At 55.8% G+C, this 139,499-nt stretch overlaps 4 protein-coding genes across 13 annotated transcripts; 2 read left to right on the top strand and 2 right to left on the bottom strand.

Moving 5' to 3' along the window:
* The first annotated feature begins 28,353 nt into the window (after nt 1–28,353).
* INKA1 (inka box actin regulator 1) lies at nt 28,354–35,133 on the top strand. Of its 2 annotated transcripts, none has more exons than XM_073352661.1 (2): nt 28,354–28,532; nt 34,173–35,133. In XM_073352661.1, the coding sequence occupies exons 1-2, from the start codon at nt 28,482–28,484 to the stop codon at nt 35,052–35,054; spliced, it is 933 nt and encodes a 310-aa protein (XP_073208762.1). In that variant the 5' UTR covers nt 28,354–28,481; the 3' UTR covers nt 35,055–35,133. The 2 variants fall into 2 exon arrangements, with proteins under 2 accessions (XP_073208762.1, XP_073208763.1); XM_073352662.1 differs by lacking the exon at nt 28,354–28,532 and adding an exon at nt 30,897–31,779.
* A 540-nt stretch (nt 35,134–35,673) lies between these two features.
* UBA7 (ubiquitin like modifier activating enzyme 7) lies at nt 35,674–81,220 on the bottom strand. Of its 6 annotated transcripts, none has more exons than XM_073352654.1 (25): nt 80,993–81,220; nt 79,274–79,382; nt 78,869–79,037; nt 77,604–77,738; nt 76,100–76,206; nt 75,726–75,816; nt 74,818–74,956; nt 74,167–74,264; nt 61,493–61,627; nt 61,105–61,263; nt 58,154–58,261; nt 57,403–57,483; nt 57,137–57,292; nt 55,850–56,015; nt 55,198–55,394; nt 54,272–54,336; nt 53,649–53,823; nt 49,919–49,993; nt 45,106–45,295; nt 44,185–44,294; nt 43,365–43,457; nt 42,668–42,862; nt 37,504–37,605; nt 36,820–36,995; nt 35,674–36,018 (listed from the first exon to the last, which is right to left on the bottom strand). In XM_073352654.1, the coding sequence occupies exons 2-25, from the start codon at nt 79,351–79,353 to the stop codon at nt 35,883–35,885; spliced, it is 3,138 nt and encodes a 1,045-aa protein (XP_073208755.1). In that variant the 5' UTR covers nt 79,354–79,382; nt 80,993–81,220; the 3' UTR covers nt 35,674–35,882. The 6 variants fall into 6 exon arrangements, with proteins under 6 accessions (XP_073208755.1, XP_073208758.1, XP_073208756.1 ...); XM_073352657.1 differs by having other exon boundaries at nt 36,820–36,920; XM_073352655.1 differs by having other exon boundaries at nt 57,143–57,292.
* A 6,504-nt stretch (nt 81,221–87,724) lies between these two features.
* Nucleotides 87,725–107,362, top strand: TCTA (T cell leukemia translocation altered). 3 transcript variants are annotated; one of them, XM_073352653.1, is made up of 3 exons: nt 87,725–88,082; nt 89,465–89,519; nt 90,015–91,434. In XM_073352653.1, the coding sequence occupies exons 1-3, from the start codon at nt 87,869–87,871 to the stop codon at nt 90,055–90,057; spliced, it is 312 nt and encodes a 103-aa protein (XP_073208754.1). In that variant the 5' UTR covers nt 87,725–87,868; the 3' UTR covers nt 90,058–91,434. The 3 variants fall into 3 exon arrangements, 2 of the variants coding, with proteins under 2 accessions (XP_073208754.1, XP_073208753.1); XR_012159901.1 differs by lacking the exons at nt 87,725–88,082; nt 89,465–89,519 and adding exons at nt 88,232–88,532; nt 106,183–107,362 and having other exon boundaries at nt 90,015–93,811; XM_073352652.1 differs by lacking the exon at nt 89,465–89,519 and having other exon boundaries at nt 87,725–88,225.
* Nucleotides 92,169–100,749, bottom strand: AMT (aminomethyltransferase). 2 transcript variants are annotated; one of them, XM_073352650.1, is made up of 9 exons: nt 100,524–100,749; nt 97,602–97,769; nt 96,130–96,210; nt 95,171–95,302; nt 94,786–94,864; nt 93,957–94,102; nt 93,607–93,787; nt 93,095–93,250; nt 92,169–92,790 (listed from the first exon to the last, which is right to left on the bottom strand). In XM_073352650.1, the coding sequence occupies exons 1-9, from the start codon at nt 100,617–100,619 to the stop codon at nt 92,612–92,614; spliced, it is 1,218 nt and encodes a 405-aa protein (XP_073208751.1). In that variant the 5' UTR covers nt 100,620–100,749; the 3' UTR covers nt 92,169–92,611. The 2 variants fall into 2 exon arrangements, with proteins under 2 accessions (XP_073208751.1, XP_073208752.1); XM_073352651.1 differs by lacking the exon at nt 95,171–95,302.
* Nucleotides 107,363–139,499: the final 32,137 nt, after the last annotated feature.

Below are 139,499 nucleotides of genomic sequence, written 5' to 3'. Positions count from 1 at the left end.
TGGAGAACCCCCTTTCAAGGGGAACAACCAGCACCAGGACCAACTGACCATCTCGAGGAGACAAACGGAATGTGAATTGTTGTTACTGTGGGCAGAGACGCCACATACGGACCCAGTGCCCCAAGCTCAAGTACAGACTGAGCAAATCAAACCCTCACAGTATTAACTGGGTAGGATCCCAGCTGGAGGAGGGGCAGGCCTCCCAGGCAGGAGGGGCTGGCAGCTTACCAACAGCTCAGAAGGGAGGAGTTTCCCAGACCAGCTCCTCTGTGGGGCTTGATGTTCTGGACTCAAGGTTCTCAGTTTACAGGGTGGGCACAAGGCTGTCCCTGTGGAGCGAATGCCTTGTTTCCCTAGAGGTGGATAGGAGGAAGGTCAATGGATACTGGGACATGGGCGCTAAGGTGATGCTGGCCTGGCCCGAGGTGGTGGCTCCAGATCAGGTGGTGCCCAATACCTACCTGACCCTGATGGGCATGAGTGGGACCCCATTCAAGGTGCCCATGGGAAGGGTACATCTGAAATGGGGGGCCAAGGAGGGCCCCAAGGACGTGGGGGTGCACCATCATTTGTCCACTGAGGTGTTGAGGGGCGGTGACCTCGAGGATTGGCCAGGCAATCCCCAGAATGCCCTAGTCATGACCCGTAGCCAGAGTCAGCAAGGGGCACTACGCCCTGACATCAGGGAGGGTACCATTCTGGAGGCGCAAGACCCTACCCTGGTGGGGAGGGAGTGCTCAAGGACAAGGCTCAGAGGGGCTGCGGCTTCAGACCCAGCCAGCGAGAGGGGTAGGCCCCCATCCCTTTCCCAGACACTGAATTCCAGGCCAAGTTGCAGAAAGATCCCTACTTGCAGGAGCTGAGGGATCTGCCTGTCCTCAGTGCGGCACAGACCATGGGGAAAGGCTGCCAGGAGAGGTTCCTGTGGGAGAAGGGATTCCTGTACCAACAATGGGCTCCCGCAGGAGAAATGGAGTCCTGGGGAATCCAGAGGCAGCTGGTGATCCCCCAGAAGTATTGCCGCAAGCTACTGTACCTGGCCCATGACAACCCTCCCTCAGGACACCAGGGAATCTGGTGTACAAGGCAGAGGCTTCTACAGAACTCTTACTGACCTGGAGACTTTAATACTGTCCAACAGTATTGCAAATCCTGTGACCCCTGTCAAAGGGCGGGGAAGGCCCAGGACAAGGGGAAAGTGGCTTTGAGAGCTTTGCCCATCATAGCCTTTTCAGAAGGTGGCTGTGGACATAGTGAGGCCTCTCAGCAAGACGTCCCAATCGGGAAAGAAATACATTATGGTGGTGGTAGATTTCACTACCTGTTAACTCAAGGCAGTGGCCTTGTCTTCTATAGAAGCAGGCACAGTGGCAGATGCGTTGCTGATCATTTTCAGCTGAGTGGGGTTCTCCAAGGAAGTCTTGACAGACCAGGGATCCAACTTCATGTCAGCCCTGCTCTGGTGCTTGTGGGAGAAATATGGGTTATGGCACATCTGGGCCTCTGCATACCACCCCCAGTCCAGTGGGCTGGGGGAGAGGTTCAGTGGAACTCTAAAGATGATGCTGAAAACCTTTATGAACCAGCACCCGCAGGACTGGGACAAGTATTTACTCCACCTGCTGTTCGCGTACAGGGAAGTGCCCCAGGAGTCTACTAGGTTTTTGCCTTTGAACTGTTATACAGAAGAAGGATAAGGGGGCCCCTGGACCTGATGAGAGATGAATGGAAGGGGAAGGCTAGTCTCATTGGACAGTCCAAGTGGTGGAGTATGTCTTGACCTTCCAAGAAAGACTTGCTGAGTTCATAGTCTTGGCCAAATAGAATCTGGCCAGAGCCCAGAGGAAGCGGAAGGTCTGGTATGTCTGCATGGCTCAGGCCCCTGCCTACGCCACTGGGAACCCGGTGGTGGTTCTTATCCCCATGAGAAAAAATGAACTACAAGCTGCCTGGGAATCATAGAATCATGGAATCTCAGGGTTGGAAGGGACCTCAGGAGGTCATCTAGTCCAAACCCCAGCTTAAAGCAGGACCAACCCCAGCTAAATCATCCCAGCCAGGGCTTTGTCAAGCCTGACCTTAAAAACCTCGAAGGAAGGAGATTCCACCACCTCCCTAGGTACCCATTCCAGGGCTTCACCACCCTCCTAGTGAAAAGTTTTTTCCTAATATCCAACCTAAACCTCCCCCACTGCAACTTGAGACCATTACTCCTTGTTCTGTCATCTGGTACCACCAAGAACAGTCTAGATCAGGGGTCTCAAACATGTGGCCCATGTGGCCGCATGCGGCCGTGGAGTTATTTCCTGTGGCCCACCATAGCTCCCCTCACCCTCCATCCTCCCGCCTCCATCGCCCTGAGCATGCCACATCCCCACTCTTCCACCTACCTCCCAGTGCTTCCCGCCACCAAACAGTTGTTTGGGGTGCTTAGGACTTTCCAGGAGGGAGCGGGGAGGAGCAGGGACACAGTGCACTCAGGGGAGGAGGCAGAGAAGAGGCAGGGCTGGGGCGGGGACTTGGGGATGGAATTGGAATAGGGGTAAGAAGGGGGTAGAGTTGGTACGGGGACTTTGGGGAAGGGGTGGGAATGGGGGTGGGGAAGGAGTGGGAAGAGGTGGGGCAGGGGCAGGGCCTCATGGAAGGGGTGGAGTGGGGGTGGGGCCGGGGACACAGAGGGTGGCTTTTGTATCTTTGTATGAAAAGGTGTCAGTGATGTTGCCCTCAGGCCAATGTACTAGGCCTCATGTGGCCCTCGTGATGATTTGAGTTTGAGATCCCTGTTCTAGATCCGTCCTCTTTGGAACCCCCTTTCAGATAGTTGAAAACAGCTATCAAATCCCCCCTCATTCTTCTCTTCTGCAGACTAAATAATGCCAGTTCCTTCAGCCTCTCCTCATAAATCATGTGCTCCAGCCCCCTAATCATTTTTGTTGCCCTCCTCTGGACTCCTTCCAATTTTCCCACATCCTTCTTGTAGTGTGGGGCCCAAAACTGGACACAGTACTCCAGGTATGGCCTCACCAGTGCCAAATAGAGGGGAATCATCACTTCCCTCGATCTGCTGGCAATGCTCCTACTTATACAGCCCAAAATGCCATTAGCCTTCTTGGAAACAAGAGCACACTGTTGACGCACATCCAGCTTCTCATCCACTGTAACCCCTAGGTCCTTTTCTGCAGAACTGCTGCTTAGCCATTTGGGCCCTAATCTGTAGCAGTGCATGGGATTCTTCCATCCTAAGTGCACGACTCTGCACTTGTCCTTGTTGAACCTCATCAGATTTCTTTTGGACCAATCGTCCAATTTGTCTAGGTCCCTCAGTATCCTATCCCTACCCTCCAACGCATCAACCACTCCTCCAAATTTAGTGTCATCTGCAAACTTGCTGAGGGTGCAATCCACACCATCCTCCAGATCACTAATGAAGATATTGAACAAAATCGGCCCCAGGACTGACCCTTGGGGCACTTTGCTTGACACCCTAGACATGGAGCCATTGATTACTACCCGTTGAGCCCGATGATCTAGCCAGCTTTCTATCCACCTTATAGTCCATTCATCTAGCCCATACTTCTTTAACTTGAAGGCCCTTTCAAGGTTGTCAAGCAACTAAATGAGGTAAACTATGTGGTGGAACTGTCTAACCGGGCACACCACCGTCTGATGTACCATGTTAATATGATGAAGCCATATTATGAGAGGGAGAATGTGGTGTTGGCCATGTGTAGGCATTGGGAGGAGCAGGGAGATGACCCTTAAGTAGATCTATTCCCTGAGACAGGAGCTGATTCCTCCCTGGAAATAATTCCCCTCTCTGATCAACACCTGCCCAGCAAGCTGAGATCAGAGGGGTGCTGCATTTGAACCAACAGCTGTGTTCCAACTAGCCTGGACTCACTAATCTGATTGTCCACTGGGTGCAGACAGGATTGCATCCTCCTATAAGATGCTCCCCATTTCGAGTCACAGGGAAAACTGCTCAGGACCTGGAAAGAGAGATCAGTTACATGCTGGCTTTGGGCGTGATCCAGCTATCTTCCAGCCCTTGAGCCTCTCCTGTGGTGTTGGTCCACAAAAGGACGGGTCGATCCGGTTCTGTGTGGATTACTGGAAGCTTAATGCCATCACCGTGTCTGAGGGCTACCCCATGCCCAGGCTGACGACCTCCTAGACAAGGTAGGAGGAGCTCGCTACCTTACCACTATGGATCTTACAAAGGGCAAGTGCCACTGGATGCAGCTGACAGGCTGAAATCTGCCTTTATCACCCTGCTGGGGCTCTATGAGTTCCTGGCTCTGCCTTTCGGTCTCAAGGGCGTGTCTCCTACCTTCCACAACCTGGTGGATCAGCTACTGAGGGGGTTGGAGAGTTTTGCCGTGGCATACATTGATGACATCTGTGTCGTTAGCCAGACCTGGAAGGATCATGTGTGCCAGGTTAAACAAGTGCTGGACCAACTCCAGAAGGCTGTGCTGACCATAAAAGCTGAGAAGTTCAAGGTGAGGATGGCCGAAGTATCTTACCTGGGCCACTGGGTGGAGAGTGGCTGCCTGAAGCCAGAACCAGCCAAGGTGGAGGCGATCAGAGACTGGCCCGCTCCACAAACCAAAAAGCAGGTCCAGGCCTTTATTGGGATGGCGGGGTATTAGCGAAGATTTGTGCCTCACATTAGTTCCATAGCCGCCCCATCACTGAGCTATTCAAGAAGGGAAAGCCAGACAAGGTGGTCTGGACCAAGCAGTGCCAGAAGGCTCTCTGTATGCTGAAGAAGGCTCTGGTCAGTGGCCCAGTTCTGGTAAAACCAGACTTTGACAAGCTCTTTATGGTGTTCACTGACGCCTACACACGGGGCTGGGTGCGGTGTTAATGCAGGTTGATGAAAAGGGGGAGAGACATCCCATTGTGTACTTGAGCAAGAAGTTGTTACCTCGGGAGCAAAACTACGTGGCCATAGAGAAGGAATGCGTGGCTATGGTATTGGCCCTTAAGAAACGAGAGCCATATCTATTTGGACAACATTTCACTGTGTACACTGACCCTCTCCCCTGACCTGGCTACATCAGATGAAAGGAGCCAATGCCACGCTCCTGAGGAGGAGCCTGCTCCTCCAGGATTACGATATGGAGGTGGCCCGTGTGAAGGGGAGTGCCAATGTGATAGCTGATGCGTTGTCCTGGAGAGGGGGGCCTGAACTTCCCCAGGTCACTGGTTAGAGTGACCCCGCTCAGTTCAGTCACGAAGCGGGGAGAGTTGTGACGGAGTAGGGAGTATTAACCTGGTATGTTGCATGGGAGTTTTACTAGTTTACTGTCTTCTGCTAACACCAATACTAGATGGTGATGGGAAATAAGGGTGTGACTTCACTGAGGGATGATGCTTGACGGTCAGCAAGTAAACAATGGTGGCTGCCCTTCGTAACCTGAGCCCAGGAGGAGTTGGGGCCAGTTGACACCTTCTGCTGAGGAAACTGGACAAAGGCTGCAGGAGGGGCCGGGGGTGTGGCTGGATGAGGCAGCAGGAAGGGGTGTCAGTTTTGGAGCTGGCTGGGGAGATATTCCTGTGTTCCTGTTGTCTACTAAACCTTCTGTTTTACAGGCTGGCTGAGAGTCACGGTGAACTGGAGGAAGTAGGGGGTGTAGGGCCCTGACTCCACCACACTCTGTGACACCCTCCCAATGGGACCTTGCCTCTGACCCCTTCCCTCTGACCCCCCCATAGGACCTGGCCTCTGACCCCTTCTCTCTGAACCCCCATGGGACCTGCCTTTTGACCCCTTACCTCTGACCCCTCATGGGACCTGCCCTCTGACCCCCCCATGGGACAAGCCTTCTAACCCCTTCCCTCTGACCCCCCAATGAGACCTGCCCTCTGACTCCGCATGGGAGCTGGCCTCTGCCCCCCTCCCTTTGCCTCCCCCCCACATGGGACATGCCTTCTGAATCCTTCCTGGAATGGCCGGGATGATTTAGTTGGTGTTGATCCTGCTTTGGGCAGGGGGTTGGACTAGATGACCTCCTGAGGTCTTTTCCACCCCTAATCTTCTGTGATTCTGCAATTCTGTGGGAGAGACCTTAGGAGGTCATCTAGTCCAACTCCCTGCTCAAAGCAGGACCACTCCCCAACTAAATCATCCCAGCCAGGGCTTTGTAAAGCCGGGCCTTAAAAACCTCTAAGGATGGAGATTGCACCACATCCCTAGGTAACCCATTCCAGTGCTTCACCACCCTCCTAGGTAGAATAAACAAACAGATTTGTTAACTGCAAAGATAAGTTTTAAGTGATTATAAGTCAAAGCATAACAAGTCAGATTTGGTCAAATGAAATAAAACCAAAATGCATTCTAAGCTGATCTTAACACTTTCAATTCCCTTATAAACTTAGATGCTTCTCACCACAGGGTGACTGTTGCTCTTCAGACAGGCTCTCCCCTTTGATCAGTGTGATGCAGCAGGGAGGGGGGAGTGTGGCAGGGGAGTTTCACTGGGGATGGGATACCTGAGAGCCTGTAACCTGAGCCAGAAGGGGGAGGAGGGAGGTAACACCTCTCTCCGGGAAACTGGACAAAGGCTGCAGGAGAGCCTGCTGGGGGGGGGTTGGTTTCAGTTTTGGCTGGGTGGTGGAATGCAGGGAACCCCAAGGCTGGGGTCTAAGCTCCCTGCCCCCCAGTAGGACTTGACTGAGGGGTCCTGGTTGTACCCACAAGCTCTGTTTTAGACTGTGTTCCTATTGTCCAATAAACCTTCTGTTTTACTGGCTGGCTGAGAGTCACGGTGAATCCCAGGAAGAGGGGTGCAGGCCCTGGACTCCCCCACACTCTGTGACAACTGGTGGTAGCAGTGGGATGTACTGCACCCCGTGGACGGCGCTTCCTGAAGTAAGTGACTGGGGAGCAGTAAAATGAAGGGGGATTGACGGGGACCAGGTGTGCTGAAGATTCAGAGAGAGATGGTTTCAGGGGGCAGTTAACCCCTGGGAGTGTGTGACCAGAAAGAAGGACTTTTGCAGTAACAGGGTCCCCTGGGGGATTGCAGCGAGTGGTCCCAGGGGCGGAGGAGTCTGCAGCTCGACGGTGGCAAAGAGGTGGTGACCTCAAGAAGGACTGGCACCCTAGGGGTTCTTCCTGGAAACCATGGAAAGCTGCACAGTCCTGTGAGTGGCCAGCAGGGAGATGTATGCTAAATGCCTTAAGAGTGACCTGGTGGAGCTGTGCAGGCAGAGGGGGTGCACACTGGGAGGTCCACCAAGGAACAGCTGATTGCCCAGTTGGAGGAGAAGGATTGCTTGGATGACCCGATCCCTGTCCCTGAGGGAAGCTGCCCGGTGGACGCAGAGTGGGCCCTGGGGCCTGACCGGGCTGGGAGGGGTCAGACTGCTGCTGAGGACATCCCGAGACTCTTCCTACCTATGCCTATGGGAGGGGTTAGGGGAAGCCCAGCGAATACCGAGGGCACTCTGACCCCGGCAGCCAGCAGGGGATTCTCCCGGTGAAGCTCCCCATCCCTGGAGTGGAGGTGGCTGGAATGGGAGAGGGAGATGAAAATGAGGGAGCTGGAGGATCATGAAAAGCAATGGCAGCATGAGCGGGACGAGAAGGAGAGGCAACATCAGCATGAGCTGGAGCTGGCCAGGCTGAGGAGCAGTGGGGCCCCAGCTGCGGTGAGTGAAGGGGGACCCAAGACTGTGAGGAGCTTTGATAAGTGCTTTCTGGCCCAGCGTAAGGAGGGGGAGGACATAGATAGATTCCTGACAGCCTTTGAGAATGCCTGTGAGATGCACAGCATTGATATTGGTTTTATTCAATATCTTCATAAATGATCTGGAGGATGGTGTGGATTGCACTCTCAGCAAATTTGCGGATGATACTAAACTGGGAGGAGTGGTAGATACGCTGGAGGGGAGGGATAGGATACAGAAGGACCTAGACCAATTGGAAGATTGGGCCAAAAGGAATCTGATGAGGTTCAATAAGGATAAGTGCAGGGTCCTGCACTTAGGACGGAAGAACCCAATGCACAGCTACAGACTAGGGACCGAATGGCTAGGCAGCAGTTCTGCGGAAAAGGACCTAGGGGTGACAGTGGACGAGAAGCTGGATATGAGTCAGCAGTGTGCCCTTGTTGCCAAGAAGGCCAATGGCATTTTGGGATGTATAAGTAGGGGCATAGCGAGCAGATCGAGGGACGTGATCGTTCCCCTCTATTCGACATTGGTGAGGCCTCATCTGGAGTACTGTGTCCAGTTTTGGGCCCCACACTTCAAGAAGGATGTGGATAAATTGGAGAGAGTCCAGCGAAGGGCAACAAAAATGATTAGGGGACTGGAACACATGAGTTATGAGGAGAGGCTGAGGGAGCTGGGATTGTTTAGCCTGCAGAAGAGAAGAATGAGGGGGGATTTGATAACTGCTTTCAACTACCTGAAAGGGGGTTCCAAAGAGGATGGCTCTAGACTGTTCTCAATGGTAGCAGATGACAGAACGAGGAGTAATGGTCTCAAGTTGCAGTGGGGGAGGTTTAGATTGGATATTAGGAAAAACTTTTTCACTAAGAGGGTGGTGAAACACTGGAATGCGTTACCTAGGGAGGTGGTAGAATCTCCTTCCTTAGAGGTTTTTAAGGTCAGGCTTGACAAAGCCCTGGCTGGGGTGATTTAACTGGGAATTGGTCCTGCTTTGAGCAGGGGGTTGGACTAGATGACCTTCTGGGGTCCCTTCCAACCCTGATATTCTATGATTCTATGATTCTATGACCCTGCAGACAGGCTCCAGTTTGTCACCCCCTTACTGGACCCCAAAGCCGTGGAGGTGTACAGCCAACTGAAAGGGGCGGAGGCAGGGGACTACGAACTGTTCAGAAAGGCCCTGCTCCGTGAGTTTGGGCTGACCCCCGAGATGTACCGGAAAAGGTTCCGGAGTCAGCGTAAAAAGCCTGAGGTCACATACCTACAACTGGTCAACCAAATGCAGGGATGTGCCCGCAAGAGGACAGCTGGGGCCCAAGCTAAAGAGGACCTGCTTGACCTAATCGTACTGGAGCAACTGTATGAACAGTGCCCTTCCGACCTGAGGCTATGGTTGGTGGACAAAAAGCTAGAGAACCCACAGCATGCAGGGCAGCTGGCCGACGAGTTTGTGAACAGTTGGTCAGGGGGCGGCAGAGAGGAGTCCCAAAAGAACAGACCCCCCATGATGCAGACAGAGAGTCACCATGGGACCTCCCAGTGGGGAAATATGGAGAACCCCCTCCCAAGGGGAACACCTGGCGTCAGGACCATCTGACCCGCTCGAGGGGACCAATGTGACATGAGCTGCTATCACTGTGGCCAGAGAGGCCACGTACGGACCTAGTGCCCCAGGCGCAGGGACAGACTGAGCAGACCCTGAGGGTCCTGCTTTTGAGCAAGGGGTTGGACTAGATGACCTCCTGATATTCTATGATTCTATGATTCTACCTACCCAGGATTAATTGGGTAAGGACCCAGTTAGATGAGATGCAGATGGCCCAGGCAAGGGGGGCTGCCAGCTTACCACATGCTCAGGAGGGAAGAGTACCCCAGGCCAGCTCCTCCGGAGGACTGGATGCTCTGGACTCAGGGTTCTCAGTTTACAGGGTGGGCATAGGGCTGTCCCTCCGGAGAGAGTGCCTTGTTCCCCTGGAGGTGGATGGGAGGAAGGTCAATAGATACTGGGATATGGGCACGGAGGTGACGTTGGCCTGGCCTGAGGTGGTGGCCCCAGATTGGGTGGTGCCCAAAACCTACCTAACCCTGACAGGGGTGGGCAGGACCCCATTCAAGGTGCCCGTGGCAAGGGTACACCTGAAATGGGGGGCCAAGGAGGGCCCCAAGGATGTGGGGGTGCACCACCATTTGCCCACTGAGGTTTTGATGGGGGGGACCTAGAGGACTGGCCAAGCAACCCCCAGAACACCCTGGTTGTTACCCGTAGCCAGAGCTGGCGAGGGGCATTGCGCCCCGACCACAGGGAGGGTGCCACACTGGAGGCGCAGGACCCTACCCTGGTAGGGAGGGAGCGCCGAGGGGCATGGCTCAGAGAGGCTGTGGCCTCAGACCCAGCCAGCAAGAGGGAACCGGTCCCCATCCCTTCCCCAGCCGCTGAGTTCCAGGCCAAGTTGCAGAAAGATCCCTTCTTATGGAAGCTCAGGGACCTGGCCAACCTCAGTGTGGTACGGACCATGAGGAGAAGTTGCCAGGAGAGGTTCCTGTGGGAGAAGGGGTTCCTGTACCAAGATTGGGCTCCCCCAGGGGAAGTGGAGTCCTGTGGGATCAGGAGGCAGCTGGTGATCCCCGACAAGTATCGCCACAAGCTGCTGTACCTGGCCCATGACATCCCCCTCTCAGGGCAGCTGGGAATCCGGTGCACCAGAGAGAGGCTGCTGCAGAACTTTTATTGGCCTGGGGTCTTTACCATGGTCCGGCAGTATTGCCGATCCTGCAACCCCTGTCAGAGGGTGGGGAAGGCCGGGACAAGGGGAAAGCGGCTTTGAAACCTTTGCCCATCATAGAGAAACCTTTCCAGAAGGTGGCCATGGACATAGTGGGGCCTCTCAGCAAGACGACCCGGTCGGGGAAGAAATACATTTTGGTGGTGGTAGATTTCGTCACCCACTACCCCGAGGCAGTGCTTCCATTGAAGCAGACACCATGGCAGATGCGCTGCTGACCATTTTCAGCTGAGTGCGGTTCCCCAAGGAAGTCTTGACATGCCAGGGGTCCAACTTCATGTCGGCCCTGCTCTGGTACTTGTGGGAGAAATTTCGGGTCCAGCACAACTGGGCCTCAGCTTATCACCCCCAGTCCAATGGACTGGTGGAGAGGTTCAATGGGACGCTAAAGATGATGCTGAAAACCTTTATGAACCAGCACCCACAGGATTGGGACAAGTACTTACCTCATCTGCTGTTCGCGTACAGGGAGGTACCCCAGGAGTCTACCGGCTTTTCGCCTTGTCAACTGTTATATGACAGGAGGGTAAGGGGCCCCCTGGACCTGATGAGAGACGAATGGGAGGGGAAGGCCACTCCCGATGGAGAGTCAGTGGTGGAGTATGTCCTAATCTTCTGAGAGAGACTTGCTGAACTCATGGGCCTGGCCAGGGAGAATCTGGCCAGAGCCCAGAAGAAGCAGAAGGTCTGGAATGACCTCACAGTGCGGGCCCGCGCCTACACCACTGGGGATCAGGTGATGGTTCTCATCCCCGTGAGAAAAAACAAACTACAAGCCACCTGGGAAGGCCCTTTCAAGGTTGTCAAGCAGCTAAATGAGGTAAACTATGTGGTGGAGCTGCCGAACCGGGCACACCACTGTCTGGAGTACCATGTGAATATGATGAAGCCATATTATGCCAGGGAGAATGTGGTGTTGGCTCTGTGTGGACACTGGGAGGAGCAGGGAGATGACCCTTTAGTAGATCTATTCCCTGGGACCAGAGCTGGTTCCCCCCTGGAAATAATTCCCCTCTCGGATCAGCTAACCACTGCCCAGCAAACTGAGATCAGAGGGGTGCTGCATCTGTACCGACAGCTGTCTTCCAACCAGCCTGGACTCACTAATCTGACTATCCACCGGGTGCAGACAGGATCGCACCCACCGATAAGATGCTCCCCCTTCCAAGTCACAGGGAAAACTGCTCAGGACCTGGAAAAAGAGGTCAGGGACATGCTGGCTTTGGGGGTGATCCAGCCATCTGCCAGCTCTTGGGCCTCGCCGGTGGTGCTGGTCCCCAAAAAGGATGGGTCGATCCGGTTCTGTGTGGATTATCGGAAGCTCAGTGCCATCACTGTATCTGATGCCTACCCCATGCCCAGGCCTGATGAGCTCCTAGACAAATTGGGAGGAACTCGATACTTTATCACCATGGATCTTACAAAGGACTACTGGCAAGTGCCACTGGATGCAGATGCCAGACTGAAATCGGCCTTTATCACCCCTCTGGGGCTCTATGAGTTCCTGACCCTGCCTTTCGTCCTCAAGGGAGCGCCGGCCACCTTCCAGCGCCTGGTGGATCAGCTACTGAGGGGGATGGAGAGTTTTGCCATGGCGTATATTGATGACATCTGTGTCTTTAGCCAGAGCTGGGAGGACCACGTGTCCCAGGTTAGACAAGTGCTGGACCGACTCCAGGAGGCTGGGCTGTCCATAAAAGCTGAGAAGTGCAAGGTGGGGATGGCTGAAGTATCTTACCTGGGCCATCGGGTGGGGAGCGCCTGCCTAAATCCGGAACCAGCTAAGGTGGAGGTGATCAGAGACTGGCCCGCTCCCCACACCAAAAAGCAAGTCCAAGCCTTTATTGGGTTGGCAGGATACTATTGAAGGTTTGTGCCGCGCTTTAGCGCCATAGTCACCCCCATCACTGGGCTATGCAAGAAGGGGAAGCCGGACAATGTGGTCTGGACCGAGGAGTGTCAGGAGGCTTTCCGGGTGCTGAAGGAGGCTCTGGTCAGTGGCCCAGTTCTGGCAAACCCAGACTTTGAAAAGCCATTCATGGTATTCACCGATGCCTCAGACACGGGACTGTGGGCAGTGATAATGCAGGATGATTCAAAGGGGGAGAGACACCCCCATCGTGTACCTGAGCAAGAAGTTGCTACCCCGGGACCAGAACTACGTAGCCATCGAGAAGGAATGCCTGGCCATGGTGTGGGCCCTTAAGAAACTAGAGCCGTATCTCTTTGGGCGACACTTCACTTTGTACACCAACCACTCTCCCCTGACCTGGCTACACCAGATGAAAGGAGCCAACGCCAAACTCCTGAGGTGGAGCCTGCTCCTGCAGGACTATGACATGGATGTGGTCCATGTGAAGGGAAGTGCCAACATGATAGCGGAAGCATTGTCCCGGAGAGGGGGCCCTGAACTTCCCCAGGTCACTGGTCAGAGTGATCCCATTCAGTTCAGTCTCGAAGAGGGGAGAGATGTGATGCAGCAGGGAGTGGGGAGTGTTGACCTGGGAATGTGGCAGGGGAGTTTCACTAGGGATGGGATACCTGAGAGCCTGTAACCTGAGCCAGAAGGGGGAGAAGGGAGGTAACACCTCTGCCCAGGAAACTGGACAAAGGCTGCAGGAGAGAGCCTGCTGGGGTGGGGGTTGGTTTCAGTTTTGGGCTGGGTGGTGGAATGCAGGGAACCCCAAGGCTGGGGTCTAAACTCCCTGCCTCCCAGAAGGACTTGACTGAGGGGTCCTGGTTGTACCCACAAGCTCTGTTTTAGACTGTGTTCCTATTGTCCAATAAATCTTCTGTTTTACTGGCTGGCTGAGAGTCACGGTGAATCCCAGGAAGAGGGGTGCAGGCCCTGGACTCCCCCACACTCCGTGACAATCAGTACTTCAGTTGCTTGGTGTGGTATCTGTAGGAGTAGGTGGAAGAGAGAAGAAGAGCATAGCAAACATCTCTCCCTTTTATCATGTTCTTTCTTCTCTCTTGGCTTTGCCCCCCCCCCCCTTCAGAGTCAGGTGAGCATTACCTCATCGCAGTCCCAAACTGACCAAAGGAAGGGGGGTGACTCAATCGAGAGTCTAACAGATCCTTTGTTGCTGCCTAGGCCAGCGTCCTTTGTTTCTGTGAGGCTGGGCTGGGTTTGTCCCATACATGCCTTGATGAGGTGTGAACTGCCCCTCTGCTCTTAGACAGTTTTTGCCTGGGCTTATTTTAAGCCATGAGGATACATTTTCAGCCTCATAACTATATACATGAAATTATAACCTATAACATTACTGCAACAACAATTACTATAACATCACTATAACAACAATGTTCAGTGCATCATGTGCATTTCAAAGACACCCACATGACAACCTTTGCAGTGGATACCACACCATCATTTTACAAGGATGAACATGGGGGTGCTGGGAGTTCCCCTGAAGTACAGAGCATCACACCTCCCCCCTTAGTTTACTGCAAGAGGATTAGTCACTGAGTAGCTCAGGGGTGGGCAAACTACGGCCTGCAGGCTGGATCCAGCCAACGAGCCATTTTAAGCCAGCCCGCAAGCTCCAGCTGGAGCACCAGGTTTGGAGCTGCACCACGCGGCTCTCAGAAGCAGCCACATGGCCCTGTTCCAAAGGTCAGGGGCTGCCCCACATGCAGGAACTGGAGAAGGGACATGCCGCTGCTTCCGGGCACTGGCGCCAACTTTTTTCTGAGCCGGTGGGTGCTCGCCCCCCCCGCCTCAAAGTCCCCGCCCTAACTCCGCCCCACCCTGCCCCTCTTGGACCCCTCCCCAAATCCCCGCCCCGGCCCGCCTCCTCCCCCAAGCACGCCGTGTTCCCCCTCCTCCCCCTCTCTCCCAGGCTTGCCATGCGAAACAGCTGTTTTGCAACACAAGCACTGGAAGTGAGTGGGGAGAAGCAGGACGCGGCGGCACAATCAGGGGAGGAGGTGGAGGCGGAGCGGGGGCGCAGGTAAGCTGGGGTGGGGTGGGAGGGACGGGGAGCTGCTGGTGGGTGCAATTTTTCCCCATGGGTGTTCCACTTTGAGGTAAGCTCTGCTCCCTTGAGCCGCTCCCCATGCCCCAAGCCGGTGCCCCAGCCCTGATCCCCCCCCCTCCAGCTTTCCAAACCCCTTGATCCCAGTCTGAAGCAGCCTCCTGCACCCCAAACGTCTCATCCCCAGCCCCACCACAGAGCCCGCACCCCCAACCAGAGCTCTCACCCCCTCCCACACCCCAACCTCAATTTTGTGAGCATTCATGGCCCGTCATACAATTTCTACTCCCCAATGTGGCCCTCAAGCCAAAAAGTTTGCCCACCCCGGACTAGCTCAAAGGCAGTTTGTGTTATAGTTCTCTTGGCATCCAGCCATTAAGCCCATGAAGCAGTGTGCCTCAGTTTCCCCATTCACACACAGAAAACTAGGTTTTTTAGGGTTTCTCTGCTGTTATAAGCTTTAAACCTGTTTACAGGAATTAATTGAAAAGTAGCATTATCACAAGGTTTAACATCCGTGTCAAAATTCTTATCCCAAAACTTAACATGAGAACCAAATTTTTTGTCTCAGATGTGCATTTACAAGTATCTTTATGATACCACACCCTCTGTTCAGATATTCTAGTTTGAGGTTAGTTTGTTCATTACCCATGGAGTCCTTTGACTCTCTCTCATGTAATCAGTCACTGGCTTTTCCTTCCCTCCAGTGTTCCTGTCTGTGTGGGCTCTTAATTTAATCATGTTTCTGGAATGTTGGTGCCTCAGGGTCTGGCAAGATAGGTGTTCAGGGGGATACTTCACATTGGCTTGCCCTTTGGGGAGTGGTCTCCCAACCTCGGGACTGTACATATGCAGAAAATCCAGCTCCCCTTTTGGGGTTACCCTGTGTTTTCCCCTCCCAGCACTGAGTCCTTCCCTGCCCCCTAGAGGGCTGTGATCTGGGCTAGGTGTGTTTACCCTTTGATCAGATTCACCTTTTCCCAGCAGCTTTCCCATAACCCTTCTCTCTGTTTCAACAGCCTGGGGGAAAACACCCCTTTCTCTGGTAGTTGGGTCATTTGTATTCTGACAAAGTACCACCTGGCAATTTCCTGCTCCCACCTCCTCTGTTATCACAGGCATTGGAACTGCATCTTGATTTAAAGAGACACAGTTACGTTCCAAAAACGTATCAGAAATAGCATCCTGAAAAATTGGGACCTGGATTGGGGTATCCTCTGCCGCCCCTTTCTCTGTCCCTGAGAAGTCAGCTGTGTGACTACTCCCCTCCAGGAGGTCAGTTACACAGTTCCTTCTCAAAACCTGGGTCACAGCCTGAGTGGCTGGGTGTACAGATGCTGACCCAGCCATCCTCCAAGTGTCCTGGGCATCCTGCCCCAAGTGACTAGTGAGGAGACATTCCTGTACCCCAACTATTCCTTCCATGGTTTCCTCCTCTGGGCCCCTGTCACAGAGACACCAGGATAAGGCTCTGGAACTACTCCATACAAAGCCAGTCAGGACTCTGGGGGAGCATGCCTCCTCTCTCTGAGCATACTGTCTCCAGGGCAAGAAGCTTGCATAGCTTCAACCTTCCTAGGTCTGACCTCGGAGCATTCAGCATCCCCTTCCACACTGTGCGCTTCCAGCAGCGAGTCCACCTGGGCGGGGCTCCTGGGGAAGCCAGAGGGCCCTGCACCCCAACTCCGCAGTCAAACATGACTCTCAGCCAGCCGGTAAAACAGAAGGTTTATTAGTCGACAGGAACTGTGACAAAGCTCTGTCCCTGCCTCCGTGGGTCCTGCGTTTCCTGGAGGATTTCACATATCCCCCCCCTCTGCTCAACACCATAGAGTTCGGCAACTTGGGATGCCAGGCTCGTGACAGACAGTCAGCGTTGCCATGGTGGCATCCAGCCCTGTGCCGTATCCGTATGCATGGTCCGTCACAAGAGTAAATCGCTGGCCTAAGAGGTAATAACACAGTATCTCCATAGCCCATTTGACAGCAAGGCATTCTCTCTCAACTACTGCATATTTCTGTTCTCTTGGGAGAAGCTCTCTGCTTAGGTAGAGGATCAGGTGTTTCTCTTCTCCCACCATTTGCGACAGAACTGTCCCCAACCCCACCTCGGAAGCGCCTGTTTGTAAAATAAATTCCCTGTTAAAGTCCGGGGCTATGAGTACAGGGTCATTACAGAGGGCCGTCTGAAGGTCTGTAAATGCCCCCTCTCCTGCATCGGTCCACTTTACCATGTCTGGACCTTGGGCCTTCACCAGGTCCATTAGGGGACTTGCCCTAGTGGCAAAGTGGGGAATAAAACATCTGTAGTAGCCTACCACGCCTAGGAACGCATGGACCTGCTTCTTTCAGGTTGGCTGGGGACAGTTTTGAATTGCCTCTAGCTTATTCGTTTGGGGCTTCACTATGCCCCATTCCACAATATATCCCAGGTACCTAGCCTCTGCTAGCCCTATGGCTCATTTAGTGGGATTAGCAGTGAGGCCAGCCCGCCTTAAGGTGCGCACTACTGCCTCAACTTTCTCCAAGTGGGTTCCCCAGTCTTGCGTATGGATGATGACATCATCTAGGTATGCAGCTGCATAACTAGTATGGGGGCGCAGCAGCTTATCCATGAGGCGCTGGAATGTGGCTGGGGCCCCATGTAGCTCAAAAGGGAGGACGGTGTACTGGAATAGCCCATCCGGGGTGGAGAATGCTGTCTTTTCTTTAGCTTCTTTGGTCAGAGGAATCTGCCAGTACCCTTTTGTCAGATCCAGTGTAGTAGATCTGTAGTAGAATCAGGCACTACCCAGTTGGTCAACCAGTTCGTCAATGCATGGTATGGGGTATGCATCAAACTGGGATATTTCATTCAGTCGGCGAAAGTCATTACAGAATCTCATGGTACCATCAGGTTTAGGCACTGGAACAATTGGACTGGACCACTGACTGTAAGATTCTTCAATAACCCCTAATTCTAAAATTTTCTTTACTTCGGCCTTGATTTCTTCTCTTTTGGCTGCTGGGTTTCAGTAGGGTGTCAATGTTACCTTGGCTCCGGGGATCATGCGGATATGGTGATAGGTCTCAGTCGTCCACCTGGTTTTGTAGAGAACACTTCTTGGTTGCGATTAATCATGTCGGCTGCCTTCATCTTTTGGATCGGTGTCAAGTCGGATGATATCCTCACTTGCTCGTGTAAGTTATCCTCCTGGGGAAGGGTCTCCTGCATTACTAAGCATGCCTCTCAATCGTGTGAAGGTTTTAGAAGATTGATGTGGTAAATTTGCTCCGATTTCCAGTGGCCTGGCTGTCGCACCTTATAATTCACCTCTCCCACGGCTTCGATTACCTAGTAGGGTCCCTGCCACTGGGCCAACAGTTTACTTTCTGCTGTGGGCACCAGTACCATCACCCGACCCCCTGGTTGGAACCGTCGAAGCTTCGCTTGATGGTTATAATGGGTTCGTTGGGTCTCCTGTGCTCTCTCCAAGTGTTCCTGTACAATGGGCGTAACTCAGGCTATCCGATCTCTCATCTGCAGTACATGCTCAACTATGTTCCTTCCGGGATTTGGCTCCTCTTCCCAGGCTTCTCTGGCTATATCCAATATGCCCTGAGGGTGGCGCCCATATATTAGTTCGAATGGAGAGAAACCCGTGGAGGCTTGCGGAACCTCCCGGATAGCGAACATGAGGTAAGGCAATAGGGTATCCCAATCTTTCTCATCCCGGCTCACCACTTTTCTGATCATGGCCTTGAGGGTCCTATTGAACCTTTCCACAAGGCCATCTGTTTGCAGGTGATATACAGAGGCCCATAGGGCCTCTGTATATGGAGGAATGAGAGCAATGGAGATCTCTGTTCATTGTACATGGAGCAATGAACAGAGATCTTTCATCAGCTTGGACAAAAAAGGTGTCCCTTGATCAGTCAATATCTTCTTGGGTAGCCCAACCTGGGCAAAGATCTGTATTAGCTACTTAGCTATTGTCTTGGAAGCTGTGTTGTGTAGAGGAACAGCTTCTGGGTACCGAGTTGCATACTCCAATACAACAAGCACATGTTGGTGTCCCCGAGCTGTCTTCTCTAGGGGCCCTACCAGATCCATGGCTATCATCCATCTTTCTACCAGTGTGATCATCTTGTCGTACGTGGATGGATCGTTCTGGCCTACCCATTTGCGGAGATCTGGCGGCAGTCCCTGCATGTAATGGTCTATGACCAGGGCTTCCAAAAATCTCCTCCGGCCTGCACACCTCGGGCTGTAACCACTTCCACGCGAGGTGTATGAGGTCGCATAGCTGGGACCTCGGGGGTTTGTTCTCCTGGTATTTCCACTCATGGAACCTCTGGGCCCTTACCACTGCCGTTACCCCTGATGATGCTAGGATCTCTGCCTTCAGACGGGTATAGTCAGTGGCATCCGTGGCAGGCAAGTCAAAGTAGGCTTTCTGGGCCTCTCCACACAAAAAAGGGACGAGAATGCTGGCCCACTGCTCCTGGGGCCGTGCCTCACGCTGAACAGTCCTTTTGAATGAGAGGAGATATGCCTCTACGTCATCTCCTGATGTCATCTGTGGCAGACAACCAGTGGCCCTCAGGGTTCGCGTCCCGTCGGACCCCCAGGCCTGGATGGTGAGGATCTTCAGCTGGTCCACCACCTCTCTCAAGAGGGCACGATCTTGGGTCGCCTGGCTCATCAAGAGTTGGTTGGTTTCCTGCTGTAGCCGCATAGGCTCCTGTTGTTCCATTACCTGAACCTGGGTAGCCTCCTGCTGGGCTGCCGTGGCTTGTACCAGAGGTCTTACCACCTCCTCCATTGTGGTACAAAGCAAGCAAACCAAAACAAAAACAAAAATCCAAAACCCCAGTGCACTTTTTTTTTAAAACCTCTTTCTTCCGCCATGCTTTGAATGAAATCCCACTGCTAACACCAGTTGTGACAAAGCTCTGTCCTTGCCTTTGTGGGTCCTGCATTTCCTGGAGGATTTCGCTAGCCTCAGAGGCTCACTGTGACGCTCCACGTAACCCTTCTTTCTCTAGAGACAAGGGTCACAGTCTACTGAGTCATTTTCATCATAAGCCAGCAAGGGAGGTGAGGAGAAGTTATCCTTCCTTGCAGTCTCTGTTGTCTCCCAGTCTCAGTGATTAATCAGGGAGCAAAGGGAGGGGGAGCCCAGGCCCACCCTCTACTCCAGGCTCCAGCCCAGGGACCCTAATAGTATCAGCTATGGTAGCTGACCTTTTAGAAACATGACATGTACAATTCCCTGGGCTACTTCCCCCACAGCAGCCCTCACTTCCTCAAGATCCACTTCACCCTTACCTCAGGGTCTCCTTCCTTGTGCCTGATATGGTGTGTGCTACTCAGCCTCTCCAACAGCACAACTTCCTTCCACAGCTCCTGACATGCACACCCGTCTGACTGACTGGGAGGCTTTTAACTAGTTTCAGCCAGCTCCTGATTGGCTTCAGGTCTCCCAATCAACCTAGCATTCTCCCTGCCTTCTGGAAAGTTTTTAATTGGCCCCAGGTGTCTTAATTGACCTGGAGCAGCTGCCATTTCACTTATCCTGGTACCAGGGATTTGTTAAGCCTGGAGCTAATATATCTGTCTCCCACTACTTTTCTATAGCCATCCAGACTTGCCCTGTCACAGAACACAGAGTAGAACAGAGCTTGTTAGCACAGAAATCAGTGACTTTCAGCTAAGTCCATAGTGGGCGGAGGGGAGCCCAGAGCCAGGGCTCTGTTCCTCCACCTGTGCCCCAAGCCAGCCAAAACTGACTTGCTTCCAGCTGCCTGGCACCTGTCCTCCCTGTTGCTCCTCCTCTGGCCTTTGTCTCGCTACCTGGGTCAAGGGTCATCTGGTCACCTCCCCCTCCTGGGTCTCAGGTTACGAAGGGCTGGCTATAGCATCAGTGCAGGCAGCTGGAGCAGCCTCTTCAAAAGTCACACCCCCTTATTCTCACCACCTAGACATTGGTGCTATATACAGGAAAACTGAGGCACACACAGCATTCATGCAAAACAGTAAGACTCACATAGGGTCACATACAACATAACAAGAGAAAATCCCTACTTCATCACAGGCCCCTCCTAAGACACATTTCTCTGTGCTCCCTGGGAAGCGTTTTGTCTCTTGTTCATCTGCAAAACTCTGCCAGCTAACAACCGGGACAGTTTCCTTAATCACTCACAACACCTCTCCTGCCCCTATGGCTGAGGGCATGTTGCCTTCTGCTGAAAAGGAGCTAGTCTCAGCCCCTCCCATACTTGGAAGCACACTGCTTCCCTGTGTTACAGTGTCACAGGAATTTTCACCCACGTCAATGGTTTCTGGAAGCACCCTGTTTCCTCTGCCCCTTCTCTGGGCTCCCCTCTGGGATACATTTCTCTATGCTACCTAGAGCCAGTTTTGCGTCTGGTTCAGCTGTGAACTGCTGGCAGCTAAGACCCTGGACAGTTCTCTCCCTGGCAGGCATTACACCCCCCTCCCTTCCTGATGTGGTGTTGACCCCAGCTGCAATGCAGGTGTTGGTCTTAACCACTCTCCCACCTGGAAGCATGTGGCTTTCCCCTGCTGCAGAAGAATCAAGGAGACTCTTTCCCATTTTCTCAGCAGTTCCTGAGACGTTACCTTTGGGGTCCTAGCATAAAGCTCCCTCCTGCTGCAGGCAAATACTTTAACCTGAGCTACATGGAAAAAATCATTACCAAGGAGCAGGTTGACTAGGAGGTGTTCTTACCCCACAGTCAAAACACTTTCCAAACCTCCCCAAACCACATGGATTTTAGCTAGTGGTAGGAGGAATCTGCTTTTGCCAACCCCCACAATCTCTGGCATTTGGCCAGGTAGCATACTGGCCTTTGGGACCCCACTCTGCTTACCCAGAGAGATCTGGGCCCCTGTATCCCTCTGCCCTAAGTACTCCCTGCCATCAATCTGGACAGCCTTAACATGCTCCATATCTGGTTCTGCAAAGGCTAATCGCACAAAACCAATACGATAGGTTTCAATTGCTTGGGGGGTTTCTGTGTTGAGGACAGCAGAACTAACATGAGCTATTGGTTGCCTGCTTCCTCCTAGCACAGGACATTTATTCCTCAAGTGATCAGTGGAATTATATTGATAGCACCTTTTGGGCTCTTCTGCTTTTACAGGAGATTTGGGATAGGAGTTACCAGTAGAGCGATGTTTTTTGGGTAAGAGAATGTCTAGGCTCCCAACCCCCTTCTCTCTTCTCAGGGGCAAAATGGGATCCTCCCTTCTCACCAGTTTTAAACCCCTCTTCTGTGGCCTGCTCTCAGTAGACGCCTGAGTCTGTTCAAAGGCATCAGCTAAAACAGCCATCTCATCCACAGACTTTACATCTTTGTCCCATAGACACTGCTTTACATCAGCCTTACACATGCTTAGGAAATGCTCTTAGGCAACAAGATCCAACATTGCCTCAAAACTTGCCATCTCTTTACCGCTCACCCATTTTCCTAAAAAATCTTTCATTTTGTTTACATATCCCCCATTACTCATCCCAATATCCCTCTTAAGATTTCTAAATTTATCTCTGTATGTTTCAGGAGTAATCTGAAAACTTTGCAAAATAGTATCTTTAAATTTACAATAATCTAAAGCATCTCCAATCGGTATTCCATTGGATACATTTTGAGCTTTACCAGTTAATTTCGCAATCAGGGTAGGAACTCTCTTATCATCAGGGATTGCATGTATTACACACAGCCTTTCGAAGGTAGTCAGATATTCAGCAATTTCTTCCTCTTCACTGTATGCAGGACATAAGCGTTCCCATTTGTGGATTTTTGGAGTGATGGGAGTCATTGGGGTCAGGGGTTCTGGTTCTGCTTCTCTAGCAGGTCCAGTTGGTGTTTTCGCTCTCTCTCTTTTTCTTCTCTCTCTCTCTTTCTTCCATGGCCCTTCTGTGTGCAGCCTCCTCTCTGTCTGCCTCTTTTTCTTTTTCTTTTATTCCCAGTTCTCTCAGTTGCAATAATCTCTGGTGTTCCCTCTTCTTCTCTGCAGACTGTAGCCTAAAAAGCTCCAACTTCGTAATTGCTTCAGTGATTTAACTCATTTTCCTGTTTTTCTGTTCATACTTCACTTTCTTGAAATAAGCAAACAGAAAATAACAAAACTGTGACCTCCTCCTGACTGTTCTTAACCACTGTACTTAAGACTCATTTAAAATCACAAATATCAGTGCTTAAAATGTAAACTTCACTTGGAGTAACCCTGCTCGCTGCGCCACTGTGATGTTCCCCTCTGGTGTTATCTGGACCGGTGATCTGCTAGGCCACTCCAATCCTTGACTCTGGGAGCCAGCCTTACCCTGCTCTGCTGTGAGAACCCCCACTCCTGGGCTGTTCACACACAGCCTCTGGCATGTGAGCTGCGCCTTGGATTGTGCAACCGAATGACACTAGACAATATCTCCGGTCCCAGACACAACCCTAGGAACCTCCTTATGCTGTGTCCAGTTATGTCTGCTGGATGCTGCAAGCTTATATGAGTGCGTCAATTTAACAAAGAAATTGATATGTATCAGACTTGTTATCCCAAGGGGAATCTCTGACACGATTCAAACCAAACACACTGCTTCAGGTAGATAAACAGATTTATTAACTGCAAAGATAAATTTTAAGTGATTATAAGTCAAAACATAACAAGTCAGATTTGGTCAAAAGAAATAAAAGCAAAACACATTCTAACGTGATCTTAACACTTTCAATGCCCTTATAAACTTAGATGATTCTCACCATAGGGTGGCTGGTTGCTCTTCAGACAGGCTCTCCCCTTTGATCAGTGCTTCAGTCGCTTGGTGTGGTATCTGTAGATGGAGGTGGAAGAGAGAGGAAGAGCATGGCAAATGTCTCTCCCTTTTATAATGTTCTTTCTTCCTTTTTTGCTCCCCCCCTTCAGAGTCAGGTGAGCATTACCTCATCGGAGTCCCAAACTGATCAAAGGAAGGGGGGGTGACTCACTCGAGAGTCCAACAGATCCTTTTGTTGCTGCCTAGGCCATCATCCTTTGTTCCTGTGAGGCTGGGCTAGGTTTGTCCCATACATGCCTTGATGAGGTATGAACTGCCCCTCTGCTCTTAGACAGTTTTTGCCTGGGCTTATTTTAAGCCATGAGGATACATTTTCAGCTTCATAACTATATACATGAAATTATAACCTATAACATCACTATAATAACAATGCTCAGTGCATCATGAGTCTTCCAAAGACATCCAACATGACAAACTTTGCATTGGATACCACACCATCATTTTACAAGGATGAACATGAGGGTGCTGGGTGTTCCCCCGAGGTACAGAGCATCACAGGGGGACCAGGGCCTGAAAGGGAACAGGGGTTGGGAGGAAGCAGGGGTTGGGGACCAGGGGCTGGGAGGGAGCAGGAGTTGTGGGCCAGGGGTGAGAGGAAGCAGGGGTTGGGTGCCGGGGGCTGGGAGTGGGCGTGGGTCAGGGGCCACAGGCTGGGAATGAGCTGGGGTCGGGGGCTGGTGGCTGGGAGAGAGTAGGGTCTGGGAGGAGCAGGGGTTGGGTGCCGTGGACTGGGAGGGATAAGGTCTGACGGGGAGCAGGGTTTGGGGACCAGGGGCTCCGAGGAAGCAGGGTTCAGGGGCTGGGAAGGAGCAGCGGTTGGGGGCTAGGAGGGAGCAGGGTTTGGGTGCCAGGGGCTGGGAGAGATCAGGGACTCGGAGGGAGCAGAGGTTGGCGTTCGCACACTGCAGGGAGTTGTTGCAGGCAGAAGGCACCTTAGGTCAGAAAGACTGGACGCAGCAAACGCATCAGGAAACTGCCCCATCCACAACTAAGGCCCCCGCTTTGGCTCCTATCCCTGACCTCAGCCCCAACCATGGCTGGGCTCCTGGCTCCCAGCCCCTGGGGGGCAGAGACAGATTACAGTACAACTAAAGCGGGGACAGGGCGTGCAACAAATAAAGTTTGGGGACCACTGTTTTAAATCCTGATGTGCAAACTTCTGTCCAGTGGGGGGTGCCAGAAGCTCAATGGGGCTGCCCCCAGATCAGCATGGGGCCTGGGCTCTGAGCAGGGGCCTCTGGCTGATGGGTTTTAACACGTGGTGCTGCCATGCGAGGGCACCCCAGGACAAATTCACGGCGAGCTCAGGGAGTGGCATGGGGCAGGACAGCCCAGTGTGAGCCTGCAAACAACCCTCAAGGGCAGGGTCAGCCCCAACCAGCCCCACAGCTGTGCCCTGTGGCCTCGCCACCTTGCAGATGAAGGTGCTACGTCTACAGGCTAGGCTATGCTGCTGGAACCACTGTTCTGGTCACAAGACCCCCGCTCCCTGCCCAAAGCCAGGGATGGAACCCAGGAGTCCTGGCTCCCAACTACCCCCCACAACCGACTAGAACCCCCCTTCTCCTCCACTCCCCTCCCAGGGCAGGGACAGAACCCAGGAGTCCTGGATCCAACATTCTAGCAAACATTTGTGTTTGCAGAAGGCAGGTTGTGCACTCTCCTGCTCAGCAAACAGGACAACAGTCTACTGCTGCCGCAGGTGTGGGGAGCTCTGAATCATAGAATCATAGAATATCAGGGTTGGAAGGGACCTCAGGAGGTCATCTAGTCCAACTCCCTGCTCAAAGCAGGACCAATCCACAATTAAATCATCCCAGCCAGGGCTTTGTCAAGCCTGACCTTAAAAACCTCGAAGGAAGGAGATTCTACCACCTCCCTAGGTAACGCATTCCAGTATTTCACCACCCTCCTAGTGAAAAATTTTTTCCTAATATCCAACCTAAACCTCCCCCACTGCAACTTGAGACCATTACTCCTTGTTCTGTCATCAGCTAACCCTGAGAACAGTCTAGATCCATCCACTTTGGAACCCCCTTTCAGGTAGTTGAAAGCAGCTATAAAATCCCCCCTCATTCTTCTCTTCTGCAGACTAAACAATCCCACTTCCCTCAGCCTGTCCTCATAAGTCATGTGTTCTAGTCCCCTAATCATTTTTGTTGCCCTTCGCTGGACTCTTTCCAATTTTTCCACATCCTTCTTGTAGTGTGGGGCCCAAAACTGGACACAGTACTCCAGATGAGGCCTCACCTCATAGAGGGGAATAGAGGGGAATGATCACGTCCCTCGATCTGCTGGCAATGCCCCTACATATACATCCCAAAATGCCATTGGCCTTCTTGGCAACAAGGGCACACTATTGACTCATATCCAGCTTCTTGTCCACTGTAACCCCTAGGTCCTTTTCTGCAGAACTGCTGCCTAGCCATTTGGGCCCTAGTCTGTAGCGGTGCATGGGATTCTTCCGTCCTAAGTGCAGGACTCTGCACTTGTCCTTGTTGAACCTCATCAGATTTCTTTTGGCCCAATCCTCTAATTTGTCTAGGGCGCTCTGTATCCGATCCCTACCCTCCAGCGTATCTACCTCTCCTCCCAGTTTAGTGTCATTTGCAAACTTGCTGAGGGTGCAATCCACACCATCCTCCAGATCATTTATGAAGATATTGAACAAAACCGGCCCCAGGACCGACCCTTGGGGCACTCCACTTGATACCGGCTGCCAACATAAATGGAACCATTGATCACCACCCATTGAGCCCGACAATCTAGCCAGCTTTCTGTCCACCTTATAGTCCATTCATCCAGCCCATACTTCTTTAACTTGCTGGCAAGAATACTGTGGGACACCGTGTCAAAAGCTTTGCTAAAGTCAAGGAACAACACATCCACTGCTTTCCCCTCATCCACACAGCCAGTTATCTTGTCATAGAAGGCAATTAGATTAGTCAGGCATGACTTGCCCTTGGTGAATCCATGCTGACTGTTCCTGATCACTTTCCTCTCCTCTAAGTGCTTCAGAATTGATTCCTCAAGGACCTGCTCCATGATTTTTCCAGGGACTGAGGTGAGGTTGACTGGCCTGTAGTTCCCCGGATCCTCCTTCTTCCCTTTTTTAAAGATGGGCACTACATTAGCCTTTTTCCAGTCGTCCGGGACGTCCCCCGATCACCATGAGTTTTCAAAGATCATGGCCAATGGCTCCGCAATCACATCCGCCAACTGCTTTAGCACTCTTGGATGCAGCACATCCGGCCCCATGGACTTGTGCTCATCCAGATTTTCTAAATAGTCCCGAACCACTTCTTTCTCCACAGAGGGCTGGTCTCCTCCTCCCCATGCTGTGCTGCCCAGTGCAGTAGTCTGGGAGCTGACCTTGTTCGTGAAGACAGAGGGAAAAAAAGCATTGAGTACGTTAGCTTTTTCCACATCCTCCGTCACTAGGTTGCCTCCCTCATTCAGTAAGGGGCCCACACTTTCCTTGACTTTCTTCTTGTTGCTAACATACCTGAAGAAACCCTTCTTGTTACTCTTAACATCTCTTGCTAGCTGCAACTCCAGGTGTGATTTGGCCTTCCTGATTTCACTCCTGCATGCCCAAGCAATATTTTTATACTCTTCCCTGGTCATTTGTCCAATCTTCCACTTCTTGTAAGCTTCTTTTTTGTGTTTAAGACCAACAAGGATTTCACTGTTAAGCCAAGCTGGTCGCCTGCCATATTTACTATTCTTTCTATACATCGGGATGGTTTGTCCCTGTAACCTCAATAAGGATTCTTTAAAATCCACTGGCAGCTGGGTGGCGGGAGGGGCTTGCCAGTGGATGCTTTTTGCCAGCACTAAACCAACAGATTGTAAACGGAGTTTAGGGTCATATACAAATATGCAAATTATTTGCCAAAATGCAAACTAGTTTATTGAGCGATTTGCATACAGAGTACCACCCTTTTCCCCCAAAGGGGACAGCCTGGTCCTCTTCCAGCAGCTGGCCCTGCAATCTCAGCACGTGCAGTGTGGGCACCCTCTGTGGGGACTGCCCAGAGATTCCAGTCGGGCACTGCCTGTGCCCTCCGCATCCACCCCCAGCCTCCACAGCCCCCACCCACCCAGAGCTCTGCAACTGCCTGTCCCCCACGTGCCCACCCCCCTTCCCCCACTCACCCAGAGCTCTACAACTACCTGTTCCCCTCCACACACCCCTGCTCCCACCCCCAGCCTCCACCAACCCAAAGCTCTGCAACTGCATGCCCCCCATGGCCCTCCCGCACCCCCCACCATGCCCATCCCCAGACTCCCCAGCCCCTGCCCACCCAGAGCTCTGCAATTGCCTGTTCACCCTGTGCTCAGTCCCCAGTCCCCCCGCACCCAACCCCTGTCCCCCCCAGAGCTCTGCAACTACCTGTCCTCCCCTCATACCCACCCCCCAGCCCCCACCCACACCTCTGCAACTGCCTGTCCCCCCCTGCACCTCCCCACACCCACCCAGAACTCTGCAACTGCCTATGCCCACCGCACCCCCCCTTGTCCACCCACCTACCCACCCAGAGATCTGAAACTTCCTGTCTCCCCTGTGCCCACCCATCCATCCAGAGCTCTGCAACTTCCTGTCCCCCCACCGTGCCCACCCCCCAGCCCCCCCATACAGAGAGCTCTGCAATTTCCTGTCCCCCCCTCATCCCCCCGCGCCGACGCCCCAGAATTCTGCAACTGCCTGTCCCCTGCGCCCACCACCCAGCACCCACCCAGAGCTCTGCAACTGGGCTGGGGGGCTGGTGCCTTCTGCAACTTGGGCTGGGTGGGGCTGGTGCTCAGGGCTGGAGGGATGGTGCCCGCAGTGCCCGAGGCTGGGGGGCTGGTGTGCCCATGGTGCTCTGGCTTGGGAGGGGGAGGTCGATGCCCGTGGTGTCTGGGTTGCCCAGGGCTGGAGGGGCCGGGGCCCCTCACGCCGTCTGGCCCAGGGGATACCCTAGCGGACTCCGGCCCCCGCCGCCCCGGGAATCACATTACTGAGGCCTCCCATTGGCCCGGCCCGGCCCCCAGGTCGAGGGGAGACCGGGGCTCATTGGCTGCTCCGGGGCGGGGGCCGGGCCTGGGACAGTGAGCGCCTGGGATCCAGCTCGCAGCTCCGGGCCAGCGCCGAGCGCCGGGCTGGCGGGGCGCCCTGGGCTCCCTGCGCGCACCGGGGCTGCCCGCCTAGCCCCCCCGACATGCGGCGCGCCCGGCTGGACGCCTCCCTCGGCCGCCTCCGGGCAGAAGTGGTGAGTGGCCTGGCCGGGCTCGGAGGACAGCGGGTGCGGCCGGGCAGCCCGGCTCCCCCTGGCAGCGGCGGGGCTAGCCCGGGGAAGGGCGCTGGGGATGCAGGGCAGAGGCCAGGGGCGTCCCCGGAGTATCGGGGCTCGGCTTTGCCCGGACCACGCCTAGCACCGCTGGGCTCGGTTGGCTGCCCGCGTTGGGCACATGCCAGCCCTGCCCGCTCCTGTGCCCAGGGCTGCACGCGGGGCCGGGCAGCCTCAGGTTGGGCGTCACCAGAGTCAGGCCACAGTATCGGGCCACGGGCTGTGCTGGCCCAGAGCTACCCTCAGCCCCTGCGATTGGGCCTGCCCGGCTCTGGGATCCCCGAGATCCAAGCAGGGCCCAGACTGCCCCCAGCCCCCTGCTGCTCCGCTGGCTCCATGCTCAGGGACTCAGCCCGGCTCGAACCCTGCCCTCTATACATGAGGCGACGGAGGGGCTGGCTGCCCCCAGGGAGGTGGGCGCTGGGCTGCCCTGCCATGGGGTGGGGGACTGGGGGCGTTGGTGGGGGCAGAGTGTGACCCACTTGCAGTAACTGGCGGCTGGAGGACTCTTTGGCCATAATTTCAAAATGTGACCAGGGACTTGGGGACTGACATGAGAAGCTGCAGGGGGCCTGATCACCCCACCGGCCGGGTGCAGGGGCCTGATCCCCTGTGTGACCTGGGCACAGTTCCCCCAGCCACCCACCCACCCCTGGTGGCCTCAGGGGCCTGATCCCCTGTGTGACCTGAGCACTGCCCGCTGCTAATCTCAGGGCTCCCCAAATCCCTGGGCACATCTGAAAATCTGGTTTTTGGCCCAGGATGGGTGGGCAGTGCTGGAGCAGGGCAGGGTCCCCAGGCAGGGCTGTGCACACATACCCACCCACATCTCCGGGCACCCACAGGCACCTTTACCCGCACAGGGCAGCAGGCGCGTGTGCTCGGTGTCCGGGGTTGGGTGGTCCCTGTGGGCAGGGGAGGAGCAGCAGGATTCCCTCCTTCACAGGCGGCTGACACAGGAAGCCATTTTGGTTGTTTTATATCTGATGTCAAGAAAGTGCCGATTGCCGAACAACTGGTTGCTGGGTGACAGGTTAGTGACATCAGAGCTGGGGGAACCAATCTGTCCGAGGGGATAGTGACATCAGAGCTGGGGGAGCCAATCTGCCCAAGCTGGCCCCGGTTCAGCCCTGACTGGTCGTGGCAGAGGTGCTGTTTGGCCCTGTCACTTGGTCCCATGTCTCCCTCCTGTAGGGTCTGCCATGTCCCCGGGCTGGGGCTGGTGCTAGGGCTGAACGGGCAGATCCTGGGGCAGTTCCGGAGCCCTGGGCATGGCCTCTGCTATGGGAGTGGGCCCCTGGCACTAGCCCTGCTGTTTCTGGGCCCGCCTGGGTCTGCTTACTGGGCAGGGTGATTTCCCTGGCCCCTGGGAGCATGTGGCCCCGATGCCCTCAATCCTCCAGCAGCTCTGGGCAAACCTGGCCCCTGTTCAGGTTGAAGCTTTGGTGGAGCTGGATGATAGATGGTTTTCATGGCATGTTGGATGCCAGGCTGCTGGGACCAACTCCCTGAGCCACCCCCTGCAGGGCTCCGCTCGGCTGGTGTGGCCTAGAAGAGCTGGGGAGCAAACGAGAAAGGGTCCAGCACTGCCCACAGGGACCCTGGAGCTGCACATGCCCTGGGTCCATCCAGCCCCCCAAGACCTAGGCCAGTATGCAGACCCCATGCCTTGCAGCCCAGCTGCCCTCAGCCAGCAAGTGGGAGTCACCAACTCATTTCTAGGACAAAGGGACTAAGCCCGAGCTGTGGTGCCATCACTCACAGCTGGGGACACGAGGCTGGAGCCGCGGGGCGACTGGGTGAGCAGGCTCTTGTGGTGCAGTAGTGCAGGAGGTTTCCCGGGCTCGGGGCTGCAGCAGGCATTGGGGCTGAATTGCTAGTGTTTCCCTGCGGGAAGTGCAGCGACGCCCTCAGCCGGGACGTGCGGGGGAGAGGTATGGTGGCTGGCAGGCAGGGTGGGATGTGGGGGTGGCTGGAAGCAGGAGGAGCCCCACCCCAAAGCACAGAGCTGGCAGCACTAGGGAGCCTCTCAGGCTGGGCTCGCCTTGTTAAGGCCCCAAGTCCTTCTGTTCTCATGGCCTCACGGCCTGCCCTTGGCGAGGCTCCTGGCACTCCAGCCCCGGCATGTCCCTGCTGGCCACCTACCACACAGCGCGCTGCTCTTTGTACCTGGTGGGACTGGGAGCCAGGACTCCAGGGTTTGCTTCCCTGCTGTGGGCAGGAGTGGGGGCTAGTGGTTAGAGCCAGGCCAGGGAGTCCGGACTCCTGGGTTCAGTTCCCAGCTCTGGCACACTCGTGTGTATCCGTGGGGCAACCCCAGCCCTGATGTCTGTCCAACCACCTGGGTGTGACTGCAGGGGTTGGTACAGACAAGGGGACCTGAGCAGGTCCCATCCGAGGGTGCCAGTTGGTGTGGCTGGTGCCCCGTGTGTGCCTGGCCCTGGTGAGCAGTTCAGCTCCCTCCTCCCCGGGCCCAATGCCTGCGCTGGCTGTGTGGGACAGCACCAATGGCCCCCAAAGCTCATGTTGCCCTGGGCTGCTGACGCGGCCCACTGGAGCATGGCCCCTGGCTGCCCCAGGCCCTGGCTCATGGCCCTTCGCTAGTGGTACATGCCTGCCCTGAGGAATTCCCAGGGGTTGGTGGGAGCCAGGGTCCCTCCATACCGCTCCGGGCCAGGCCTACGTGGTGCCCCTTCCCTCTGTCCCCCAGTGCTGGACTCTTCTGGGCACCCAGCGTCTCTGGCCAGGCCCAGCTTGTGTAACTCCAGCTGCCATCTCTATTTGTCATGTCCCAGCGGCTGGGCTGGGGCTGGATATGTAGCTGCCGACGCGGCGGGGCGGCTGCTTGCTCACCCCGACATGCTGCAGCACGCGGCAGGGATGGGCTAGCTCGGTGCAGGAGCAGCAGGAAAGTGGTGCCCTGGGGCTGGGTGCACGTCCAGGCAGCGGAGCCCTGCATGTGCATCTCCCCCTTGCAGCTCCACACCCAGCCCAGGCAGACGCTGCTGCAACTGCAGAGACCATTGCTCGAGTGCCCAGCCCAACCCAGCTGGACCCCGGCATCTCCTAGGGCAGCCCCTGTGGCCACCCAGAGAGGGGACAGGGACTCAGCCCCAGCTCTGGGGGCCCTGGGCCCAGCTGGCCTCGCTGTCCGGGAGCCCAGAGCCTGGTGAGTCCTCTGGGGGCTCTCCTGGGGGCTGAGTGACATGGGGATCAGAGGGAGGCTCCTTGCAACCGGTGCTTGGTGAGCACAGGGGGGAGGGGGGGCGACGACACAGCATGGGGTGTTTTTGGGGCAGAGTGTATAGGTGGTGGTGGGGTGTTTATGGGGGGTGTGGAGAAAGGGCAGGGGGTGTATGGGGAAGGACATGGAGAGGGTATACAGAGGAGGGTATATAGTGGGGCACGGTGTATATGAGCTTGTGGTTGCATATGGGGATGGGACAGCGGGTGTGGGGACAGTGAGATGGGTGGATGCGGGGGTGTAGGGTAGCAGGGAGTCAATGGGGGGTGAGGATGGAGTGCGACTGGATGCAGGGCAGAGAGTGGATGGGGGCATGGGGACAGGGTGAGGGATGGATGGGGCATGAGGTGGCATGGGGTGGATGGGGAGTGTGGAGACGGGACATGGGGTGGATGGGAGGAGCGGGGTGGATGGGGGCAGGGGGGAGGAGGGGATGGGGCGGGGAGTGAATGGGGGGAGGAGACAGGGCGGGGGGTGGGTGTGGGGTGGCAGAGGGTGTTTGGGGGGCATGAGGAGGGGGCAGGGAGGTGGATGGGGCGCATGGGGATGGGGCAGGAGATATGTGGGGTGGATGGGGTGGGCACTCTGGTGTCCCATAGCTGGTCACTGGTGTCCCATAGCCAGTCACCCGGGTCACTGCCATGGAATGACCTGGCTCATGGGGCTGGGTCCTGCCCTCGTGCCTGGCCGATAACCCCTGAGTGTCCTTCCCATCCTAGGTCCTGGGGCCCTTGTTGCCATTGGGCCGGTGCAGGGAGAGCATTGGAGAGTACTGGGACTGCAGACAGGGTGACAGGTGTTGGGATGGGGGAGACAGTGATGGGGCTGCTGGAGGCAGGGGATGGTGACAGAGCTTTTTGAGGGGACAGGGCTGTTGGGGGTGAAGGACATGGCTGATGGAGGCGGTGGATGGAGGTGTTGGGATGGGTAATGGGAGACAAGGCTGCTGGGGGGACGGGGCTGTTGGAGGTGTTGGGACAGGTGATGGGGGACGGGGCTGCTGGAGGTGGGGGACGGGGCTGCTGGAGGTGGAGGATGGGGCTGTTAAAGGTGTCAGGCCGGGTGATGGGAGACAGGGCTGATGGAGGCGGGGGATGGGGCTGTTGGAGGTGTTGGGACAGGTGATGGGGGACGGGGCTGCTGGAGGTGGGGGACGGGGCTGCTGGAGGTGGGGGACGGGGCTGCTGGAGGTGGAGGATGGGGCTGTTAAAGGTGTCAGGCCGGGTGATGGGAGACAGGGCTGCTGGGGGGACAGGGCTGTGGGAGGTGTTGGGACAGGTGATGGGGGACGGGGCTGCTGGAGGTGGGGGACGGGGCTGCTGGAGGTGGGGGACGGGGCTGCTGGAGGTGGAGGATGGGGCTGTTAAAGGTGTCAGGCCGGGTGATGGGAGACAGGGCTGATGGAGGCGGGGGATGGGGCTGTTGGAGGTGTTGGGACAGGTGATGGGGGACGGGGCTGCTGGAGGTGGGGGACGGGGCTGCTGGAGGTGGGGGACGGGGCTGCTGGAGGTGGGGGACGGGGCTGTTAAAGGTGTCAGGCCGGGTGATGGGAGACAGGGCTGCTGGGGGGACAGGGCTGTGGGAGGTGTCAGGACAGGTGATGGGGCTGTTGGAGGTGTTGGGACAGGTGATGGGGGACAGGGCTGATGGAGGCGGGGGATGGGGCTGTTGGAGGTGTCGGGACAGGTGATGGGTGGCAGGGCTTTTACAGGGATGGGGCTGATGGAGGTGTCGGGATGGCTGTTGGGACATTGATGGAGCTGATGGAAGTGGGGAACAGGGCTGTTGGGAGGGGGACGGGGCTGAAGGAGGTGGTGGATGGGGCTGTTGGAGGTGTGGGTGGCAGGGTTGTTGCGGGGGATGGGGCTGATGGAGGTGGGGGATGGGACTGTTAGGGGGATGGGGCTAATGGAGGTGTCGGGATGGCTGTTGCGGGGGATGGGGCTGTTGGGACATTGATGGGGCTGACTGAGGCGGGGGATGGGGCTTTGGAGGTGTTGGGACGGGTGATGAGGCTGTTAGGGAGATGGGGCTGTTGGGATGGTGACAGGACTGATGAAGGTGGGGGCTGGGGCTGATGGAGGTGGGGGACTGGGCTGTTGGAGGTGTTGGGACGCGTGACGGGAGACAAGGCTGCTGGGGAGATGGGGTTGTTGGAGATGTCAGGATAGATGATGAGTGAAAGGGCTGTTGTGGGGATGGGACTGTTGGAGGTGGGGAATGGAGCTGTTAGGGAGATGGGGTATGGGCCAGCCATGCTACCGGGGTGGCCAGTCCATCAGGGCAGCGATCACATCACCATGTTCCTCTCCCCACAGTTGTGCCTGCAGGCGGCGGGGGACACGCTGCGGGATCAGATGCAGGGCATGATGCGGACTCTCCACGAGCTGAAGCGGGTGCCAGGCCCAGCTCCACGGCTGGGGCCCCCCAAGCCCGTGCCAGCTCCCCCACAGCCCTGCTGGGAGCGGCCTGCTGAGAACCGGGCATCGGGCGTCTCAGAGGCAGACTCAGCCTGCTGCCTGGAGCTGATGGAGGAGGAGTGCGCACTGCCCGCTAGTGAGAGGAGCCTGGAGTTCGACTCGGGCTACTCGGAGGTGTCAGGGGGGACGTGGCGGGAGGAGGAGGGGCTGGTGCTGCGCAGGAACCCCCCGCCCCCCTGCCAAAGGGCACAAAGGCTCTCCACGGGGGGCTTCCTCCGCAGCAGCGCTAGCCAGGCCCCCGGCCGGCAGGTCCGGCCTAAGTCCACCTCAGATGCCTGCCTGGAGCAGTGGCGGGTGCTGGAGTCGGCAGACGCGCAGGACTGGACTGTGGCACTGCTCTCACAGAGCCGCAACCGGCAGCCGCTCGTGCTGGGTGATAATTGTTTCGCTGACCTGGTGGAGAACTGGATGGACCTTCCTGAGGAGAGCGCCCTGCCCCACCGGCTGGCCAAGCCCCACGGCTTTCTGCTCAGTCTCTCGGGCAATGTGCGGCGCAAGCTGGCCAGCCTGGCACGCCCCAAGGGCCCCGCCGCTCCCCAGCCCAGCCCCAAGCACCTCCCCGGCCCAGGGGGCCTAGGTGGGCGGGCGCAGGGGCCCCTCTTCCACCAGTCACATGGCGACATTGCCAAGCTCACCACGGACTGCACCCGCTTCGCTGCCCTCTTGAACAGCCGCAGCCGGCAGCCAATCATCTGCAATGACATCATTGGCTACATTTAGCCCCGCCCCCAGCGCATTCCTGTCCCAGCTCTGCATTTGTACCCAGCTCTGTAAATAAATAAACGGCTTTTGTATGGAACGCGCAGCCAGAGCCTGTCGCTTGGGGGAGGGGAGGCAGCGCTGGGCACGGCCGGAGCCCATCACTGGCCCAGTGTGCTCTTGTCCTCACCAGGGGCTTTGTGCCAGCCTCACCTGGGTGGCTGCAGCCTGCACTGGGGCAGGGGAGGGAGCCTGGCTCACCTAGATGGTGCACACGCAGTGCACATACCCACACACACAGAATAATCAATGCATGCACACATGCACTGTGTGCTACACAATCATGTTGCACGCACAGGACGCACCTATTAAAATGCTGGAGCTGCCGGTGGGGGGTGCCAGGCTGTGCTGGCCCTGCCCACCTGAGGCTGCCATGCCCAGCTTCCATGGTTGAGGCAGCACCAGGCTGGGCCTCGATCTGTGGCACAGAGTTGGCGCTGGTGCCAGACTATCCCACGTCTATCCCAAGGAGTGGGGCTATTAAACCTGTTATGCCCCTCCCCATTTCAGCAGGAGAATTACAAGTGAGTTAACGGATGGGGGCACTGCCCTCACCCCCTGGAATGAGCGGTCCTCTGGCTCCTACTGACAGGGACAAGGGTTTATTAGCTGTAGGGGGCCGGGGACAGACCTCGCTCCCAGTGCACCCATCTACATCCTGGGCTCTCTGCTGCCAGGCTGGTGAGAAGCGGGCCAGCGTCCTGCTGAGCATCTCAGGGGGCCTGTAGCGTATAGCCAAGCCCCCACTGCCCATCTGTGCCCAGGGAGGTGCCTGGCAGCAGGCTTCACTCAGCCACAGGGTAGCCGAACATGCACAGGCGGTAAGACGTCGTCGTCCTGTTGGTCCTCGCAGACCAGGTCCAGCACTAGGATGCGGGGGGGCTGCCAGGCTCCTCCAGGGGGGCCGCCCACCAGCTGCATCAGTCTAGGGAAGGGGAAGGGTGAATAAGCCACAGGGCATCCAGCAGGGGCCAGGCCCAGTGTATGTGCCCAGAGGCTATGCCAGTCAAACCCCTGGCGAGCCTGCATCAGTGGAAACCTGGCAGTGCCAGTGGGCACAGCCCTAGCTGCAGTCCAAGCACCCAGAGCCAGGTTTGAAGAGCCCCTCTTTTTGGGCGTCCAGCTAGCCTGCCCGGGGCAGCAGCCCAAGCTCAGAGTGGCTCCCCATGCTAGCCTGCCCCTCACCAGGCTCCCTTAGCCCTTCTCTCCTCCCCCCGTGCTGACACTGGCCCCAGTCCTTCTCCTCGCAGAGCCCAGGGGCACTGGCAGGGCTCTCTGGCTAGAGGAGCTGCCATGGCCAGGCCAGAGGGCAATGCCACCTGGCCCTCGGGGCCTCTCTGCAGAGCACAGCCAGCAAGGGGCCGGGCAGGGGGTCCCGGTGCAGGAAGCAGGATGTTTATCGGGTGGTCAGACCGGCCAGCGATCCAGCTGTCGGAGGAGTGGGGGAGCTGGACTCCTGGTGAGTGGGGGTGAGGGGGGAGGGGCAGTAGGGAGGGAGAGCTGGAGCGGGGAGGGGCAGCGGGGAGCTGGAGTCCTGGCGACTGGCAGAGGAGGGGCAGTGGGTTACGCAGGGGCTGGTGCTGGCCCCCAGGACCTCACTGGGGATGGGGGCTCATGGGGTGATGCCCCCTGCTGCAGGCCCATCAGCCCCCTGCAGAGGGAGGGCAGCCAGCCCAGGGCCGGAGGGGGGCCGGCTGCCAGCCCAGAGGCCCAGGACAGCACCTACCTGCGGGCGAGCTGTGCCTCACGTTTCTGCTTGGCCCAGAAGCTGGCATAGAGAATGGTCACCCCGCACAGTACTGTGCGCACAGGCAGGCCGTGCACCCCCTGTAAGGCAGGAGGGGCGTCAGGGATGGGGCAGGTCAGTGCCAGGCCCAGCACTGGGCGCTCACTTCCCATAAGCTTTTGTGGAATAGGAAAAAAGGTGTAAGTAGAGGGTCTCCCCCAATCCCGGATCTCTCCCAAGCCACAGACGGGGCTGTTCCCCCAGTCGTTGGGAGCACCAGGGTCCAGCCGGTCCCAGCTGGGGGTGGGCATGTCTCCCGGAAGTGCGTTGCGCGTTTCCCCCCAGCATAAGTCCCAGACTGGATGTGCCCGGACTAGGCCAGCATGCAGGGGGCTGTCTGGAGAAATTGGGCAAGCCAAGACCTTCCCAAGCAGCCATGTCCAGCAGTGGGCACCCCAGAGAGACCTGGGTAGGGGGCAGGTGAGAGCTGGGGGAGGTGAGTGCCTGCCCTGGGTGGGGGCAGACTCCCCAAGGCCCAGCCACAGCCCCTAGGCAGTGGGGACAGGGCTCAGGTTACAGAGGGAAAGTGGGGGTTCAGCAGGATGTGGGGGGGGGCACAGGCCTGTTCCCACAGCCCGCACCCAGCCCAGGTTCTGGTGGGGGGGAAGAGAGGGGGATGGTCACCTGCAGCTGGTCCAGGAGCTCCTGCAGGCTCAGCTCCTCCCCGTGAGCGCCGATCCCAGGCACCTCGACCCGATGCCAGCAGCTCCACGTCTCCTGGCCATACTGGTGGGGACACAAGGGCAGGCTGATGTCAGCATGTCTCCACACCCCGCTAGAGCCACCATGGGGCCAGGGAGCCAGGTCTCCCCATCTGTTTCCTCCCCCTCCCCCTGAGCACCAGCTCTGTGCATGGCCATGTACAATGGCACTTCCCCTCAACAATGACACACGGATCTCTCCCTGCTCTGCCCATTAATACACGGCTTCAGGTCGTGAGGGGCATCGCCAGAGCTGGCAGGAGCTCGGGGCTGGGATAGTAGGGGCTGTGGGTCGGGAGTGAGAGGCATTGCCAGAGCTGTAGAGGGAGCCTAAGGCTGGGCTAGCAGGAGCTGCGGGTTGGGGCTGAGGGACACCACCAGAGCTGGCAAGTTGCAGGGCTGGGCTAGAAGGGGCTGCGGGTCGGAGCTAAGGGAAACCAGCCGAGCCAGGGGGGCGGTTTGCCTGGATGGTCCCTTTTGCAATTCCCTCCTTTTCAGAATAATCAAAATCACCCCAGAATGTGAATTAGAAAATCCACATCCTGGCAGTGGGGTCCAGAGCCTCCCTGGCCAATCCAACACTCAGCTCCCTTCCCTGATGCCTGTCCCAGTCCTGGCCTCTGGCTAGTGAGGGCGAGTGCAAACAGGACCCTGCATCCGGGTACGGCAGTGTTAGGACATGGGGGCCATGCCCAGCCCCCCTGGCCCCTCACATGAGGACGGGCAGGATGCAGAGGTCAGGGTAGGACATACGCCTGGGGGGGGGGGCACTGGAGGGAGGGGATAGGGCACAGCCCAGCTCCAAGCAGACTTGGGCGCGAGCTCTGCTCATGCCACAGGGAGCTGGGGCCCCTGGCTGGCCAGGCTGGGACAGAGGACAACCCCCCTCCGCCATGGGCTGTGCCCAAGCATATAGCTCCCCTATGAGCATTGCTGAGGTGGGGGTCTGAGCTGCTGAGCTCTGGAGAGGCTGGGCCAGGCAGCCCTGCACAAAGCCCCATTGAGGCAGTGTCCCCCCGCACACACACAATCAGCCACTTCTGCCTGCGCGTCTCTGCCCTGCCCAGGACCCAGCCAGCTGGGGCCAGGGGCGGCTCTGACTGCCAACAAGCCAGGCCTTTCTGGGCGGCCCAGATGTGGGGAGAGCACGCGGGGCACACGAGGCTGCCAAAGGGGAGATGACTGGAGTGCCTGGGGGGGTGGAGGCAGGAGTTCTCATGGGCTTGGCCCTGACATGGCTCATCCCCCCAACCCAGGGCCAACATTGCCCCAGCTGGGCCCACCTCGGGCTGCAGAGATCTAGGAGGCAGGACGGTTGCCCCAGACACCTCCTGCACCACAACTAGTCAGCCCACAGCACTTTCCCCAGCCTCACAGCTTTGCACCCAGGCCTAGTGCTCACGTTGCTCAGCACCAGCCCCAGGGCAAGCCAGGCCCCTGCCCCTCCCCTGCTGGGCTCTCTGCTCTGCCTTCCAGCAGGGCCCCCACTGTGCCAAGCCCCAGCTCCCTGCCCCTGGCCACTCTGCCACCTCTAAGGCAGTGAGCTCATGGTAGGGAAACTGAGGCACAGAGGCTGCAGGGCCTGGGAAAGCCCCTGCAGCAAGCCTGGCATAGCTGAGCATGGCCTCTGGCTAGGCAGCTGGGGCCGCGGTGTGTGTACTGGGAGCAAAACAGCCTGGCCATTTGCTGCAGCTGGCCCTGGCCATTTGCTCTTGCCAAGTGCTGCGGTGGCTCCATGGGGCAGCGGGACCCACCCCTTCTCACCCGGGTGGGACAAGGCATTAGCACCTGGCCGCTCCCCCCCACTCCCTTCGCCACCTGCAGCCTGAGAGCCTGGCAGAGTTAACTCTGTGCTTGCCATGGCACAGCTCCTCTGCTGGCCCCACCCAGAGCTGGGGGCCCTGCTGGTCCCTGCCCATGTGGGCACTGCCCCACATCCCCTCAGCCCAGCCTGGGAGACGCCTGCTGTGCCCCAGGAGCTCAGAGCACAGGCCTGGGCCCAGGACTCCTGGGGTCAAATCCTGCCTGATGCTGCCCCGCTGGGTGACCCTGGTGCAGCCCATCTGCTCCCAGCACCTCAGGTCCCCTCTGGGCAAGGGGCTGACACTCCCATGTGAGAAAACCTGGATTTGTGCTGGAAATGGCCCACCTTAATTATGCACATTGTAGGGAGAATGGTCACTTTGGATGAGCTATTACCAGCAGGATAGTGAGTTTGTGTGTGTGGTTTTTGGGAAGGGGGTGAGAGAACCTGTATTTGTGCAGGAAATGGCCCAACTTTATTATCATGCACATTGTGTAAAGAGTTGTCACTTTGGATGGGCTATCACCAGCAGGAGAGTGAATTTGTGTGGGGGGGTGGAGGGTGAGAAAACCTGGATTTGTGCTGGAAATGGCCCACCTGATGATCACTTTAGATAAGCTATTACCAGCTGGACAGTGGGGTGGGAGGAGGTATTTTTTATATTCTCTGTGTATATATAAAGTCTGCTACAGTTTCCACGGCATGCATCCGATGAAGTGAGCTGTAGCTCACGAAAGCTCATGCTCAAATAAATTGGTTAGTCTCTAAGGTGCCACAAGTACTCCTTTTCTTGTTCCACTCTTGCCAGCCTGCACCCCCTTCCTGTCCCCAAGGGCAGCAGGGCACTGACCCAGACGACTCCGCTCCTCCCCACATTGAGCCAGAGCTCGGCATGCTCAGGGGAGCCAGGCTGCGCAGAGCCCACGGCAGCCGACCTCTGCCTGCTCTCCTGCCAGCCCCTGTGTGCTGGAGCTGTGGCCCCACTGGTCTCCCAGCCAGGGAACGGCTCCCCCAAGGCACCCAGGCCTTAAGAGGGGCTCCGGACCCCTTTGGGCTGCAGCTTTGAGAGCTCAGCAGGGGGCGCTCTTCCCTGGCTGTCAGGGGTTGTGCCAGCATGGGCGGGGAGCTGTGCAGCAGGGTGTGGGGCAGGGGGTTCTCCCTGGCCGACAGGCCGGCCTCCTTGCCCCTGTAGGGGGTGCTCTCATTACCCATGCTGGGACCAGCCCTCAACCCCATTGCACCCCAGGCCCAGGAGCTGCGGTCCTGGCCAGACTGTGGGGTGCCCTGCTCAGGGGGCTGTGGGGTGCACTGCCTGGAGGGGATGGGGGGAGGAGAGTGGGCTGTGGGAAGGCAAGTGCAGGCCGGGAGCTAAGCTGGCTGTGTTAGTGGAAATACACTGAGACCCATGCCTGGCGCCTCCTCTTTCCTGGCCGCCCCAGCCAGCCTGGCTCCCCTTCCCCCGCCCCCACAGGCAGCCTGGCTCCTGCCAGTGCTTCCTGTGCAGCAGGAAACTTGCCTCCTCCCACGACACATGGTCCCAATTTAGGGCCCTGCCCCCGGCGCCCTCTGCTGCCCAAGCCAAGTGTCAGACCTGCAGAGGGGAGCAGAGCATGGGTGGGTGCCCATCCCAGGCCAGGGGGAGCAGAGCGGGGGAGGGAGTGCCTGTCCCAGGCTTGGGGGAGCCAGGCATTGACACACAGCAGCTACTCCCACTGCCCTACAGACCCCCGCTGATCCCCAGAGTTCAGCCTGTTTTCCTCGCTATCCTACAGCCCCCAGCTCATCCCCACAGCTCTGCCTGCTCCCAGAAATGCCCCACAGCCCCCCGCAGATCCCCACAGCTCCGCCCACTGCCCCAGAGCCCCACACTGCCCCACAGCTCCACCTTGCTGACCTACCGCCCCCTCATTGATCCCCACAGCTCAGCCTGCTCCCCCCACTGCCCCACAGTTCTGCTGCTCCCCCCACTGCCCGACAGCGCCCTTCTTGCCCATATCTCTGCCTGCTCCCCAAGCTTCCCTACAGCCCTTGCTGCCCCACAGCTCTGCCTGCTCCCCCTGCTGCCCTACAGCCCTCCCTGCTCCCCATAGCTCTGCCTGCTTCCCCCACTGACCTACAACCCCCACCTCCCCCACAGCTCAGCCTGCTCCCACCACTGCCCTACAGCCCCCCAAGCCTCCCCACACTGCTTGCCTGCTCCCCCCTCTGCCCTACAGCCCCCCACTGCCACAGAGCTCTGCCTTCCCCCTACTGCCGTACGGCCCCCCACTAATCCCCACAGCTCTGCCTGCGCCCTCCAGTGCCCCACAGCCTCCCAGTGCCCCACAGCTCTGCCTGCTTCCCCCGCTGCCCCACAGCGCTCTCGTGCAGCAAGGCCTGGCCAGGGGCAAGTCAGGGGTAGCTTAGCGTGGCAGAGAGAAAGGCAGCCACAGGGGCTGGGGCTGAAAGCTGCTCAGCCATGCCCAGGCAGCTGTTGGCAGAGCCCCGGTCCCTGGGATGCTGGCTCCCAGCATGGTCCAGGCGTCAGGGGCTGGACAGCTCCCCACACCGTGCGCACAGGATCTAGGCCCCGCACGCGTGCTGGGCCCTGCACCCAGGCAGAGGGCACAGCATAGGCCAGGCTCAACCATGTTCATGGCGCCCCTGCACCGCCCCGGCTGTGGCTCCCCTTGCTTCAGTGTCACCCAGAGTGGGGGATCCCTAGCTACAGCTGCAGCCCCTCACCCAGAGCCGTGCTCCCCTCCACCACCGAGATGCAGCCCATGCTGGGGAGCAACACGGTGCAGCCAGGCAGCCACCCCAGAACCGAAAACAGCACACAGGAGATGGGAGTGTAACAGTGAGCCAGGACCCTGGACGCACCCTCCCTGTGCCAACCTCCCCACAGCCACAGGCAGGGATCATCCCCACACTGTACCTCCAGGGCACAGGCCCTGTAGGGCCGCGCTGGGTATCGGGCCAGCCCTGACTGCCAGGGGAGACCCTGTGTGGTTCCCTGCAGCACAGCGCCCCTTGTGACCCTGTGCTGCACTGAGGCATAGGTGCCGGGGACCACCAGGGGAGACCCCCAGCCCACTCCCTGCAGCACAGCACCTCCTAGCGCTGCACTGAGGCATCGTTCAGCCCTGACTGCCAGAGCGCGGGCACCAGCATCTGGCAGCCCCCCAGCCACTGACTCTGCTGCCCTTGAAGAAGGCCCATCCCCCCTCCCAGCCATTCAGCCCCGAGCAGCCCCCCCTGGGTGCAGGGGAGGTCATTGGCAAGGCCAGGCATGGGGTCTCACCTTGTAAGTGGCTGGGGGCGTCAGGGGCTGGAAGCGGGTGAGCAGCGGCTCCGCAAGCTGCAGGAAACTGTTGCGGTAGGAGCCGAGGTCCTGGTGCCCCCACACCAGCTTGTAGAGCTCCAGGCATGCCAGTCCGGCCACTGCCGCTGTTGTGGTGGCAATGGCGGGCACGATCCTGCCCGCCACCCGCTTGCTCTGCCAGGCAACAGGGAACTGTGTCAGCAGCTGCTGCCAGGGGTGGGCGCAGGGCCCCAAACCTCGCAGCTATCCTGGGGAAGGCCTTTGCCTCACCTCCACCCCTGCCCCCACCCTTCGTCTGTCCACGAGGAGGCCCATAACCCCAGCTCCGACTCCACCCTGTGTCTGTCCCCAGGGGGCCCGTTCCCCCACACCCGTCCCGTGTCTGTGCCCAGGGGGACTGTTGACCCACCCCCATCCCACGTCTGTGGCCGGGGAGACTGTCGCCCCACTCCTGCCCCGTGCCTGTGCCCAGGCGGGCCATCACCCCTCCCCACGTCTGTCCCTGGGAGGCGCCTGGCCCCGGCCCCGGCCTGCATCTGTCCCCAGGGAGGCCATCGCCTCCCCCCCCCCCCCGTGTCTGTCCCTGGGGAGGCCATCGCCCCACCCCTGCCCCACATCTGTCCCCAGTGGTGCATGGTCCCGCCCCCACCCCACCTCTCTCCCTGGTCCCCCACACCTTGTGCCAGTCGGCGGGGGCAATGCCGTAGTTCGCAGCCCGCAGGTTGGACGCAGCCATGATGAAATCTACGTGGCTGTTGCTGTCATCGTCCTGCAGGGCCAGCGCAAGAGGGGCATGATGAGAACCGGGGCCGGACGCCCCACCCGAGTGCCTGCAGGGGAAGCCCCCTGTAGCCGCCACCGATGGGCAAGGCCTAATCTGGTGAGGGCAGCCTGGGCCTCACCCCACAGGACATAGGGCAATGCCTGCCTTGCAAAGGGGGCAGTGCCCCAGCACGTCTCTCACATGAAGCCCTGTTCTGAGTGACATGGACAGCCAGCTGTCTGGCCACCGCGGCCACTTCCCGACCCGTGACCCCTGCCCGACACTGCCTGGCCACCCCAGACCCTGCTCGACCCCGTATGGCCACCCTGGCCCCTGCCTGACCTGTGACCCCTGCCTGACCCCTGCCCAGGCCCATGCTCAATCCACCTGGTTTCAATAGCCCCTGCCCAACTGCTGCCTGACCCCACATGGCCACAGCAGCCCCTGCCTGAGCCTGCATAACTTCACTGGCTCCTGCCCAACCCCACGTGGCAGTAATAGATAGTCCCTGCCCAGACAGCGCCCACAGGGCAAAGGCCAGCCCACTGGTGGGGCCGTGTGCTCCACCCTGGCCCCTCATGCTCCCCCAAGGCGCGTTGGAATCTCCCACAGCCCCAGCCCCTGGGCGATGCCAACTAGGCCAGCCAACCACCCCAGCCACGGCTCACAGCACCACACCCCCTCCCCCCAACGCCTGGGGGAGAGTGACCCCAGCCAGCGCAGCCCCCACTACCTTCTCAAAGTGGATAGGCTCCATGCGGTGGGTGCTACCGCACCCCCCCTCCAGCAGTGCCCATCTGCGCTCTGCCAGCTCCTGCCTCAGTGCTGCCAGCTGCTCTTCGTCTGCAGGGGGCACAGAGAACAGTGGGGCTGCAGCTGGGGGCAGGTCTCCTGAGTCCATCTGTGGCATTCAGGGAACCCCCAAGCCAGCAGCAGGGTGGGGCAGCTCTGGCAGGAAGACTGGGGCTGAGTGCCATCCCGGGGTGAAGCCACGGACAGCAATGTCCCCAGCATGCACTGCCCCAGGCTGCTCTAGGACGGTGCCAGGAGCCCTTCCAGGCCAGCAGAGCAGGAGCAGGGCCTGCGAGGTGCCCATTGGGGAGTGGGGCCAGTACACATCTCAGAGGGGCCCAGGGGCAGCATGGGACCTGCAGCCGAGCTTCAGGCAAGGAGCGGGCCAGGCTCAAGCCCTGACTGTGCCAAGGCCCTCTGAGCCCCAGCGAGGCGGTGTTGGAGTCAGGGCACCCCTTCCCCGGGTGGGCCAGGCTGGGACAGGATTCTCCTGGCCCAGGTCGGGGGGCACCCACCCGCCCTGGTCAGCAGGTACCAGCGGAAATGCAGGCTGGTGGGCAGGGGCTGCCCAAGGCAGCGCCTGCGAGGGAAATGTCTACTCCAGAGGGGTCCGAGCCAGGCCAGCGAGCCTGCAGGTGTCTGCAGAGGGTGACAGGCTGCTCTGCACTGGGTCCTGGGGTGCCTGGCCACCGACTCTCACAGGACAGAGCAGAGCTCCCCTCCCCTACCCCGGCCAGTGTCAAGCAGAGCTCCCCTCCCCTACCCCACAGCTGGCGCCAGGCAGAGCTCCCCGCCCTGGCCAGTGCCCACTTCCCTTCCCCCTGCATAGCCCCTTGCACCGTGACCCAAGCATGGCCCTTACCGACCCCGGCAGGCGCCTCCTCCATCTCCTCCTCCGTGACGGGGATCCGCACCCCCACCTCTGGCTGGAAGGGCGGCACAGCCATGGCCCGTAGCGTCTCCCTGGCAGCCGCCCAGTCCCGGGGCACCTGCAGCCTGTGCATCTGGGCAAAGAGGCTGGCAGCCGTCATGATGTACTCCATGTGGGTGCTCTGTGAATACAGCCTGGCTCAGCGGGTGGGGAGGGCGGGGGCAGTCCCTGCCCACCCCCACCACTCCCCCTGCTCCCCCGCCCCACACTTCCCTTTCTGACCCCTCCCCCTGTTCTCTCTGCCCCACCACTCCCCCTGCTCTCCCTGTCCCACACCTCCATCTCCTACCTCTCCTGCCCGCCTGTACCCTGCACCATCACCCACCCATGCCCGGCACCATCATCCACCTGCCTGCCTGTCCTCTGAACGGTCACCTGTGCCCGGCACAATTGCCCTGTGCCATCATCCACCCACTTGCCTGTACCCTGCACTGTCACCCACCCGTGCCCGGCAGCCATGCCCACCTGCCCGCCGGTACCATGCCCACGCCTGTGACCAAGCCCTGCGCCATCATCCATCCGCCTGCCTCTACCCTGCACAGTCACCCACCCATACCCAGCACCATTGCCCTACACCGTCATGTACCCACCTGCCTGTACCCTGCACCGTCACCAGCCCATGCCAGGCACCCTCGTCCACCTGCCTGCATGTAATCTGCATCATCACTCACCTGTACCCTGCACGGTCCACCCACACCTGGCACCATCGGCCACCCACCATCGCCCTGTGCCACTATCTACCCGCCCGCCTGTACCCTGCACCGTCACCCACCTCACCCACCATAGCTCTGTACCATCATCCACCCACCCACCTGTACCGTGTACAGTCACCCACCCACACCCAGCGCCCTCACCCATACACCTACGTGTACCCTGCACCATCCCACACCCAGCGCCCTTGATCACTCGCCCGCCTGTACCCTGCACCATCACCTGCCCACGCCTGGCGCCATTGATCCATGCCATCATCCACACATCCGTCTGTGCCCTGCACCCACCCGCTTGTACCCTGCACTGTCACCCACGCCCAGTGCCATCATGAACCTGCCTGCCTGTACCCTGCACCGTCACCCACCCCACTCACCATCACCCTGTGCAATCATCCACCCGCCCGCCTGCACCCTGCACAGTCACCCACCCACAGCCAGCGCCCTCGCCACGTGCCTGCCTGTACCTTGCACCATCACCCTCACACAGCCAGCACACTTGCCCACCCACCGCCTGTACCCTTTACCATCACCCACGTCCACCCACACCTGGAACCCATACCCACCCACCCTTACCGTCACCTGTGCCCACCTGCCCACACCCAGCATCATCACCCACCCACTCGTACCCTGCACCGTCACGCACCCATGCCCAATCCAATCACGCACCCATGCCCACCCATCACCCATTGCTGTTGTCCGCCCACCCGCCTGTACCCTGCACTGTCACCCACACCCACCTGCTCATGCCCAGTGCCCACCATCGCCTGTGCCATAATCCACCTGCCCGCTTGTAACCTGCCCATGCCCGGCACCATCATTCACCCACTCACCTGTGCTCTGCACTGTTACCTGTGCCCAGCACCATCGCCCAGCACCATCATGCTCCCGCCCACCTGTATACTGCAGTGTCACCAGCCCCACCCACCATCACCCTGCGCCATCATCCACCATCACCAGCCCATGCCTGGCACCCTCGCCTGCCCACCCGCCTGTACCCTATACCGTCCCACACCCGGTGCCCTTGCCCACCCACCCATACACTTTACTGTCAGCTGTGCCAACCCACCCAAGCCTGCCACCCTCACCCACCCACCCCCTACACCATCACACACCCATGCCTGGCATCCTTGCCCACCCACCTGCCTGTGCTCTGTACCATCACCCGCTCCACTCACCATCATTCACCTGCCAGCCTGTACCCTGCACTGTCACCCGCCAATGCCCAGCACCCTTGTCCATCCACCCACCTGTACCCTGCACCGTCACCCAACCACACCCAGTGTCCTTGCCCATCTGCCTGCCTGCATCCTGCACTGTCACCCACCCCACCCACCATGGCCCTGCGCCATCATCCACCTGCCAGCCTACACCCTGCACCATCACATGCCCACGCCCAGCATCAGCGCCCTGTGCCATCATCCACACACCCGTCTGTCCTTATCCACCCACCTGTACCTAACCCACCCATGCCCAGCGCCCTCCCACCCGCCTGTTCCTTGCACCGTCCCCGCCTCCCAATGATCACCCTGCGCCATCATCCACCCGCTTGTCTGTACCGTGCACTGTCACCAGCCCATGCCAGGCGCCCTTGTCCACCTGCCCGCATGTAATCTGCACCATCACCCACCCATGCCTGGCCCCCTCGTTCACCCACCCACCTGTACCCTGCACCGTAATCCACCCACGCCCGGAGCCCTCGCCCACCCACCCGCGCTTACCCTGCACCATCACCCAACCATGCCCAGTGTCCTCGCCCACCTTCCTGTGTGTACTCTACAATGTCACCCAGGCCCTGCACCATCATACACTCGCCCATCTGTACCCTGCACTGTCACCCGCCACCTCGCCGTTACCCTGCGCCATCATCCACACGCCCGCCTGTACTGTGCACAGTCACCCGCCCACGTCCAGCACCCTCGCCCACCTGCCCGCCTGTACCCTGCACCATTACCTGCCCACACCTAGTGCCATTGCCCTGCACTGTCACCCGCCCCACCCACCATTGCCCTGTGCCATCATCCACACACCTACCTGTACCCTGCACCATCCCACGCCCAGTGCCCTTGCTCACCTGCCCTCCTGTACCCTGCTCCGTCACCCGCTCATGCACAGCACCCTTGCCCACCAATGTGCCTGTACCCTGCACCATCACCTGCCCACGCCCAGCACCATTGCCCTGTGCTATCATCCACACACCCATCTGTACCGTGTACCCACTCGCCTGTACCCTGCACCATCACCCATGCCCAGCACCATCATGAACCCGCCTGCCTTTACCCTGCTCTGTCACCCATCATCACCCTGTGCCATCATCCACCCACCTACCCGTACCCTGCATCATCACCCACACATATCTGGCACCCATGCCCACCCACCCTTACCGTCACCCGTGCCCACCTGCCCATGCCTGTCACCTGCCCGTAACCTACACCGTCACACACCCATGCCCTGTGCCCTCGCCCACCCATCATCACCCGTCGCTGTCGTCCGCCCACCTGCCTGTACCCTGCACTGTCACGCACGCCCACCCGCCCATGCCCGGCACCATCACCCACCCACCCATACTTTGCACCATCACCCGCCCCCGCCCAGCACCCTTACCCACCTGCCCATCTGTGCTCTGCACTGTCACCCATGCCCAGCACCATCGCCCTGTGCCATCATCCATCTGCCTGCCTGTACCCTGCACTGTCACCCGCCTATACCCGGCATACTCTGTGATGGCGTAGGGAGTATTAACTGGGTAATACTGCATGGGAGTTTTACTAGTTTACTGTCTTCTGCTAACACAGGGTGTGCCTCCGTTTCCCTGGGGTATTGCACCAATACTAGAAATAAGGGTGTGACTTCACTGAGGGATGATACTTGAACGCCAGTATGCAGAAGATGGCGGCTGCCCTTTGTAACCTGAGCCCAGGAGGGGGTTGAGGCCAGGTGACTCCTTCTGCCTAGGAAACTGGACAAAGGCTGGAGGAGGGACCGAGGGTGTGGCTGGGTGAGGCATCAGGAAGGGGTGTCAGTTTTGGAGCTGGCTGAGGAGATGGCCGGAGGCCCAGAACCTTGGTCTGGGCTCCCCACCCCCAAAGATGGAGCTGCCTGAGGGGTCCTGTTTTCTGTACCTACAAGCTCTGTTTTAGACTGTGTTCCTGTCATCTAATAAACCTGCTGTTTTACTGGCTGTCTGAGAGTCACGGTGGATTGCAAGAAGTGGGGGTGCAGGGCCCTGACTCCCCCACACTCCGTGACACCATCTCACGCCCATGCCTGGCGTCCTCGTCCACCTGCCCGCACTGTGCACCGTCACATGTGCCTGGCACCATTGCCCTGCCCCATCATCCACCCACTTAACTGTACCCTGCACCTATCGCCCACCCACTGCCTGTACTCTGTACTGTCCCATGCCCAGCGCCCTCGCCCACCCACCCATACCGTGCACTCTCACCCACCCATGCCCGACACCATCGCCCATGCACTATTGCCCTACGCCATAATCCACCCCACCACCTGTACCATGCACTGTCACCCGTGCTCACCTGCCCATGCCCGGGGCCATCGCCCACCCATCATCACCCAGTGCCATCATCCACCCACCTGCCTGTACCCTGCACTGTCACCCATCCACCCCCGGCGCCATCGGCCACCCACCATCGCCCTGCGCCATCATCCACCCGCCTGCCTGTACCCTGCATCATTACCCACGTCCAACCACCCACGCCTGCTGCCCTCACCCACCCGCTCACACCTGGTGCCATCGCCCGACCACACCCACCCACCTGCCTCCGGGCCCCCCAGCTCCTGCCCCAAGCATAGATCCTGCCCCTCATAGTCTCACCCCCAACATGAGCCCCGCCCCTAACACAGGTCCCTCCCCATGGGCCTCTGTCACCATAACCCAAACTCTCACACAGGCACCCCCCGACAGGGGCCACGCCTCATCCACTAGCCCCAGCACAGAGCTCCCCCCAGCATGGGTCCTGGCTCCACCACTGGCCCCACCCCCCACTCGCAGGCACCCTTGACTGCTCCCCACTTACATTGTCGCAGTCAAACTCCAGGGGCCGGGGGCATCTCTTGGGCGCTGCCCAGAAGGGGACCCCAGGGCTGGTCTCCTGGGGACAGGGGAAGCCAGGGGTCAGGCCAGGGCCAGGGAGGGGCCCAGCCAATGGAGGCTCCCCTCCCTGTGTGCAACTCCAGGGCAGGTCACAAGGACCAGGGGGTTGAGGCTCCATTGTGGGATGTGCAGCAGGGACTTGCAGGCCCAAGGGGCCCTGCAGAAGGGTGGGCTGACGGTGTGGGGGGGGCCGGGAGACAGGGGCCAAAGGGTTAGGAGGGTGTCAAGAGGTGGATGGATAGAGGCCCGGGGGCAGTGAGAGCCCAGGAGTTCAGGTGGGGACTAGATCCATGAGAAGTGCAGGGGACAGAGCCTGGTGTACTGAGCCTGGAGGCCCTGCGGGGGTGATTGGAGCCCAGAGGGATCAGAGCCAGAGGGGATAGGAGCCCGGGGTACCAAGCCGGGGGCTACTGAGGGGTGGGGATCGGAGCCTGGGGTACACAACAAGGGGGATCAGAGACCCAGGGCACTGAGCCAGGGGAGATCGGATCCAGGGGCATTGATCTGAGGGGATGGGAGTCCAGGGCACTGAGCAAGGGGGGATGGGAGCCTGGGGCATTGAGCCAGTGGTATCAGAGCCTGAGGAATCAGGGCCCGGAGCATTGAACAGGGGGGATCAGAGCATGAGGTACTGAGCCGGGGGGTGTGATGTTATTGACATGAACTGTGACTGTACAGATCATTGCTGCAATCAAAGTCCTAGAGTGGCACAAAATCTTATACAAAGGAGGTCCAGTAAGATGTCTATGGAAAGGTTATGATGATGCTGTCTGTATGTGTGTATCATTTTTGTAGTTGAAGTTATGAGTATTGGCTATGTACTTGTATATCAATGTGTTTTGATTCTAAGTGGCCTCAGTGAAGCATTTGGTCAGCTTCTTGAGAAAGGACTATTCTCAGTAAGTGCCCAATAAAGAGGAACAAAGAGGATGAGAGAATTACAGACCAGTCAGCCTCACTTTGCTTCTTGGAGCAAATGAACAAACCAGCCCGTTGTGAGCACACCCAGGATGATCAGGGCTAAGGCATCACCAGCAAGGATTGGTCAAGAACAAATCACGGCAAACCAGCCTTCCTGCTTCGTCGGGGTTCCAGGCCCAATGGACAAGAGGGGAGCAGTAGAACTGATGTATCTTGACTTTAGTAAGACTTTTGACCCAGTCCCTCATGACAGTCTCATTAGCAAACTAGGAGAATGTGGTCTAGATCAGGGGTGGGAAAACTTTTTGACCCGAGGTCCACATCTGGTGGGGAAATTGCATGCAGGGCCAAGAATGTAGGGCTGGGGCAGGGGGTTGGGATGCAGGAGGGGTGCGGAAGGGGGCTCAAGGTGGGGGGTTAGAGTGCGGGGTGCAGGAGGGGTTCAGGGTGCAGACTCCGGCCCGGCGCCGCTTACCTTGAGCAGCTCCGGGGTGGCAGCGGCACGCAGAGGGGCTAAGACAGGCTCCCTGCCTGCCCTGGCCCCGTGCTGCTCCTGGAAGCGGCCAGCGCCATGTCCCTGTGGCCCCTGGGGGAGGCAAGGCAGAGGGCTCCGCATGCTGCCCTCGCCTGCGAGCCGGATCCAAAGCCCTGGTGGGCCAGATGCGGCCTACGGGCCGTAGTTTGCCCACCCTTGGTCTAGATGAAACTACTATAATGTGGGTGCACAATTGGCTGAAAAGCCATTCTCAAAGAGTAGTTATACTGGGAGGGTGCATCTAGTGGGGTCCTGCAAGGGTCAGTCCTGCAGCTGGTACTATTCAATGTTTTCATTAATAACGGATAATGGAATTGTGACGTTATTAATATGAACTTGGACCGTATAGATCATTGTTGCCACCACTGTTATATATTTGCAGCAAATATTGTACAAAGATTGTCATGTAAGGTGACTATGGAAAGGTTATAATTTGCTGGGGATAGTTATGCTATCTGAATGTGTGTATCATTTTTGTAGCTGAATTTATGAATATTGGCTATGTACTTGTATATCAATGTGTTTTGATTTTAAGTAGCCTCAGGTTTCAGAGGAACAGCCGTGTTAGTCTGTATTCGCAAAAAGAAAAGGAGTACTTGTGGCACCTTAGAGACTAACCAATTTATTTGAGCATGAGCTTTCGTGAGCTACAGCTCACTTCATCAGATGTTTACCGTGGAAACTGCAGCAGACTTTATATACACACAGAAATCATGAAACAGTGGGGTGGGAGGAGGTATTGTTTCATGATTTCTGTGTGTATATAAAGTCTGCTGCAGTTTCCACGGTAAACATCTGATGAAGTGAGCTGTAGCTCACGAAAGCTCATGCTCAAATAAATTGGTTAGTCTCTAAGGTGCCACAAGTAGCCTCAGTGAAGCATTTAGTCAGCTTCTTGAGAAAGGACTGTTCCCAGTAAGTGCCCAATCAAGAAACACTTAACTGACAATGGACTTTGGGAGACGCCAATCCACATCTGAGCTTTCCTGGGACCTTTCAAACTAACATGTAAACAATGGCGTTGGCCTGCAAACTGAGTCATGCAAGGACATGTGACTTGCCCATGTGACTCCAGACTCCATCTCCCTACTGTGATTTTCCACAGTCAGAACAAAGGGGAGCCCTTCCATGGGAAGAGACTATAAAAGGAAGCTGCACCTCCTCCATCTTGTCTTTAATCCTGCTTCTGACCTTTGGAGGGACTTTGCTACAAACTGAAGCTCTGAACAAAGGACTGAATGACCCATTTTAGCTGTGGATGTACTCCAGAGACTTGCTTTGAACCTGCAGCTTATTCCATCACTGCTACAAGCATGAACCAAGATCTTTGCCATTACAGTATGTAATTGATTCCATTTAACCAATTCTAGCTCTCATCTATATCTTTTTCCTTTTTATGAATAAACCTTTTGATTTTAGATTCTAAAGGATTGGCAACAGTGTGATTTGTGGGTAAGATCTGATTTATATATTGACCTGGATCTGGGGTTTGGTCCTTTAGGATCGAGAGAACCTTTTTTCTTGTACTGGGGTATTGGTTTTCATAACTATTCGTCCTCATAATGAGTGGCACTGGTGGTGATACTGGAAAACTGGAGTGTCTAAGGGAATTGCTTGTATGACTTATGGTTAGCCAGTGGGGTAAAACCAAAGTCTTCTCTGTCTGTCTGGCTTGGTTTGCCTTAGAAGTGGAGAAACACCAGCTTTGGGCTGTAACTGCCCTGCTATAAGCAATTTGTCCCGAATTAGCAGCCGTGTTAGTCTGTATTTGCAAAAAGAAAAGGAGTACTTGTGGCACCTTAGAGACTGCATCTGATGAAGTGAATCTGTAGCTCACAAAAGTTTATGCCCAAATAAATTTGTTAGTCTCTAAGGTGCCACAAGTACTCCTTTTCTTTTTGTCCTAAATTGATACTCTCAGAAGTGTCCCACCAAAGGTAGCATCGTTACAGGGGGATGGGAGCCCATGGGCACTGAGCCAGGGAAGGATGGGAACCTGCGGCACTGAGCTCGGGGGATCGGAGCCAGGAATATTTAGCTGGGAGGATTGGAGCCCAAGGCATTGTGCCGTGGGGATGGGAACCCAGAGTACTGAGGCTGGGGGGATGGGAGCCCGGGGCACCAAGCCAGGGGGATCAGAGACCACGGATACTGAACCAGGGGGATCAGAGCCCGGGGTGTCCACAGTGCTGCTCACGTGGCTGGGCGGGAAAGCATGCAGCAGGTTTAGGATGGCGTGGCGATAGAGGCTCTCCCAGTGCTGCCTGGCCCAGCACACACAGTCCTGCCAGCTGCGCGGCTTCTCCTGCAGGCTGCTTCGCAACCCCTCCAGATCCTGCGTCGTCCACTGTCCCTCCAGGAAGGCTGGGTCCCTGTGGGTACAGGGCAGTGTCAGGCCGAGCCCCCCCCCCCACACACATTGCACAGCACAGTGCCAGAGCCAGGGCCCGGGTGGGGGGAGGGTCACCCACCCAGAGAGAACCCAAACATCTTGGGCCCTTCCAGGTTGGCCCCTGAGCCCTGGTACATGTGAGCCACTGGGCCACGGAGACCACAGACAGGCCCCAATGTCAGAACCCCCCTCTGGCCCCCCAAATCCTCAGTGAACCCCTCAACTGCCCAATCCCTGCCCCCCAGAATCCCCCTCAGTCCCCAACCCCCACACCTCCCCTCAGCCGCCCCACCCCCCAGAGGCACCATCAGCTGCCCAACCCCTGCCCCACAGCTCCCTCCTCAGCCCCCCAACCCCCACAGCTCCCTTTAGCCACCAAACCTCCATCCCCCAGAGCCACTCTACAGCCCCCTCCAGCCCACACTCACTCCAGGTATTTGTTGACATTCTCCGCAGGCACCTTGAAGAGCCCATCAAACTCATCCCGGGCCCACTGTGGGAGAGGGGGTGAGTTACACACAGGCTGGGGTCGCCCCACTCCCACCCACTCCCATCAGGGCGTGGGCAGGACCCCCATGCTGCCTCCTGGCACGGCCCATGCTGAGGGCCATATGCTCTGGCTGCTGGGCCCTCAGAGCCCCAGCTGTGGGACGGGAGCAGGGGCAGGTGGCCAGGGCAGGGGTTTCTAGCAGGGGGCCAGGCGACAGCCCCTGCAGCCCCCCAGGCCTAGTGCCAGGCCCCGAGACAGGGAGCTGGGCAGGGCCTGGGTCGTGCACGGTGTGTGCGGGGGCTGCGAGTCCAAGGGGCTGTGTCGGCGTGGGGCAGCATGTGGGTAGGAGGGGCAATGTGAGGGCTGGGAAGCAGGAAGGTCTGGCCAGCAGACCCCTGACAGCCCCTTCCTCTGCCAAATAAGCAGGCCAGAGGCCCAGCAAGGGGCTGGGAACGACAGTGCCCGGAGAGCCACCTTGCAGGTCAGAGTGCTCCCCTGTCCCCCAGCCTGGCCCCAGGCACAGTCACCCCTGCCCTCGCTGGGCCCTGGATGGCCTGGGCCTGCATCGGAGCCCCTAGCCTGGCCACTGGCTCCTGGACTTCGCAATAGGGCGGGAATCTGCTGGGCAGCTGGGGTCGGGGAAGGCACTGGCTGGGGTCAGGGCACAGATTGGAGGGGGTTCAGGTCTGGGGCAGGGAGGAAGGGCTGGGCCTAACCTCAGGATGCAGGGAGGGGCCAGGCCCAGGCCAGGGTTGGGGAGAGCCCAATCTCTGGACAGGAGTGGGCCAGGCTGGGAATGGGGAGGGGCCAGGAAGAGGCTCGGGGTGGAGAGAGCCCAGGTTCCAGACGCGGAGGGATGGCCACCTGTAGGGTGTGTTCGATGGTGCTGGGGAAGTGGCGCAGGGTGCACAGGGGCACGGCCGACTCCGTGAGGTCCACGGAGCTCCCGAACGGCTGTGTCAGATAGGGCACGATGACCTGCACGTGGCCCTTGGTGCCCTCAGTGCCCGAGTCCAGCAGGGGCTTGAGGTAGCGGATGCAGCGGCCGTCCACATAGGCCCCTATGGGAAAAGAGTGGCCGATCAGGGAGATGTTCCACTTCTGCCCCTCCCCCTGTCCAGGTAGCCTCTGGAGCAGCTAGAGAGCAGGGCCCTGGGGTGCATCCTGCTAGCCCCCCGGGAGGTACTGCCTTCTGGATGAGATCTCAGGAAGCTCCGCCCAGCAGAGATCCCCAGGAGATGCCCCAGCCAAGGGAGGCAGAGCAGAGACTGAGCCAAGGCTAGAGAAGGAAGCAGCAGCCTCTTCTCAGTGCCTGTCCCAGGCCAGTCTCTGCACCACGCGGGGCGTGTGGCGATGTGGGTGGGTGTGGCAGAGGTGTGGGAATGTGGCAGTGGGCGTGGGGACACAGGCATGTGGCATGGCGGGGTGTGGGGCAAGGGCAGTGGCAGTATGTGGCGGGGGGCTTGGCCCCGGGTGCTCAGGGCCAGGCTGCCTGTGGCAGTGTCCGGGCACTCACGGGCCTGCATGCTGTCCAGAGCATTGGCCACGCCATCCAGGGCCGTGAAGAAGTCGTCCCCGTAGAGTGTCTCCGTGTCGGGCCCCACATGGTGCGGCTGGGCTGTCACCCTGGTCATGGGGTTCATGCGCCGTACAGCTGCCGCCGCCGTCTCTGATTTCAGCTTCTGCAAGGGCCATGGGAGCCATGAGCAGAGGGGAGACCAGGAAGCCTCACCCCCAACAGTGCTGCACCTCCCAGGGAGACCCCAGCCCAGGTGCTGGGCCAGGCTGGGCTGCTCCCTTGTTCTTTGCCAGCTCCACAGACCCCTTCTGGGCCCAGAGCCAGTGGCAGTGAGGATAACAGACCAGGCTGTGGAAAGTCAGTGCCCCTGGCTGGTGCTCGACCCCTCACCAGGGCCCCCTTGGGCCCAGGCAGGGGGCAAAGGGCAAGAGTCAGAGCCAGGCAGGAGGCTGCACTCCCTCTCCCCTTCCCTCAGACCCACCCATCCTCATCCCTCACGCAGAACCGCCCAGTAGGGGCTTAGGGTCAGGAGTGCAGAGCGCTGGCAGAGCTGTGGGGAGCCCAGGGCTGGGGCAGCAGGGGGCTGAAGATCAGGAGTGTGGGGCACCAGCAGAGAGGTGGGAGCCCAGGGCTGGGGCAGCAGGGGGCTGCTGGTCGGAAGTGAGGGGCACTGGCAGAGCTGGGGGGAGCCCAGGGCTGGGGTAGCAGGGGCTCCGGGTCAGGAGTGAGGGGTGTCAAGGGCTAGGGTTGCCAACCATCCCGGTTTCAAAGGGAGTCTCCTGGAATCGGGCTCAGTCTCCTGGAGGCTACTGAAGCCAAACTGGGAGATTTTAAGTGCTAAAAATCTGGCACCACAGCAGGGCCAAGGCAGGCTCCCTGCCTGCCCTGGCTCCGCACCGTTCCCGGAAGTGGTCGGCATGTCCCTGGGGTGGGGGCAGGGGGTCTTCATGCACTGCCCCTGCCGCAAGAGCTGACTCTGCAGCTCCCGCTGGCTGGAGTTTGCACCCCGCATCCCTTCCTGCCCAGGCTCACCCCAGAGCCCCCTCCCACACTCCGAACCCCTCAGCCCCAGCCCAGAGCCCACACACCCCCTTGCACCCCACCCCCCTGTCCCAGCCTGGTGAACATGTGTGAGGGTGGGGGACAGCGAGCAACATGTAGTGAGTGGCCCGGGACTTCGGAGAAGGGGCGGGGCGGGGCTTCAGGGAAAGGGGCGGGGCAGGGCTTTTGGATTTGTGTGATTAGACCATAGTCAAGGCCTTGCCCGGCCCTCGCCCCACTCACACCCACATCCCGCGGGCGGAAGAGCAGCTGCCGGCTGAGGTTGGAGCGCTCGATGGTGTCCATGTCCGTCACGGTGATGCTCCCGCCCTTGCCAGCCGCCAGCCCAATCATTGCAAAGTTCTTCAGCAGCTCACAGCCAATAGCTCCGGCTCCCACCTAGGGGGAGGAGGTGGGGTCAGCATGGTCCTGCCCTGAGCGCCCTGCCTCACCCACTCTGCCCCCTAGCCCTCTGCCCCACCTCCTGGCCCCTCTCCCAACCTGCTCACCACAAAGTACTTCTGCCGGCCCAGCCTCTCCTGGAAGTCAGCCCCGAACACAGCGATCTGCCCATCATAGCGGCTGCCACGCTGTTAGAGCAGAGGGACAGATTGACATCAGCTCCCTCAGAGCACCCCTCTCCCAACCAGCTTCCCACACAGTGCCCCTCCCCCAGCGGGCTCCCCACACTGACCCCATTCACCAGGGCCCACCCTGCTCCTCCCCCAGTCGGCTCCACTCATAGGGTTGCCAACTTTCTGATTGCAGAAAACCAAATACCCTTGCCCTGCCCTGAGGCCCCACCTCTGCCCTGTAACTTCTCTGAGGCCCTGCCCTCACTCACTCCATCCCCCACTCACTCCATCACTCGCTGTCCCCCACCCTTGCTCACTTGCTCATTTTCCCCAGGCTGGGGAAGGGGGTTGTGGTGCAGGAGGGGGTTAGGGCTCCATCTGTGGGTGTGGGCTCTGAGGTGGGGCCAAGGATGAGGGGTTTGGGGTGCAGGAGGGGGCTCCAGGCTGTGGCCGAGGGATTTGGAGTGTGGGGGGAGGCTCAGGTGCAGAGGGTTGGGGTGTGGGAGGGGGGTGCCAACTGGACTTTTAGTGACCCGCTAGGGTCCCTTTTCGACTGGGCGTTCCAGTCAAAAACTGGACACCTAGGAACCCTATCCCTGCACAGGGCTGGGTGAGGGGCCCGGCCCCAGAGCCAGTGGCTCTCAGGCTGTGTCCATCAGTGGGCGGCAGTGGGCACGGCACTCACCGGGGCACAGGACTCCTCCGTCAGCAGCGTAGTGCCCTGCTTGGGCAGGCACTCCAGTGCATCGAAGTAAAGCCATTGCTCCAGCGGCAAGAACTTCCCCGAGGCAGCCTGGGCACAGCGAGACAGGCAACATCAGTTCTCCTGGGACCCCAAGTGCCTGGCCAGTGCCCGCCTGTAGCGCAGGGCTAGCTGCGCTGGGTAGCAGAGCAGCTAGCAGCACCATGGGCTGGCTGCCACAGGAGGACCCAGCACACTGTGCCAGGCCCAGCGGTGTCAACAGGTGTCTAGCAGAGCAGAGCTGCCTGGCATGGGAACAGGCACCTGGGCACCCCCAGACCTTCCTATCCCATCCTGCTGTGAGGGACTGCACCCCCAGACCCCTGACCCCACTGCAATGGCACTGCGGCGGGTAATGCCACCTGCTGGCCATTTGTGCAGATGTAGCTCAGAGACAACAGGATCAGGATCCTGGGTCCCACCCAGGCCTGCCACTGGCTCCCTGTGAGCACGCAGGCCAGTCCCCAAGATAAGGGAGTCAGGGACCCTGCCCAGCCGCAGTACTACACACACGTGAGCCCTGCTTGTCACATCCCAGCAACCTACTTTGAAGCAACTAGCTCCTTTTCACTAGGGCACCTGCACTGGGACAGCCAGAGGCTACGGGTTAGGAGTGAGGGGTACTAGCAGAGCTGGGGGGAACCAAGGGCTGGACTAGCAGGGGCTGCAAGTTGGGAGTGAGGGGCACCGGTAAAGCTGGGGAGGAGCCCAGGGCTGGGCGAGCAGGAGGCTGTGGGGCGGGACTGAGGGGCACCAGCAGACCGGGAGGCCCAGGGCTGGGCTAGCAGGGGCTGCAGATCGTGAGTGAGGGGCATTGGCAGAGCTGGGGGGAGCCCAGGGCTGGGCTAGCAGGGGGCTGCGGGTCAGCAGTGACGGGCACCAGCAGAGGTGGGCTGATCCCAGAACGGGGCTAGTAGGGGGTTGTGGGGCGGGAGTGTGACGAAGTGGGGATTTTCCCTCGTTATGTTGTACGTGAGTCTTACTGTTGAGCCTATGTCAGCTTTACTGTTTTGCAGGGACTCGCTGCAGGAAGCACACAGTGTGGAAGGGGAGGCTGAATGCTCCGAGGTCAGACACAGGAAGGTCGAAGTTGTGTAAGCTTCTTGCCCTGGAGACAGTACGCTCAGAGAGGAGGCATGCTCCCCTGGAGTCCTGACTGGCTTCGTATGGAGTAGTTCCAGAGCATTGCCCGGTGACTCCGTCAGGGAGTGAGGGGCATGGGCGGATCTGGGAGGAGCCCAGAGCTGGGCTAGCTGGGGGCTGTGGGTCAGGAGTCAGGGGCACTGGCAGAGCTGGGGGGAGCCCACAACTGTGCTAGCAGGGGCTGTGGGGCGGGAGTGAGAGGCACTGGTAGAGCTGAGGGGAGCCCAGTGCTGGGCTAGCAGGGGGCTGTCAGGCGGGAGTGAGGGGCGTTGCAGATGTAAGGGAACTGTTAGCCCCTTACTAAAACTGAGTGAGGTTTTTTGGTTGCTAGCTCCCAATACCAAAAGGAAGGGGAAGGGTCGATGGGAAATCAGGACCCTGAGACTGACAGTCCCCAGGGACAATGGGGAGAACCCATGCTCCGGGTTAGCCTGATTGACAGGGCGGGCAGGCTAATGAGGGAGTCAGGAGTGCAGAGGGTCCCATCCTCCAGGTGAACTGGGGATGCCTGAAACAGAGTGGGGCTGAGCTAAGGAGAGAGCTGGGGACCAGGCTGAGCTGGGAGCAGAGCCGCGCCAGCCAAAGCCAGAGGGGCCAGAGGAGCAGCCCAGGGGGCTGGAGGCAGAGCAGCAGCAGTGTTGGGGCTGAAGCTGGGGCTGTTCGGAGCAGCATGCAGGGAGAAGCTGGAGAGAGTGAAGGTGCGTGGGACCCTGGGCAGAAGACCCAGTGCAGGGAAGAGCTGGGAGGGGGATCATAACCCCAACAGGGGGCTGAGGCTGGGAAGAAGGGTCCTGCAACCTAGAGCCTGAGGGCGTGTGGCAACTGCCAGAGCAAGTGTCCAACCCACAGCATCCCTGCAACACAGCCAGGGCCTGGGCAGGAGCCCTGGGCCATATGAGGAACAGATTGTGAACTTCCCTTACTCTCCAGAGATGGCTGGTTGTGGTGGCCCCATGCCACAGAGCAGGGTGACAGGTTTTCCTTTCACCTTTCCTGTTTTTTCCTTATTTTTTAACTGATTGCTGTTTATTAAATTGTATTTGCTTTGAACTGTATATAATGATCAGTGGGTCAGGGAACCATCCAGTGCAGAGAGAGCACCTTGGAGTGGGGACACCCTAGCCCCTACCTGAAGTGACCACAACAAGGTTGGGGGTCGAGTCCCCCAGGAATCCTGGGCCCAGCTTTGTTGGGGTTATAAGGACTCTGCCACACATGAGAGTAGAAGGGGTGTTCTCAAGGTCAGGCAGGCCTCTGGGTAAAGGGAGTGGGAGGGAGGACCCATTCCACCGGGATAGTGTATAAGCCAGGAAAGTAGGATCAATCCCCCGCTTACACACAGCTGAGGGAGACCAGGACTGGGGTAGAAGGTGGCTGCCAGGGAGCCAGCTCCTCCCAGACATTAGTCCCAGCCTAACCCAGCCTCCTCCTGCCCCAGCTGCGCCCCCCATCCCCCAGGAGACCCACTCTAGGGCACCCCTTGAATTCGCCCACAAAGGTGGGCTGCAGCTTGACAGTTTGGCTTGGATTGGGGCGCCACCTGGTGGCTATGTCAGGAACCCAGTGATTCTGGTCCACACTGGCATATGATAGCACCCAAGGGCATCAGGCACAAGGTCTGAGTGGCTGGAAACCCCCCTCTCAACCCTCCCCCACTTCCCAGACACCTGCTGTGGCTCTGCCCCTCCCAAGCCAGCAGCCGGGCCTCAGGCTCGCCCTGTCCTCCACCTCCCCCCAACCTGGCCACGCACCTTCAGCACCTCCTGGGCAGCCAGGCCTCCAAGGAGGGCAGCCATGGGGCTCAGCTCCCCTGCGCTCACGTGGGCAAACGTCCGCACCAGCCCCTCATCTAGCAGTTCCTGGTGTGCGGTCAGGCCTCGTGCCAGCTCCAGCAGCCTCTCGGCATCCGCCTGCAGGGACGGGCACAGGTCAGGCGGGGGCGAGGCAGGACCCAGGCAGGGGCGGGGCACAGGCAGGGCACAGGTGCAAGTCGGGCCAGGGCTGGGGCAGGATGCAGGTGGGGGTGGGGCACAGGTGCAAGTTGGGCGCAGGCGGGGATGGGGTGCAGGTGGGGGCAGGATGCAGGCTGGGGGCACAAGGCTCGGAGGTGGCTGACCTCCAGGCAAGGACCCTCCTCACCTGGGCTCTGGGCCGGGGCAGCTGTCCCATCTCAGCAGCAAAGGCGTGCAGTGCCCGGAAGGCCAGGTGCAAGCTGCACCCTCGGTCATCCATGGCTTTGATCTTCGGCTTGGCCAAGGCTGCGCTCAGAGGCTCCTGCTGGCAGAGATCGGAGTCTGGAGTGGCGCTGCCCAGGGAGCTGGGTACAGACTGGGATGCACCCCCCACAGAGCAAGGCAGCTGGGCACAGGCAGGGCTAGGCTACTCTGCCCCATGACAGGCTCTTGGCATGGTGCTGCCAGGCTCTGAGAGCCATGCCAGGGCCGGGACACATGCACTGCAGCAGGACATGGTGCCAGGCCCACACATCCATGCCCCGAAGAGCTGCTGGGCTGAGACCTGGCACAGAATGGTCCCCCCACCTCCCTGAGGGACCCCGGGTGCACATACAGGATGGGCCCAGCCAGGGGCTGTGTTACAAATGACTACCGTTCGAGCTACTGATGGGGGGCCCGTCTGCTGCCTCTGCCCTCTGCCAGGTGTGCGGGTGTGACTGGGCAAGGCCAATATGGCGTCAGAGCGCAGGGCGAGCATCCGGCAGAACTGACAGGTCTCAGTCTGTCTGTTTGTCTCTTGCCATCGCAGATTTGATCCTGGCCCATATAACCACTGTTCACTGCTTCGGAGTCATGTGGTGCGCCAGGAAAGGCTGGGGAATGCTAGGCAGGAAACTGGCCTTGGTCTTTACATAGCCCCCCCACCCCGCCCTATCACTGCTACACAAACTGGTCGAGTTTTCAAATTTGCTCTTCCACCCTTGGGGCCCATGTGCGCCCGCTTGCTGCTGAGCCTGCTCCCCACTGTGCCCACCGAGCCCATTGCCCACTGAGCCTGCTGTGCCTGCTCCCCACTGCGCCCACTGAGCCTGCTGTGCCCACTCCCCGCTGCACCCACTGAGCCCACTGCCCACTGCGCCAGCTGCCCATTGAGCCTGCTGTGCCCACAGAGCCCACTCCCCACTGAGCCAGCTACCCACTGCACCTTCTGTGCCCACTCCCCACTGAGCCTGCTGCCCACTGAGCCCACTCCCCACTGTGTCTGCTGAGCCAGCTGCCCACTGAGCCTGCTGAGCCCACTCCCCACTGCGTCCACTGAGCCTGCTACGCCCGCTCCCTGCTATGCCCACTCCCTTCTGCACTCACTGAGCCCGCTGACACTGCTACGCCCGCTCCCTGCTATGCCCACTCCCTTCTGCACTCACTGAGCCCGCTGACACTGCTACGCCCGCTCCCTGCTATGCCCACTCCCTTCTGCACTCACTGAGCCCGCTGAGCCTGCTACGCCCGCTCCCTGCTACGCCCGCTCCCTGCTACGCCCGCTGAGCCTGCTGCCCACAGAGACTGCTGTGCCTGCTCCCTGCTACGCCCACTACCTGCTGAGCCCGCTGCCCAGCGTCTCCTCAGGCCTCATCCTCCCTAGAGTTCTACTGCAGAACAGCCCCCGCGCCTCAGTTCCCCATGTTAACACCACAGCAATCCCAGTTTCTAGCCATGGGGAACAGGGCTGATTCCCAGAGGGCCTGGGGCACTGTCCACTCAGTGTCCCAGCACCCAGCCTTGGGAACACCCCACAGTGCACAGAGCCTGAGTTGGGCACCTAGGCTCTCTGTGCCAAGAATGAGAAGGCTCAGAGTGGGATTTCCAAATGCTAGTAGGCTGGGTGGGGTCTTCCCCCCCAGGATGGGGCATGCTAAGTACCACCCCTCACAGAGTTCAGTGGCTAACTCCCCAGGGCAGGGAGACATTAGGCTCAGCCTGGTGATCCATGAATGGGGACTCCTCTGGAGTCAGGCGGCTCCATACACAGCAGTGGATGAGATCCACCTTGTAGCCCTGGGGTTAGTGCCCTATTCAAACCCTTCTGCTGGAGGGGGGTGGGGTGGGATCACCCCCACCCTGGGCCCGTGCTCTAGCTATTGGGCAAGAAGTTACAAGGTGGATGGTGCCCCATCTCCTCTCCTCCAGCCAGTGTCCGGTGGGGCCCTATCTAGCGTACAGCCTCTGAGCACACTGACCGGATCGGGCCCACATGCCCCATGAGCATTGCCCCCATCTGCCTGGTTAGCAAATTGTTTGGGTGTGTTAGTGGGACGCTGAAACCCAGACACTGGAACATGGCAGCAGTACGCCCATGCTGAGTGGAAGCGGGGGCACCACGGGAGCATTGACCTGACAACGTGGCGCTGACTGAGCTCAGGTGCCTACAGCATTTGGTGGGAGTTTGGGGAACTGCAGCAGAGCCTAAAATTGGAACATCAGCACCAAGCCCTTTGCGAATCCAGCCCTAAGTCTCCATAAAGAGGAACAAAGAGGTTGAGAGAATTATAAACCAGTCAGCCTCACGTTCGTTGCTCCTTGGAGCAAATGAACAAACCAGCCCGTTGTGAGCACACCCAGGATGATCAGGGCTAAGGCATCACCAGCAAGGATTGGTCAAGAACAAATCACGGCAAACCAGCCTTCCTGCTTCGTCGGGGTTCCTGGCCCAATGGACAAGAGGGGAGCAGTAGAACTGATGTATCTTGACTTTAGTAAGACTTTTGACCCAGTCCCTCATGACATTCTCATTAGCAAACTAGGAGAATGTGGTCTAGATCAGGGGTGGGAAAACTTTTTGACCCGAGGTCCACATCTGGTGGGGAAATTGCATGCAGGGCCAAGAATGTAGGGCTGGGGCAGGGGGTTGGGATGCAGGAGGGGTGCGGAAGGGGGCTCAAGGTGGGGGGTTAGAGTGCGGGGTGCAGGAGGGGTTCAGGGTGCAGACTCCGGCCCGGCGCCGCTTACCTTGAGCAGCTCCGGGGTGGCAGCGGCGCGCAGAGGGGCTAAGACAGGCTCCCTGCCTGCCCCGGGCCCCGTACTGCTCCTGGAAGCGGCCAGCGCCATGTCCCTGCGGCCCCTGGGGGAGGCAGGGCAGAGGGCTCCGCATGCTGCCCTCGCCTGCGAGCCGGATCCAAAGCCCTGGTGGGCCAGATGCGGCCTACGGGCCGTAGTTTGCCCACCCTTGGTCTAGATGAAACTACTATAATGTGGGTGCACAATTGGCTGAAAAGCCATTCTCAAAGAGTAGTTATACTGGGAGGGTGCATCTAGTGGGGTCCTGCAAGGGTCAGTCCTGCAGCTGGTACTATTCAATGTTTTCATTAATAACAGATAATGGAGTTGTGACGTTATTAATATGAACTTGGACCGTATAGATCATTGTTGCCACCACTGTTATATATTTGCAGCAAATATTGTACAAAGATTGTCATGTAAGGTGACTATGGAAAGGTCATAATTTGCTGGGGATAGTTATGCTATCTGAATGTGTGTATCATTTTTGTAGTTGAATTTATGAATATTGGCTATGTACTTGTATATCAATGTGTTTTGATTTTAAGTAGCCTCAGTGAAGCATTTAGTCAGCTTCTTGAGAAAGGACTGTTCCCAGTAAGTGCCCAATCAAGAAACACTTAACTGACAATGGACTTTGGGAGACGCCAATCCACTTCTGAGCTTTCCTGGGACCTTTCAAACTAACATGTAAACAATGGCGTTGGCCTGCAAACTGAGTCATGCAAGGACATGTGACTTGCCCATGTGACTCCAGACTCCATCTCCCTACTGTGATTTTCCTCAGTCAGAACAAAGGGGAGTCCTTCCATGGGAAGAGACTATAAAAGGAAGCTGCACCTCCTCCATCTTGTCTTTAATCCTGCTTCTGACCTTTGGAGGGACTTTGCTACAAACTGAAGCTCTGAACAAAGGACTGAATGACCCATCCCAGCTGTGGACGTACTCCAGAGACTTGCTTTGAACCTGCAGCTTATTCCATCACTGCTACAAGCATGAACCAAGATCTTTGCCATTACAGTATGTAATTGATTCCATTTAACCAATTCTAGCTCTCATCTATATCTTTTTCCTTTTATGAATAAACCTTTTGATTTTAGATTCTAAAGGATTGGCAACAGTGTGATTTGTGGGTAAGATCTGATTTATATATTGACCTGGATCTGGGGTTTGGTCCTTTAGGATCGAGAGAACCTTTTTTCTTGTACTGGGGTATTGGTTTTCATAACTATTTGTCCCCATAATGAGTGGCACTGGTGGTGATACTGGAAAACTGGAGTGTCTAAGGGAATTGCTTGTATGACTTATGGTTAGCCAGTGGGGTAAAACCAAAGTCTTCTCTGTTTGGCTGGTTTGGTTTGCCTTGGTGTGCAAAAGAACCCCAGCCTTGGGCTGTAGCTGCCCTGCTCTAAGCAATTTGTCCTGAACTGGTACTTTCAGAAGTGTCCCATCAAGGGCAACATCATTACAGGAGTGGAGAGCGTGCTTATCAAAAGTGCAAATGACACTGAGCTGGGAGGGGTTCTAAATTCTTTGGAGGACAGGATTATAATTCAAAATGATCTGAACACACTGGAGTAATGGTCTGAAGTAAACAGGATTAAATTCAAAAAGGACAAATGGAAAGTACTCCATTTAGGAAGGAACAATCAGTTGCACATGTACAAAATGGGAAACGACTGCTGAGGAAGAAAAACTGCAGAAAGGAATCTGGGGGTCATAGTGGATCACAAGCTAAATATGACTCAACAGTGTCACACTGTTGCAAAAAAAGCAAACATCATTCTGGGATGTATTAGGAGTGCTGTAAGCAAGACACAAGAAATAATTCTTTTGATCTACTCCACGCTGACTAGGCCTCAGCTGGAGCACTGTGTCCAGTTCTGGGTGCCACATTTCAGGAAAGATGAGGACAAATTGGAGAAGGCCAGAGAAGAGCAACAAAAATGATTAAAGATCTAGAAAACATGACCTATGAGGGAAGATGGACAAAAATGGAGTTTTTTTTAGTCTGGAAAAGAAGACTGAGGGGGGACATGATAACAGTTTTCAAGTACATAAAAGGTTGTTACAAAGAGGAGGGAGAAAAACTGTTCTTCTTAGTCCGAGGGTAGGACAAGAAGCAATGGGTTTAAATTGCAGCAGGGGATGTTTAGGTTGGACATTTGGAAAAACTTCCTGTCAGGGTGTTTAAGCACTGGAATAAATTGCCCAGAGAGGTTGCGGAGTCTCCGTCACTGGAGACTTTTAAGAGCAGGTTGGACACACACCTGTCAGGGACGGTACAGGTAATATGTAGCAGGCAGCAGGACTAGATGACCTGAAAAGGTCCCTTCCAGACTGCATTTCCAGGAGTCTGAGTACTTGTGTGCACCCCACACAAGGCCTGGAGGAATAAAGCTGGCAAAGGAGCCAATCAGCTGCCCACGGAGAAGGAGCCAGGGAGCAGGGATTTCATTAGAGGAGGCTCTGCTGGGAAGGAGCAGGTTGGCCCATACAAGCAGGAAGTTGGCACCCGCGGGCGCTGCAGTCCCACCCTGGGAGGGGTGTTGGGGCTAGAGCAAGCAGCCTATTCTTGGGAGGAGGGTTTGGAGATGGTACAGCCAGGGGTAAAGGGTGGGGAGGGAAGAGAAACCAGATGCTGTAGGAAGAAGTCCAGGGAAGGAGCAAGGGCTGCAGGGAGCAGCCAGAGTTGCGAGGTATGGGGCCCCGAACTGGACCCTGGAGTAGCAGGTGGGCCGGGTTCCCCTGCCAGCCCCTGCAGATGTGGCATCAGAAGACTGCCTGAGGCTGTTTGTGTGGAAGGGCTTTGGGTAACCCCAGAAGGGGAACCCTGTAGGGAGCCAGCCGGAGGCGAAAGGGGCTGCAAGGTGAGCCAGGACAGGTGAAGACACTGCCAGAGGAGGGTGCGATGCCTGGCAGAGCTAATCCCCAAGAGGCCCTTGTGGAGGGGAAGCTGAAGGTGGCTGAAGGAGGGAGCCCAAGGAACCAGCTGGACTGGACCTATGAAGACAGGGGCTGCTGGGGAAGGCCACAGTCCCCGCTGGGCAGTGGGAGGAGGGCTTGAAGGCTACAGGGCCAGGTAGCCCACAGTCCCTCCCCGGGGGGGGTCAGCAAACCCCAGAGAGGCGCAGGGCCAGGTGGCAGGAGAGGGCTCAAAGGGAACAGGCCTTGGCGGCTGAGCAGAGGGGCACTGAGTCAGAATCCAGAACAGAGAGTAGGCCCGAGGCCCTGCCAACCACTGAGGAGTGGCACTGGGGCAGTGAAAGGGAGCCTGCCAGGGAGGGAGATTGGTGCCTGGAAGGGAAAAGGGCTATAGTGGCTTGGCCGGAGGCTGAGTCACCAAGAGGCAGCAGCAGCTTGGGGCGCCGCAGACCCGGCGACAGAGACAGAGGGAGGGAGGGCCTGTGACTGCGGGAAGAGGCTCCACCTGGCAAGCTATACCTCAGTGACCAGGGAGGGGCCAGTCCAGTGGAGCCCCCATCATGGGAACGAGACATTTTACCACGTTCAACATACTCACAGGCCTGATGATTAACAGTGGGTGGAGATGGACACCAACCTCCTAGGGCTGCCTGACTGACACTGGGCACTTCACCCCTGAACAAGAGCATCCACACAGGGGTTCGGGGCAGTGCATCCCCACGGCATGGCCTGGCTTCACACCTTTAGTGTCACACCTTAGAGACATACCCTCACTAAGACAAGCCTCAGTCAGTTCCTTTAGTTTCACAGGCTTTCCCTGGGATTCCATGGCATGCCCACAGCAGGCGCCACCCCTGCAGCTCCCATTGGCCACGGTTCCCGGTCAATGGGAGCTGTGGGGGCAGCGCTTGGGGTGGGGGCAGCGTGCGGAGCCCCCTGGCTTCTCCTACATGTAGGAGCCGGATGGGGGACATGCTGCTGCTTCTGGGAGCCACGCGGAGTGGTGCAAGCCCCCGACCCCACTCCCCAGCTGGAGCGCCGGAGTGGGGCAAGCCCCAGACCCTGCTGCCCGGTGGGAGCTTGAGGGCTAGATTAAGAAGTCTGGAGGGCTGGATGCGGCCCCCGGGCCGTAGTTTACCCACCCCGCATTAGCATCTCCCTGTGAAGACCCAGTGCTCTACATGCCCCACTAACAGCTGTGCAGGTGAAACCAGACAATCTCCACGGAATGAACTCGCACAGGAAAAAGACAAAGGGCAAAAACCTGCCGTCTGCCACCTGTGGGTGAACACTTCTCACACAGCGATCACTCCACGTCTGACCTCTCAGTCCTCAGCCACACAGGAAACCTGCACAACTCCTTCAAAAGATGAGCCTGGGAGCTGACGTTCATAACTTTGCTAGACACAAAAATTGTGGTCTTAATAAAGACACTGGATTTATAGCTTATTACAACAATCCCCTCTCCCTTTGTGTCCTGTGACTACAGGGGTGTTATTGGGCCACTCTACATTAAATGGTTCCTTACAATATGTGTCACTACTTATGCTAAAACTATCTGTTCAGTCTTATATGTAGCCAGGACACTCTCAGTAGGTTTCCAGAGCTGAAGAAGAGCTCTGTGTGGCTTGAAAGCTTGTCTCTCTCCCCAGCAGAAGTTGGTCCAATCAAAGCTATTCTCTCACCCACCTCATGTCTCTAATATGCTGGGACTGACACAGCCACTGCAAACATAGTGGAGAGACAGCATTTTAGTTTCTCCAAAAGGCAGCCAATACAAAGGAGTAACAGCATAATTCACCTTAAAAATCCTTGCTTTCGGCAGTAGAGCAGTAAAATTGTCAGAATGATACTGAAATGTATCATAACACAATATGTAGCATATATAAATAGCTATTAAATTACAATATGCAAGGAAAAGTATAAACAATTCAGCAGAAAAATCAACATTTAGGTATGCAGCAAAATGAAACAACAAGAGTAAAGTGCTAGTGTGCATGCCAGTGTCTGCAGGACGGGGGGACTACTTATAGAAATAAGGATTTTAATCAGTTTTCAGTGAGGACGGGAGAGGGAACATATGTTCCTGGAAGTCCAAAATGGAATTGGATGTTATAGGAATTTATGCCCATTTTTGGTCTATGGTGTCTTTGCAAGAGGGAACAGAGAAAGTACAAAGTTAGTGCAACCGAAAGGCTCAGGAACAAAAAGGTAAAATACAAGCCCCCCAAACCGATGTATTTAGTTCGTTTAATTCCATGACTTTCAGGTGTAAAACTTGTGATTTTTGAACACTCGTGGCTGCCGATCGCATACCTCTCTCCAGTAACAATGGCAGTAGCAATTTGCCTTTTCAGAAGGGCTTCATACAAGATAGTGTAATGCCCTTTGGGACAAATTTTTAAAAGGTAGGTAGGCAGCCAGTGGGATTTTCAAAAGCACCAAGATGCTCTTACCCTTTAAAGATCTGGCCTGGGGTGAATATTTGGGAGCCAAGTGCTACACACCCGCAGAGATGTGAAGAAGCCCCAGGGGGTTGGCTAGAGAAGCAAAGGAACAGTTGACAAGGCAATCCCCATTGGTGGATCAAAGGAAAGGGAAGAGGTTTGACACCCAAGCAGGAAATCACCCAGCATTGATGTCCTGAGCCCAAAGAATTAACGTGTGGATTAAAACAAAGGAGAAAAGGATGAAATTTAAAATTAAAACCTAATGTCGCCATACAGACAGGAAGTGCTGTCCCAGAAACACCGTGAGCTGTAACTGCTGAAGGTTAACAGCTTGGCTTAACAGTGAAATCCTTGCTGATCTTAAACACAAAAAAGAAGCTTACAAGAAGTGGAAGACTGGACAAATGACCAGGGATGAGTATAAAAATATTGCTCGGGGATGCAGGAGTGATATCAGGAAGGCCAAATCACACCTGGAGTTGCAGCTAGCAAGAGATGTTAAGAGTAACAAGAAGGGTTTCTTCAGGTTTGTTAGCAACAAGAAGAAAGTCAAGGAAAGTGTGGGCCCCTTACTGAATGAGGGAGGCAACCTAGTGACAGAGGATGTGGAAAAAGCTAATGTACTCAATGCTTTTTTTGCCTCTGTCTTCACGAACAAGGTCAGCTCCCAGACTACTGCACTGGGCAGCACAGCATGGGGAGGAGGTGACCAGCCCTCTGTGGAGAAAGAAGTGGTTCGGGACTATTTAGAAAAGCTGGACATGCACAAGTCCATGGGGCCGGATGCATTGCATCCGAGAGTGCTAAAGGAGTTGGCGGATGTGATTGCAGAGCCATTGGCCATGATCTTTGAAAACTCATGGCGATTGGGGGAAGTCCCAGACGACTGGAAAAAGGCTAATGTAGTGCCCATCTTTAAAAAAGGGAAGAAGGAGAATCCTGGGAACTACAGGCCAGTCAGCCTCACCTCAGTCCCTGGAAAAACCATGGAGCAGGTCCTCAAGGAATCAATTCTGAAGCACTTAGAGGAGAGGAAGTGATCAGGAACAGTCAGCAAGGATTCACCAAGGGCAAGTCATGCCTGACTAATCTAATTGCCTTCTCTGACGAGATAACTGGTTCTGTGGATGAAGGGAAAGCAGTGGAAGTGTTGTTCCTTGACTTTGGCAAAGCTTTTGACATGGTCTCCCACAGTATTCTTGCCAGCAAGTTAAAGAAGTATGGGCTGCATGAATGGACTATAAGGTGGATAGAAAGCTGGCTAGATTGTTGGGCTCAATGGGTAGTGATCAATGGCTCCACGTCTAGTTGGCAGCCGGTATGAAGTGGAGTGCCCCAAGGGTTGGTCCTGGGGCCGGTTTTGTTCAATATCTTCATAAATGATCTGGAGGATGGTGTGGATTGCACCCTCAGCAAGTTTGCAGATGACACTAAACTGGGAGGAGAGGTAGATACGCTGGAGGGTAGGGATAGGATACAGAGGGACCTAGACAAATTGGAGGATTGGGCCAAAAGAAATCTGATGAGGTTCAACAAGGACAAGTGCAGAGACCTGCACTTAGGACGGAAGAATCCCATGCACCGCTACAGACTAGGGAGCGAATGGCTCAGCAGCAGTTCTGCAGAAAAGGACCTAGGGGTTACAATGGACGAGAAGCTGGATATGAGTCAACAGTGTGCCCTTGTTGCCAAGAAGGCCAATGGCATTTTGGGATGTATATGTAGGGGCATTGCCAGCAGATCGAGGGACGTGATCGTTCCCCTCTATTCGACATTGGTGAGGCCTCATCTGGAGTACTGTGTCCAGTTTTGGGCCCCACACTACAAGAAGGATGTGGAAAAATTGGAAAGAGTCCAGAGGAGGGCAACAAAAATGATTAGGGGACTGGAACACATGACTTATGAGGACAGGCTGAGGGAACTGGGATTGTTTAGTCTGCAGAAGAGAAGAATGAGGGGGGATTTGATAGCTGCTTTCAACTACCTGAAAGGGGGTTCCAAAGAGGATGGATCTAGACTATTCTCAGTGGTAGCGGATGACAGGACAAGGAGTAATGGTCTCAAGTTGCAGGGGGGAGATTTATGTTGGATATTAGGAAAAACTTTTTCACTAGGAGGGTGTTGAAGCAGTGGAATGTGTTACCTAGGGAGGTGGTGGAATCTCCTTCCTTAGAAGTTTTTAAGCTCAGGCTTGACAAAGCCCTGGCTGGGATGATTTAATTGGGGATCGGTCCTGCTTTGAGCAGGGGGTTGGACTAGATGACCTCCTGAGGTCCCTTCCAACCCTGATATTCTATGATTCTAAGGTACTAGCGACATATAGTGCATGGCTACACTGGAAACTTCAAAGCGCTATCGCGGGAACGCTCTCATGGCAGCGCTTTGAAGTGCGAGTCTAGTACTTCACCTCCATGAGGGGATTAGCTCTGAGCCCTGGGAGAGCGGCTCCCAGCGCTCAGAGCCTGTCTACACTAGCGCTCAGGGGGGTGATTTTTCATACGCATAAGCCAGCAAGTTGGAGTGCTATAAAATGTAAGTGTAGACAAGCCCATAGTCAGTGATTTGCTCTCAAGTGGCAGTGCCACCCGCCAGCCCCCCGGACGACCCACAATGAAGTGCCAAGGGAAATCAGGGTAACATTTTCAAATAAAGAATGGTCAGGAGTTATACTGGCCTAGCAGTGGCAGGCGTCAGAGCAGGAATGAGAACAGCAGCCAAGGCAAATTTGCGATGGACGTTCTGCAGAAAGGGAAGCTGAGCCGGAATTCCTGTATGCACTAAACCATGGCTGACAACTGTCACTTTTGTGGGGCAAAATACAGCACTGAATGGAGTCTCCCTCAGCCACCCAGCACATCCCAGAGGCTGGGGCAGAGCTGCCTTGGCTAGGCAGCACTGCCCTGGGAGACAGGCGCTGAGCTGCACTGTCCTGGCAGAGGAAACAAAAAGCCCCTCTGCCCCCCTGTGATACATGAATGGGGTGGAAAAGAGGTAGCTCCCTTTGATGGACGTCCAGCCAGCCAGTTAGCTGTAAAATCCCTCTTGGTCTGTTCTCTGCTTGCTTTACCTGTAAAGGGTTAACAAGCCCACAGGTAAAAGAAAAGAAGTGGGCACCTGACCAAAAGAGCCAATGGGAAGGCTAGAACTTTTTAAAATTGGGAAAGAAACTTTCCCTTTGTCTGTTGTTCTCTGGGCTGCAGGGATGGAGCAGCAATGCTGTAAGAAGCTTAAGCCAGGTATGATTATAGATTATCAATTCATACCTCGAACCTACTTATCTGAAGCCTCAGATGTGTAAGTAAAATTAGGGAATGTTTAAAAAGAAGCGATTAGGGTTATTTCGTTTATTTCTTATTGGCTTGTGGACTCCTCTGTGCTAACCCCAGATGCTTTTGTTTGTTTGTAACCTTTAAGATGAACGCCCCAAGAAAGCTATTTTGGGTGCTTAATTTTTGGAATTGCTCTTTTAAAATCTAGCAAAAGCCTAAGTTCCAGATGTATTTTCTTTCTTTTTGTTTTTAATAAAATGTACCTTTTTTAAGAACAGGATTGGATTTTTGGTGTCCTAAGAGATTTGTGCATATGTTGTTTGACTAGCTGGTGGCAACAGCTAATTTCCTTTGTTTTCTTTCTCAGCTCTTCCCTGGAGGCAGTGGGTGGGTGAAAGGGCTTGAGGGTACCCCACAGAGAGCAATTCCCAAGAGCTTCCTTCCTGGGTCCAAGGGGGTTTTTTGCATTTGGGTGGTGGCAGCATTTACCAAGCCAAGGTCAGAGAAAAGCAGTAACCTTGGGAGTTTAATACAAGCGTGGAGTGGCAAGTATTAAATTTTAGAATCCTTGCAGGCCTCCACCTTCTGCACTCGGAGTGACAGCATGGGGATTCAGCCTTGACACCTCCACACTGCAAATGCCCCCCTCCTCTGGGGTAACTGTTACCCCTTCTGCCCCAAGCTAGCAGTACCCCAGCTCCTACCCCCAGCCGTGTTTTGGCCCCTGTTCCACCTCTGCTTCTGGCAGTTTGCCCCTCCTGTGCAGTCAGTTTGGCCGCAGCCTGGCCCTCTCTCCCCCCCGCCCCCCCAATTTTCCCCCTCCAGCCCTAGGGAACAGGAGGTCCCCTAGGGGAGCAGCACGAGGCCAGTGGTTCCAGCAGACGTTACTGAGCATCCACAAGGATATGTCTGGTCCAAGCAAAGCAGCAAATTCTGATAGGCAGCAGTTTGTAACACTGCACCAGTTTGTGGGTGGGGGCCCAGACAGTCGTGGGAGCAGAGTGGGGGGTCCAGCCAGCCACAGGGGAGGAAACTGGGGGGGGGTGAGCAGGGAGCCCGGCCAGTTGTGGGGGCCCAGGGGGAGGGATGCAGAGTAGTGGGGCTCAGCCAACTGCAGAGGGGCCCTGATGGGGGGGGCAGTCGGCTGGGGACATACTCACGTAGGAGTGCAGCTGTGGCACCTTCACCTGGGTGATGACTCCGCCGTGCTGGTACGGGGCAAAGAAGGCCGTGTCCCCAATCTCCAGCATGAACTCATCTGGGGAAGGCAGTGCCTGGGTGAGGGAGGCCCTGAGTCCCCACACCTCCTCCCCAGTTGTGTAAGCCTGTGGCAGCTGGGCACGGCCTGTGGGTAAAGGGCGTCTCTGCCATATCAGCCTGGCCCAGACCTGCCCAGGGACCCTCGCCATGGCCCGACCCAGAGCCAGGAGCTCAAGGCCAGCCTAGCCCTAGCACAGGCCCTGGCCCCAGGGGACTCACAAGGGCCCACGGTGGGTTGGACGGAGCCCAGCAGCCCCCACCTAGGGCTGGGCTGAAAGCAGGGAGCCAGCGGGGAAGCCCTCATCCCTCTCTGCCCCCATTGGAGAGGTGGGGCTCAGTGACTTTCAGTGAAAGACTACATCCCAGCCCCCATTGCAGCAGCCTCCCCACAGAGCAGGGTCCCCAAAATGCTGCCCTGCCCTTTGCCCCCAGCGTGGGGTCCCTCCCAATGCTCTCCTGCCCCCAGGCCCTCAGAACAGGATCCCCCAATGCTCCCCGGCCCTGGGATCCCCACCCCTGCGCTCTCCTGGCCCCAGCCAGTGGGGGCTCACCCAGAACATGGATGGCGCGGGGCTTGCAGCCATTCAGCTGGCTCATGCCCTCCACATCCGAGAATGTCACAAAGTCGCCATCTGCAAAGCCATGGCCGTGGCCCTGCCCGTCCCTGCAGGTCACCACCCCAGGAGTGCCCTGGGGAGAGAGAAGGGGTCAGCAACCCCACTTGGGCCACATGGCAAGCGGATTACAGGAGGAAGGGTGACCCTTGGGCATCCCACGTAGTGGGAGGGGATGAGAAGGTGGGAATTTTTGTAATATTTTTATGAAGCCCATGTGTGCCTCAGTTTCCCCATATGTTGCATTGTTCCCCATGGTGGAAAAGGCCTGTATGCTCTCAGGGGTGGAGGTGGGCCACGGATGTGTGGACGTTGCCTAGGGGGGACACATGGACATGTGGGCGTCACCAGGGAGTCTCATAGGTGTGTGGGCATCACCTGGGGTGGGCATGCATGGGCATCACCCAGTGGTCTAAGCCGGGGGTGGCAGTCACTGAGGACTGGCCGAGGCCGACTTGTACAATGGAGACACTGAGGAAACAGTGGCAGAGCCAGTCACCAGGACAGGGACCCACAGTGCCCCACAGCCCAGAGGGAGCGTGATCCCACAGCTCCGAAGGGATGCTGGGCACAGAGCTCGTCCGAGAGCGAAGGCCTGGGGGGTTGCCCTGGCAGAAACCGGGGCTCTCACCTGAGAGCAGCTGAGCATGGGCCCATCACAGCTTGGTCAGCTTGTCATGGCGCTGGCTTGGCCAGGGTGGGCAAGGGATGAACTCCTGCCTCTCGGGGATTCCTCTGTGGTGCCCGGGTGACTCCTGGCTGGGGGCCCGGGCTCTGAGGGGGGAGACCAAGCTTCCCCAGGTGCCCGGCGGAGGCCCCAGCAAAGGCGCTTGGCCTGGCTGTACCTGCGAGATGTGCTGGACGTAGGCACAGACGGGCTCAGCCTCCGAGGGTTCGTCGACCACAAAGTTCTCCCCGAAGTCACAGAACAGCTGCCTAGAGGCAGGAACGGGCTGGGTCATCACCCCTGACCAGTGCACCTCCCTCCCCACAGCATCCCCTGCTGGGAGAGGCTGGGACTGGAGTAGCTGAGGGCTCCTCACATAGCCACTGTCCCTACCCACCCCCTGCACAGCAGCCCCTGCTGGGAGAGGCTGGGGCTGAAGTAGCCAGAGGCTCCCCTTACAGCCAGGGCTCCTGCCCTACCCCACAGCACCCCCTGCTACAGAGCATCTTGCGTGCGCGTGTCACAGCAGTGCAGGTAGCATCTTACGCTTACCCGGCCAGCCCCTTGGTGTCTGCTAGGATGAAGCGGATGCTGCGGGCATGGCAGATGTCGCTGACACGGAGCTGTTCCTCCAGGGGCGAGTTGCTCAGAACCACAACCTGAGCCAAGACCCAGAGTTAGTGCAAGCGGGATCTGGCTTGGGGGTGGCTGTGCGCCTGGGAAGCCTGGGATGAGGCCCCCAAATCCAGTGCCACGCCCCCTGGGCCGGCATGTCTCCCTTATGCTGCTTCACAGCCACTCAACTGGCTTTGGCATTAGCTAGATGGGAACTTCACTCCCCTGCCAGCCGCTGGGCAGTGCCAGCCAGCTGGGTCAGTGTGCTGCAGGCCCACAAGGGGGTGATCACATGGTGGTTTGTGTAGGCTCTATGTAAACACCTGGATTGTTCTTTGCCGGGAGAAGCAGTTCCAAAATTGCTCGTTTAGGAACTCAGAAAGCTACAGCCAGCCCTCAGCTGGGACCCCCCACAAGGGGACCTCCCTGCTACCCCGGCCTCAGATGGGATCACTCCCCAGACTCCCCACCCCCTCAGGCTCAGCTTAGGGTTGCCAACATTTGAATCACACAAAACCAAACACCCTTGCCCCACCCGCTGCCCATCCCTTCCCTGAAGCCCTGCTCCTGCCCCACCCCTTCTCTGACGCCCCACCTCCTGCTCACTCCATCCCCCCTCCCTCTGTTGCTCGCTTTCCCCACCCCTCACTTACTTTTACTGGGCTGGGGTAGGGGGTTGGGGTGTGTGAGGGGGTGAGGGCTCCGGCTCAGGGGTGCCAGCTTGGAGGTGGGGCTGGTGATGAGGGGTTTGGGGTGTAGGAGGGCACTGAGACCTGGGGCAGGGGGTTGGGATGCAGGAGAGGGTTCAGGGTGCAGGCTCCAGGCAGCATGGACCTCAGGCAGCTCCCGGAAACGGTTGGCATGTCCCTCGGCTCCTAGGTGCTGGGGAAGCCATAGCGTACTGACTCCGCTCACAGGCACTGCCCCATGGTTCCTGGCCAATGGGAGCTACAGAGCCAGCACTCGGGGTGGGGGCAGAGTGCGGAGTCCCCATGGCCACCCGTGCGCCTAGGAGCTGAAGATGCCGGCCACTTTCAGGAGCCATGCAGAGCCAGGTAGGGAGCCTGCCAGCCTCGCGCCAACCGCACTTTTAATGACCCGATCAGTGGTGCCAACCAGAATCACCAGGGTCTCTTTTCAACCGGGCCTTCCAGTCAAAAAACAGATGCTTGGCAACCCTAGCTCAGCTGGGACCCCACCCCAGACTGCCCTCAAACCCCGCCCCCCCGCCCGGGCTCCCAGCACCCTTGGACTCTGCTGCAGATCCCCACCCCCACCCCGGACTTGGGCTGGTTATGCTGGCTGTTTCCAGAAGCTGAGTGACACCTGCCAAGCCTCAGCTCTCAGCTGCCCCACACCGGCAGCCTGGACCCAGCTCCTGCCTGCTTGAGGCCCCTGCAAGCCCTTAGGTGTTGGTGCCCGAGCCACGGCCCCTCCTCACCTGGAAGGCTGCCAGGAAGCTCTCAGACAGCTCCCTGGTGTATGCTGTCACAGGCACGTAGCTGTTGAGCTCTGCCAGGTGCTGCTGGGAGGCCACTGCTCGGTTCCGGCCCACATCGCTCTCAGACAGGAAGAACTGCAGAGACAGCCCTACATGAGGGGTGCCCCTGGCCTCCTTACCAATGGGCTGAGCTTTGGCCACGTGGCACACAGCCCCCTCGTGCCTCCCCAGTCGCAGTGCTTGCCTGGGTACCACCAGGGCACCCACCCATTGCTTCAGGGGACATTAGCAGCCAGCCTTGAGAATCAGTGCTGCCCAGGCTGGCCATGGCACTGCAGCTTCGGCTCCCCACACCTTCAGCAAGCACTCGGGAGAGCGGGGCTGGTGCAGGGGGAGTCCTTACAGAGAAGAGGCCAGGAGATTTAGGGAGAGGGCTCCCCACAACCAGATCTCTCCTTTGCACAGCACCAGCCCTCCCCCAGCCCAGGCTGTTTGAAGAGCCAGAGAAATTCCCAGGCAGAAACTGACCCTGAGCTGCACAGTGCTACGGCCGAGCGCCCCAAGCAGGGACCGAGGGGAAAACCCAGCCGGCTGGGGCGAGGATCCCCAAACTAAGCAGTTGAACCTGATAATGAGGTTAAACTGAATGATACCCAAGGGCTGGGGCTGAGCCAGCCTGCACCCACCCCGACCAGGAGAGAGAGTAATAATCACATGGGTAATTAAAAATCCCCTTCTTTGGGCCTGCCCCACCCCAGTCCGTGGCCAGGTCAAAGTGGGCTGGCAGCGCAGAGCCAGGAGGGAATGGGGCCAAACTGCGGCCCCACACCTGTGCAGGGCTGGATCTTCTTGGCTTTCCACTGTACATGGGAGAACCAGGCGCTGCGGACGGGACTGATGGAAGCACTCAAGCTTAATGCGGCTTCTGTCAGGTTTGGGGAACAGCTGCAGGGAGTCAGCAGGTGAAGCTATCACTGAGCACTCCGGTAACTACTGCTGCCAATTGCAGAGGCAGGGCAGAGCTACTATGGAGAAATGCCTGTCACTAGCTGTGGTGCAATTCTCGTCAGAAGCTGAGTCGCAAAGCAGTTCCTGAGAGGCAGCTGCTACCGATAGGTTGGCACCATGCAAGTAGATGGACATGCTTGGGCCCTGGCAGCATCCCAACCCCAGAACGCAGGGTGAAAACAGACCAGTCAAGGCTGGGAGGTACATGCCCCCAGGGAGGAAGGACCCCAAGCCCTGCCCCCGATCACCTCAGGTACCTGCGAGGAGAGGTCACTCCATTGGGCGTTGCCCAGGTCGTGCACAGTGACGGATTTCACCCCAGCCAGGATGATGTTCTTGGCAATCTCCACACCCAGGCCCTTCATCCCTGACACCAGCACAGCGGTTTTTGCCAGCCTCTGCATGGCTTCATGGCCCAGCACGTAGCTATGGGGCAAGCACAGTAGGCATGTGGGGGAGAGAACATGCAGCTGGCACAGCCCCTACTCCACCATGTCCCCACCACACCCCTGCCCCTGGCTCTGCCCCCACCACAGCCCTGTCGCACTGGCCCTGACCCCTCCCCTTGTCACGCCCACACTGGGGCACTGCACCTGGCGTGCTCCTTGGCTGACCCCAGGTGCCCCCTGCCACGCTGACTGATCTCCAGGCCCAGCACTCACAGCTGCCGCGAGTACAGACCCTCGTCGATCTCGCCCAGGCTGTTGGAACGCCTCATGCTGCTTCTGCCCAGTGCAGACATGGGTGAGGTGGGTGCAGCTGTGCCCAGCCCTGCATGAGAAAAGAACCAGGCTGGGAGCCAGGACTCATGGGCCGTGCTCCTGGTCCTCCACTGGAGCTAGTGGCTCCATACCAGCTCCATTCCTGGCTGCAAAGGGCAGCGGGATGCTCCACACAGCCAGCCAGGCTGCCCTGGGCCCCCTAGGGCCGTCCAGCTCCGGCCCAGCCTAGCCCCCAGCTGAGGGTAGGCAGCTCCTCTCTCTGGGTCCCAGAGCTGGCAGCTAACATAGGGCTGTGGGCAGAGGAGCCTGGCTGGAGGGATTGGGGAAGATTGGCAGGGCCTGGAAGGAGGTTGGCACCCAAGCTGGGCTAGAGCCATGGTGCAGAGCACCCAAGGAGCATCACAGATGTCACCCAGGGCTGTAGCCAGAAGGGGCCAGCCCAGTGGCCACATACCAGGGCAGCGATGGGAGCAGCGGGCGCTCAGGATGCTTGAACACCCATGAGGCGGTGGATGCCCCCTGCTGCAGGTTGGCAGGCTCAGGGGCTCCAACCCCATCTCCAGCATCTCCTGGCAGAGGCCTGGCTCCATGAGGTTTAACGCTGCCAGGGGCTTGGCCATGAGGAGGGAAAGGCAGCTCTATCCCCAGCAGACCCAGCCCTGTGACTGTCAGGAAAATGAAAGTGAAAGGCCGGGAATGGGAGCGGGGAGGAGAGCTGCTGCTATGGGCTGGAAGTGGGCTGCATTCCCTGAGCTCCCCAACCCCTGGGCAGCAGCCTCAGATGGCTCTGCTGGACAGGTCCTTATGCCACGCCCCATGCCATGCAGGAAGCCCACCTGCCACACAGGGACAGATGGGAGCAAAGACTGCCTTAGTGGCTGAGGGAACGGAGCTAAGGAACCCCAGAGTCCAGGAGCCAGGCCAATCCCCTCCTAGCCCCCAAGGCTAGCTTGGCAGCACCCTCATCCCAGAACCTTGCTGCAGCCTGATGGAGCTATGGGCACAGCACTGCCCTGCTGTGGGGTAGCAAAGACCAACCCACCCCTGCAGAAGTTGGGCACATGGCACAAGAAGCTGCTGGCATGAAGGTCACTGGAGCAGGCAGTGGCCTCCCTCAGAACAGCTGGTACCCTGCTGCCCAGGCACAGGGAGGGCATACCTGCTGGGTCAGGTGGGGCTGGGCACCAGGCAGCAGGAAGGGGGCTCCTCTAGACACCTGCCTGTCATGGGACGGGGTCTGCCACACACCCCACTGCACATCACCTCCTGGGGGCTGCAGGGCACAGAGCTAGCCAGAGCACAGCACACCAGCAAGGCCCTGGGGGCACCAGGGCAGGGGTCCCACAGAGTGATGCCAGTAGGAGGAGGGGGCAGACGCCAGGAACCCACACATATGGGGGCAGAAACATCCCCACCCCGTGCCTGGGTCTTGTCCTCATGGGCAGAGGGCAAGCAAGGGCCAGGCACAACCAGGCCATGCTCAGCCCCTCTAAGGCCCGGGGCAGAACCTGCCTCCCAGCCCTCTGCTCCAGCCACAGGACACCGCTTCCAGCCCAGAACCAGCCCTGAGGTGGAGATAACACGGCTGCTGGGGTTCATGCCCAGAGGGGGAGGCTGGCAAACCTGCCTGGCCCAGCGGGGTGCGGGGGCAGCACTTACCCAGCCAGCCGGTGCCCACACAAGCGCCAGAGAAGCAGCACAAGAAGGAGAGCAGGAAACGGCAAGTCGAGAAACAGCTGCCGCCCCTCAGCCTCTTAAAGGCACAGACAGCCTGAGCCACAGGCAGTGGGGTCACCCTCACCAGAGCTCTGCTTGGGGATACCTGAGCTCTACCAGGGCGTAGGTGGGCAGCGGGGATGCCAGAGCGCCGCCAGGGCAGGGGCTGGTGCAGGAACAGCAGGGATGCTGGATTGTGTAGGTAGGGCATTGTCTGGATACAGCTAGGACTTTCCCCTCAGCAAAGACACATGCCATCCCCTCCCCACCCTGTCCGAATGCCAAGCCCAGGACCTGGCGCAATGCGCTAGAGGCTGTGTACAGCTGAAGGGGAAGTCTGGTACCCCGCAACAGGGGCACCCATGGACTGTGTCCTGGCAGAGGGGACCACCTGGCATCATGCAGCTCCCACTGTCCCTCCCCCACTGTAATATCTGGTGCTGATGGTGCCAGTGAGTGGGTGTGATGCTTCTCAGAGCACCCACGGCTGTCAGCACCTTATAGCCAGCACTAGGGAGTCTTGCCTGCACCAGTCGGGTGGCAGTTTCCTATCCCCACCAGCCTGTCAGCCGTTCACTCCTCCAGGCCGTGCCAGCGCTGCCTATGCCTGCAGGTCAACAATGGACCCCCAAGTGCCTTGAACATGATCCCCACCGAAATCACAGACCCTCTGGTCCCAGAGGAGCAGCTGCCTCAGTTTACCAGCTGTCTTTAGCCCAGCAGTCTGGTGCCCTCCAGGACGGAGTGCAGTTATAGTGAGACAGGAGATTGCGTTAACAAAGGCCAGAGACTCCCTGAGATGTGGAGTGGGGCGACCAATGGAAACCACTGGTTACACACCCCACAGTGCCCCGAAGGTGGCCCAGGGCTGCCCGGTATTAGCTTCCCTCTCAGGTCAGGGTCAGGGCCAGTGCCAAGGGGCCCCTGGCAGCACTGGGCCCCAGATCCCTCCCCTACCACCCAGTCCCATGGCAGCACAGGGCCCCAGACTCCTTGTGACGTTATTAATATAACCTGTGACCATATTTTGCAATCACTGTTATATATTTGCAGCAAATATTGTATAAAGGCTGTCGTGTAAGGTGTCTATGGAAAGGTTATGATTTGCTAATTATGATATCGGTGTTTGTGTATCAGTTTGGTAGTTGAAGCTATGAATATTGGCTCTGTACTTGTATATCATAGAATATCAGGGTTAGAAGGGACCTAAGGAGGTCATCTAGTCCAACCCCCTGCTCAAAGCAGGACCAATCCCCAATTTTTGCCCCAGATCCCTAAATGGCCCCCTCAAGGATAGAACTCACAACCCTGGGTTTAGCAGGCCAATGCTCAAACCACTGAGCTATCCCTCCCCCAAATGTGTTTTGATTATGAAGTAGCCTTAGTAAAGCATTTGATCAGCTTCTTGAGAGATCCGACGAAGTGAGCTGTCGCTCACGAAAGCTTATGCTCAAATAAATTTGTTAGTCTCTAAGGTGCCACAAGTACTCCTTTTCTTTTTGCGAATACAGACTAACACTACTGGGAAGCCTGTCTTGAGAGAAGAATGTGCAAATTAAGTGCCCAATCAAGAAACACTTAACTGACAATGGATCTTGGAAGACTCCAATCCACATAAGAAGTCTTCCTGGGGACATTCAAGATAGCATGTAAGCAATGGCTGCCACCTGTAAAGAACTAAGTCATGCATGGACATGTGGCTTACCCATGTGACTCCAGGTTCCATCTTGCTGCAGTGATCTTCCACAGGGCAGAGGATATAAAAGGCCCTGAAAACTCCTCCATCTTGTCTTCAGTCCTGCTTCTTGAGGGACTTTGCTACAAACTGAAGTTTTGAACAAAGGACTGAATGACCCATCCCAGCTGTGGACATACTCCAGAGACTTGATTTGAGGCCGCAGTTTATTTCACCACTGCTACAAGCCTGAACCAAGAACTTTGCCATTACTGTATGTAATTGATTCCATTTAACCAATTCTAGCTCTCATCTATATCTTTTTCCTTTTATGAATAAACCTTTTGATTTTAGATTCTAAAGGATTGGTAACAGTGTGATTTGTGGGTAAGATCTGATTTATATATTGACCTGGATCTGGGGCTTGGTCCTTTGGGATTGAGAGAACCCTTTTTCTTGTACTGGGGTATTGGTTTTCATAACCATTCATCCCCATAATGAGTGGCAATGGTGGTGATACTGGGAAACTGGAGTGCCTAAGGAAATTGCTTGTGTGACTTGTGGTTAGCCAGTGGGGTGAAACCAAAGTCTTCTCTGTTGGGCTGATTTGGTGTGCCTTAATAGTAAAGGAACTCCAACCTTGGGCTGTGACTGCCTTGCTCTAAGCAATTTGTCCTGAATTGGCACTCTGTTGGGTCCCGCCAGAACCAGCATCATTACACCCTTCCCCTCCCGCCCACTCCCATAGCAGCACCGGGCTCCGGACTCCTCTCAGCCCCTCAGCAGAGGGTCCTATGTGACCCACAACTCCTCCACCATCCGCCCACATGTCAGTGTCAGATCACCAGCCTCCAGGTGTGCTTTCATCTGGCTGACAGAGGTCGTGCCAGGAACACAGGGTGAGGGCAGCAAACACCAGGGCAGGCCTATAGAGCTCAGTGAGCCTTTGCCACAAGCACCAGTGGGCTCTGGGCATGGGGAGAGGGGTGGGGGAGGCCTCCATGGAGCTGTGGGGGTGATGGTACAGTGCAGGGGTGCGGTCAGTGTGGAGGTGGAGCCAGACTGTAGAGGGGGGGAGGAGCGGGGTCAGGGCAGAAAGCAGGGGGTAGGGCTGGGCTGGGCTGTGAGGGGAGGGGAAGGGTCAATGGGGGTGGGGTGGAACTGGGCTGTGGGAGGAGGGGCACGGGCAGGGCCAGTGCGTGGGGGGGGGCACAACCTATGAGAGGAGGGGTGGGAGTCAGTGGGCGTGGGGCAGGCTGGAGGAAGAGGTGGGGGGGCCAGTGCAGGTGGGGTCTGAGCTGTGGGAGGAGGGGGCGGGCCAGTGAGCAGGGGCAGGCTGGGCTGTGAGAGGAGGGGCAGGGGCAGGGTAGGCTGTAAAGGGAAGGGCAGGCTCGGGGGGGGGGGGGGAACAGGGCTGTCCTTAGGATTTATGGGGCCCTCTGCATAGGGTTACCAGATACCAAATATGAAAAAACAGGACGGGCGTGGGGCGTAATAGGCCCCTATATAAGAAAAAGTCCCCAAAAATGGGACTGTCCCTTTAAAAATGGATGTCTGGTCAGCCTACCTATGCAGTATTATTAAACGGGTGCCCCTATGGCAGCCCAGGCTCGCAGCCCCCAGGGGGAGGGATGAAGCAGCAAAGGATACAGAGAAGCCCTGCCCACCTCACTGCGGCAGAGAGTCAGAGTTCCCCGCAGAGACCCCCCCGCCCCCGTACCTTCTCCCTCACACAGAATGTGCGGCGCAGGCGCATTTGGCTCTGTGAATATTGCCCCTGCCTAAGGACACTACAGCCCAAGCTGGGTGTGCGGGAGCCAACCTGCTCTTACCTACTGTCATGCGCAGTGTGTGAAGCTGCCACTTGTGGAGGCTAACTCCCCAGCTCACCTCTTCTGCATGTGGTCCCACCCATACTCCACTGCTGCTACACCCCAGGCCTTGCCCGCTCCCCACTGTCTTCATCCTCTCTTCCCTCCCCCTCCCTGCTCACCCCCTTCCAGCCAAATCCCTGAGCACAAATGAAGCAAATGACATTTGAAAAAAACACTTTTCTGCAATGTCTTTCTAAAGAAAATGAAGCATATTTTCCACTGCATGCCCCATGGGGAAGACTGGACATGCAGAAGGCACCTAATTAAAAGCACTAAATTTGGGAATAAAAAATGTCAGTCACAGGTTTTTTGATATGCCCTTGTTGCCAGCACCCAATGCCGAGAGGCAAAACAACAGCAGGGGTTGGTTCGCTACCCGGTATGCTTCACCCAATAATCACAACGGGGTGGAGAAGCAGAAAAGTTTATTTGAAGCTTCAAAAAGGTACAGGGAGAATAGAATCTCAAATCCTGCACACAGAGCAGGAAGTTACACAGGCTTTTTATACATCCTTTCTTCAGCATACTTATCCAATAGCAAGCTGCCCTAAGTATCCATATAGCCAGCCAATCCAGTTACCAGCTAGTTCCCTTGTTTTTTGTATCATTTGTTAAACTATACATAAAGCTGCTTTATTCAGCATTTTTCTTCAATATCTGCCCTGTTTGGCCTTGTTTAGTTTCAGGCAGTCTGACTCTGCAACATATTGTTGCAGATCCTCAGCATAACTGCTGCGAGTGCCTCCAGGCGGGGGGGCCAAGGACACTTGGGCCTAGTACGAGGGGGCTTCATCGACACTCGTGGTCTTCCATCCCCTCGAGTTACCTAGTGGCCATGTCCCAGTGTCCCCAACACCCTGACGTTTGTCAGAGATTTATTTGCAAAAATTTTGTAGCAAGGGTGAGTCAACTGTCTTGCTAAATACAACATTAAATATTATGGAATACATGATGCAGCTCTTCTGTTTTACATTTTCTTAATCAGTATTTCTAAGCTAATTTTATATTTTAAATGTACTCTTAAGCCTTCATAAAGTAATCATTCCAGATTACTACATATTTAACTCACTGAAACAGACATTATTTTAAATTAATCAATCACAGAGGTTTAGTGTGTTCGTAACAATGTTCATTGCTTTTAGAAAAAGGGAACACTAATTTACGTTGTGTGATCTCCATAACAATAGACATGTTTATGAAATTTCACCAACTTTAAAAATATGTTTCCAAAGATTTTAGCCATAACAAAGGATTTTATATCTATCTTGGTACTGATTTTGCTGGAGGGTTCTCTTAAAACTAGTTCATCAGATAGTCAGAAGTAAAGAAAGGGAAACTTTGCCCAGTTATCTCAGGGGTGGGCAAACTTTTTGGCCCTCAGGTCACATCGGATACAGAAATTGTATGGAGGGCTGGGTAGGAAAAGCTGGGGGAGGCTATGCCTCCCCAAACAGTGAGGTGTGGCCTGGCCCCCACTCCCTATCCAGCACCCTGGAATCCCCACCCCCATCCAACACCCCCCCTCCCCCCCAACTAGGCCCCTGGACTCCTGCATCCTATCCAACCTCTGCTGCTCCCCACCCCTCTATCCAACCCTCCCTGCTCTCCCTGCCCCATGTTACCTGTGAGGTGGGGGAAAAGGGGGGCTAAGTCCTTTCCCTGTGTGTTTTCCCTGCTCGGTTGGCTGCTCTCCCTGGCAGGCAGGCAGAGCTCGCTCACTGTCTGGCCTTGGCTGCTGGGGACAGGGGCCAAGCATGCTGGGGTGGAGGGGGGCCCTGGCTTGCTCTGCCCCTGTCCCCGGCAGCAGGGTCCAGGCCCCTTGACCGCCTCACTGCTTCTCGCCTCCCACCCCCGCAACTCCCCCTACTCCCTGACCGCAACGTCCTGGAACCCCAGGTCTGGCAGCAATATAGCCCTGCCACCCAGCCGGAGCTGCAGCCATGCTGCTCAGGCGCTGGGGGAACTGTGACTGCAAGGGAGGGGAGTAAAAGGGGAGGGGCCAGGGGTTAGCCTCTGTCCTGCTCACCACACTGCCCAAGGAATTGGGCTGGCTCCTCTGCAAGCCTGTCCTGACCCCGCTCCCTGGCAGGAGCTCAGGGGCCAGAGGGAAGGGTCCTGCTGGCTGGATGCCGCCCGCGGGCCGTAGTTTCCCCCCCTCTGAGCTGTCTGGAAGGAAAAGGGTGTTTGTCCCTTTAAGGGCTCTTTTCAAGGGGCAGGGGAGTGGGGAGTGGAAGGGAGAAAGGGATGGACAAAAAGGACAGGAAGACTTTGGAAGCAAGTTGTTTTTTACTATAGTAATTAAAATGTGTATATTAGATAAGGGTGGTCTTTTGAAGGATTTATTTTAAAAACTATATGTCTGAAGAGCCAAGCATTTAAAGCTAAAGATGATTTTGCATCTAAAGATCTGTGATTTTAAAATCTTCACCAACAAAATATTTTTAAAGCAAATTGTAAACTAAGGTCCTGTAGACTAACATGTTCTGAGTAAATATTACAGTAATGAACAACTGTTTTTGTTAGTAAATTCAGAAACTGACAGTATATACCTGGGAGTTGGCAAATGCCTGTTAAATGGCTTATTTACCCCTTGGATGGCTCTTTAACAGTTTCAATGTTGTGCTAATAGGTCTGGCAGGCTGGAAGGCTTTTTCATTTTAAGATACTAGATCCCTTCCAGAGTAAGAGTCACCAGGCTGCAGCAACCAGCTGTGGGAGCCTCCAGGAAGGGTCAGAACAGTGATAGGAAGAGGTGAGAGGATGGATAGTAAGACCCAGTGGTGCCCCAAATTTTCAGGTGCCTTACGCAGCCCCGTATTCCTAAGGATGGCCCTGGGGATCAGGGCCAGGCTGTTGGAGGAGTGGCAGGGCCCGTGCTGGGCACAGACTATGAGTGGGGAATGACAGGCGGAGCCCGTGAGCTAGGGGCAGGGCTGTGGGAGGAGGGGTGGGGCCAGTGGGGAGGCCGAACTGTGAGGGGAGGGGCCAGTGCGGTGGAGAGTGAGTTGTGGGACGAGGTGCAAGGTCGCTGCAGATGGGGGCCAGGTTATGAGAGGAGGGGCGGGACCACACTCTGGAGCGGGGGAACGCGGCCTGTGAGGGGCGGGGAGGGCATCGGGCGGGCGGGCTGCGGGAGGAGGAGCCGGGCTGCACCGGCTCCGCTCACTGTCTCAGGTTCACGGGGTGCTCCCCTTCAAGAGAGGACGGAAGCAATAGTACAGTTCTCGGCGCCTGCGCAGTGCAGTGCTCTGTCGGGGCCTGCGCAAGGCGATGGCCGCACCGTGGCTGAGCTGGGAGGCGCCGGGCCGGGCGCTGCGGGGCCTAGCCTGGCTGGGGCAGGAGTTCGCGGCCGACTGGGCGGCTCAGGACCTGCGGGCCGCGCTCTTCCAGCTGCTGTTGCTCTGGCTGGGCCTCAGCCTGCTGGGCATCCACCTTGCCTGGCGGCTCCACGGGGGCCGCGTCAGCCGCCTCTGCTGCCGCCCAGGTACGGGCCGAACCGAGCCCCCGATAACCTCCCCCGGGCTGGGCTGTATTGCTGCCCAGGTACGGGCCCCCTTCTCCCAGGATGAACCGAGCTCCCGGCCTGGGCCCCGAACCCGCCCCGGACTAGGCTCTGCTGCCGCCCAGGTACCGACCAAACCGGGCTGAATCAACCCCCCTGGCCGGGTCAAGCCGAACACCTGGGCTGGGTTGCCAGACAGGTACCGACCCGAAACCCCTGGGCCGAGCTCTGCTGCTGCCCTGGTACCGAACCGGACCCCTGGGCTGCGCCGCCGACCAGGTACCGACCTGAACCAAACCCTTGGCCGGACACCGAACCCTGGGCCAAGCTGCCGTCCAGGTGCTGACCCGAACTGCCTCCCCCGCTGGGCCGGGCTGCTGGCCAAGTATCAACCGAGCTGAACCTCCTGCTGCAGGCAGGGCTGACGCTCAGGTACTGACTGAGCTGTGCTATAGGGAATGTGGTGGAACCCGGCCCCCAGTAAGGGGCCAGCTCCAAATGCGGGAGTCCTGGAGGATGGCCCGTTGCCCAAAGTGCCATGCCCCTGGCGCTCCTGCCTAACCTGGGCAGTCCCAAGTACTGTCGGGGGCTGGGGTTGGAGCCAGCCCTGTCTCTGGCACCCAGATCCCAGCAGCATACCTGGGCAGAGCAGCCTAGGCACCTTGTGCCAGGCCCTGCCCCAGCAGCTGCCCGCCCCACAGTTTGAGTGGGCCTGGCTCCAGCTGTCAGGGAGAACTGGGGCTCCAAACGATGTAAGGCATAGGGCAGGGGGTTGCTGCTGGGCCTGGCCCTGGCCCTGGGAGACCGGTGCTCCTCTCAGGCTCTCCTGGGCTTGTTCGGGCAGGTAGCCTGTTCTGATTGGCTTCCCGCCCTCTCCCAGTGGCCTGTTGTGCACAGGTTTGTCCCATAGTACCACCGCTTCAGAGCCATTCCTCGTGGAATCTGGGCAGGGGACGTCTGTGTGCCTTGCCCTGGTGCCCATAGGGCTGAGTGACCCTGGGGAGAGGGTGAGACTGCCAGGGGCAGGGAACGGTGCTCTTCTTCACACTGTCTCACCTACAGGCTGGAGGGGGGCAGTGAGGACTAGGGCACACGCTGCTGCACGTCCCTGGCTGCTTGTGGGCCCCCGCCCACGCAGAGGAAATCCAGGAGCGCTGCACCATTGTCCAGGCAGCATGGAAGGGGCTGGCTTGTGTCCAGCAGCTCCCTGGTACCAAGGGGGGGAAACCAGGTGCTGGCCTGGCTGTGGCATGTGGAGCAGCTGTTAGGCATCATCTGAGTATCCTTCAGCAAGTTGCCTGTTGCCTGCCCCCTGCTGAGCCCTGTCTGGCCCTGCCCTGACTGCTCCTTCGCCTTGTTTCCAGGCAGAGGCAGCCAGAATGGAGGGACCCCCGCTGGTGCCTCATATTTCCCCACCTGGTGAGTGCTTCCGGCTGCTCAGTCCTGTGTTGCTCAGCAGGGGGCTTACAGGCATGGAGCCTGGCTGTGCTCCACCTCACCAGTTCGTAAGGCTTCTTCTCCAAGGGCAGCTCAGGCCTCAGAAACAGCTGGTCCTGGCCCATGCACTGCCAGAATGCGGGCTCTGAGATGGGCAGAAGCCCAGCTCTGCCAGCTGCTTCCCTGCCAGCAGGGGGAGCCTTGCCATGCCTGCCCTGGGTGGGGGTTACCTCAGTGGTGGCTCTCGTGCCCAGGCACTGCAGTGGGATGTATGGGTTGGCATGCCCTACTGGCAGTGCCCATCCCCACAGGATCTGTGTGCATGTGTGGAGTCTGCCAGAGGACTCCACCCATCCTTTCCCACTCTGACCCCAGGCTCTCTCCAGTCCTCTGAGCTGCAGGAGCCGAGCCTCAGGTGTCTGGGGCTTGCCCCAAAGCTCTGTCTATGGCGCCTGCTCTCTTCTCACCCTCCTGTAGGGACAGCTCAAGCAATGAGGCCATGAAGATGCACCGAGAATGAGGCATGGACGGATACGCTGGTGGGCAGGGGCGTACCTGGGACAGCTCCACCCATGGACCCAGTGCTGCCACCCAGAGAAACTGGCTTTGCACCTTCGCTGCATTGGAGACCGCAGCTATGTCACCTGTGGCCTAGCCCCTGGCTAGCAGGGAGCTGTGCAGCCACCTGGCCTGTGCCCATCCCAGCTGAACTCTGCATAGCCTCTCAGGCAGGGCAAGCTGTGATATCACCCCTGTGGTCACTTCTGGGGGCATCTGCACTGCCCCAAGCACATCAGCCCTTCCCCCTACCTGCCCCAAACAAAACAGGCCCCTGCAGTGGCCACAGGCCTGTGTCCCTGGTGTACATGGGGGGGGGGGGGCGGTCAATAGTCTGTGCCTCAGTGGTCCTCGTGCCCAGCTTAAATCCTCCCTGAGCACATGCTCCTGAGCACATGCTCCCAGCCCCTTCCCCCAGCTCTTGTCCACTGCTGCCCCCACCACTGATGAGCCGAAAGCCTTCTCATGCCCCAGCCCCTTCCAGGGAAAATTGCCCCAATCCCCCCTTTCCTGCTGCCAAGCCCCCTCCTTTGCCTCCAGGGACTGTGTGCCTCATACACCTGTACCACTTCCTGCCCCAGCAGCCAAGGTGGGAGGTCCCACTCCCTGCTGCTAGAACTCCTTTGCTCCCTGCGACCCAGGCCCCTGAGGAACTGCAGCTGCTCCTCAGAGGGGCAGAATTCTGCTCCTGGGCACAGGGGATCTGCGGGGCAGGATGGCAGCGCCTGTCACCATCCCACTGGTTACATGGCGTGGGAGCAGAGAGCTGAGCTGCCCACCTCCCTGGGGTTTGGTGGTGTGGTGGGCCTTGGGACAGCACCTGGCTGCTCTTACCCTGTTCATTGTCTCATAGCAGTGTTGGAGTGATAGCCCACTGGCATCTGGGCAGCAACACTACCAGCTTCCACACAACACCCCCCATGCCATCTGCCTGGGCCAGGTGAGGCCTTCCTAGGTCAGTGCCCTCTGCCAAGGTGCCAGCCCTTGGGATCAGAGTGGGAACAGCATGCCCATGGCAAACCCAGCCTAGGGGCCAGGGTGCCTCTCAGGGCAGTAGGAATAGCTGGCCCCAGGTACTTTCAGCCCCACCTGCAGTGAGCAAGGGTCTCTCCAAGCTCAGGAGGGGGCAGGGCTCAGAGGCAGCACCTGGCTAATGGCCTGGCAGGCACATAGTGGCACAACTGGGGTTGGAGCCTGGTATCTGTATCCCAGGCTAGGCCCTTAGCCCCAGGGCCACCTGCTGTCCCTCTGCACCCTGCCAGGCCCTGGCTAAGGGTGCTGGCCTGGCTCCTGTGGCCTTGCTGGTACCTGCTGGCTGGATTAAATCCCTCTGCTGTGATCATGCTGCCATTCCATTACTGGGGGGGACTGCGTCCATCCTGGCTCTCTGTGACCCTGTCCCTGGAGGAGGGGACCCCTGCTCCTCAGGGAGATGCTGTCCTAGCTGGCGGATGCTGTTGCTCTTCAGGCATTTGGAGCAACTGCCTTGAACCACTTGCCCTCTTCCAGCAAGGGATGGGGGCTCCCTGGTCTCACCCCCTGCTGGGGGCAAGGGCAGGAGCATGAAGCGGACGCATGCCATGCTGGGGGGAGGGGTTGGGGGGCACAACCCCCATGGCTGCTTTTGAAAAGGCCTGTGGTTGGGCCCTGCTGGCACAGGGCTGGCCTTAGGCACCCTAGTTTAGGCACCCTTAGGCACCCTAGTTTAGGCACCCTTAGGCACCCTAGGTCCCACCCTTAGGCACCCTAGGTCCCACAGCCCCAGTGTGCCCAGTCTCTTTCCCCCTTTCTCATGGGAGCGAAGTGTGCTGGCCCCTTTGCCTGCAGGGCCAGGTGGCATGTACCACCCCAGTGCAAGGCTAGCTCTCCAGTGGGCTGAGCTGTTCTCCCCAGCTCTGCCACTGCCCCTGGCAGGCCCCATTGGGGATTATGGGCTCCAGGCCAGTGGGGGACCCAGAATACTCAGAAGCCACATGTGAGCAGTGGCGGCTGAAGGCTGTTGTCCAGCCTGTGCCCGCTGGGTACTGCACACCGCCAGCCTAGCATGGATAAAGACGAGTGGCAGAGCAGGAATGGAGTCAGGGGGTCTTTAATGGAGAATCACAGCCCAATTACAGAGAAGGGGGACGCCCAGGCAGGCCGGGGCAGCAGAGGGGCTCTCACCTTGCCAGCCCATTGCCCATCAGCATTTGGCATACAAGCGGCAGGCCAGAGCATGTCTGGACAAAGGGCACAGCTGAGAGGCTGCCCCCCCAGACCACCAACAGACTGGCCTGGTTTGACATCGGCCTCAGATGGGGCTGCAAGCTACATGCCCTTGGCATTGGCTGGGCAGTGCATGGCTGGACATTGGCTCTGTGCCCCTGGCGAGGCCCAGCCTTGCTTGGACAGGTGGCACTGTGGGCCCAGGCTGTCCTCTGGGGAGTCCTGACTGGGGATGTGGCCTTTCATGTAGGGCAGAGAGGTGCATGCTGATTGGTTGGGGTGCGTGGGAGGCGTGGCTTGCCAGCAGTGCCTCACTTGAGCATGTGGTAGCGGGTGGGCACAAAGGGCATCCTGGTGACCAGGGCAGGGCAGCTCTTCTTCCGCACCTCCACAGCCAGCACCGTGCCCACCCGGCTCTGCTCACCTTCCACATAGCCCATGGCCACGTTCTTCTTCAGGCAGGGAGAGGGGCAGCCACTGGTCACTTTGCCTGGGCACAGGAAGCACAAGTGGTAGGTTAGCATGGGAACAGCCATGCCAGCCCCCCACCACTGCCAGCAGACCCCAAACATACAGCTGTGCCATCCTCCTTGATGTGGGGCCCAGCTAGTGAGCTTTGCAGGTCGGAGCCTATCACACAGGGGAGACGGACATGCCAAGCGTGCTAGGGTCAGGGTCCTGCCCCCTGGGCTGCAGCACAGTGAGGGGAAGGGAGGCCCATGTAAGTGGGCTAATGAAGGGCTAGCCAGGCCCAAGCACCCGACAAGGGCCGCATTCCTGCCTGCCCCACCTACCGATGGGCCTGCCCTCCAGGCTCAGGATGGGCATGTGTGGACGGATGGGGGGGCCCGTGGAAATCAGTCCCACGCGCTTGCGCTTCACCTTCCCTTTGATCTGGGGAACAATGACCCTGGCACCGGGGAAATCCATGGCCACCCGGCGCCGCTTCCCTGCAGACAGCAAGACAGGCCAAGTTAGGGGGTTGGCCACCCCTCCCCCACACCACCAGCACTCCAAACCCTGTCCCACCCCCATCCACTGGCCCTCTAGGTGTCTGGCCAGCCCCCCATGCCCTGGCACTCTGGGGGCCCGGCCAAGCCCCCCATGCACCAAGTGCCCCACAACCTATTCCCCCCCAACCACAAGGGCTCTCACTGTCCCTGTGTCTCCATTCCCCAAGGCAGCTAGCACCCTTGTACCAGCCTCCAGTCCCCATACCAGTCTCACCCACCCCCCAAGGTGCTCCTCACAGCTGTTAAGGTGCCCAGGCCCTGCCATGCCTGCCCTGCTCCTTGCCCCTTCCTACCCAGGGTCCACACCAGAGCCGCCTCCACAGGCGTGGTCGTCTCGTCAATGTCGTTGCCATAGAGACAGAGCCCCGCCTCCAGGCGCAGGCTGTCCCTGGCCGCCAGCCCTGCCAGCTGCACTTGTGGGTCCCTGAGCAGCAGCTCCACCAGCTCCACCACGCGCCCGACGGGCACCGAGATCTGAGCCAAGCAATGGCAGGCATGGTAAGTTCCAGCTTCCTCCCACCAGGCAGTGCCTGAGCCAGCACCATGCCACCCACGGGACACTTCGCCCCCTCCCTGCCCCACCAGGGCCGCTTCTGCTTTGGTACCTCCGCCCTCCCCTCCCCTGGGCCTGGCAGCATGGTACCTCGATGCCATCCTCTCCGGTGTAGCCGCAGCGTGTCACCCTACAGCCTGGCACGCCAAACACGACCATCACCACACTACTCATGAAGGACAGCTTGGCCAGGTCATCTGACACGCCTGTCTGCAGCACCCGCACCGCCGAGGGACCTGGGCACAGAGAGCACAGGAGGAGCTCAGTGTGAGCCTCAGCATCCCGGGGATAGCGCCCACCCTGGCAGGGCACAAAGGACTTGGGGTGGAGCCGGCAGGGGAATTTTCAGTATGTCTGACTCTCAACAAATGGGCATTTCCTGCTAGCCCCCCGCTGCTCTCTCAACGCTGCCCCACACAGCCATTCTGCCAGGGCCTGCCTGCCTGGCAGGCTGCCACGTACTGGGCCCCAGGGCTGCCCGACCCCCACCAGGCAGGTTTTGTTCCAAGTTTCACCAGTCCTGTAAGAGATTGAGCGAGTCAGCATTTCTGACCCACCCCCACCTCTGGGACAGCTCTGCCCAGGAATGATGGGCCTTGATCCTCACCTGGCAACCCCCCATACCAGGGCAGTGCTGCTTGTGTTTGCCAACTCCCCCCTGCACTGGTGGGGGATGGGGGGGAGCACAGCAGGGCCGAGGGGTCTGTGCCATCAGATTCTCTCTACAGGACATCCTGCCCCATTCCCATGCCCTTGGGGAGTCCCACCTTGGCTTGGCCAGCCTGGCAGTAGAGCCAGCACCATCAGCTCCGGCCATGGCAGGAACTCCGAACCAGGGTGACCCCAATGGGGAAGGGGCTGTCAGTGCAGGGCCCTGGTGTAGGGACATGCTGGCAGCCCAGGGTGGGCAGCCTGTTACCTTGCAGAGCCAGCAGCGCGTTCTCAGAGACCTCCAGGTGCACATCACTGCCTGCAGCCCGCAGCTCTTCTGCTCGGCCCTGGAACGGAGACAAGCACAGGTGAGAACAGGGCATGCAGAGCAGGGATAGAGCCCAGCTCCTGAGGGCCAGGTCAGCAGCCAGACCCTGGACCACCATCAGACCTGCCTCCAGCCCTGCACGGGGGATGGATTCTTCCGCCTCTGCTATTCAGGGAGCCCCCTGGCAGCCAGGGCTGCAGCTCCATGGGGAAGGGCACCAGCAGGGTAGCACCAGCACAGCAGGGAGAGAGCAGGCGCCCAGCAATGATCCCATTCTCAGGGTCACTGCAGGGTCCAGGCAGGGGGTGCCCAGCCGCACACATACCTGCATCAGGACCCAGTCCTTGTCCCTGCAGCCTGCGTTGGACACCACATAGAGGTGCTGCTCCGAGGTGCTGGTCACGATCAGGTCGTCGAGGATGCCTCCCTCCTCGTTAGTGAAGAGAGACAGGGTGCCCTGCGAGCGAGGCCATGCTGAGCCTGAGCAGCCACAAGTCACAGAGCAGACCTGTCCCTGCCCGCCCCCCACCTTTGAAACTCCAGGCAAGGCCACAGATCACCAGCATGCCATGCAGTGTCTCCTAATGGCCCTTCAGTGAAAGATCCCTGCAAGCCCAGCCCTGGGCTCCCCCCATCTGCTGGTGCCCCTCACTCCTGACCACACCCCTGCGAGCCCAGCCCTGGGCTTCCCCCAGCTCTGCTGGTGCCCCTCACTCCTGACCGCAGCCCCCTGGTAGCCCAGCCTCGGGTCTCTCTCTAACTGAACAGAGGATGGGGTTGGTTTCGTGATGGATTTGTGCTATGGGACCCCCCCCCAGCTCTCTGACCCCATGGCCAGAGCAGGATGGGCAGGCAGCTGAGGTGGCCACGTCTCCTGTGATGAATGGGGCAATTTTCTGCGCTTGTTATGAACCATCTGACTCGGGACCTACCCATGTGGCGTCACTACCCCAGAGGGGAGAAGCGATTTGCTCCCTGGGACATGGAAGGTGTTGGAGTCACAGAGTCACCAGGGCTGCCTGGGCCCAGATCAACACATTGGCTCCTAGGTGAGCTCCTCGCCCCACTCAGCAGGGAGCTGAGTGCCCCACCGGGCATATGGCAGGAGCTGCCAGGCTGCTGCTGCACACAGAGCAGGGGCAGAGGGGGGCTAGGGCTAGGGCTCCCCACAACGGTAGCTCTGCCCATGCCCAGGCTGCCCTAAAACCCACTGCTGTTTTCTCCAGGGCACTACAAAGACTCCTGGCCATGGGGATGGGGGAGGGCATCTCACACCCACCGTACCTGGTCTGGTTTCAGCTCTGCAATGTCCCCAACCACCAGGCTCTCCATGAACTTCACCCGGTCCCGGCCAAACACCTTGGTCTGGAAAGGAGACATTGCTGAGGGTCTTGTCTCCGCTGGCTGGCCAGGCAGCTGGCTTGGACTGCAGGGCGGTTTCATTGCCATGTAGATGTTCTGGCTCCAGCTGTAGCCCAGCTCTGGGGCCCTCCCACCTCGCAGGATCCTGGCTCCAGCCTAAACCTGGACTTCTACACGGCAATTTAACAGCCCCTCGTGCCAGTCCCATGACCCACATCAGATGGCATGGGCCAGCTGTGGGCATCTCCAGCATGGGCACAGCTTGAGACCAGCTTGCCAGCCCTGCTCCATAGCCATTAAGACATGCCCAGCTCCCATCACAGAGAGCCCCGTGACGGCTCTGCTCCCCCACCCCCATCGCAGAGAGCCCCCTGCTGGCCTTACCCCCCAACTCCATCACAGAAAGCTGTGCACCGGCCCAGGCCCCCACCCCATCACAAAGAGCCCCGCACCAGCCGTGCCCTCTCCACCCCCATCGCAGGGAGCCCCACGCCAGCCCGGAATCCTCCACCCCTATCGCAGAGACCCCTGCACCAGCCCAGCCCCCCACATTTCAGAGAGCCCCGTGCCAACCCTGCCCCCTCCATCCCCATCGCAGGGAGCCCCATGCTGGCCCTGTCCCCTCCACCCCCATTGCAGGGAGCCCCACGCCGGCCCTTCCCACTCATCACAGTGAGCCCTAAATCGGCCCAAGCCCCCGCATCTCAGAGAGCCAGCCTTGCCCCCTCCACCCCCATCGCAGGGAGCCCAGCGGCGGCCCAGCCCCCCGCATTGCAGAAAGTCCCCCCCAGCTCCAGCCCCACCACATCGCAGAGAGCCCAGTGTCGACCCTGTCCCTCCCCCATCAGAAAGAGCTCCATGCCGGCCCTGCCTACCCCCTCTCCAGCATCACAGAGAGCCCCATGCCAGCCTTGCCCCCGTCTCCTCCGCCATTGCAGAGAGCCCTGTGCCAGTCCAGCCATTGCAGAGAGCCCTTCGCCGGTCCAGCCCCGCCCCCGCCATTGCAGAGAGTCCTGCCCTGCCCCTGCTGGCAGGGCTGGGTACTTGTGTATTAAGATATTTTTAAGGTGCCCAATGCAAGCGGGGGAGGACGAGTGAGCTAGGACTCGTGGGTTCCATTCTCTGCTCTGCCCTAATACGCTGTGCAGCCTGGCTGAGTCCCTGCCCTGTTTCAGGAGGGCCACAGCTGTAGTCACACCCCTAAGATCTGACTCTGGGCAGTGCTGGCTGGCCCTGCTTGGGCCTCAGTTTCCTCATCTCGGGGTGTCTTCAGGCTCGTCTACAAGGTGAGCGGATGCACAGCAAATGGGGTGTACAGCTTCCTGGCCTGCATGCAGCCAGGCTGTGAGCACAGGGGACCCTTGGCGGGGAGCGGCTGGGGCGGGCGATGCTACCTGCAGCATGTGGGAGACGTCAAAGAGGGAGCAGTGCTGGCGCGTGTGCAGGTGGGACTCCAAGTGGCTCAGTGCGTACTGCACGGGCATGCTCCAGCCAGCGAAGTTCACCATCCTGCCGCCCTGCTGCTGGTGGAAGGCGTGGAGGGGCGTCTGCTTCAGGCTGTCCTGCAGGGCGAGAGGGGGCCGGATCAGGTCGGCCCTGGCACTAGAACCCCCCAGCAAGAGGGGCTGGGCTTGGCACCTGGCACAGAGCCACAGGTCCAGGGCACAGCATGGCTCCCGGCCAGGAAGGGTCGATGGGCACTGCCCCAGGGCAATGTTCCTGTCACGGGGCATGTTACCATCTGAGGACCGCGCTGGCAGTCAGAGCTCGGGCACCCTCCTGTGAGACATGGCTGAACCTTCAGCTGACCCCCAGTAATGCCCCTGTGGGCAGAATGGAGAGAGGATGGCACAGACCAGCTGGTACCTCAGCCACACTTGCGCAGTGGCAGCCCCTCCCTGAACAGCTTGGGGCTAGCTCGCAGGGTCTCCCTGCGCTGCCCCCAGGCTGGGAGCATACCCAGGCTGAAGGCTCTGTCCCCCCACCACCCTGCTGCTCCTCCCTGCCCAATGCCAGCCTCAGTTTGCAGGGCTGTGCCCCAGACCAAGGGACGCCAGCTGGCACCACAGTGGGGCACTGGCAGCCCTGCCCCACTGTAACCCCAGTGCCAGGCATGTCTGGAACCAGGGATGCAGGCTCCAGGGGAGACCACCTCAGTCTTGCTGGGGAACCCCCAGGCTTCCCCCTTTAGTCTCAGTGCATGGCTACAGCCCTGTCAGCGTGAGCCCCTCCCCCCGGACCTGCTCCAGATGGGGAAGGTCTGGGGGGCACTCTGCTCCCGGCTCTGGGCTCCCATTCCAGAAGTTTTAGCAGCACGTGTCTATGCCAGCTGAGGCCTCGGGCTGCAGAGCTGGCTCGGACACTCATCTTGAGGCACAAGAGGGGCTCCCCAAGAGGCCCCAGAATGGAGAGGAGCCCCCAGGCTGGCTGCCAGGGCCCCGGCTCAGAACCAGGCTGCAGGTCTGAGCCCATGTGGATTTTCCAAGAAGGGGAACCTGCCCCAGTGCCAGACCCAAAGACTGGACTAATGGGAACGTTCAGCCGCCAGGTTTCTGGGTCCTCCCACCCCTCCCTGTAGCGCTGTACCCCACACTGTAGGGGCCAGGACCCCCAGGATTCGGCCATGCTCCCCAGGCTGGCACAGAACAGGCAGCAGGGGACACAGCACCCCCTGCCACCCCCACCGTGGTCATGCCCAGCAGGAGAGAGATGGCTTTGAGGGGGAGCTGCAGTGCCAGCCTGGCAGCACCGTGCTGCAGCAGCATCCCCTTCCCTACATGCCAAGAGCTGCCAACACTCAGCACAAGGCTGGACTCCCCTTTCTGGCCGCGTCGGCTCCCTGTGGCGTGACGGACACAGCCCCCGCAACCCGCCGAGAAAGCCAGAACCCCAGGCTGGGGTCCATGGTGCCTCCCTGATGGATGGAGGGGAGCGGGGCATCCTTGCTCGGGGGGGACACGACGAGGGCTATATTTACTGATGGCAGAGCCCAGGGCTGTGTGCACTGATCAAGGGGAGCTCCTGCCCTTTGCCCAGCACGTGCCCTTCATTATCGGTAATTGGCATATCCAAGGTCACTGCGGGGGAGGTGTCCTGCTGCCCTATCTCTTGCTTCGCTCCCCCCTCCACCAGGTCTCTCTGGCCCCTGCTCTTTGCCAGTCTCCCACCCCTACCCTGCCTGCAGAGAGATCAGTAGGAAGAGTCCACATTCATCATTAGGGTTCAGAGTTGGCACCAACACAGGCTCACCCCAATCCCCGGGGCAGGCTCTCTGCACACTCAGGCAGCCACCACCACAGCAGGGGCACAGAGGTGCAGAGGGCAGCTGGAGGGGCAAAAGGAGAGCAGCTGGGAGGTGTAGTCTGAGGGGACAGGGCATTTGGGAGTAGGGGGGGCACACCAGTCAGGGGGAACAGGGGGTACAAAGAACAGTCAGGAGACATATGGGAGACAGACACAGGGGGCATAGTCCCGAAGGCTAGTGGGGGCAGTAGAGGGACACGTAGGAGGGGGCAGTTGGGTGGGGCCGTATGGGGGGTAGGTTAGGGAGGGGGCAAGGGGATTCTCTACAGCAGCCCCAGCTACAAATTAAATTTGTTTTTATCCCAAAGCCAGGATGTAGGGAGGAAGTGCAAAGTCAGGGGCCTGGAGGGGGTGTTCACCAGCAGTCAGGGGGGTGGCAGTTGGGGGGGTTGTGTATTGGGGTGGTGGGGGGTGGTAGTGGGCAGTGGGGGGTCAGGGGTGGGATTTGGGGGGCAGCAGAGGAGCAGGGGGAGCTCAGGGGAAATTAGGGGGTTGGAGTTTGGGGGTGTTGGGTATCGGAGCCAGGGAGTAGGGGTTGGGAATCAGGGGTAAAGGGTGGGGAATTGGGGGTGGGTGTCAGGGAGTACCAGGGCAGCAGGGGGGTCGGAGTTGGGAGTGGTGGGAGGGTCGGAGCAGAAGTTGGGGGCTGTGGAGGGGCAGTCAGGGGGTGTCAGGTATCAGGGGCAGCAGGTATTGGGGAGCAGTATGGGGTCTGGGTTGGGAGTGGGGGGGGAGGATTCAGGGGTGGGGGCTGGGACTCAGGGGGCAGGAATTGGGGGTGGGAGTCAGGGAGTATCGGGGGTCGGGGTGGAAGTTGGGGGCCATGGAAGAGCAATCAGGGGGTGTCGGGTATCGGGGGCATGGGGAGGGTCGAGGCGGAAGTTGGTGGTGGTGGAAGGGGCAGTCGGGAGTTGGGGCAGTGGGGACCGGAGCCCGGGACAGTGCCTGCGCAGGACACAGGCCGGACTATGGGGGTTGCACCCGGACGCCGGGGTCCCCCCGCCCCCGCTCACCGGCCCGGAGCTGCAGCAGCGCCGCCGCCCGCCCGCCCCGGGCTCCAGGCCCCGGGGTCTGACCCGCAGCGCAGTCCGGCCGCCCGCCCGCAGCATCCCGCAGCCTCGGATCCCGGGCCTGCCCCCGGCACTGCAGGTTGGGAAATGGGGCCGCCAGGGGAAGAGGGGTTTAACGCCGGGGGAGGGGATAACTCGGGGGAGCTGCGGGGGGGGGGGGGAGCTGCGGGAAAGGGGATTAGCAGCGGGGGGAGGGGTTTAACGCACCGAGGGAACTGCGGAGGGAGGGAATTAACTCGGGGGAGCTGTAGGGGGAGGAGATTAATGCGGGAGAGGAGAGCTCCGGGGGGAGGGGTTTAACGCGGTGTGGGGAGGAGCAGCGCGGGGGGGGACACACCTGTCTCATGTGATATCTGTGCCACCCGGGCCCCTCGGGGGGCTGGGGCGCTTTGGGTGCTTTGCTCCCGGCTCCCCCCACCCCCAGCTGGGGCACCAGGGAGAGCCCAGCCTGCATGGGACCTGGGGGCTCCTGGTGTGGCGAGGGTGTGTGGGCCCCGGGCCCACCTCCCCCATTCTACCCCGGGCCCCCAGCCAGACACATGTGGGTCTGTCTGAACTCCGGGACTGCTAGGTGCCCCAATCCCAGTAGAGGCCCCTGGTGCTGCTCACACAGGTGTGAACTGCAGGGTGCCATTGGGCTGCATACTGGGATGTGCCCATTGCAGGGACAGCCCCTGCCATGCCCATGGCAGCGTGGCTGCGGCACCTGCCCAGCTCCCCAGGATTTCGGGCTGTGGAGCATGGCTCCAAGTGTAGGGTGTTCACAGCCTGGGGCTCCCATCCCCTGTGGCAGCATCCCTGAGCCATATGTCCACCTGTGCACACACCTCATCTTTGGGGGGCCAGCCTTTAGCTTGTCATGGAGCCCCAGGAGTGTCACTACACCCCACCCTTGGAGGGTCCCCTCAGTGTGCCAGAGCCCAGGGCAGGACACCTCTGAGGCTGAGCCCCTGGCTAAACTTGCCTGCTTCATCCAGTCTCTCTGCCCAGTGAGTCCTGCTTAGGCCTGGTCTACATTGCAAAGCAAGGTCTGGGCGAGTCCGCGTGTGCATGTGTCTATGCTCGCACCTTTCTCCTGCCGCCCAGGACAGCAACGCTCTAACACCACTGCAAGTGAGCCATTACAGGACTTGTGACCCTACCAGTTCTCCTGCACCCATCCCACAGTGCCCCTGTCCCCATGACAGCACTAGTCCTGGTTCTGACCTGCACTGCCCAGAGGGCGCAGAAATTGGAATGCAGTTTCCCAGCATGCAGCCCAATGGTACCCTGCAGTTCACACCTTCCCTCACCTTTTAACTTCCTGCGTGGTTCTGAAATGCCTTTTACTGATTGCCCATCTTGGTGAACACAGCTGGCAGCTCTCCCTCATTGTGTGCACCTGCCCAACCACCCAGGCCAGTTCCATGCACCAAGAACTGCTTAGACATGCTCCTGCCTGGAGCTACTGGAGTTCCTGGGCCGGCAGGGAGAAGAGGCTTTGCAGGCCCAGCTACGGACCATCGACCATCGTGGTGCACATTGCACAGGGGCTGCAGGAGAAGGGGCATGCAGTGCTGTGCAAAGGAGGGCAACTAGATATTTGGTAGTGCCTCACAGACCTGCTGCTTGTATGAGGTGCATGCCCACCCACACCCCGCAGACCACTGTGGACACCTTGGAGGAGACCCCAGTTGTGAACAGCGAGGCAGGAGAGGAGGAGGAGGAGGAGGAGGGAGATGTGGCAGTGGGCCAGGCACTGATTGAAACTCCGCAAAATTTAGCCAGTCTTGCCAGGCTTGCATGGATGAGGCTGCTGATCACGGGAATGGGAGCGGGGGGAAGTATCTTCATACATTTGTGATTAAATGGGATTTTTTTTAATGTTTTGTATGAAAAATGTGTGTGCCTCAGTTTCCTCTATGTGTTGCACAAGTATCTAGGTGGTGGGACAAGGGTGTGTGATCTGTGATCAAGCAGAGGCTGTTAGAGCAGTGGCTCTCAGTCAGGGGTACACGTACCCTTGGGGGTACTCAGAGGTCTTCCAGGGGGTACATCAACTCATCTAGATATTTGCCTAGTTTTACCACAGGCTACATAAAAAACTAGCGAAATCAATATAAACTAAAATTTCATACAGACAAAATGAGAATATCAGCAGTGTTCTAGTAATAAGGTGGCTGTTGACACTTTGGTATTTTTATGTCTGATTTTATAAGCAAGTGGTTTCTAAGTGAGGTGAAACCTGGGGTACGCAAGACAAATCAGACTTCTGAAAGGGGGACAACAGTCTGGAAAGGTTGAGAGCCACTGGACTAGCGGGCAGGTGTGATTGCTGACTGGCTGCCTTGGCACAGACAATGGCCGACACTCTGGCAACTGATCCTCTGTGGGAGCCAGCCAGAGCTGTTGGAGAACAAAGCGAGAGGTGGAGGCCAGGGGACCGGTTTGCTCGGAAAAGAGACAAAGGCTGACAAGGGGGCACTGGGTGTGACTGAGTGGAGGCTGCTGGAAGCGAGTCAGTCTCCTGGTTTGGGACTTTGGGGTGGGGATCCCCCAATATGGACTTTGCCGTAACTTCCTGCTTTCAGTGGTAACAAGCTCTGTTCTACACTGTGTTCCACACAACTAATAAACCTTCTGTTTTACACATGCTGCGAGTCACCACTGACTGTGGAGTGGGGTGCAGGGCCCCTCTGGGGACAGGTGAGGCTTCCCCAGGTGGCCCATCCAGGGGGACTCATTGCAGGGAGATCGTGGTGAGAACAGGGGGCTGAATGCTCCGAGGTCAGACCCATGAGGCGCTGAAGGCGAGCAGGCTGCTCTAGTGAGAGTGGGCCTGAGGGGAGACATGCTGCCCCAGAGTCCTACCTGGCTTCATTCAGAGCAGTTCCAGAGCCCCCAGTCTGGGACCCCGTGACATTATTCCTTCTTTTTCTCCTGTTTTTTGCTTTCCTTGAACCTCCCCGCCCCCACCGTCCCCTACCAGCCTTTGTTCCCCATTTAAAACCGGCACGCAGCCCATTCGTGGGTTCAGGCAGGTGTCACCTTCGCATGGCTCCACTGGGCCAATGGGAGAGAGGGACGGTCAGGGAACACAATCTAACCAGGTGTCCTGGCCATCCGATCCCACAGGCCACAGCAGGCCAGTGTCCAGGGTTTGAGGTAGAAAGAGGTAGAACAAACAGGAAGAATCGGCATCGGCTTCTCATGTCTTTGGCTTGTTGGGCAGTGGGGCCATGCAGAGTTCTCCAGTATCAGAATGGGGATGTCGCTTTTCTTCTCATGAGAGACCTCAGGGAGACTTCCATGCAGATGCTGTGCAATCCTCTCCCCAAGGTTTCTAGGGAGGGCAGCCTTGGTTCTGCCTCCACCCAGGACACTCTCCGCACCACTCTATGGCCAGTTCTCTAGCACCATTGCAGTAGACAGGCTAGAAGCCTACTGGCCCGGGCCATGTTGGGCTGCCAGTAACAGCTGCCTTTATGACCCGCAAGACCAGCCAAAATAACTGCCTATGAAAATAGTGCCAGTATATTCACTGCCATTGCTCTATACCTATACCGAGGGAGGAACCAAGCTACACCTATACCGAGGGAGGAACCAAGCTACATTGCAATGGAGCATGCCCTCCGCCCAGCCTGGCTGTGCTTCCTAGGGTTTGCACTGGAGAGCAGTGCAGGCGATGCACTCCAAAGCCACAGTGTCAGTAAGCATTTCTTATTACAGAGATGTGTGAGAATAACATCAGGGAGCTTTGAGATGTCTCTTTCCCTTTCTGCGCTCCCCCATGTGGACCGCTCTGTAAAGAGCAGCAACCAGGTACTGACTTTTGCTGAGTCCATCAGCATCCAGTTATTGTGCCCAAACATCTCTGCATCATCCTCCTTGCAGCCCTGATGGGAGCAGAGCTGCCTCAGACTGTGCAAATGCTAGAGAATTGTGCAGCCTGTATTAGCAACAGACAAGAGAACCGTATGGAGCTCTGCAGGCTTCTGGACGAGAGCTGGCAGACACCGAATAGCACCAGGCAGGAAAGAGAAAGATGTGAAAATCCTGGGATGTGGACAGTGGCATGGTGGGATTTTGACCTGCTTGGTTCCAGAAAGCCCTGTGAAACTCCCAGTTAGCCCACCAAGCAGTGACAATGTCCCCAAAGGTATTGTGCCCCACGGTGGGGTGGACATGCTGGAATACCACCTGGGGATGCCCCGTGTTACATCAGCGCACCCCGGCATAATGTTTGTCAATTTAGTCATGTTGCCATGGCCTGAGATAGACTCCTAGTCAGAGCCTTTCCTCCTCTTCAGGGCTCAGTGAACCTCAGCCAGTGTTTGCAGTGACACCTGGCAGCCTTTTGCAAACAGAGTCAACTGGGACACAGGGTTGGGAAGTCCTTCGGTTAGTATCCAGGAGCAAAGGGTAAGGCTGAGGCCATGTCTACACTGTGGGTGATACAGTGGTACAGCTCCGGCATGGCAGCTGTGCTGCTGGAAAGGTTTTTTGGCTTCTGAGCAGTGGTAGCTAGGTTGACAGAAGCATTCATCCATTGACCCAGCCACATCTACACTGGGCTTAGGTTGACTTAATTACAGCACTTGGGGAGGGGGGCTTTCACATCTCTGAGTGCCGTAGCTATGTCCTCCTAATTTAAGTGTAGACCAGGCCCGCCTAGTCCCTCCTGGCCAACACCAGGCCTCCTGGTGCTATGCTTCTGTAGCAACTTCTTTCCTCTAGGCTTGTCTACTCTTATAACCTCACAGCTGCCCCACTTCAGTGTAGACACATCCTACACCAACAGGGCTTCTCCCACCAGTGTACGCAACTGACCTCCCCGAGAGGCGGTACCTAGGCTGCCCGAATTCTTCTGTCCACCTAGAATCATAGAATCAAAGAAGATTAGGGTTGGAAGAGACCGTAACTCCCTTGTTAGCCAAAGCATACCCAATAACAAAGCATACCCAATACCAATCCCTGACAAAGTTGCCTTGATCTATTAAGCTGTTTTGGATTTATTAAGTTAGTAGTAATTTGTCTTATGAATTGAAATAGTAAATGATTGGATTTGTTTCAAAATCATGATGTTCTGCTACAAGTCTGCTTGTAAGAAAATTGTTTTACAGTCCCTGTGCTGTTTCCTCTAATTGCTTAGTAGATGGATGTATAGTTGTTCTTTATATGAGTGAGGTATGCAAGGATGTGAGGAGATAAGAAGAGACACCAGCTGAGCAGATGGGCCTAATCACAAGAAGAAGGAAGTGAGAAATAAGGCCTTGGCTACACTTACAGATGTACAGTGCTGTGTGTTAAACCTGCCTTCATACAGCTGAGTAGGGAAAGCGCTGCAGTCTGTCCACACTGATAGCTGCCAGCGCACTGTCCTGGCCACATTTGCAGCTGCATTGGGAGCGGTGCATTGTGGGCAGCTATCTCAGCATTCAAGTGGCTGCAACCTGCTTTTCAAATGGGGGGTGGGGTGGAGTGTGACAGGGAGTGTGTGGGGGGGAGAGCGTGGGGTTTTGGGGGGCTGAGAGTGTGTCAGCGAGCTGTCTTGTAAGTACAGATCCCCGCCTCTCTCTCACGCACTGAAAGCAAACGGCAGCTGTTTCTTTTTTTCTCATAGACGAGATAAGCAGCCGCTCGCGGAAATGGACCTCAGCCCCCCCGCGCCGCCTCTCTCTTCAAGCAAACATTAGCTGTCGGCACTCCCAACGGAGCCCCCCGCCTGCCTTTCACTCATTCAAAGCAAACAGTAGCTGTGTTTGTTTTTTTGATAAGCAGCCCCCGAAACGGAGCTTTGAAACGGCACTTCCGCCTCCGGAGTTTACAACAAAATAAGAGAGGACGCCTCAGTTTAAAGGATTATGGGGAGTTTCCGGAGTTCAATCAGTGCATAATAACATTACTCCCCGTTTACAGTGGGGTGTCTCAGCCAATGCACAACAGCTGTTAATCCTCTCAGGGAGGTGGGGTACCAGGAGCGCTCCAGCCAGGGAGTCAGAGCGCTCTACGTTCCTTGCCAGTGTGGACGGGGAGTAAGGTAGAGCAGTCTGCGAGGCGTTATTTCAGTATAATGTGCAAGTGTAGCCAAAGCCTAAGGGTATGTCTTCACTACCAAAGTTAAAGCGTTTAACGTGGCTTTGTAGAGCTCTCCCAGTACTGTAAAAAACCCACCCCCACGAGGGGAGTAGCTACCAGTGCTGGGAGCGGGGCTTCCAGTGCTGGTACACTGTCTACACTGCCACTTTACAGCACTGAAACTTGCATCGCTCAGGGGTGTGTTGTTTCAGCGTAGACAAAGCCTAAGACACTAGTGTCATCCTGTCCTGATGGCTGAAGAGGTGCAAATTAATGACCCTGAAGTGCAAGGCATCTGCCCCAAACTAAGAACAAAGTATAAGATAAGGAGCAGCTGTGTAAACACCTAGCACCCAGTTTGTGATTGAGGATTCAGACGTCAGTGATGAAAGATGACTGTGAGAAGGGCAGATTTGTAATTAATGGATCCCAGCTGACAAAGCAAAATTCGTAGACTGACATGAAAGACGACTACTATAAAGGTGGGAGGCCAGGAGGCTTTGGGTCATTCTGCAACAATGGAGCATCAGACTGATGGAGGCCTAGCTCCCCCTACTCGTGTTCAGTGTAGCTGGCCACTAGGCTGACTCGAGCAACAATAAGGACGGGGTAACTATAAACACCAGCTCCAGAACCTATGTGTGTGTGCTAGTTTGAATATATACATATATTTGCTGATTTTAATATCTGTTGACATTTTAAATAAACATGGCTTATTGCTTTGTCCCCTGAAAAAGATTCTGTGAGTTTTTATAAGCATAACATTTTTGGTGGAGAATTGCGGACAGGGGAACGTGGCCGTACACCACACTTATTGTAAAGTTGAAAGATTGATTGTTTATGCAAAATGGATTGCTTATTTTAAAATTTGTCTGCGCACCCTTGGTCATAGAGAGCTGAGCAGTCGGAGGAGACTGCTGCTTAAGACTGTCTGTTTTGGCATCGGAACAAACTCTTGAGGAGTTTTAGGTGGTATTTTCTGTGTAAGACCAACTCTGAAGGATATAGGAGTTTGGGCAAATAGTATTTGTGGGTTAAAAGAATCTGAGTAGCATTGCATGATTTTATATCTCTGGGAAAAATGTTTAAGAAACAACAATCTAAAGATGCCCCTAAGAAAAGTCAGGAGAGTTACCTTTTGTTCAAGAAGTCACCCCTTTTAAACAAATTTTATCAAGGTTTGGGCACAACCAGCGGGCTGAACACCTATTGGCAGATGTGCAGGCCATTTTGGATTGAGAAGATAGGCTGGCACAATATATACTCCTGTACAAACTTTCCACCCCAACAAAAAGAGATTCGGCAGCAATTTGTTTACTATCGGAAGCGTGCAATGAGTCATTCGCTTGCCTGGCAGCTTGCCGGCAGGAGAGTGTCTCTCTGCACAAGAAACTTTCCCAAGCAGAAAAAGAAGCTGAGAAGTGAAAGGTATTGGCAACAGGAATACAAAGCCAGTTAGATCCCCTTCGGGAAGCACTCAGAGAAGGGAAACAAAAGGAGAGAATATTAGAGGAACAAGCTGGGGAAAAGGATAAAATAGAGAAAGAAAATGAGGTGTTACAAGGAATGATTAAAAATTAACTCTAGAGCAAGGCAGAGCCCATGCCAGTTACAGCCATTGTGAATCCCTCATTAAACACCTCAGGCAAAAGCTCGGGTTCGCAACATGTCAAATAGCAGCGGTAACAGCAGGAGAATGGGATAATATCCCTGCTTGGGGGAATGCACCCTAGGATCCCAGTGAAGCAAATATTTGGAATGATCCCAAGAGTTGGGGACCTCTTGATCAGAATCCAGTTGCAGTCATAACCCAAATTGCGACAACCACGAGAGAAGACAATGGAAATAGTACCACTACCACTACAGAGCCCATATCCACCTCTGATCTCCAAGCCATAGCGAAATGACTTGGACCCCTTAATCGTGAAAATTTCTCTAAATGGAAGCTGCGTGTTTTTCAATTAATAGCTAGGGAAGGGTTAACACTCCCTGAGATACAGCATCTACTAACTGAAATCCAGGGAGTCATTGACAGGGTGGGGCAGGACAATCCTACAAATATCCTGGCTACGTTTACAACACTAGGAGAAATGGTGGGCCGCTAACACTTAATGGCACAAGCGGCTAATATGTCAAAAAAAGAAAAGGAGTACTTGTGGCACCTTAGAGACTAACAAATTTATTTGAGCATAAGCTTTCAGGAGCTACAGCTCACTTCATCAGATGCATGCAGTAGAAAATACAGTGGGGAGATTTTATATACACAGAGAACATGAAACAATGGGTGTTACCATACACACTGTAATGAGAGTGATCAGGTAAGGTGAGCTATTACCAGCTGGGGAGGGAGGGGAAAAGAAAAAAACCCACCTTTTATAGTGATAATCAAGGTGGGCCATCTCTAGCAATTGACAAGAACGTGTGAGGAGCAGGGGGGATAAACATGGGGAAATAGTTTTACTTTGTGTAATAACACAACCACTTCCAGTCTTTATACAAGCCTAAGTTAATTGTGTCCAGTTTACAAATTAATTCCAATTCAGCAGTCTCTCATTGGAGTCTGTTCTTGTTGTTGAAGAATTGCCATTTTTAGGTCTGTAATCGAGTGACCGAAGAGATTGAAGTGTTCTCCGACTGGTTTTTGAACGTTATAATTCTTGACGTCTGATTTGTGTCCATTTATTCTTTTACGTAGAGACTGTCCAGTTTGGCCAATGTACATGGCAGAGAGGCATTGCTGGCACATGATGGCAAATATCACATTGGTAGATGTGCAGGTGAACGAGGCTCTGATAGTGTGGCTGATGTGATTAGGCCCTATGATGGTGTCCCCTGAATAGATATGTGGACACAGTTGGCAACGGGCTTTGTTGCAAGGATAGGCATTAGGTTATTATTATATCAAAAGGGGGCAGGAGGCCCATCACCACACTCTCAGCCGAGCAGGCTGAGGAGTGGCGTTTAAAATTCCCCACTGTATGGACTCATAAGAAAACAGACTGCGGTAAAATTAGCACCTGCATTAAAATTGTTGGCGAGCTAGTATCTCCTCAGAAACAATACCTCTACCCAAAGAAGGCAGACGCCCAACTGGTGCAAATTATTCAGCCAGCCCCTACGGATGTGCACTATTTACGAGTTTTGTTGGGCGGATTTAGTTTCCTGCAGCCACATATCTATAAGGATGCTGAAATCACCCTTCCTTTATGGAAGTTGTTAAAAAAAAAAAAAGACTCAATGGGCATGAGGACCGGAACAGGATTCCGCCCTGAGCACCTGAAAACAAAAAGCAGCAGCAGTCCCAGCTTTATGCTTTCCCGATGAGTCAAGGCCATTTCATCTGCTTGGCTCCTACTTATACAGCCCAAAATGTCATTACCCTTCTTGGCAACAAGGGCACGCTGTTGACTCATATCCAGCTTCTCGTCCACTGTAACCAGTAGGTCCTTTTCTGCAGAGCTGCTGCCTAGCCACTTGGTCCCTAGTCTGTAGCAGTGCATGGGATTCTTCCGTCCTAAGTGCAGGACTCTGCACTTGTCCTTGTTGAACCTCATCAGATTTCTTTTGGCCCAATCCTCTAATTTGTCTAGGTCTCTCTGTATCCTATCCCTACCCTCCAGCGTATCTACCTCTCCTCCCAGTTTAGTGTCATCTGCAAACTTGCTGAGGGCGCAATCCACGCCATCCTCCAGATCATTAATGAAGATATTGAACAAAATCGGCCCCAGAACCGACCCTTGGGGCACTCCACTTGATACTGGCTGCCAACTAGACATGGAGCCATTGATCACTACCAGTTGAGCCCGATGATCTAGCCAGCTTTCTATCCACCTTATAGTCCATTCATCCAGCCCATACTTCTTTAACTTGCTGGCAAGAATACTGAGGGAGAGTATCAAAAGCTTTGCTAAAGTCTAGGAATAACACATCGACTGCTTTCCCCTCATCCACAGAGCCAGTTATCTTGTCATAGAAGACAATTAGGTTAGTCAGGCATGATTTGCCCTTGGTGAATCCATACTGGCTGTTTCTGATCACTTTCCTCTCCTCTAAATGCTTCAGAATTGATTCCTTGAGGACCTGCTCCATGATTTTTCCAGGGACTGAGGTGAGGCTGACTGGCCTGTAGTTCCCTGGATCCTTCTTCTTCCCTTTTTTAAAGATGGGCACTATATTAGCCTTTTTCTAGTTATCTGGGACCTCCCCCGATCACCATGAGTTTTCAATGATAATGGCCAATGGCTCTGCAATCACATCAGCCAACTCCTTTAGCACCCTCGGATGCAGTGCATCTGGCCCCATGGACTTGTGCTCGTCCAGCTTTTCTAAATAGTCCTGAACCACTTCTTTCTTCACAGAGGGCTGGTCACCTCCTCCCCATACTGTGCTGCCCAGTGCAGCAGTCTGGGAACTGACCTTATTAGTGAAGACAGAGGAGAAAAAAAAGCATTGAGTACATTAGCTTTTTCCACATCCTCTGTCAATAGGTTTCCTTCCCCATTTAGTAAGGGGCACAGTTTCCCTGACCTTCTTCTTGTTGCTAACATACCTGTAGAAACCTTTCTTGTTACTCTTAACATCCCTAGCTAGCTGCCACTCCAATTGTGATTTGGCTTTCCTGATTTCACTCCTGCATGCCTGAGCAGTATTTTTATACGCCTCCCTGGTCATTTGTCCAAGCTTCCACTTCTTGTAAGCTTCCTTTTTGTGTTTAAGATCAGCAAGAATTTCACTGTTAAGCCAAGGTGGTCGCCTGCCATATTTACTATTCTTTCTACACATCGGGATGATTTGTTCCTGCAACCTCAATAAGGATACCTTAAAATACAGCCAGCTCTCCTGGACTCCTTTCCCCCTCATGTTATTCTCCCAGAAAATCCTGCCCATCAGTTCCCTGAGGGAGTCAAAGTCTGCTTTTCTGAAGTCCGGGGCCGTATTCTGCTGCTCTCCTTTCTTCCTTTTGTCAAGATCTTGAACTTGACCATCTCATGATCACTGCCTCCCAGGTTCCCATGCACTTTTGCTTCCCCTACTAATTCTTCCCTGTTTGTGAGCAAGTCGAGAAGAGCTCCGCCCCTAGTTGGTTCCTCCAGCACTTGCACCAGGAAATTGTCCCCATGCTCTGGGAATCAAGCAAAAGTTTTACATCTTATACCGACCCCAATCCTCAGGTGAAGTAGAGAGGATGAATCACACCATTAAGGAAGTGCTGCGAAAAGTGGTAGACCATACTGGCAAGAACTGGCCTGAAAAGCTACCCTTAATTTTATTTGCAATCTGCAGCAGTGATAGACTGAAAACAAAGATCCAGCCATACCAAATTCTTTTCGGGCAGCCATTGCAATTGATAATTGATCTTGAATCCATAACTAAGAATTCTGAAGAACACCCTACAGCAACACAACATGCTTATTTTCTGTGGCTCAAACAATTACAAGAAGACAAGACAACGCTACAGTATGGAGTAAACCAAGCCATTGAACAAATTGTGAAAATGCATCAGCAAAAAGCCACCGAATCGATGCTATGGGAAACTGGTGACCAAGGAATGTATGTAAAATTAGGGAAAAGATATCATGCTCTAGATTCTAAATGGATAGGCCCTTATCCATAGTTGACCGACTCAGCCCACTGGTGTATCACATTGAAAAGGACAGGAAATGTAATGGGTCCATGTTTCACAGATAAAACTGTTTTTCTAAACTGTTTGTGCTTAATTATTTCAGCTGGAATACGTTATACTCACCACTCAAGGACTGTGGACACTGTGCAAATCTTTACCCTGAAGAGCACCCATTAACACCAAATTGTTTGATATCTCACTGAGCAAGCATTTTTTATACAGGGGAACACCTCTAGAAATCTGTCAAGTGGGAGAACAAAGATGAAAGTACACAACGTTAATACTTTTGGGACTGCTTATGGGAATGTGTGGTCTAAGGATATCAGACACACTTTGGGGAATACAATGGTTCAATTTTTCCAACTGGAATAAAGTCCAAAAGGTACCAGTGCTTAACAATACTCTGTATGGGCCCTTCTCTACAGTTCCTTTACAAGCTTGGGTAAACCTTACCACCGGCTATCATATGTGTGTGACCATCCACGGTAACCACCCTACTGGTACAATGGTAGATTCTAACCCCTCTTGTAAACCCAGTAAACCTGGTTACCACACTTTTCCACCCTTTACTCCAGGGCCATTGGAAATTCGTACAATAACAGTATGGATGAACAGGACAATTTTTGTAGGCAATGCAATAGTGTTACTCTTAAATGGCCCTCCAATTAAAGAAATTCCTTACCCACATCTGCTTAAAAGACAACCACCCGTTAAGGCAGCCTGCAGGCCATCTGTGGCCCAAGAACCTCCCCATTGCAGCCCGCGAAGGAGAGATGCATGCAGCCACGCTGCAGGCAATGTCTGTTGCAGGTGCCACCCCCTACAGATCCCATCGGCTGGGGAATCACTAGTCGCCGGCAGAGTCAGCCATGGAGGCAGCATCACATTTTTCCACAATGAATATAAACAAGCCTGAATCCCGAACGCAACTATCTGATGCACACCTTGCTGCAATCCTGAAGGTTTCAACTGCTCAGTCACTGAGGCCAAACATCAACAAACTGACAGAACTGAAGCGTTGTCAGGTGTCTGGCTGTCATAAATATAAAGGGAAGGGTAAACCCCTTTAAAATCCCTCCTAGCCAGAGAAAAAATCCTCTCACCTATAAAGGGTTAAGAAGCTAAAGGTAACCTCGCTGGCACCTGACCAAAATGACCAATGAGGAGACAAAATACTTTCAAAAGCTGGGAGGAGGGAGAAAAACAAAGGGTCTGTGTCTGTCGGTATGCTGCTTTTGTCGGGGACAGAACAGGAATGGAGTCTTAGAACTTTTAGTAAGTAATCTAGCTAGGTATGTGTTAGGTTATGATTTCTTTAAATGGCTGAGAAAAGAGCTGTGCTGAATAGAATGACTATTCCTGTCTGTGTACCTTTTTTGTAACTTAAGGTTTTGCCTAGAGGGATTCTCTACATTTTGAATCTAATTACCCTGTAAGGTATCTACCATCCTGATTTTACAGAGGTGATTCCTTTACTTCTATTAAAGGTCTTCTTGTAAGAAAACTGAATGCTTTTTCATTGTTCTCAGATCCAAGGGTTTGGGTCTGTGGTAACCTATGCAAATTGGTGAGGATTTTTACCAAACCTTCCCCAGGAAGTGGGATGCAAGGGTTGGGAGGATTTTGGGGGGAAAGACGTGTCCAAACTATGTTTCCCAGGAAACCCAGATAAAGTTTGATGGTGGCAGTGGAATCCAAGGGCAAAGGGTAAAATTAATTTGTACCTTGGGGAAGTTTTAACCTAAGCTGGTAAAAGTAAGCTGTCATAAATATAAAGGGAAGGGTAAACCCCTTTAAAATCCCTCCTGGCCAGAGGAAAACGCCTCTCACCTGTAAAGGGTTAAGAAGCTAAAGGTAACCTCGCTGGCACCTGACCAAAATGACCAATGAGGAGACAAGATACTTTCAAAAGCTGGGAGGAGGGAGAGAAACAAAGGGTCTCTGTCTGTCTATATGCTGTTTTTGCCGGGGATAGACCAGGAATGGAGTCTTAGAACTTTTAGTAAGTAATCTAGCTAGGTATGTGTTAGATTATGATTTCTTTAAATGGCTGAGAAAAGAATTGTGCTGAATAGAATAACTATTTCTATCTGTGTATCTTTTTTGTAACTTAAGGTTTTGCCTAGAGGGATTGTCTATGTTTTGAATCTAATTACCCTGTAAGGTATCTACCATCCTGATTTTACAGAGGGGATTTCTTTACTTCTATTTACTCCTATTTCTATTAAAAGTCTTCTTGTAAGAAAACTGAATGCTTTTTCATTGTTCTCAGATCCAAGGGTTTGGGTCTGTGGGCACCTATGCAAATTGGTGAGGCTTTTTATCCAACATTTCCCAGGAAAGGGGGGGGGGTGCAAGTGTTGTGAGGATTGTTCATTGTTCTTAAGATCCAAGGGTCTGGGTCTGTAGTCACCTAGGCAAATTGGTGAGGCTTTTTACCAAACCTTGTCCAGGAAGTGGGGTGCAAGGTTTTGGGAAGTATTTTGGGGGGAAAGACGTTTCCAAACAGCTCTTCCCCAGTAACCAGTATTTGTTTGGTGGTGGTAGCGGCCAATCCAAGGACAAAGGGTGGAATATTTTGTACCTTGGGGAAGTTTTTGACCTAAGCTGGTAAAGATAAGCTTAGGAGGTTTTCATGCAGGTCCCCACATCTGTACCCTAGAGTTCAGAGTGGGGAAGGAACCTTGACACTGGCAAACACTAAAAACTCTCTGGCAGGCAAAGTTGTATGACAGTTTTATTATTTCTAAGAAATTTGAAATAAAAAATACAATATAAACATTTTCTTTTCTGAACACCATCTTCAGTGACATTATTGGCCCGCTGGGAGGATTTGAGGACTGGCACTGGCCCTAAGGTAAAGTGAGTTTGAGACCCCTGCATTAAGGGATATGTGGCGCCAATTATAACAGCCTTACACATTACACTTAATTGGACTAAAAATAATCTAACCATCACATGGCCTGAATGTGCACAATACAGCACTCCCTATTCAATACCTGGTATGAATCCCTGCAACAAAGATACTCCCATCCTCGTAAACGGTGGGATCTAGCCAGCACCATATTGGGAGGCATCAGAGTAGGGACAGGGATATTAAATTCTGTGGATCTGGAAGCATTAAAGGCTAAGGCCAGTGTGGTGGAAGCTCTGCACCGTACAATTGTGCAAGGACAGGAACACCAAATTTCTGAATTGGTACAAACGGGAGTGGACACACTGTATTTACAATGGCATACCTGGAACCATGTGAATCATACATTTTGGGTACAATATGTTACCATGCGGGACATAGCCAATAAAACAGCTAAGGTTTTGCGGTGCTCAGAGCAGCAACTGTTGGCCATTTTTAACAGAAAGAAATGGATTGAATACAAGCCAAAGATATGGCAGTCCTAACTCCCCTTTTAACTGAACATAAGGATAATCTTTTTCTCCCTTATGTCCCATGATTGTTCAAACCTATGGAATCATATGTACAGGCAACCTCCCTAATGGGGTGTGTTACAATATAGGTAATACGAGCCCAGCTACACAGATACCAAAGCACTGTGTGGGCCTTCCTAGCACTTCCAACACCTCAAGGCAGACATATTTGGGTTCCATGACTGGCTGGGTCATATTTAAACGAGAAAGAGGAAATTATAGACCACTGAGGATGTGAGGAATGGACTGCCCAGCAGTGGATGTACCCCACACTACAAATATTAGAGGAACCCTGTTCGCTACAAAACAAAGCAGGGATGAATTAGATAACAGCACCACCAACATGTATTATGATGGGAAAAGTTGTGTCTGTGTCACTGGATTAGAGAAAATTGTGTGGCAAGAAAGGTATACTGTCAAACCTCCTGTGCGGCCATGTATGTGTAATGTGACTATGTTACAAACCTCTACTTAATGTATTACTTTCCAATCCATAAGGATAAAAGTTTTAGCCCAATGGACGCAAGTAATGCTGTACATTTCACTTTTTCCTTGGGAGTCAATTGGACGGTTTTGTACAAGTGGCTGCTAGAGAACAAACAAATTAGCCATTTGACTGCGGTCACACGAGAGCAGATAGAGACCCACAGTCTGGCCATTTTACATCAGGGGTCAGAAATTTTAAAATATCCTCACAAGCTGAACAAATGATAGTGTACCATTGGTATATTTTTAAAGGATGGTCACCTCCATGGACATCAGTCCTTAACATCATGTTTCACCCTATAATTGTCTTCTTTGTTAATCGGAATATTGTTCATCATAATGTGTTGGTTGTGCTGTTGGATGAGAAGAATGTATTTTAAGTTGAAACCGCAAGCACAAATTGTTTCCCAATATATTGCTTTAAAACAATTACATAAGGTTAAAAATGTGACCCATTCAGTGTTGTTATTGAAGGGTCAAAAGGGGGACAATGTTAGCCAAAGCATACCCAGTAACAAAGCATACCCACTACCAATCCCTGGCAAAATTGCCTTGATCTATTAAGCTGTTTTGGATTTATTAAGTTATAGTAAAATGAGGTGGATTTGTTTCAAAATTGTGATGTTCTGCTTCTGAGAAAATTGTTTTACAGCCCCTGTGCTATTCCTTTTTGTTGCTTAGTAAAAGAATGTATAGCTGTGAAATTGTTCAACAGTCCCTGTGCTGTTTCCTCTAATTCAGGGGTGGCCAACCTGTGGCTTTGAAGCCACATGCAGCTCTTCAAAAGTTAATATGTGGCTCCTTGTATAGGTGCCGACTCCAGGGCTGGAGCTACAGGCGCCAACTTTCCAATGTGTTGGGGGCTGCTCACTCCTCAACCCCTGACTCTGCCACAGGCCCAGCCCCCACTCCACCCCTTCCCGCCCCCTCCCCTGAGCCTGCCTTGACCTCGCTCCTCCCCCCTCCCCCCCCCAGCCTCCTGCAGCCACGAAACAGCTGATCGGGAGGTGCGGGGAGGGAAGGGGAGACACTGATTGGCAGGGCTGCTGGTGGGTGGGAAGCGCTGGGAGCTGATGGGGGCTGCTGACGTATTACTGTGGCTCTTTGGCAATGTACATTGGTAAATTCTGGCTCCTTCTCAAGCTCAGGTTGGCCACCCCTGGTCATGAGGGTTGTTTTCTCTCCCTCCCTGTTCTGTGCTCCCTAAGCCTCCCCCACAGCATCTCCTGGGCTTCTCTGCTCCCTGGTGCTGGCCAGACGCCTCCATCTGCATCTCCCTGGGGCCTGCGGACTTCCTCTTCTCCCAGCACTGCATAAGCTCCCTGTTCTGGGCCCAGCAGCATGTCCCAGCCTCCTGATCAAACTGCTCTGTGGGTGTTTGGCAGAGCGTCCCCCCGGGAATTTCAAACAAATCCGGCTGCCAGTGGGATCTGGGGTGTCAATAGGCCTGCATTGGGTGAAGCTCAAGGGATGTGCTGGGCTCTGGGAACAGAGTTACTGCCCTGAATGCTGCACGAGAGCCCTCCAAGCTTGGGGCTGCCTGGGGCTCAGCGTGGGGCTGATGTGCTGCAGGCATGGGAGTTGTGGGACAGGGGAGGGACTGTGACATTCCCTGTTTGATTGCTATTGCCTGTGGGCACAGGTGGCATCCATCTGGCTGTGCTGTGGGAGGTGCTATCCAAAAGCCACAGGGGTACTTTGGCAGTGTTTGTCTGTTCTTCCTGTTCTGGGAGGGTGTAAGGGGTACAGGGCTGGGGCCCTGCCACTTTCCCTCCATGGAAATGGGGTTGCAGGAGCATGGTGAGGGGGGAGGAAGGACTGTTGGGTGGAGCCTTCCTGACTGTGGATTTTAACAAGGTTGCAGGGCTCAGAGCCTGGGATGGGGAGAGCTGTCTGCCAGCTCTTGGAAGCCTCAGCACCAATGGCAATCAAAGCATGCTTCCCCAGAACCCAGTCCAGACACCCACATTGCTCCTGATCCAGGACTGAGTGTGGGATCCCCAGATGTCTCCCACCCCCAATTGGTTCCTGATCCATAAACATGCACACTCCGTGAAGATGGGCAGCTTGTCACCCAGCCCCTCTGATGACCCTAGGGCGCTCCGAGATGCTCACTTCCACTCATGGAGCAAATAGCAGCCACACAGAAGAGATTTGAGCTCTTCGTCTCCTGGATCCCAGCCTGGCGTGCCATCCCCCGGGCCACTGGATCCTGGCCTGGAGCACCTTCCTCCACCACCAGGTACTGGGGGTTGTCTCTCTTTTCTGTACTGCTGCTGTTCTGGGCAAAACTCCAAGAAGCCCCATGCTCTGCTCCCGAGCACCCAGTCCCTTCGTAACGCTGGGGTGTGGGCTAGTTCGAGGGCTCACCGGGCTGCTCAAAAAAGCAGGGGATGGGGTGTGTCTTAGGAACCCCTGCAGCAACCGAGCCCCACTTTGTGCCATTAACTCTCCCCGGAGGTGCAGTGGACAGTGCTGGCACCAGACATGGGGTAATGGCATGACTGCCACTTTCCCTGGTATTCAGGGCAGTGCCCATCTCTCCCTTGTCAGCGAGCCAGGCCTGAGCAGTGGCAGGAGGTGAACAGCCTGGCCTCTCCCCATGTTCTTTCCAAGGGGGCTGGAGTAGCTGAGCACCTTCCAGCCTCCTCTGCATGTAACCTCGCGCCCACCCTGGGCACGGCTGGCCCCAGCATCCAGCTGGGAACCGAGGTCCAGAGAGACTTGCCCTGGGTCACGTAAGGAGTTCTTAGCAGAGCTGGGACATGAGCACTGCTCTCCTGAATGCCAGCCTAGTGCCCTCCCCTGGGTCAATCCTTCCTGACTATGTGTTTGCTTGGCTGCACGTGACTGGGCTGGGCTGAGTAGGACGTAGGTCTTGGGCTACAGCCAGCCATGCTGTTCCCTCCAACAGTCACTGTGCCCTTGGGGATCTGACCTTTGTTCTGCCCATCCCCACAGGGGCATGCATCGTGCATTTGCTAGATCTGCACCCAGCTGCTGTAATAAACAACCCCCAAAGTTGAGCTGTGCTAGTGGTTTCTCCAGGGTGGAGCCCGGCTGGCACATGCCATCCTTTCTGCCAGGCCTGGGCATCATCACTTCCCTATGGCCCAGCTTGGGGGCTGCCTGGGCCCAACCCAGCCTTCCCTCAGCTCTTAGAAGAGGGGAGCTGGGGCTGAAGGGCCAGTGTCCATAGAGGGGACAAGGCCAGGTTTCAGGAGAGCTGGGGTCGGGGGAGGGTGCACAAGGGCTCACCGAGCCCCAGGCTCATGGGGGTGAATGTGGGGAAGGCAGTGTTACCCACACAATCTACAGCACCCGGCCTATACTCTACAGAGGGCTCAAGGCATCAACCAGTCAATTTACGCACTCCCACCCTTTTCCTTCCAAGGGCTCAGGGTGTAAGGCACCAATCCTTATATGACCCAGAGTGCCAGGGCAGCCCTCACTGAAAATGTCAAGGGCAGGGCAGACTGCAAACTGGGGAGCAGATACTCCCAAAACTGATGGTTAACACTGAAGTTAAACTCTGCAACCAGTCACAAACTGTGATTCTGGTCCCCCACACTCGTTATTGAGAGCAAAAAAAAAAAAAAAAGAAGAAATCACACAGCCCCCTTTATTGCATTCCAGTTCTCTGGCCCCCAGTCAGCACCTAGGTCCAGTACAGTGAGAAGTTGTTTAAAAGGGCTGCTCTCATATACAAAATGTTCTGACCCCAAAGGGCCAATCATGTTACCAGGTCAATACTAGTTTGGAATTTACCCAAAATACCACGCTGCCAGCCATTCCATTGGTGTCTAAAACTAAAGATTATTATAAAGAAAAAAGAAAGAACAAGAAGAGAATTGTTAAATGGTGAAGCAGTCAAATATATACTTCAAAGTCCATATATCTGGTTCTTATCAGTATTGGAGAGTTGCTGGCTCGAAAGTCCCTCTGGAACACATGCACAGCTTGGATGGGTCGTTCAGAGTTTCCGTTTGTAGCAAAGTTCCTTCAGAGGAAAGAAGCAGGACTGAAGACAAAATGGAGAAGATGCAGCTGCCTTTTATAGTTTTTTGCCATGCGGCTTGTGCTTCCTTTGTTTCAAACACAAGCTGCCCAGCACATGACATGGAGAAGGCTTAGATTTCTGTCCATAGAGTTCAAGCCCCTACATGGCTTGCTGACTTATAAGGTGTAATTGTTTAGTAGATGGATGTATAGTTGTTCTTTGTATGAGTGAGGTATGCAAGGATGTGAGTAGATAAGAAGACACACCAGCTGAGCAGATGGGCCTAATCTCAAGAAGACGGAAGCGTGAAAATAAGACTCCAGTGTCATCCTGTCCTGATGGCTGAAGAGGTGCAAATTAATGACCCTGAAGTGCAAGGCATCCACCCCAAACTAAGAACAAAGTATAAGATAAGAAGCAGCTGTGTAAACACCTAGCACACAGTTTGTGACTGAGGATCCAAACATCACTGATGAAAGATGACTGTGAGAAGGGCAGATTTGTAATTAATGGATCCCAGCTGAAACAGCAAAATCCATAGACTGACGTGAAAGACGACTACTATAAAGGTGGGAGGCCAGGAGGCTTTGGGTCATTCTGCAACAATGGAGCATCAGACACGTCTGATGGAGGCCTAGCTCCCGCTACTCGTGTTCAGTGTAGCTGGCCACTAGGCTGACTCGAGCAACAATAAGGACTGGTAACTGTCACGGACACACAGCACTCATGTTCTCTCTCAGCTCTGTACAGTCCCTGGGAGGAACCCCCTTCAGTGCAACAGCTCTTCTCGGGGTTCCACTCTCTCTCAGGGGTTAAGCCGTAGGCCCCTCCACCTCCTGGAACCGCACCTCTCTGAGCCATCAGCATGCCTGTCTGTCACCATGGGCCCCCTCAGGAAGTCCACTTGCTTGAGACCCCTGGGGCCTCCACTCCCAGAGGGAATAATGCAACCCTGTTCTCTAGATCGGAGTGACTCTCAGCCAGCGTAAAACAGGAAGGTTTATTGAGGTCTGAACACAGCATAGGAAACTCTCAGGGCCTCAGGCCTGGCCTCCCTCAGCACAGTACATCTAGGTCTCTCAAGCCTCCAGGTGGGTTCTGGCTGTTCCCTCCTCCCAGCCCAGAAACCCCCTCCTTCCAGCTGGGCATCTGATATCACCAGCCCCCAAGTCTCGCTTCTCTCCTTTGTCTTCTGTCCCAGGTAAACAGGCTGTCTGGCCTCCTCTCCTCTCATCCGTCCTTTGTTTCCCCACTGCCTGGAACCGGCTAGTCAGGTCACTGGGGTCCTCTCTCCACAGCCCATTGTCCTCCCACTGGTCAGAACCGGCTGTGACTCCCGAGGTGGGCCACCCGGTCCCTGGGGTATCCATTCTCCAGGCCGGTCACCAGGTCTCCTGTCTCTGGCTCATTCTCCAGGCCATTCGCTGGCCCTCTGTAACAACAATCACCCTCTCCTACAACCTCGTTAAACCAGTAACACACAGGGAAACTGAGTCCCACGCCCTCTGCATGCAAACCATTGAAAACAAGAAAACACCCTGCTTCATCACAGTGACTATAAACACCATCTGCAGAATGTGTGTGTGTTTTTTTGAATATATGCATATACTTGCTGATTTTAATATCTGTTGACATTTTAAATAAATGTAGCGTATTGCCTGGTCCCCTGAAAAAGATTCTGTGCGTTTTTATAAGCATAACATCCTGCTTAAAGCAGGCCCAACACCAACTAAATCATCCAAGCCAGGGCTTTGTCAAGCTGGGCCTCAAAAACTTTCCACCACCTCCCTAGGTAACCCATTCCAGTGCTTCACCACCCTCCTAGTGAAATAGTGTTTCCTAATATCCAACCTAAACCTCCCCCACTGCAACTTGAGACCATTTCCCCTTGTTCTGTCATCTGCCACCACAGAGAACAGCCTAGCTCCATCCTCTTTGGAACCCCCCTTCAGGTAGTTGAAGGCTGCTGTCAAATCCCCCCCTCACTCTTCTCTTCTGCAGACTAAATTAGCCCAGTTCCCTCAGCCCCTCTGCATAAATCATGTGCCCCAGCCCCCTAATAAATTTCATTGCCCTCCGCTGGGCTCTGTTCAATTTGTCCACATCCTTTCTGTAGTGGGGGTTCCAAAACTGGACATAATACTCCAGATTTGGCTTCACCAGTGCCAAATAGAGGGGAATAATCACTTCCCTCAATCTGCTGGCAATGCTCCTACTAATGCAGCCCAGTATGCCGTTAGCCTTCTTGGCAACAAGGGCACACTGCTGACTCATATCCAGTTTCTTGTCCACTGTAATCTCCAGGTCCTTTTCTGCAGAAGTGCCGCTTAGCCAGTTGGTCCCCAGCCTGTAGCAGTGCAGGGGATTCTTCCATCCTTAGTGCAGGACTGTGCACTTGACCTTGTTGAACCTAATCAGATTTCTTTTGGCCCAATCCTCCAATTTGTCTAGGTCCTTCTGGACCCTATCCCTACCCTCTAGCATATCTACCTCTCCCCCCCCGTTTAGTGTCATCTGCAAACTTGATGAGGGTGCAATCCATCCCATCATCCAGATCATTAATGAAGATGTTGAACAAAACCAGCCCGAGGACAGACCCCTGGGGCACTCCATTTGATACCGGCTACCAACTAGACATTGAGCCATTGATCACTACCCGTTGAGCTCGAGGACTGAGGAGTACAAGTGTTAACAGACATCAGGAGGAAGGTCCTGTGGTGAGAATAAAGAAGGTGTTGGGAGGAGGCCATGGGGAAGTAGCCCAGGGAGTTGTAGCTGTCACACAGCTGTTCCAGAAGGCACTCTAGACAGCTGCAGTCCACAGGGCCCTGGGCTGGAACCCGGGGTAGAGGGTGGGCCCGGGTTCCCCCCAAACCTCCCAACTCTGGACCCAACACAGGAGGTTCTACCAGAGGGGAAGGTCTCTGAGCTGTTCCCGGACCCACATGGTGGATCAGCAGAAAATGCGGGGATTTTTCTTACTCTTTTTTGTCCCATGCTGGCCAGTGATGAGGTTATCTGAGTGAACAGCAGATTTGAGCCACAAAATTGGCCAAACTAAGGGCTACTGTGAATCTCTAAGGCAAGCAAAATCCGCCAATACGCGCAGGACCCACCAAGGCAGAGGAGGAACTTTGTCACAACTGGTGTAAGAGGTGGGAGTTCATGTGCACAGCACGGCGGAAGAAGGAGGGTGTTATTTAAAAAAAAAAAAGGGAGCGGGTTTATTTTTTTTCACCACAGTGGAGGAGGTACTGCGGGCATGGATACACTGCCATGTCCGTGGGCACTGCCATGTCCAGGCAGCCACCCAACAGGAGGCAGTGTGGCTGCAGCAGGAGACCAATCACTTGATGATCCAGGCCGCTCAAGACCGTACTATGTTGCAGGAACTGGTAAATCAAGTGAAGGCCCTTATGGAGATGAACCGTGGCCATGATGGGATGCAGATCATACGGGCCAGGAACTGCCTGCAGAAAATGATGGGAGAGGATGACAGAGAAGCATACCTCCTGGCCTTTGAGAGGACAGCCCTACGGGAGGCCTGGCCTCGAGATCAGTGTTCTGGCATCCTCGCCCCATTCTGGTGTGGGGAGGCCCAGAAAGCCTACTATGATCTGTCTGAAGAGGCTGTGTCAGACTACCCCCAGCTGAAAGCAGAGATCCTGGCCAGATCTGGGGTAACGACAGCAGTGCGGGCTCAGTGGAATCACGAGTGGAGGTACCAGGAAAACAAAACCCTGCAGTCCCAATTGTATGACCTCATCCATCTCGCACTCAAGTGGTTGCAAAATGAGTCCTGGAGTCCGGAAGAGATACTAGAGGTTCTGGTCATTGACCTGTACATGAGAGAACTACCGCCAGACCTTCGTGCCTGGGTAAGCCAGAACAAACCCTCCACCTACGACGAGGTTGTCACACTGGTAGAGAGGTGAAGGACAGCAAGGGAGCTGACCCGACCAGTTAAGGAAGAAGCACCCCTGGTTAAACTAGCAGCACCAAGCCCTAGAGCTTGGGTGACTGGGCCACCAGGAGAACCCAGGTGGAAAAAGAGAGGGGCTGAAGGCCCAGCAGAAGCCACAAAGAGTCGGAGCACTGAGGGAGAAGAGGATCGTGATGTTAGACTGCCCAAACCAAGAGACCGGGGAATGCCTAGGGCCCCATACAGACATTACGCCTGAGGGGAGTGGGGACACATAGCTGCACAGTGGTGAGGAGCCTATGCAGTATAACCTGGGGAACTGGGCAGATCCATGCTCCCTAATCCACCTTGTGGGGGTCTCACTATCCCCACATATGTACACCAGACCAGTGAAACTAAATGGGGTAGAGACCACGGCACTGGTTGATTCGGGGAGTGCTATCATGCTTATCTCAGGGAAGCTCGTGAAGCATAGTCAGCTGCTGCAGGCTAAACGTACGGGGATAACATGCGTCCATGGGACAGTTAGTTACTACCCCACCATCCCAGTAAAAATTGAAATCCAGAGGAACATTACTGAGGTAGCAGCAGGTGTAGTCCCTAAACTCCCATACCCGGTGCTCATAGAGAGGGACTTCCCAGGGTTTGGCGACTTACTCCCAGTAGGAGGATTGGAAAAAGAGGGGAACCCTGAAGTTAGTGATGCATCCACAATAGACTGTCACCCCAAGTCTTCTCCGAAATATCGCCAGATTTGTTTTCTATTCCCAGGAGGGGTAGAAAGATGAAAAGGGACCTGCTTAACCTGGAACTAATGTATCTACCTTCGACCACTCTCTTGTAGCCATCTGGCCTGACCCCGTCACACCACCTTATAATACATTCATCCAATCCATACTTCTTTAACTTGCTGGCAAGAATACTGTGGGAGACCATATGAAAAGCTTTTCTAAAGTCAAGGTATATCACATACACCACTTTCCCCATATCCACAGAGCCAGTTATTTCATCATAAAAAGCAATCAGGTTGGTCAGGCAAGACTTGCCCTTGATGGATCCATGTTGACTGTTCCTGATCACCTTCCTTTCCTCCAAGTGCTTCAAAATGGATTCCTTGAGGATGATTTTTCCATGATTTTTCCAGGGACTGAGGTGAGGCTGTAGTTCTCCAGATCCTCCTTCTTCCCTTTTTTTAAAGATGGGCACTATATTTTTCTTTTTCCAATTGTCCAGGACCTCCCCCGATCCCCACAAGTTTTCAGAGATAATGGCCAGTGGCTCTTCAATCACATCAGCCAACTCCCTCACACCCTCATATGCATTAGATCCAGACCCAGGGACTTGTGCATGTCCAGCTTTTCTAAATAGTTCTTAAACTGTTATTTCACCATTGAGGGCTGCTCACCTCCTCCCCATACTGTGCTGTCCAGTGCAGCAGTCTGGGAGCTGACCTTGTCTGTGAAGACCGAGGCAAAAAAGCATTGAGTACTTCATCTTTTTCCACATCGTCTGTCACTAGGTTGTCTCTCTCATTCAATAAGGGTCCCACACTTTCCCTGACCTTCTTCTTGTTGCTAACATACCTGTAGAAACCCTTCTTGTTACCCTTCACATCCCTTGCTAGCTGCAATTCCAGTTGTGCTTTGGCCTTCCTGATTACACCCCGGCATGCTCGAGCAATATTTTTATACTGCTCCCTAGTCATGTGCCCTAGTTTCCACTTCTTGTAAGCTTCCTCTTTGTGTTTAAGCTCACCGTAGATTTTTCTGTTAAGCCAAGCTGGTTGCAGAAAGAATAGCAAATATGGCATGCACTTTGGGATGATTTGTTCCTGCGCCCTCAACAAGTCTTCTTTAAAATACAGGCAGCTCTCCTTGACTCCTTTCCCCCTCATATTAGCTTCCCAGGGGATCGTGCCCATCAGTTCCCTGAGGGAGTCAAAGTCTGCTTTTCTGAAGTCCAGGGTCCATATTTTGCTGCTCTCCTTTCTTCCTTTTGTCAGGATCCTGAACTCGACCATCTCATGGTCACTGCTGCCCAAGTTGCCACCCACTTCTACTTCCCCTACCAATTCTTCCCTGTGTGTGAGCAGCAGGTCAAGAGGAGCATGGTCCCTAGTTGGTTCCTCCAGCACTTGCTATAGGAAGTTGTCCCCAACACTCTCCAAAATCTTCCTGGATTATCTGTGCACTGCTGTAATGCTCTCCCAGCAGATGTCAGGGTGATTGAAGTCCCCCATGAGAACTAGGGCCTGTGATCTGGAAACTTCTGTTAGTTGTCCGAAGAAAGCCTCGTCTCCCTCATTCTCCTGGTCTGGTGGTCTATAGCAGATGCCCACCATCACATCACCCTTGTTGCTCTCGCCTCTAAACTTAACCCAAAGACTGTCAACAGGCTTTTTTCCAGTTTCATATTGGAACTCTGAGCAACCATACTGCTCTCTTACATACATTACAACTCCTCCACCTTTTCTCCCCGATCTGTCTGTCCTGAACAGCTTATACCCATCCATGACAGTGCTCCACTCATGTTTGTTACCCCACCAAGTCTCTGTTATTCCAATCACATCATAGTTCCTTGACTGTGCCAGGACTTCCAATTCTTCCTGCTTGTTTCCCAGGCTTCTTGCATTCATGTACAGGCACCTAATAACTAGCTGATTACCCTACTTTCTCAGTATGAATCAGGAGGCCCCCCCTGTTGCACCCTCCTCCTTGTGTTTCCTCCCGGTATCTGACTTCCCCACTTACCTCAGGACTTAGGTCTCTATCCCCCGGCTAACCTAGTTTAAAGCCCTCCTCACCAGGTTAGCAAGCCTGCGTGCGAAGATGCTCTTCTCTCTCTTCATTAGGTGGATGCCATCTCTTCCCAGCAATCCTTCTTCCTGGAACAACATCCCATGGTCGAAGAATCCAAAGCCCTCTCTCCGACACCACCTGTGCAACCAAGCATTTACCTCCACAATTCGATGGTCCCTACCTGGGCCTTTTCCTTCAACAGGGAGGATGGACGAGAACAAGACTTGCGCCTCAAACTCCTTTATCCTTCTTCCCAGAGCCACGTAGTCTGCAGTGACCCACTCAAGGTCATTCTTGGCAGTATCATTGGTGCCCACATGGAGAAGTAGGAAGGACTAGCGGTCCAAAGGTTTGATCAGTCTCGGCAGACACTCTGTCACATCCTGAATTCTAGCTCCAGGTAAGCAGCACACTTCTCGAGTTTCCCGGTCTAGTCGGCTGATGGATGATTCCGTCCCCCTTAGGAGGGAGTCCCCAACCACCAGTCTCCTCCTCTTGGGAGTGGTGGTCGTGGAACCTCCATCCCTAGGACAATGCATCCCTTGCCTTCCGGTCGATGGGGTCTCCGTCTGATCCCTTCCCTCAGACAACTCTTCCAAACCATTCTCCGCCGTAGTACCTGTGCAGCGAGCCTGAAAACAGTTTCTTACCTCTCTCTGCATTGGGGGTACATGGGTTCTCCTCTTTCTTCTTCTGGTGGTCACATGCTGCCAATTTTCTTCCCTGTTCTGCACTGCCCTCTCTGATTCTTCAGCATGCTGTGCCTGCAGTGCCAAACGCTGACTTCTATCCAGAAAGTCTTCCTTTTCTCTGATGCAATGCAGGGTTGCTACTTGGGTCTCTAGTCCTTTAACCTTCTCCTCCAATATTGAGACCAGCTTGCACCTCGTACAGACGAAGTCACTTCTATTCTCTGGGAGAAAGACAAACATGGTACATCCTGTGCAGGTCAGAACAGCTGATCGCTCACAATCCATATTGTCTTCCTTCTAAGAGCCTCTTCAGATGTTGTATTTACTGCTCACAGAAGCCTGAAAGGCAAAAACTCTGTGGGAACTCCCCACTAGGTGAACTCCCAGGCAAACTCCCTCTGTTGGCTTCTCCTCTGTTCGCAGCTCACTCAGTTTGTAACTGGCTGCTTTTTTATAAGGCTGCTGGCTCAAAGCAGTTGCCCCGGCTCAAAGCCTTCCCTCCAATCAACCACTCAAGGCCCACCTCGAACAAAGCATTCCCAATTCACACTTTTCAAACCACCAACCACATGGTCAAACAGTCCCTGCAACTAGCTCCAGTCAAACAAATGGTCACAGCAGACAGACACTCAGATATTCACCCCACCAGCTCACAACACAGCCCTCCTAATGCAGTACTCACCATAGGTCCTCTTAGACAGTTCCCAGGCAAACTTCCTCTGTTGGCTTCTCCTCTGTTCGCAGCTGGCGCTGTCTATGCGGGGGCTAGGTCATCACAGATGTGTCTCTCACAGGTGTGGATCTTTCCTGCGCCTGAGAGATGTAGCTACGGTGATGGCACTTTTCAATGTAGACCAGCCCTTAGTTTCAGAGACAGCTGCTCTGTGTCTCTGTGAGCCCAGTTCTTCTCCCCACCTTCCGTCACCTCCCCACCCTTGTCTGCCTCCCAAGATCACAGGCTCTCCACCCAGCCAAGCTGGGCTTGGGGTCAATTGTTCAGTCACTGAGGTTTCCCTTGCCTCCGTAGGGTCTTCCATTGATATGAGTTGGTTCCAGACCTTCCTAACAACCCAACCACATTACCCCAGACAGCTACGTGACAAACACCTCAGGGCTCCTGCTCATTCACACTCAATGCACAGTGACAGCTGTGGAAATTGAGGCACACAGGGCATTGTAATAATATTCCCACATTTGTCACCGCTTGGCACCCTGAACAATGCTGAGTACTCAGCTGCTGTGACTGGGGCTGCTGGAGCCTTGCACAGAGCTCTGGGCTCAGGCTCTGTAGCAAACGTCAACTGTTTGTCTCCACTCGCAGGGCCCTGCGTGCCTGCCCTGCTGACCTCTCATTGCAGTCACTGCCATGCTGGCCGTACGCCCCTCCAACTGGCCATGAACTCAGACCCATGGCTCACTTCTTACATTGTCAACCCAGCCCCCTGGCCGTTCTTCCAGCCTGCCCATCCTGTGTGGGAGCAGGTCCCCATAAACATCCAATAAGGTCCTTCTTCTCCTTCAAAACCCTCCTTGGCAGCCCACTGCCTGTCTGTCAGTCTGCACCTACTGCCTCTTTTCCCAGGCCTGGTCTACACTACACAGTGAGGGTGGTGCAAGGCAGCTTATCATAGTATCATAGAAGATTAGGGTTGAAAGAGAACTCGGGAGGTAATGTAGTCCAACCCCCTGCTCAAAGCAGGACCAACACCAACTAAATCATCCAAGCCAGGGCTTTGTCGAGCTGGGCCTTAAAAATCTAAGGATGGAGATTCCACCACCTCCCTAGGTAACCCATTCCAGTACTTCACCACCCTCCTAGTGAAATAGTGTTTCCTAATATCCAACCGAGACCTCCCCCTCTGCAACTTGAGACCATTGCTTCTTGTTCTGTCATCTGCCACCACTGAGAACAGCCTAGCTCCATCCCCTTTGGAAACCCCCTTCAGGTAGTTGAAGGCTGCTATCAAGTCCCCCCCTCACTCTTCTCTTCTGCAGACTAAACAATCCCAGTTCCCTCAGCCTCTCGTCGTAAGTCATGTGCCCCAGCCCCCTCATCATTTTCATTGCCCTCCGCTGGACTCTCTCCAATTTGTCCACATCCTTTCTGTAGTGGAGAGCCCAAAACTGGACACAATACTCCAGATGTGGCCTCACCAGTGCCGAATAGAGGGAAATAATCACTTCCCTTGATCTGCCGGCAATGCTCCTACTAATACAGCCCAATATGCCGTTAGCCTTCTTGGCAACAAAGGAACACTGTTGACTCATATCCAGCTTCTTGTCCACTGTAATCCCCAGGTCCTTTTCTGCAGAACTGCTGCTTAGCCAGTCGGTCCCCAGCCTGCATGGGATTCTTCTGTCCTAAGTGCAGGACTGTGCACTTGACCTTGTTGAACCTCATCAGATTTCTTTTGGCCCAATCCTCCAATTTATCTAAGTCACACTGGACCCTAGCCCTACCCTCCAATCTATTTACCTCTCTCCCCAGCTTAGTGTCATCTGTGATCTTGCTGAGGGCCCAGGTGCCGACTTCTGCTGGCGCTGGTGGGTGCTCGACCCTGCTCTGCTCCCGGCTCCGCCCCCTGGTGCCCCGCCCCACCCCCATTCCAACCCCTTCCCCAAAGTCCCCGCCCCAACTCTGCCCCCTCCCTGCCCTTATTCCAACCCCTTCCCCAAATCCCTGCCCCAGCCCCGCCTCCTCTCCTGAGTGCACCGTGTTCCCGCTCCTCCCCCTCCCTCCCGGACCTTTTTGCGCTGCGAAACAGCTGTTTTGTGTTAGAAAGTGATGGGAAGAGAAGCGGGGACACTGCGCGCTCAGGGGAGGAGATGGAGGTGAGGTGGGGCAGGGAGGGGAACTTGGCTGCTGGTGGGTGCCCCATGGAGTCAGCACCTATGGCTGAGGGTGCAATCCATCCCATCATCCAGATCATTAATAAAGATGATGAACAAAACCGACCCCTGGGGCACTCCACTTGATACCGGCTGCCAACTAGACATGGAGCCATTGATCACTACCCGTTGAGCCCGACAATCTATCCAGCTTTCTATCCACCTTATAGTCCACTTGTAAGTGTCTACACTCGCATTGGTCTGCCCGCTCCCGACAGCAGCCCATTATGCCAACATAGTAACACCACCTCCCTGAGCAGCGCAGAACCCTGGTTGATATACGGAGGGTGACAGAGTGCGAATGTAATTACGCTGATCCTAACAGTCCTCCAGCAGCTGTCCCACAATGCCCCACACTGACTACTCGGGTCATCATTGGGAGCTCCACTGCCCAGGGCTCATGGAGACCAGAAATTCCCCAGCCCCTTAAAGCGGGAATTTTTGAACTGCCTTTTCCTGATTGCCCGGCTTGGTGAGCACACCCAGCAGCGCTCCCTTACTGTGTGCAGCTGCCCAGCCGACCCCACCAGCCACATGCTCCAGACACACTCCTGCCTGGAGTAAGCTGAGATATTGGATCCCCTGGGCCTGTGGGGAAGAGAGGCTCAGCATAGAAACATGGCCATGCATGTGTAAGGGGACTGTTATCCCCTTACTAGCATTCAGTGGGGGTGTTTTGGTTGGCTAGCTCCCAGTACCAAAAGGGAAAGGGGCAATGGGGAGAGGCCAATGCTCCAGGTCAGCCTGATTGACAGGGCGGGCAGGCTAATCACGGAGTCAGGAGGCCAGGGTGGGTCCCGTCCTCCTGTGAGCTGGAATTGCCTGGGTCAGACAGAGTGGGGCCAAGCTAAGGAGAGAGCAGGGGACCAAGCTGAGCTACGGAACAGAGCCATGCCTGCCAGCGGGGCCAGAAAAGCAGCCGAGAGAGAGCAGATCATGTGCTGGGAGCAGGGCTGCAGCCACAGAGCCAGAGGGGCCAGAGAAGCAGCCCCGGGGGCTGGAGGCAGAGCAGCAGCAGCAGTGCTGAGGCAGAGCGGAGCCAGAGCTAGAACAGTGGGGCTGGGGCTGGAGTTGGAGCAGTCTGGAGCCGGGTGTGGTGAGCAACTGGGGCCAGCCAAGGGGGGACCCTGGGCAAAGGGCCCAGAGCAGAAAGACACCCCCAGCAGGACAGACTGGGAGGGGGATCTTAACCCAATGGGGGGCTGACGCTGGGAAGAAGGGTTTCACCACCCAAACCCCGGAGGCGTGTGGCCACCACCAGAGCAAGTGTCCAACCCACAGCATCCCTGCAGCTGAGCCAGGGCCTGAGAAGGAGGCCTGGGACTTACAAGGAACAGACTGTGAACTGCCCGGACATTCCAGAGACACTGTTTGTGATGTTTCCTGCCACAGAAAAGGGTGATGTGTTTTCCTTTAACCTTTCCCATTTTTCCTTATTCTTTTTTAAATTACTTGCTGATTAAATAAATTGTATTTGCTTTAAATTGTATGTAATGATCAGTGGGCCAGGGAAGTGCCCAGTGCAGAGAGAGTACCCCGGAGTGGGGACACCCTAGCCCTTGTCCTAGGTGACCACAGCTAAGTTGGGGGTTGAATCCTGGGCCCAGCCTTGTCAGGGTTACGAGGACTCTGCCAGACGGGAGAGTGGAAGGGGAGTTCTCGAGGGCAGGGAGGCATCTGGATAAAGAAAGTGGGAGCGAGGACTCAGATCCTTTCGCTAACCCATTTCACTGGGGTAGTGCAGAAGCCAGGAAAGTTCCCCACAATGGCGGGACCACTCTGCTGCTTATACATGCGCAGATTGCTTGGGGGATGAAGGGGAAGGGCTACAACAGGGACCAGCAGCTGAGCCGCATGAAAGCCCAGGAGCTGCGGCAGGCATACCTGGAGGCCAGGGAGGCCAACAATCGATATGGTGTTGAGCTGCAGACCTGCTGCTTTTACAAACAACTGCAAGCCATCCTTGGTGAAGACCTACACAGACACACAGCACCCTGGATGCCTCCGAGGAGCCTGAGTCATGGCTCCTGCCATGAACAGTGAGGAGGAGGTGATGGAGGATGATGATGAGGAGTATGCGGAACAAGCGACTGAGGATCCAGCTGTGCAGCGAGCCAAGACCTGGTTTTGACTCCACCGCAGTCCTGGCAGCCAAGTCTGGGTGAGTCTGCTGCAGGGGAAGGAACCTTGGGTCAGCATGTAGATAAAAGTTCTGTTACAGGATTGGCCCCCAGAGTACCAGGTCACAGCGACTTTTCATTAATTGTCTGGTGCTAGAAGAGGGAGTGGTACAACTGAGAGAAGTAGAGCTGGTATCTGCTTTTCATTCCTCGCTAGCTGGGGGTGGCTGGGTGGGGATGCAGAGCAGTTTGTTTACATACACAGGATGTCCTGTGAATCCTCTGTAGAGATCTAGATAAAACTTTCCTGGAGGTTCTCTGCAATCCTCTACCAAAGAGTTCTGGGCAGAGCAGCCTTATTTCTTCCATTGCAGGACGCTTTCCCCCATCACTCAGCAATAACTTCAGCAGGTGCCCTTGCAGTGCACAGGCTAGCAGCATATGGGCCCGGGTGGCTTTTGGAGTGAGAGATCTGCTAAAATCCCCATGACCTGTGTGGTGCCCGGATTCAGTGCCAATACCCTGTACTGCTAGATCTAGAGAAAACTTGGGCCTGCCATGAGTGCAGGGGACTGGACTAGACGCCCTCTCTAGGTCCCTTCCAGTCCTATGATTCTATGATTTATGCCAGCGAACAATTCCCCCCTTATTTCCCCCGTGCCCTAGGGCCACACTCACCATGGCTGTGCTGTGACCAGCGTCGTGCACAAGCCACTCCCAAGCAGAAGTGAGAATGCCAAGCTCACCAAGTTAAGGAAGCAGGCGAGTGAGTTCAGCATCTTAACTTTTGCTTTCTGTAGTGAACAGACTGACAATGGTACCTGTGTGTGTTTTACCTGCGGCTGTGGCCTGCAGGGTCTTTCCCTCTGCACCCACAGAATGCCTGCGCCAGATGAGGAGGAAAAAGAAGAGGACTCAGGATGACTTCCAGGAGACACTGCAAGCCAGGGCTGCATCCCACTGCGAGCACAGGGCCTGGAGGGTGAACACTGCAGACAGCCTGGAGAAGGAAAGAGAGGCCCAGGAGTCCCAGCAGGAAAAGGACAGGGAGATGCACCAGGACATAATGGAGCTCATCAGGCACCAAACACAGACCCTGCAGACTCTGGTGGACCTGCAGGTTCAACAATCCCGGGCTCGCCTCCCTCTGCATCCCACTGAGAACTCAATATTAGGACCTTCCTACACCCCCTCAACATCCCATGTGGCATCAGGGGTCAGTGCAGTACCCCGACCACTCCACCCCAGCCGACAGTAAAGATAATCAGCTTCACATACACAGACCTGGGAAAGCCAGGGTTGGTGTATGTGTAGCTGAAATGGACGGCTCTTTCCCCTTTCTAAGTTTTGGACTCTTAAGTTATTAAGTTTTTAGTGTATTTGTTTTCACATTGCATGGGGGTTTTGTTTTTGTACTGATTTTGTTACAGAATAAATTTCTATTATTTGGAGCATAATTTACCATTATTAGTTCAGAACACATGCTGCCTAGTGCGCAGCAGTACTGAAGGCACCCAATGACCTGTTACTGCCCAGTGTCACATGGCTCATGACATCATTCATAAACACAGTTAATAGGTGCATTGACAGTGTTATATCCCTACATGTACTGCAACCACCAACTCATTCCTACCAGGCCACAAGAGAACAAGGCCAGGCAGAGCACACTGCAGCAACACACACTGCTCTGGCTCACTGTTAAATTGGTCTGTCAAAGCCCTCCCTGAGCCTTATAGCTCTGTGCTGAGCTCTTATAATAGCCCTTGTGTCTGGTGGTTCAAACTCAGCAGACAGACTCTCCACCTCATCCCTCAGCTTTTCCCCCTTGCCTCACAGAGATGATGCAGGACACAGCAGGCAGCTACAACCATTGGAATATTTTTCTCACTGAGGTCCAGTCTTATAAGTAAACACCACCATGAGCCTTCAGATGACCAAAGGAACATTCAACTGTCATTCTGCACCTGCTGAGCTCATAGTTGAAGTGCTTCTTGGTGCCCTTGAGGTGGCTGGCCTACGGCTTCATGAGTGACGGAAGCAAGGGTTAGGCCGGGGGGTGGGGGGGGTGGGGGTTGCAGAATGACTCCTGGCATTGCAACATCACCAATAGTAATCTGCCAGTCAGGAAGAAAAGTCCCTGCTTTCAGCTTCTGAACAGTCCTGTGTTCTTAAAGATGCGCATCTATGCACCTTCCCTGATCGACCAACACTGATGTCGGTGAAGCATCCCCAATGATCCACCAGCACTTGCATGACCATAGAAAAGTAGCCCTTTCTGTTGATGCATTCCATGGTAAGGAGGTCTGGTGCCAAAGTAGGGCTATGGGGGCCATCTGTTGCCCCACCACAGTTCGAGAACCCCATTGCTGCGAAACCCTCCACTAAGTCCTGCACATTGCCGAGCATCACAGGCCTGCACAGCAGGAGACAGTTAATGGCCCTACACGATTGCATCACAACAGTCCCTATGGTGGATTTCCCAGCTGACCAGTAGCAATCTGATGTTGCACGTTTCAACAGTGTGAGTGCCACTCGCTGCTCCACCGTCAGTGTGTTCTCATTTGGTGTGGCTGTGCTGGAGGGCTGCGGTGCGCCCAGTGCACAGATCCAGGAATGTGGCTTTGCGCATCTGAATGCTCTGCAGCCCCTGCTCATCAGCCCAAGCCTGCACTATGATGTGATCCCACCAGTCAGTGCTCATTTCTTGGACCCAGAACCAGCACTCCACCATATGCAGCTGCACCATGAATGCCACCAGCAAACTTGAATTGGTCCCACAGCAATCTGTCCTCTGAGGAATCATCAGTGAGGCTAAGATTTTGTCACGAGTATTTTTAGTAAAAGTCATGGACAGGTCACAGCATCTGTGAATTTTTCTTTATTATCCATGACCTGTCCATGACTTTTACTAAAAATAACTGACAAAATGGGAAGTGGGGGATCCAGCACCCCAGGCTACTACGGCTCCATGGTGTCCCCAACTGCGTTGGCTGGGAGCTGCAAGGGGGACCATATTTCCCAAAGAGAAAACGGGACTCCCTCAGCCACTCACCCAAACCCTCCCTCGCCCACCATGAGGCTGTTGCTTGTTGCTGGAACCCTGCAGGGGCTCCCCAAGACTGAAGAAGAAAATGTCAAGGCTATCTCTAGAAGTCATGGATTCCGTGACTTCCATGACATAAATGTAGCCTTAAACAGCATGTTCCCCACTTAGTTGTTTTTTCTTGCAGCTCTGCAAATACTCCAGGATTATGCGTCCTGTGCTCTCAGTGCTATAACAATAGTGCAGAGCTGTGCAGGCTCCAGGCTTCTGTCAGAGATGGTGGACAGCAAGGAGGGACATGGGTTTGTGGGGTTTTGAAAAAAAGGCATGAAAATTATGGGATACAGCTAACATTATGAGATGGAGACAGTGGCACACTGGGAAGTTGACCCCTTGCTCCCAGTCACCCCTGCATGACTCATGTCTGCCCCATCAGGAATTGCAAAACTTCCCAAAAGACCTTGCGCTGCATAGTGGTGAATTGCAGAGTGAGATACCCACCCATGGTGTGCTGCAGTCTGCCCTGACACGAGCACTCCTGGTGAGTACATGCACCACTGACACAGAGCCACGTGTGTATGTGCACAAGTGATGTACTAACTGCGGCAGCTGTATGCTGACGTAACTCAAGTTGACAGAAGTTTGTAGTGTAGATGTGGTCTTAGACTGTCAGCAGGGCAGGGACCGTCTCTTTGTTCTGGGTGTGTCCAGCACCTGTGGCTCGGCCCCTACAGTGGTATCACTGCTCTGTACAATAGCTGGGGTTCAAGTGGTGTAAATGGGGAGCCGCAGGCCCTAGAGGTTGCAGCCTGGGGAGAGGAGGCCACAGGGCAATGGGGTGGGCCAGGAGCCCCAGGAATTGCTGTCTGTGGTGAGGTGTCTGGAGCCAGAGAAGCAGTGAAGGGGCTGATGGGGGGTTGACTCCCCCACTTTGGCAGAGATTCCAACCCTGGAGAATTGAACCCTGGACTTCATGAGCTGACCACTTCTGGGTGCACCTCCCCCTGGGCAGCAGCTGCCCCCAGAACAAGCCACTTTCCCCTATGACCAGCACCACAGGCACTGCTGTCGGGCTAGGACCTAACTCACCCATAGAATCATAGAATCATAGAATATCAGGGTTGGAAGGGACCCCAGAAGGTCATCTAGTCCAACCCCCTGCTCAAAGCAGGACCAATTCCCAGTTAAATAATCCCAGCCAGGGCTTTGTCAAGCCTGACCTTAAAAACCTCTAAGGAAGGAGATTCTACCACCTCCCTAGGTAACGCATTCCAGTGTTTCACTACCCTCTTAGTGAAAAAGTTTTTCCTAATATCCTAATCATATCATAGTTTTTCCTAATATCCATAAACCAGCCTTGAGCTGCCTTGGGTGAAACTCACTGCGATTAAGATTAAGAAAAAATGCTCGGCTGCCACTGAGCACCCCCTCCCCCAGCTCAGGAATGTCCCTAACAAGTGATAACACCAAGGGCTGCAGAGCCCCCCTCCCCGAGGCATTGGGAACTGTAGGGAGGAAACAGTAAGACCCAAACAAATGGTAAAATAGCTAAGCTAAGCTCAGACCATCTGCACAGACAGAAAAAAGGAGAATGTCATAAATAAGTTACAATTAGGGCATGAAAGATAAAAATGTAAAAAAGACTTGAGCAGGGAGAAGAAAACATAGGTGCTAGTGCAGGATTGGTTCCATTTTGTTACCTAGGGGTACTGAATAGTATGATAGGATAGTGAAGGTAAAGAAGGGAGCTAGTTTTACCTACAGAGTATAAATGAAAAACAAAGCTCTCTGGGAACCATTTCCTGATTGCAGTTCAACATCAAGCTGCTGGAACCCTGACCCCTCTGCACGACCATGATGTGTAGAGGCATCGCTGGGAACCTCCAGATGAATGGATCCTGACTGGCCATCGGGTGAAATCTGTCTGTATACTGGGAGTGGTGAGCATGAGAGATTTGCCCGATATATGTATTCTCTGTGTGTTGCTAATAAGTAGATGTTTAGAGCACAACTGCATAAGGTTCTTTCGCTGGGAAAAGGGCCCGCAGACCCATAGAGCCCTGAGCCCATGGAAAAGGCTGAGTAATTAAATTGTCCAGGTTTCTCCCTGAGCCCCATGGGTAAGGTGTTGTCAAGGTTCCTTCCCCACTCTGAACTCTAGGGTACAGATGTGGGGACCTGCATGAAAACCTCCTAAGCTTATTTTTACCAGCTTAAGTTAAAACTTCCCCAAGGTACAAACTATTTTCCTTTTTCCCTTGGACTTTATTGCTGCTACCACCAAGCGTCTAACAGATATATAAACCGGGAAAGAACCCACTTGGAAACACCTTTCCCCCCAAAATCCTCCCAAACCCTACACCCCCTTTCCTGGGGAAGGCTTGATAAAAATCCTCACCAATTTGCATAGGTGAGCACAGACCCAAACCCTTGGATCTTTAGAACAATGAAAAAAGCAAACAGGTTCTTAAAAGAAGAATTTTAATAGAAAAAAAAAGTAAAAGTATCACCTCTATAAAATCAGGACGGTAAATACCTTACAGGGTAATCAGTTTCAAAACATAGAGAATCCCTCTAGGCAAAATCTTAAGTTACAAAAAGACAGAAAACCAGGAATATCCATTCTATTCAGCACAGCTTATTTTCTCAGCCATTTAAAGAAAACAAAATCTAACACATATCTAGCTAGATTACTTGCTAAGTTCTAAGACTCCATTCCTGTTCTGTTCCCAGCAAAAGCATCACACAGACAGACAGAGCCTTTGTTTCTCCCCCCCTCCAGCTTTGAAAGTATCTTGTCTTCTCATTGGTCATTTTGGTCAGGTGCCAGCGAAGTTATCCTAGCTTCTTAACCCTTTACAGATGAAAGGGTTTTTCCTCTGGCCAGGAGGGATTTTAAAGGTGATTACCCTTCCCTTAATATTTATGACAGGTGTGATGCTGTATGAAATATGGGGAACACTTTGTGATATTTTTCAGCCGTGTTAGTCTGTATCCGCAAAAAGGAGTACTTGCGGCATCTTAGTGACTAGCAAATTTATTAGAGCATAAGCTTTCGTGGGCTACAGCCCACTTCATCGGATGCATAGAATGGAACATATAGTAAGATATATATATATATATATACACACATACAGATAATTAGTTAAGATGAGCTATTATCAGTAGGAGAAAAAAAAACTTTTGTAGTGATAATCAAAATGGCCCATTTAGACAGTTGACAAGAAGGTGTGAGGATACAAGTACTCCTGTTCTTTTTGTGATATTGATATATTATAAAATTACAAGGAATCTGACAGATATGCCATGTAAGGTATCTTTGAAAATGTTATGATTTGCCAAGTATGAAGATCTAGTTTATATGTTTGTATCACTTTTGATTTGTGAGTTATAGATATGCATGATATATCTGTTTCAAAACTTATGCTGTGTTTCTGGGTAACAACCCCAGATAGATTGGCATCAGCACTGCCTAGCCTGTTTGATGGCCCATCAAGGGTCATCAGCTATACAATGAACCCATTGAAAAAGCCAGGGACTACACCAGGGGTGGCCAGCCTGAGCCCGAGGAGCCAGACTTCACCAATGTACATTGCCAAAGAGCCACAGTAATACATCAGCAGCCTCAGCCCATCAGCTCCCACCCCTGCTCTGAGTGCCTCCCACCCACCAGCAGCCCCACCGAATCAGTGCCTCCCCCTCCATCAGCTGTTTTGTGGTGTGGAGGAGGCTCTGGAGGGGAAGGGAAGAGGAAGGGCACAGCAGGCTCAGGAGAGGGGGCGGGAAGGGGTGGAATGGGGGTAAGGCCTGTGGCAGAGCCAGGGGTTGACCAGCAAGCACCTCCCAGCGCATTGGAAAGTTGG

This window comes from Lepidochelys kempii, chromosome 7 (assembly GCF_965140265.1).
Source record: "Lepidochelys kempii isolate rLepKem1 chromosome 7, rLepKem1.hap2, whole genome shotgun sequence".
NCBI lineage: Eukaryota > Metazoa > Chordata > Testudines > Cheloniidae > Lepidochelys > Lepidochelys kempii.
The sequence above is the reverse complement of the archived record's forward strand: the minus strand, read 5'-3'. Positions and strand labels throughout refer to the sequence as shown.

What these genes read in the sequence shown, in the direction of transcription:
- UBA7 (XM_073352654.1), bottom strand. Translation starts at nt 79,353, where the DNA reads ATGTCTGCACTGGGCAGAAGCAGCATGAGGCGTTCCAACAGCCTGGGC. An exon ending in CCGCGCCATCCATGTTCTGG is followed by an intron (nt 74,265 to 74,817) that starts GTGAGCCCCCAC and finishes TGCCTTCCCCAG; the next exon opens with ATGAGTTCATGCTGGAGATT. An exon ending in ATGCTTTCCCGCCCAGCCAC is followed by an intron (nt 49,994 to 53,648) that starts GTGAGCAGCACT and finishes CCCTGTCCCCAG; the next exon opens with GAGACCAGCCCTGGGGTCCC.
- AMT (XM_073352650.1), bottom strand. Translation starts at nt 100,619, where the DNA reads ATGCTGCGGGCGGGCGGCCGGACTGCGCTGCGGGTCAGACCCCGGGGC. An exon ending in CCGGAGAGGATGGCATCGAG is followed by an intron (nt 93,788 to 93,956) that starts GTACCATGCTGC and finishes TGCTTGGCTCAG; the next exon opens with ATCTCGGTGCCCGTCGGGCG. An exon ending in GGCTCTGGTGTGGACCCTGG is followed by an intron (nt 93,251 to 93,606) that starts GTAGGAAGGGGC and finishes TGCTGTCTGCAG; the next exon opens with GGAAGCGGCGCCGGGTGGCC.
- TCTA (XM_073352652.1), top strand. Translation starts at nt 87,869, where the DNA reads ATGGCCGCACCGTGGCTGAGCTGGGAGGCGCCGGGCCGGGCGCTGCGG.
- INKA1 (XM_073352661.1), top strand. Translation starts at nt 28,482, where the DNA reads ATGCGGCGCGCCCGGCTGGACGCCTCCCTCGGCCGCCTCCGGGCAGAA. An exon ending in GCCGCCTCCGGGCAGAAGTG is followed by an intron (nt 28,533 to 34,172) that starts GTGAGTGGCCTG and finishes CTCTCCCCACAG; the next exon opens with TTGTGCCTGCAGGCGGCGGG.